The sequence below is a fragment of the Sarcophilus harrisii genome, chromosome 2, assembly GCF_902635505.1.
Source record: "Sarcophilus harrisii chromosome 2, mSarHar1.11, whole genome shotgun sequence".
NCBI classification, from domain to species: Eukaryota; Metazoa; Chordata; class Mammalia; order Dasyuromorphia; family Dasyuridae; genus Sarcophilus; species Sarcophilus harrisii.
In genome coordinates, this window is record NC_045427.1 from 476,017,830 (window position 1) to 476,126,164 (window position 108,335).

At 39.5% G+C, this 108,335-nt stretch overlaps 3 protein-coding genes across 10 annotated transcripts; 2 read left to right on the forward strand and 1 right to left on the reverse strand.

Annotated features, from left to right (window-relative positions):
- The first annotated feature begins 18,095 nt into the window (after positions 1-18,095).
- On the forward strand, positions 18,096-34,109 carry LOC100925390 (small nuclear ribonucleoprotein-associated protein N). 7 transcript variants are annotated; one of them, XM_003757303.4, is made up of 7 exons: positions 18,096-18,211; positions 19,248-19,399; positions 21,236-21,347; positions 23,686-23,838; positions 31,902-32,040; positions 33,095-33,220; positions 33,694-34,109. In XM_003757303.4, exons 1-7 carry the CDS (start codon positions 18,209-18,211, stop codon positions 33,729-33,731), a joined length of 723 nt encoding a protein of 240 aa, XP_003757351.1. In that variant the 5' UTR covers positions 18,096-18,208; the 3' UTR covers positions 33,732-34,109. The 7 variants fall into 7 exon arrangements, with proteins under 7 accessions (XP_003757351.1, XP_031810462.1, XP_031810461.1 ...); XM_031954602.1 differs by lacking the exon at positions 18,096-18,211 and adding an exon at positions 18,391-18,520; XM_031954601.1 differs by lacking the exon at positions 18,096-18,211 and adding an exon at positions 18,531-18,823.
- A 6,548-nt stretch (positions 34,110-40,657) lies between these two features.
- Positions 40,658-51,181, forward strand: SNRPB (small nuclear ribonucleoprotein polypeptides B and B1). 2 transcript variants are annotated; one of them, XM_003757304.4, is made up of 7 exons: positions 40,658-40,777; positions 42,185-42,336; positions 44,868-44,979; positions 46,018-46,170; positions 49,177-49,315; positions 49,656-49,781; positions 51,020-51,181. In XM_003757304.4, the coding sequence occupies exons 1-7, from the start codon at positions 40,775-40,777 to the stop codon at positions 51,055-51,057; spliced, it is 723 nt and encodes a 240-aa protein (XP_003757352.1). In that variant the 5' UTR covers positions 40,658-40,774; the 3' UTR covers positions 51,058-51,181. The 2 variants fall into 2 exon arrangements, with proteins under 2 accessions (XP_003757352.1, XP_031810465.1); XM_031954605.1 differs by lacking the exon at positions 40,658-40,777 and adding an exon at positions 41,274-41,297.
- A 16,861-nt stretch (positions 51,182-68,042) lies between these two features.
- Positions 68,043-101,883, reverse strand: TGM6 (transglutaminase 6). Its single transcript, XM_012553880.3, has 14 exons — positions 101,827-101,883; positions 99,983-100,064; positions 97,137-97,310; positions 90,507-90,749; positions 90,104-90,222; positions 89,574-89,702; positions 87,693-87,870; positions 87,112-87,250; positions 85,174-85,277; positions 84,810-85,052; positions 73,377-73,724; positions 70,888-71,042; positions 69,833-69,966; positions 68,043-68,456 (listed from the first exon to the last, which is right to left on the reverse strand). The coding sequence occupies exons 1-14, from the start codon at positions 101,881-101,883 to the stop codon at positions 68,303-68,305; spliced, it is 2,259 nt and encodes a 752-aa protein (XP_012409334.2). The 3' UTR covers positions 68,043-68,302.
- Between the last annotated feature and the right edge of the window lie 6,452 nt (positions 101,884-108,335).

Genomic DNA, 108,335 nt, shown 5'->3' on the forward strand with positions numbered 1-108,335 from the left:
CATGGGACGGAGGCTGGGTCATTCCCCTCTCCGGCCTCCTCTGGGAAGCCAGGGCCTCCTTCCCGCTTCCCACACTCCCTCCCCAAGCTCTGGGGCCTAGGCCTCCTTCAGGCAAAAACCGGCCAGATCGTGACTGCGCGTGGAGCCTTATTTCCCGGGCCTCCCCTCCGCCTTGGAGAAGCCCGTGTCTAGGAACCCTCCTCCACATCCTCCAAATACTTGTCCCGTCCCAGCCCGAGGAGTCAGTGCTGGGATTGTTCAAAGTTTTCTGTTTCTGCTCACCATCAGCTGCGATTAGCAGTTAAAAGAAAGGCTTCCCGCCCCTCAAAGAAGGGAAACAAGGCCAGGCCTAGTAAGGGTGGGAGAGCGGGTTACCTACACTTCAAGGAAGCCTTCCAAAATCCCAAAGGGCTAGGGAAGAAAAGGAATCAGAACAACAGAAAAAATACGTGAAAAAGAGCGACAGGCAAAAACGTGGGGGACGAATGAAGCCTTTGGCCTCTGCTTTCTGTATGCAAAGCACCGTGCTAACCCAGTGGGAACAAACAGAAAGCAAAACAGGTCCTTCCCTCAGTGAGCTTACGCTCGAGTGGCGGTCATGGAGAGGGGAGGTTTCCCAGGTCCCATGGTCCTTGGGGTGTGCAGCAGCCAAGCAGATGGCAACACCTCTTCTTAGATGTAAAGATCATATCAGTTTCTGACGTTGAACCATCTCACATTGCCAAGGACTTTGAAAGCACATTCCTTCTTCAGTATCTGAGGCTATAGCACTTGCTAGGCTCCATTTCCATAGAGGTTGCTTCTCAGAATAATGCCTGGGAAGTCTGAGGAGGAAGAAGGACTGGAGGCTTGGGAGCTGCTCCCACTCCTGCCCGAGGGTCAGGAGCTCCTGAGAGAGAAGAAGAGGATTGTAGGCCCCTTCTCCACAAGGACAGAAAGTCAAGAGCAAATTAGTAATAGAGGCCGGGATTCAAGACTGTCAGTACCTTTTTTTCAAGGTATTGAAACTAATAGGTGCTGATCACTTCTAGATTCCTGGCAGAAAGAAACCGCTGGGATGAGAATCTGAAGTGAGCAACAATCATGACTTAAAATAGAAAACTTCTAGTGTGTGCTCTTCTCTCCATGATCTTCCTGACCTGGCTTGGCGCCATCCTGCTCCATTTCTGTAGCTCTAAACAGCCTGGATTCTGCCCCAATTGTACATGTGAATAGAAGCAAGTTATTTCAGTTCTAATATGGGAGTGAAGTACTTGACCACAAATTTCACGATTCTGTAGCATCTATCTAACTTATTAAGAAAGTTCTATAAGGCCTGGAGAGACTTACACGAACTGATGCTGAGTGAAATGAGCAGGACCAGGAGATCATTATATACTTCAACAACAATAGTGTATGATGACCAGCTCTGATGGACCTGGCCATCCTCAGCAACGAGATCAACCAAATCATTTCCAATGGAGCAGTAATGAACTGAACCAGCTATGCCCAGAGAAAGAACTCTGGGTGATGACTAAGGACCATTACATTGAATTCCCAATCCCTATATCTATGCCCACCTGCATTTTTGATTTCCTTCACAGGCTAATTGTACAATATTTCAGAGTCTGATTCTTTTTGTACAGCAACATAACGTTTTGGTCAGGTATACTTATTGTGTATCTAAGTTATATTTTAATATATTTAACATCTACTGGTCATCCTGCCATCTGGGGGAGGGGGTGGGGGGTAAGAGGTGAAAAATTGGAACAAGAGGTTTGGCAATTTTTAATGCTGTAAAGTTACCCATGCATATATCCTCTAAATAAAAGGCTATTAAAAAAAAAAAAAGTTCTATATGTTGTACGCTTAGTTCTTTCCTTTGTAGAGGTAGGAGGGGATTGTGGAATGAAATACTGCATATTTTGTCAGATTACTAGATTTATTTTTTTTTGACTTTTGCTGAATTACTTTTTTATTTTTTGTTACAAAGGATGACATTCTGGGAAGGAAAAAAAGAAGGATATATTCAGAAATGATGGTGATATATAAATAAAAGATGTCAATAAAAATTTAAATAATAAGGCACTGTCATATAACAGGGAAAATATTGAAGCCAAAAGATTTGAGTTCTAGTGCTTTCTTTTTTATAAATGTAATCATTCCTTTTCCTGAATCTCAATTAACTTAGCTGTAAAACATTATAAGGTTGAATTACATGATTATCTTAATGTTTAGTCATTTCAATCATGTTTTTGTAATTTCTTTTGGGGTTTTTCTTGGCAAAGATCTTGAAAAGGTTTGCCATTTCCTTCTCCAGCTTATTTAATTGGAGGAGGAAACTGAATCAAACAGGATTAAGTGAATTGACCCAAGTCTCCCAGTTATTGTCTGAAGTCATATCTGAACTCAGGTCTTCCAAATTCTAAGCCTGCTGCTCCACCTATTGCTCCATCTAGCTGCTAATTAACTTAATAGGTGACATTAATATAATGGATCTCTTCCATCTAGGGGGTAGGGGCACAATGCCCCCTCAATCTGTAAAATCTGTGTAAAAATTTTGTTTTTCCTTTCTAGCAGATGTGGTGCTGGGTTGCTAGTTGCAGATTCAATATAATCTCAGTTATAATTATTATATATAATATTATTCTCCAAGGCAAGCAGGGAAGGGCTTAGTTAGGATCCTCTCAGCCTTAAGTAGGGCTTTTGTTTTTAAGTAAACCTTTTGTTCAAGTAGACTTTTGATTGTAGTACTACCCACCCCCTCACAAATCTTGAGCCCACCCCCATCTTTGGAAACCCTCCCTTATTATATGCAATCAGAAAGCCAAATTATGATGTCAAACCTCTAAGATTAAATTTCCCTTATAAATTTGTCTTTGGCCTTCGACATTTTTACTAAAACCCTTTCTGGATTAGCCCCCAATGGCATCTTGCTACTCTTCCCTCTCCCCCAATTGCCTTGTGGTGTCTTTCTCCTTGTTATAGCTAACTTTTAGGGTGCTAAATCCCTTTTAGGGTTAGCCCTTTAGCCAATGGTGTAATCATCTTCCCTTGCTAACTCCCTTTGGGTTAGTCTCCTAAACTCCTTTCTGAATTTAGCCTGTTAGTCAATAGTGGACTTCCACACTTCTTGGCATAAGTATTGCCTTTTTCCTGTTTAATTGTGAGTTCCAGTAGGGAATTTGTCTTTTCCATTTTTAATCGTTAAAACCTCTTTCCCTACTAACTATAATATCCTTTCTATTGCTCTTCCTAATCTATTTACTATTTACTACTTCTGGTGTCTATTTTATCTTTTCATTTTGTCCATAACCTCGTCTTGTAAATAAAGATACCTTTTGGCAAAGAGAATATCATTGTGACTTCTTCGCATGTGCCTTGTATTTTAGGATCTGTTATCTTGACCTCCTCTTTGAAAAGGAAGGCCAAACAACAACTGTATCCATAAAATGAAAGGCTTGGACTTCATGGCTTCTATGATCTCTTTCAGCTCCAAACCTGCTGATGCTATTGATAAGAACGCTAACTTGGAGTCAAAAAGACTTGAAGCCTAAGACACTTACTAGTTATGTGACCTTGGATAAGTCATTTAAACTTTTTTTCTCAGTGTCCCCATCTGCAAAATGAGGATAATAGTAACACTTTCTTCTTCTTTGTATCAAATGAAATATTTGTAAAATGCTTAACATAGTTCCTGGCATATAATAAGCCCTATATAAATGCTAATTAATATTATTACTTATTAAAGAATTTAACATATTGCTGGGCACATAATAGTGGACGCTTAGTAAATGCTTGATTCCTTTCCCCAGAAACAAATCCTCCTTGACTAGTTCTTACAGGACTACAATTCCCAGAAGACATTGTAATCTCCCAGAAATACTAACAAATCATATAGCTTGATCCAGCTAATCACAGGATAGAAAGTATCCTCCACTTAGGGTTCGCTACACTCCCATTGCCCTGAATCTGTCCTGAGTTAGAGAAAGCTTTGAATTTGAAAACAAAGCACATTTTTGGGCTGGTTTAAGATAAATTTTAAATTGCTTTGGAAAGACTTCCATTTGGTTTTGATCTTAATTTTGCTGATTACTTTGTAATCAGTTACTTGCCTTGAGACCAGAGCCTAGCATTCTTTTTGTTAAAAACCTTCCATAGCCTTTTTCTTTTTATAAACTGAATTTTCAAATTTGCATGAAATTTGTGGTCCTCAAGTAATTTTGTGAAACTGTTAAGAGAAGTTTTCTCCCATCATCTGCCTCCTTGATCTTTTTCTTCACTTAATATGTACTTTAATTAGCAAATAGGCAGACTGGTAATAAATATTTATTAAACATCTTATGTGCCAAGCTCTGTGTCAAATATATGCAAAAAAGAAAGTTCCTGACCTGAAAGGGCTTACATTTTTTTCTTCATTAAAGCTTTTTATTTTCAAAACATATTCATGGATAATTTTTCAATATTGACCCTTGAAAAATCTTGTTTTCCAAATTTTTCCCCCTTCTCCCCATCACCTTCCCTAGATGGCAAGTAATCCAATATATGTTAAAAATATTTTTAAGAATATGTTAAAGGCAATATTATATATATATATATATATATATATATATATATATATATATACATACATATTTATAAAATTATCATGCTGCAAGAATGTTTGTGGCCGCCCTCATTGTACTGGCCAGAAATTGGAAACTGAGTGGATGCCCTAAAGTTGGAGAATGGCTGAATAAATTGTGGTATATGAATGTTATGGAATATTATTGTTCTGTAAGAAATGACCAGCAGGAAGATTTCAGAAAGGCCTGTAGAGACTTACATGAACTGATGCTGAGTGAAATGAGCAGGAGCAGGAGATCATTATATACTTCAACAATACTATATGATGATCAATTCTGATGGACATGGCCCTCTTCAACAATGAGATGAACCAAATCAGTGCCAATAGAGCAGTAATGAATTGAACCAGCTACACCCAGAGAAAGAAATCTGGGAGATGACTATGAACCACTACCTAGAATTCCCAATCCCTCTATTTTTGCCCATCTGCATTTTTTATTTCCTTCACAGGTTAATTGTACACTATTTCAAAGTCCGATTCTTTTTGTACAGCAAAATAACTCTTTGGACATGTATACATATATTGTATTTAACATATACTTTAACATATTTAACATGTATTGGTCTACCTGCCATCTCAGGGAAAGGATAGGGGGGAGGAGGGGAAAAATTGGAACAAAAGATTTTGCAATTGTCAATGCTGAAAAATTACCCATGCATATAATTTGTAAATAAAAAGCTATAATAATTAAAATTAATTAATTAGTTATCATGCTGCACAAGAAAAATCAGATCAAAAGGGAAAAAAAGGAGAAGGAAAACAAAATGCAAACAACAAAAAGAGTGAAAATGTTATGTTGTGATCCACACTCAGTTCCCACAGTCCTTTCTCTGTATATAGATGGCTCTCTTCATCACAAGATCATTGGAACTGGCTTTAATCATCTCATTCTTGAAAAGAAAAGGGCTTACATTTTTTATGGGGAAAACAGCATATAAAAGAAAATGAAAAGGTAGAGAAAGTATCATCACAAGTATCATAAGCAGAGCCAATCAATCAATATTATGCATCTATGTACTGGCACTGTGCTGAGATCTGGGAGTACAGAAAAGGGCAAAAGACAACCTGCACTCAAAGAATTTACAAACTATCAGAAAAAGAAAAATTAAAGTATGCTCATCTAGCGTCATCTTTGACACAGTGATGACAAATGGAACTCATTGGATTAGAGAAGTGGGTCATGAGGCTAGCATGGTGGAGAGATATTTCACAGTGAGAAGACCGGAAACCCAAAAGAAGTTCCAAGTGAGAAGGCAACAGAGGCATGGAGGCAGATTATATAATTAATTAAGTTCCTTTAATTAGCAAGTGACAGTTCATGTTACTGTACCACCACACTAGTTCTAAAAGACCTTTCTAATCTTCTGTTATATTCATAATTAGAAGTTAAGCCACTTGGAAGAGCAATTTGGAACTATGATCCCACAGTTTCTAAACTCCTTAATCCAGTGAGGAAAAAACAGGCCTATACACCAAAGATCTAAAAGGACCCATGTCTGTGAAAAATATTTATAGTAGCTATTTTTCTGATGGCAAAGAACTGGACACTGAGGGAGAGAAATGGCAGAATAAATTATGGTATATGAATGTAAATAGAATATTATTATTAGTGGAATCTTAGCTTGCCTCAGATCCAATATTCTGTCACTACAAAAAGATCTTTTACCTTGTATATCTAGCTACTATACTTTGATTCTCTCTCTCCCTTCATCTCTCTCTCTCTGTCTCTCCTTGTCTCTGTCTCTGTCTGTCTGTCTGTCTGTCTCTCTCTCTCTATCCCTCTGATGAGGTTAGTGGCAGTGCAGATAGTTGAGGTGTGGGAATCCCCTTCTGGTTGGTGCAGGTCTTTTATGAAAGAATTCACAAACTTGAAAAGTTTAAGTGGCAAAAAGGGACGTTTATTGCAGGATGAGAAGTCAGCTTTGCTAGGAGACTGACAGGGAAATAACAAAAGGTTTTCTGCTGAGAAGAGAATGTCTTCACAGGCAACAGGAGCCCTGACAGGAAACTATGCCCTGATCCAGAATTCCGCAAGGATCAGGAGTCTAGAAATACCCTTTAATAGGAAATCTGAGGCTTGGGTTTCAGGCTGAAAAGAAAGCCAATGTTCCCAGGCCTAGAGGTTTGTCAATATCAGGCCCAGATTTCCAAGTGAATGGAAATCACTTTTAAGGCTTCCTGAATGAGGATCTGGCTACCAATGGGGGTGGGGGGGTGGGGGGGGGGTGGATTTGCCTTAGAAAAGATCAGCTAGGAGATTATGCTCTCTTTCATAAACTCTCTGGAGTCTGGGAGGCCAGGAATCAAATGGGACTGAATTTCAGAGATTTACTTTTACAGATCAAAAGAGGACAGTTGTTTTTGTTTTTTTTTACAGTGTTTACCTGCATCACCTCCCTCTCTCTATCTCTGTCTCTGTCTCTGTCTCTCTGTTTCTGTCTATCTCTCCATCCCTCCTTCCCTCTCTCTCTCTATCTTTCTTCCTCCCTCCCTTTCTTTCTCACAAAAGGACTTTTTTCATTATTATTCTATCTATGATAAATCTAATCTCAGGGATTTTTTCCATGCCTATTTTATCTAAGATTATCCAAATGCATCTGAGATTGCTCAATTTCCCTTCTTTGCCCAAATCTCCTGTTTTTTTCTTACTATCCCTTCTCACTCTTCTATCCCTGGCCTCACTCTGCTGGGTTGCCCCACACCATTAAGGAGGAGGTGGGGGGAGGGGAAATGTTACTCCTTTCCCTAAGAAAATGCCCCACATAAATTCCTTTGCTTGATTTGGTGGAAACTAGGGAATTTATGAGGGGGAGGTACAGAAGAAGAGTATTCAAGGTATGGGAGATATCATTAGTGCAAATCATGGACACTGGAGATGGAAAACAGCAGCAAATCCAGAATGGCTGGACTATAGTTAATCTCTGAGGCAAGTAGGAGAGGCTATTGGCAAGATTATTTTATCTTTAAGTGGGACTTTTCTGTAGTGGCCCCTTGTTGAATCCATGTATTGACAGGATTGTCTTGACAACTGAGTTACTATATCCAATCAACATGTCAATCTACAGATGTCCCCCAAAGTTATTCTTTCACTATATATGGCCTTATCCTCCCCCTTGTCACTCATGGGTTCATCAGAAATTGCCTAGCAGGTGGTGCAGTAGATAGAGCAGCAGCCCTGAAGTAAGGAGGACCTGAGTTCAAATCTGATTTCAGACACTTAACATTTAATAGCTGTGTGACCCCGGGCAAGTCACTTAATCGCAATTGCCTCAGCAAGGAAAAGAAACTCCCTGGTTTATGGAATCTTTCTCCTTTTTATGGCATCTTTCCTCTTGTAATCACTAGCTTCTTTTGAAACTTAGCCTGCCATTATTAAAAAAAAAAAAAAAAACCATAAAACTTTGTCTCTTGATTTGAAGATGGTCTAAGCCTACAAATTCTTTTGAGACTCTCATAACACCAAGTAAAAATCAATATATTTGGGGGGTTCACCTCCTGACCATGGGGTCACACAACAGCAAAACAAATTATATTGCCTCTTTTATATAATTTCCATTGATGAATACTTTGGCACATATATGACTTCTGATTAATTTCTTTTTTTTTCCTCTGCTGAGGCAATTGGGATTAAGTGACTTGCCCAGGATCACACAGCTAGAAAATGTTAAGTGTCTGAGGGTGGATTTGAACTCAGGTCCTCTGACTTCAGGGCTGGTGCTCTACCCAGTGTGCCACTTAGCTGCCCTAATCATGTTGGTTTCTGATGTAGAACCATTTGATATTGTCAAGGAATTTGGTAGCAATAACTTTTCTTTCTAAGTCTTCAGTATTTGTGACTCTAATCCTTTCAAGAATAGTTCCCAGATTGTATCTTCATAGAAGTTACTTCCCAGGATGATGAATGTGGGCAGTGGCCTAGAAATATTGCTAGTCCCAAAGCTCTTGGACTGGGGGCTCTGGGCTGCTCTATCAACTACGAGGGGAGATGTTGGTTAAGGTAGTAATAGTGGCTTGATTTGTTTGGCATATATTACCTTCTGTCTCTCCCTTGGTTCTAAGCTGGCTTGCTACCTCTAAGGGAAAAGAAAGGGATGTAGAAACTTTGAGAAAGGATAAAAAAGTTTTGGAAAAGCTGCTATGGTGAGTGAGAGTGAATAGATTAAAGGGATATAAAAATACCAAGGGTCAAAATGTCATAAAACAAGATTGCTTCGTTGCAATGAGGGCTCAGTTAGATGTCAATGGTTTTAAACCTCAGACACCCAGAAAAGTTTAACAGTAACAATAGATGCCAATATTATTTTAAATTTTTCTGTCAATGTAAGCTTAAGAATCTTGTGTGTGTTAAGGATTTCTTTCATGTAAAAGAAATAAATGCTTATCTATACATGATTTATATTGTATATTACCTTTCTATTTACTCTCCACTTGGACAAGATATGAGCCAAATCTAAGATATAAGTAATTTTCCCTGGAGTGCTGATGTGGAAATTGAAGGAATAAAAGAATGAAAAAAGAAGAGCCCAACTATTCTTTTTTTTTTTTTTTTTTTTAAATTTAATAGCCTTTTATTTACAGGATATATACATGGGTAACTTTACAGCATTAACAATTGCCAAACCTCTTGTTCCAATTTTTCACCTCTTACCCCCCCACCCCCTCCCCTAGATGGCAGGATGACCAGTAGATGTTAAATATATTAAAATATAAATTAGATACACAATAAGTATACATGACCAAACCGTTATTTTGCTATACAAAAAGAATCAGACTCTGAAATATTGTACAATTAGCTTGTGAAGGAAATCAAAAATGCAGGTGGGCATAAATATAGGGATTGAGAATTCAATGTAATGGTTTTTAGTCATCTCCCAGAGTTCTTTTTCTGGGCATAGCTGGTTCAGTTCATTACTGCTCCATTAGAACTGATTTGGTTCGTCTTATTGCTGAAGAGGGCCAGGTCCATCAGAATTGATCCTCATATAGTATTGTTGTTGAAGTATATAATGAACTCCTGGTCCTGCTCATTTCACTCAGCATCAGTTCGTGTAAGTCTCTCCAGGCCTTTCTGAAATTATCCTGTTGGTCATTTCTTACAGAACAGTAATATTCCATAATATTCATATACCACAATTTATTCAGCCATTCTCCAACTGATGGGCATCCATTCAGTTTCCAGTTTTTAGCCACTACAAAAAGGAGCCCAACTATTCTTTTAGTTTGCTAGCCTCCCCCAGTTTTGAACCTGGTCAATATATGCCTATGTCTAGAACTTAATGGAGAAGAGGGTGAAGTGCTCTAGCCTCTCTGGGGCCCTGTACTGCAAACTGGTTAGACCTGATTTTCTTTTTTTTTTTTTTCTTTTGAAATTGTATTGGATCATTTTATTGCTGAGAAGAGCTAAGTCAATCATAATTGTTCAATCCACAATGTTGCTATGACTATGTATATTGTTTTCCTGGTTCTGCTTATTTTGCTTTTAATCAGTTCATGCAAATCTTTTTTTTTTTTATTTTTATTTAATAGCCTTTTATTTACAGGATATATACATGGGTAACTTTACAGCATTAACAATTGCCAAACCTCTTGTTCCAATTTTTCACCTCTTACCCCCCCACCCCCTCCCCTAGATGGCAGGATGACCAGTAGATGTTAAATATATTAAAATATAACTTAGATACACAATAAGTATACATGACCAAAACGTTATTTTGCTGTACAAAAAGAATCAGACTCTGAAATATTGTACAATTAGCTTGTGAAGGAAATCAAAAATGCAGGTGTGCATAAATATAGGGATTGGGAATTCAATATAATGGTTTTTAGTCATCTCCCAGAGTTCTTTTTCTGGGCATAGCTAGTTCAGTTCATTACTGCTCCATTAGAAATGATTTGGTTGATCTCGTTGCTGAGGATGGCCTGGTCCATCAGAACTGTAGACCTGATTTTCTTAAAAACAACTTTCAGATTTATAACTTTTGTAACAAGCATAAAATTGCTTTTTTGTGCCTTTGCCTCAAATGCAAGGATGATGTCTTATACTTCTTTTGAATACTTTGGCACATATATGACTTCTGATAAATACTAGTTTTAATTATCTCTAGGAAACCATTATTTGTTGTAGGATTAAATCAATGCTAAACTATATTTAACCGTTGTCTCCTCAATTCCACTCAGTATCTTGTTTCAAGTCCTAGTCCATAACATCTCTCGCTTTCTTTTGTTTTTAGAACATAGGTAATTATGACCTCCCTGACTTCTCAAGGAGTTGAGAACCCCAAAAAAGGAGATGATCAAGCCTTCCCTCATTGCTCAAAAAAGGGGTGAAAACACTATAAAAGGAGGTGATATGCCCTCCCTGACGTCTCAGGAAGGGAGATGAAAACACCAAAGGAAATGGGAAATCAAATCAGATTAGTGGATTTCTGAAGGGGCTCACTTAAAACAGGTATACATAAATCTATCAATATGGGAGGTATCACACATAATTACATAAATTATATAAGCACATAGTAACACAGGTTACTAGTAATGTGACAAATAACATGAATCAACATGAGGAATTATACATGTCCATAAGTCCTAGAAATAGTCCAAAACCAATCTATTGTCTATTAGTTCATGTGCCAGTAATCCAATAATTCCTGAAAGTTTTGAAGTTCTGTAACTGTCTTATCAACAATTTTTCATCTCAGGGAATCCAATGATTCCTGCTGTTTTTAAAGTTCTTTAACAGTCTCATTATCAGTCATGATCTTTCAGTGTCAGATGTTTTTTAGGTCTTCTCCTTTGTTTTGAAGTTTTTTTCTTTTTTCTGTCTCTCTCCCAGGGACAAGGCGAACACTGCTCATTGGCACCCATCTGATTCCTTCTCCCTCTGTAGAAATACAAGCAAACCCTTTTCCCCAAGCAGTTAACCTATCTATTTTTTTTTTTATTTAATAGCCTTTTATTTACAGGATATATACATGGGTAACTTTACAGCATTAACAATTGCCAAACCTCTTGTTCCAATTTTTCACCTCTTACCCCCCCCACCCCCTCCCCTAAATGGCAGGATGACCAGTAGATGTTAAATATATTAAAATATAACTTAGATACACAATAAGTATACATGACCAAAACATTATTTTGCTGTACAAAAAGAATCAGACTCTGAATTATTGTACAATTAGCTTGTGAAGGAAATCAAAAATGCAGGTGTGCATAAATATAGGGATTGGGAATTCAATGTAATGGTTTTTAGTCATCTCCCAGAGTTCTTTTTCTGGGTATAGCTAGTTCAGTTCATTACTGCTCCATTAGAAATGATTTGGTTGATCTCGTTGCTGAGGATGCCCTGGTCCATCAGAACTGGTCATCATCTCAGTTAACCTATCTAGTCCCTTCTATTTACCACTTTCTAAATCTCTCCTCATCACTTGGTAATTACATTGGAGCTGCTTTCACTGGACATTGCCCTTCTGTTGGGTTAAAAAGTCTTTATTCTCTCCAATTGCAATCCCTTTCTGCCATCTGATTGCTTTTTGACTGATTGATCATATTAGAGTCCTGAACTTCTGAAGGTGTAACTTCAGCTACCATCATGCCTCAGTTGTCTTTTGTTTGCTGTCTTGGAACTAGGCCCTGTCTCTCATTTCCCTGGGTCAATCTACATTCTGAGGCCCAGTAGAAGCCTTTGTGGAATTTTGGACATAGAATTTTAGGTTTTCTCTCACCCTGTCTTCTCACTCTATATCTTTGCTTACACTGAGCTCTCAGATGTCCAACTTTTCCACATTGAAAGCATCGGCGAGTTTCTCTAGAAGTCCCTTGCCAAGAGGGACCCTGTCTTCCCATGTTCATCATAGTTTGGGTATAATAAGCATTTGTGCCCACTGTGGCACAGCGTCTTATGATCTCCTCTAAAAGAGCATCTTTGTCTAGTCCCCATATAATTCTTCTGCAAACCTCATTGGCATTTTCCTTAGCCAGTTGTCTTATCATAATTCTTGTAGTTGCATTTTCTCCAATAGTTCTTGTGACAGCTGTTTGCAAACGTCTCACAAAATCTGCAAAGGATTCATTGGGACTTTGCTCTATTTTTGTGAAGGCTTCTCCTCCATCTTTCCCTGAGAGGGTACCCCAAGCTTTTATTGCAGCAGTAGCAATTTGTTCATAAGCTGCTATGGGGTAATTAGTCTGTGCTAAATTGTCTGTGTACTGACCTTTACCTGCTAATTGGTCAAAAGTGATTTGTATGTTAAATCCAGTTTGCTTATTGCGTTGGGCTTGAATCCTACATAATTCATCTTACTCCGAAAGCCATAACACATTTTGTCCAGGTTCTAAACATGTCCTTGCTATGGATTTCCAATCACTAGGGGTTAAGATTTCATAAGCCAAATTCTCTAGTAACATCTTAACATAAGACCCCATAAAGAGTTTTTTTCAAATCCTTAATTTTTTCCAGATCAAAAGGAGTATATCTTCTCCATTGTTGACCTGAAAAGTCAAGCTCTTCAATCATAGGGTATGCATTTATTTTTAAATTAGATATATGCTGTCCTTCTTTCTTAGCCTTAATGAGTGCCTTTTGCAATCTTGTCATAGGCTGCTTCATAGTTGGTGCTAATTGTGTCACTGCCTCTCCCCCTCTTCCTTCTCCCTCCACCCATGAAGGGTTAATTGAAGGAAGTAGGTGAGGGGCTGGGGAATGCCCTAATGGCTTCTGCTGTGAAGCAACACACTCAGAATTGTACTTAACTCCATTCTTATCTGATTCTTCATACTTTTCACCTAGTTTATCTGGATCCTCCCCTCCTGCTCTTTCTTCTTTTTTCTTATTCTAACACTTATGTAATTTCTTAAAGCCAGTTGTATTAAATTATATGTATAAAGTGTTTCTTTGGAAATTGAGTCAGGTCCATTATCATTGTAATATTGACATAGTTGCTCTCCTACTATTTCCACTTGTCTGAATTCAATTCTTTTTCCTTAGAGAACCAAGGAAATGTGTATTGTACTGTTCCTAAAAATTCAATGATCTGCTCCCAAGTTACAATTAAACCTTGATTTTTAATGAGTTTAACTAAGTTTTCGACACATTTTCCTTGGATTGGAAAAGAAGGCTGTTTTCTTTCTTTTTTAAAATAGTTTTTTTTTATTTACAAGTTATATGCATGGGAAATTTTACAGCATCGACAATTGCCAAACCTTTTGTTCCAATTTTTCCCCTCCTTCCCCGCAGCCCCTCCCCTAGTTGGCAGGATGACCAATACATGTCAAATATATTAGAGTATAAATTGAATACAAAATAAGTATACATGTCCAAACCATTATTTTGCTATACAAAAATAATTGGATTCTGAAATATTGTGCAGTTAGCCCGTGAAGGAAATCAGAAATGCAGGTGGGCAAAAATATAGGGATTGGGAATTCGATGTAATGGTTCTTAGTCATCTCCCAGAGTTCTTTTGCTGGGTGTAGCTGGTTCAGTTCATTACTGCTCCATTAGAACTGATTTGGTTCGTCTTATTGCTGAAGAGGGCCAGGTCCATCAGAATTGATCCTCATGTAGTATTGTTGTTGAAGTATATAATGATCTCCTGGTCCTGCTCATTTCACTCATCATCAGTTCGTTAAGTCTCTCCAGGCCTTTCTGAAATCATCCTGTTGGTTGTTTCTTACAGAACAATAATATTCCATATTATTCATATACCATAATTTATTCAGCCATTCTCCAATTGATAGGCTTCTACTCAGTTTCCAGTTTCTATCTACTACAAAGAGGGCTGCCACAACCATTTTGGCACATACAGGTCCCTTTCCCTTCTTTAAGATCTCTTTGGGATATAAGCCCAGTAGTTACACTGCTGGGTCAAAGGGTATGCACAGCTTTTTGAGCATAGTTCCAAATTGCTCTCCAGAGTGGCTGGATGTATTCACAATTCCACCAATAATGTATTAGTGTCCCTGTTTTCCCACATCCCCTCCAACATTCCGCATTATTTTCCCCTGTCATTCTAGCCAGTCTGATAGGTGTGTAGTGGTATCTCAGAGTTGTCTTAATTTGCATTTCTCTGATTAATAATAACTTGGAGCATCTTTTCATATGGCTAAATATAGTTTCAATTTCTTCATCTGAGAATTGTCTGTTCATATCCTTTGACTATTTATCAATTGGAGAATGGCTTGATTTTTTATAAATTAGAGTCAATTCTCTATATATTTTGGATATGAGGCCTTTACCAGAACCTTTGACTGCAAAAATGTTTTCTCAGTTTATTGCTTCCCTTCTAATCTTGTCTGCATTAGTTTTGTTTGTACAAAAACTTTTCAATTTGATATAATCAAAATTTTCTATTTTGTTATCAGTAATGATCTCTAGTTCTTCTTTGGTCATAAACTCCTTCCTGTTCCACAGGTTTGAGAGGTAAACTATCCTGTTTTCCTCTAATTTATTTGTAATCTCATTCTTTATGCCTAGGTCATGAACCCATTTTGATCTTATCTTGGTGTATGGTGTTAAGTGTGGGTCAATGCCTAATTTCTGCCATGCTAGTTTCCAATTTTCCCAGCAATTTTTGTCAAACAGTGAGTTCTTATCCCAAAAGCTTGGGTTTTTGGGTTTGTCAAACACTAGAGTATCAAGGTTATTGACTGTTTTCTCCTTTGACCCTAACCTATTTCACTAATCAACTAATCTATTCCTTAGCCAATACCAAATGGTTTTGGTGACTGCTGCTTTATAATATAATTTTAGATCTGGTACAGCTAGGCCACCTTTATTTGATTTTTTTTTCCATTAATTCCCTTGAAATTTGAACTTTGTTGTTATTTTTTCTAAGTCATTAAAATAGTTTTTTGGGAGTCTGATTGGTATAGCGCTAAACAAATAGATAAGTTTAGGTAGTATTGTCCTCTTTATTATATTTGCTCGCCCTATCCAAGAGCATTTAATATTTTTCCCATTGGTTAAATCAGACTTTATCTGTGTGGAAAGTGTTTTGTAGTTTTGCTCTCATAGTTTCTGATTTTCTCTTGGCAGATAGATTCCTAAGTATTTTATATTATCAGTAGTTACTTTAAATGGAATTTCACTTTGTAACTCTGACTGTTGGATTTTTGTTAGTGATATATAAGAATGCTGATGACTGATGTGGGTTTATTTTGTATTCTGCACCTTTGCTAAAGGTGTGGATTATTTCTAATAACTTTTTAGTAGAATCTCTGGGGTTCTCTAAGTATACCATCATATCATCAACAAAGAGTAATAATTTGGTTTCCTCATTTCCTACTCTATTTCCTTTAATTTCTTTCTCAACTCTTATTGCCAAAGCTAGTATTTCTCATACAATATTGAATAGTAATGGTGATAGTGGGCAAACCTTGTTTCACTTCTGATCTTATTGGGAATGGTTACAGTTTGTCCCCATTACAAATGATGCTTACTGATGGTTTTAAATAGATGTTACTGATTATTTTAAGGAAAAGTCCATTTATTCTTATACTCTCAAGTGTTTTTAATAGGAATGGAAGTTGGATTTTATCAAATGCTTTTTCTGCATCTATTGAGATGATCATATGGTTTTTGTTAATTTGGTTATTAATATGGCCAATTATACTGATAGTTTTCCTAATACTGAACCAGCCTTGCATTCCTGGTATAAATCCTACTTGATCGTGGTGTATTATCCTGGGGATGATTTTCTGTAGTCTTTTTGCTAATATCTTATTTAAAATTTTAGCATCAATATTCATTAGGGAGATTGATCTATAATTTTCTTTCTCTGCTTTCAACCTACCTGGTTTAGTTATCAGTACCATGTCTGTGTCATAAAATGAATTTGGTAGAAGTCCTTCAATCCCTATTTTATCACATAGTTTATATAGCATTGGGGCTAATTGTTCTTTAAATGTTTGGTAGAATTCACATGTAAATTCATCTGGTTCTGGGGATTTTTTCTTAGGGAGTTGATTAATAGCTTGTTCTATTTCTTTTTCTGAAATAGGACTATTCAAGCAATTTACTTCCTCCTCTGTTAATCTGGGAAGTCTATATTTTTGGAGGGAGTCATTCATTTCACTTAGGTTATCAAATTTATTGGCATAAAGTTGGGCAAAGTAATTCCTTATTATCTCTCTAATTTCCTCTTCCTTGGTAGAAAGTTCTCCCTTTTCATTTTTAAGACTACTAATTTGATTTTCCTTTCTCCTTTTTCTAATCAGATTTACCAAAGGCTTATCTATTTTATTGTTTTTTTCATAAAACCAACTCTTAGTTTTATTTATTAGTTCAATAATTTTTTTACTTTCAATATTATTAATTTCTCCTTTTAATTTTAGAATTTCACATTTATATTTGATTGGAAATGTTTAATTTGGTCTTTTTCTAGCTTTTTTAGTTGCAGGCCCAATTCATTGATCTTCGCTAAGAAGGCTGATTTCTAAACATCTGTCCCATTTCAGCTGAAGCACTAGTTTAGCTCTTTTCAAAGTTTCCTTCTTGTACTTACCCTAATTTCTGAGTCAGGGAGACTTTTCCACTGAAATTAGGATGTGTCAGTCCCAAGTTTGGATGCTAAAATGTAATGTTCTCTCTAAAATGTAATGTTCTCTTTTGAGGTTTTCTTGGGGTCTAATTCCACTTAATACCTTGTTTCAAGCTCTGGCCTATAACACCTGAGTACAGTGGAATATAATGGCCTTTTAAAGTTAAGGTCTTTAAAAAAAAAAAAAAAATATATATATATATATATATATATATACACACATATATGTATATGTGTATATATATACACATATATGTATATGTATATATATACACATATATGTATATGTATATATATACACATATATGTATATGTGTACATATATACACATATATGTATATGTGTACATATATACACATAATATGTATATATATACATACACATATATATACATATATATATATACACATATATATACACATTATATATATATATACATATTATAATAGCTGTTTATTTTGAAAGATAAAGTAATAATACTGGACATCTTTCCTGATTGCACCTTAATTCTAGTACTGTTTCTTTGAGATTATATCCAATTTATGCTACTTATAAATTTTTGGCAACAGCGCGGACTTCGAGGTATCTTCGAGGTTTGATCGTTCAAAAACATCAATATCAATATATATTAAAATAGCAATATGTAATATCAATCAACCAATAAACACGCATTAAGTGTTTACTAAGTTTAAGGCAATGTCTTAAAGGGCAAGGATAGAAAAAAAAGCAAAAGGGAGCTGCTGTCCTCAACGTAACTTGGGTCTGCCCACTGCTGGAGGGCTCGGACAAGAGCAGCCCCCTTTGTGAGAATGTAACTAATTCACGGGAAGCCACTAGTTCTGGAATGTTTCTGCTCCGGGAAAGGGCACATGCCCTCACCCAATATGGCGGCAGGTGGGTCCCCTTCAGTCACGTGTCCTTCTCCAACTTTTCAAGGGCTATTCGTCCGCTTCGAATTTCCGCTGGAGCCGGAAGCCGGGGGGTGGGCACTTTCCCTTAGAGCTCCGCGTGGGTGCAGCTACCTCAGCGGGCTCCTTTCTCCGAGGCAGGGCACTTTGTAGCCGGCACCATGGTGAGTAAGGTTGGGAACGCGGGGAAAACGAAGCGAAGCTGGGCTGGGGAACTGGCCGGAGCAATTCGGGGGCCGGGGCCGGGCTCGGGGCCAGGGAAGGGCCGGGGATGAAAGAGATAAGAACGCTGCAGAGGGCGGGGCCGAGCGACCAGAGGTCAGAGGTCAGGGTAGAGTAGGCGGGGAAGCGGGAAGGTTGTCTGGGTCACTCGCTGAGTTTGAGATGGGGGATGGTGAAGCCCTTATTCCTCGCTAGATCCGGCGCCCACGGCTGGATTATGCAAAGAAAGGCAGAGGATAGTCCGCTCTCGGGTGTGACGGGAAACAATAAGCAAACAACTAGGCATTGACAGCTGTTTACGGGACAGATTGTGACGATCCATAGAGAGAAGGGGCTGGCAGGAAGCGGAATCTAGAAAGTTCTTGAATTAGATAGATTTCAGCTGGGACTTAAAAAAAAAAAAAAAGCAGGAAAATTAAAAAAAAAAAAAAAAGGGTGGGGGCATGAAGAGGGAATGAATTCCAGGTGTGAAGGGCCAATGAAAATGCCCCGCCCTGGGAAACGGGGCGGCCTGTTTGAGGAGCAGAAAGGAAGCCGGTGCCTTTTGGATCCGAGTATGCGAGGGGGCGGGGCAAAATGTAAAGTGGAACGTAGAAAGAGGTCAGCTTAGGGGGAGTTATACCAGTCTGAGGGGCATGTGGTCCTGGAAGTAATGGGGGATCGATGGAGTTTACCGGGGCATGCTTCTTTGGCAGGCTCTTGGAATTGGGTCAGAGGCCATGACCGTTCTTAGGGAAGAAGGGCCCAGGGCGGGTGGGAGAGCGTGTGAAGGGTGGGGGAGTGTCACAATCATATAATTGGGGAAGGGCAAGGCTAGGACATCTGGAGAGGGGTTAAAGGCCAAGACCACAGAGGTTGGAAGCGTGGCAGCGCTGCAAAAGAGTGGGGGAATGCATGGGAAGGGAACAGACGAGCACCTGGTGGTAAGTAGTCAGTCCGGGACCCAGAGTCAATGTTTTCCCCTCTTAATTCCCATAGACGGTGGGCAAGAGCAGCAAGATGCTGCAGCACATCGACTACAGGATGAGATGCATCCTGCAGGATGGCCGCATCTTCATCGGTACCTTCAAGGCCTTTGACAAGCACATGAACCTGATCCTGTGTGACTGTGATGAGTTCAGGAAGATCAAGTGAGGAGGGGGCTGGGTTGGGAATCTTGGGGAATGGGGGGGAGGAGTGCGGAGGGCAGGTAAGCTAGGTTTCTTGTGTTTATACTCAGAGAACTCTTAACTAACTCTTCTCTCTAAGTCCTGAACACTATCTCCTTCCTTATTCCCCGAATTTTGAAGACATACCTATACCCAGACATCTACATTTATATATAGATATTTATTTATTTAATAGCCTTTTATTTACAGGTTATATGCATGGGTAACTTTACAGCATTAACAATTGCCAAACCTCTTGTTCCAACTTTTCCCCTCTTACCCCCCCACCCTCTCCCCTAGACATCTACATTTATAGATATATACTAGCACACATTATCTGGAAATGATAAAAGAAAGCACAGTCTGTTGGGAGGAGCTTTGGTTCTGGGATAGATGATAGCTAAATAAAGGATTTCCTTCTTAATATGGCTATGACTGTTTCTGTGAAATCTAGGACATATATTTTTATAAGCATATAACCCAGAGCACCCAGTTCTGTAGTACGCTTTTCTGTAGTGCATAGATGTCTATGTCTAGACCAACTTTCCCCATCTATAAAATGAGGGGGTTAAACTAGATGGTTTCTAAAGTGCATTGTAAATATAATATCAACTGTCCTTCCCCTCTTGGAATGTGGTCTAGTAACTCTGATCTCCATCTTCTAAAGCCTTTTTTGGTTCTGTGATTTGGAGAGAATACTTAGTTATTTGGAAAGAGGCCCTTCCTGCTCAGTTTGTTTAACTACATGTTCCAGATCTTTATTCCCAACAAGCAGACACATTTAATGAAATGTGTTCTTGTCTTTATTTTAGTTTTCATTTTTATCTTTTGATTTTTTTCCCCACTGAGTTCATTTCCAAATATAATTATAATAGCATAAAAAGAAACAGGGGAAAAAAAATTGTTCGGCAAAATTAGCCAATATTTGATGATTTGTACTTATTTGACAAATGAAATGCTTTGAGATAAATTCCCTTCAAATTATATTTATGAAGTCTTAGTACTATGAAGTCAACAGAAATACTCATTTTATGTACTGATATTTAACATTCTATGAATCTCTCTGTCAAAGGACCTTATTCTATAGGATTATCTTGGGATGAAGGCATCTTGTAATGTAGTTAAGGATTTTAAAGGGGAATCTGATTTTTGCATTTAATAAACATTAACTGTTCATTGTATGAGACACTGTGCTTCGAATTCCAACAAATATAATGATGTATAAGACTTGGATCCTGTCTCCAAGGAGCTTCTAGTCTAGTAGGTGGAATATTAATTATGAAAACATTTATAATATAATATTTAGAATGTGATCCATCCTAAAAGAGATACAAATTATAATTTATGTGTTTATTAAGATCCTTGTTATGTGACATTCTGCTCTGACTCTACAAAAGGCTGGATTTAAAATTATATCTGCTGATAATTGCTTCTGTGACCTTAAACTAGGTCCTTTCCTTTCAGGACCCAACTTTCCTCTTCTGTAAGATGAGGGGATAATATGGTTTCTAAGGTCCATTCTAGGGCTTAAATCTTGTGTTCTAAGGGCCCTTCCAGTTTTAACATTCTGTGTTCTAAGGTTCCTTTCAGTTCTGACATGCTATGTTCTATGTTTTAAGGACCCGTCCAGCTTTAACATTCTATGATTCTAAGTCTTCCAACGTTAAGGATCCCAGGACTCCTTGAGTAAGTTATGGGCCTAGTGACAAGGTGAAGGTTTTGAGGGATCCTAGGAAGCCTAGGAGCATAGAATTGCCTGTATTGTGCAGGCCATATTCAACAGCCCGTTCTGCTAACATACATATTTCTGTCCTTCAGGCCAAAGAATGCAAAACAACCTGAACGTGAGGAAAAGAGGGTTCTGGGACTGGTCCTGCTTCGTGGGGAGAACTTGGTCTCTATGACTGTGGAAGGCCCACCCCCTAAAGATGTAAGGCAAAAGGGTTGGGAAAGGACAGTAAGGGAAATCTCCAATTGGGTTTGGAGGTACCTTCCTAAGAGAGAAGATATTATATTTGTGACTCTTTCAGGGTCAACTGGGTGTTTAGAAACCAGAAATTAGTTATAGTAATAATTGCATGCCTAACACATTAAGTTTGGCTGGCCTTAATTAAATATTCTGATGTTTCGTTACCAAAGGGCTTACAAAAAATATAGAGATTTTAGGGCATGCTGAGATAATAAATATGTTTGGAAGAAATTTGAGCACCATGACTATCCCCATTCCTGTGAGAGTGTCTCAGAACATCAGTGCTGGGAGTAAAAGATTCCAAGGATCATAGAAATCAGAGTTGGAAGACCTTACAGATCATCTAGTCTACCACCTTGACTTTATTTATTTATTTATTTATTATTTTTTTTTTTTTATTTAATAGCCTTTAATTTACAGGATATATAGATGGGTAACTTTACAGCATTAACAATTGCCAAACCTCTTGTTCCAATTTTTCACCTCTTACCCCCCCCCACCCCCTCCCCTAAATGGCAGGATGACCAGTAGATGTTAAATATATTAAAATATAACTTAGATACACAATAAGTATACCTGACCAAAACATTATTTTGCTGTACAAAAAGAATCAGACTCTGAATTATTGTACAATTAGCTTGTGAAGGAAATCAAAGATGCAGGTGTGCATAAATATAGGGACTGGGAATTCAATGTAATGGTTTTTAGTGATCTCCCAGAGTTCTTTTTCTGGGTATAGTTAGTTCAGTTCATTACTGCTCCATTAGAAATGATTTGGTTGATCTTGTTGCTGAGGATGGCCTGATCCATCAGGACTAGTCATCATCTAGTATTGTTGTTGAAGTATATAATGATCTCCTGGTCCTGCTCATTTCACTCAGCATCAGTTCGTGTAAGTCTCTCCAGGCCTTTCTGAAATCATCCTGTTGGTCATTTCTTACAGAACAGTAATATTCCATAATTTTCATATACCACAATTTATTCAGCCATTCTCCAACTGATGGACATCCATTCAGTTTCCAGTTTCTAGCCACTACAAAAAGGGCTGCCACAAACATTCGTGCACATACAGGTCCCTTTCCCTTCTTTATAATCTCTTTGGGATATAATCCCAGTAGTAACACTGCTGGATCAAAGGGTATGCACAGTTTGATAACTTTTTGAGCATAGTTCCAAACTACTCTCCAAAATGGTTGGATTCGTTCACAACTCCACCAACAATGAATCAATGTCCCAGTTTTCCCACATCCCCTCCAACAATCATCATTATTTTTTCCTGTCATCTTAGCCAATCTGACACCACCTTGACTTTAAAAATCAGATATCACATAATCAAAACAGATTTTCCTTGTGACTGCCCCTTTCACATAGGGGAGGAGAGCACCAGTTATTCAAAGCAGCATTTAAATGGTGCTGGCTGCTTTTACTCTCTGAATACCAGTCTGATCAAGGTCCTGTTTGTAGTACTGTTCCCATGGCAACATTTCCAAACTCATTTGACCATAATATACTTTGGGACTTGGAATAACTTATACTATATCTTGATGGAATCCATTAATGCTAACTGAGTTTTCCAAAAGAATAAAGGAGGCTTGATGAAATTTTGTATCAAAATAGAGAAAAAAAATTCTGCATGTAATACACATTTGATACATTTAATATTTCACATAGGGAAAATTGTGACTATTGTTGGCCTTAAATGCCTCTATTCTTCGGGACAGGAGAACTTCTAGATCAATGTTCAGGAACTGCAGTTGTTTAAGAAGGAACTAAAAATGTTTAGTGTGGAGAAAAGAAGGCTTGAGTGAGAGTAGAGATGGAAAACACAGCTATTGTCTTCGCGAATTGGAATGGAACTGTCTTAGGCCAACAGTCATTAGATTCATTCTTTTTAGGTTCAAAAGGCAGGACTAGGAGCTGTGGCAGAGAGGCAAGTTTCAACTCAAAGCCATTTCTTCTCTCCCCTCCCTGTTTTTCTTAGACTAAATGTAATTTAAACTTTATATGATGATCCTGAGACCATTTAAGGAGCTCATGAGAAATGATGGGTGATGGAGGGTTTGGGTTTAAAAAAAAAAAATAATAAAACGCTGCTTGAGCCAATGCTTGTGTTGTGTTTTGATGATATCATGTCATAAGTGTAGGTGTATGAGCTATGTTTTATAAGCATTTTTTTTTCTTTTTCTGTATATCTGAGTATTAACAGCTAGGCATGGGAAGTGGTGGTTTTTCTGTACTAAGTATTGAACCTTAGTCTTTGCTTCCCCATAAATGACTTCTTATGTTTTCTTTTTTTCAGACTGGCATTGCCCGCGTGCCATTAGCTGGCGCTGCAGGGGGTCCTGGCATTGGCAGGGCTGCAGGCAGAGGTGTGCCAGCAGGTGTTCCTATGCCCCAGGCTCCTGCAGGATTAGCAGGACCTGTCCGGGGAGTTGGTGGGCCTTCCCAACAGGTGAGAAGCTGGGTAACCATGATATCTTCCATCAATCAATGAATAAGCATTTATTAAATGCCCGCAGTGTGCCAGACACTGCTGAGCACTAGAACTGCAAAAACAAAAATAAAGTAGTCCTTGACTTTGAGAGGCTTATTTTGTCAGGGTAAATGAAGTCGGGCCATGGGTATTGGGAAGAATCTAAAGGACAGTCTTTGTAAATAGTGGAGGTGTTGAAGTCTTAAATTCTGGGGTATATTCCTGCAGAGTACAACCAGGTATTCAAGAAAGCATTGGAACCTTTTGTTGGAATCCAGGCTTGCTGAGTAGGGCAAAGCCCTGGTAATATCTCTTTTCTTTTCTCACTTAGCCCCACTTTTCCCTAATAGAATTTATTGTATAAAATAAAGTACTTAATGAATGAATGTGAATAATCCTTCATTGGATTATAAGCTTAATGAGAGTAGAATCTCTGTTGTATTTAACTTTGTCCCTTGAGGATGGGGGTGACTTTTCATTCAATCAAGGGGCATTGTTTTTATTTTAAACATTTTTATCGATCTCTTTTACTCTTAGATCATCTTATATTTCTGAATATATTCTTTGCTCTCTTCCCTCCCAGAGAACCATCTGTTATAACAAAGAATTTAAAAGTGAATAAATGTTTTGCAAAACTAGCCAAAACATTAAAAAAAAGTCTTAAATTCCCTGTGATGTTCCAACCCTATAATCCCCCATCTTTGTCAAGAATGAAAGCAGATGCTTTCTCACAGCTTTGCTTTAAGGCCAAACTTGGTTATTGTAATTTCACAAAATGCAGTTTTAGTTGTTTTGTTCTTTTCATTTATATTGTGCTTGATATGTATTTTATTTTCCTGGCTCTGCTTACTTCACTTTGTATCACTTCATATAAGTTTTCCTTGCTTACAGCACAGTAATATTCTATTCACATATCACACTTTTTTTTTTTTTTTTTTTTTTGTAATTCCGTAATCATTTTGGCATTTACTTTTTATTTTTTTCTCTTTGAAGAGGTTATAGACCAATTGAAGAGGTAAAATAGGCACCAGGAGTAGTAATTTTTCTCTTTGAAGAGGTTATAGACCAATTGAAGAGGTAAAATAGGCACCAGGAGTAGTAAATAAAAATAAATATGGAGAGCAATAGCATTAGCAAGAAAAGGGATTTGAAGATGCATTAAAGGAATAAGGCATTTACTTTTTAGTCAAATTGACAAGTATTTATTAAGTATTTACTGTATGCTAAGAACTGTGCGCTGCTATATATAGTTTAATCCAGGGGTCCTCAAACTGCCCAAGGGCCAGATGCTCCAGCTGAGGACGATTATCCCCCTCACCCAGGGCTATGAAGTTTCTTTTTTTTAAAGGCTCACAAAACAAAGTTTTTGTTTTTGCTATAGTCCGGCCTTCCAACAGTCTGAGGGACAGTGAACTGGCTCCCTATTTAAAAAGTTTGAGGACCCCTGGACTTTAATCCATATGGTATATATTTTATTTTTTACATTCTTGGGGTATATGCCTAGGATTAAAGACATTTTAGTCACTTCTATATAATTCCAAATCACTTTTCAAAAGGATCGGGCAAATTCTCAAATCCACCAATGATACTTTAGTGTGTCTGCCTATCTTTCCACAACTCTAATTTCCATCTTGTGTCATCTTTACTAATTTGCTGTTTGTGAGATGGAACTTCAGAATAGTTTTGATTTGGATTTCTATTATTATTGGTTGTAGAGCACTCTTTAATATATAATTGTTCATATTTTGCAATTTTTTTTTTTTTTTGGAGAACTGTTTGTTTAAGGCTTGACCATTTACCTATTTATAGTTAAGTGTTGCAGTGCATTGAATACTGGACTTGAAGATTTCCTGCCTCTGACACTAGCTATGTAACTCTGGGCAGTTAACCTATCCTCAGTTTTCTCATGTATAAAAAGGGGATTATAATAACAACCATCTCCCAGGGTAATTGTGAAGATAAAATACTTGTTAGCAAGCAATTATTAGATACATATTATGTATCAAGCATTATACTAGGCCTTAGAGATACTAAGCAAAAAGTGAAATAGTTCTTGCTCTTAAGGAGCTTATATTCTATCAGGTGAGATTGTGTATGCATAAATTAGTACCTATAGATACATATAAAACAAATAGAAAGTAATTTGGGGAGGGAAGGCATTAGGAGATGAGGGATTGGTATGTGAGTTCAAGGTTCTAAGAAGCAGAGGTAAAGTAGGAGTGTATTTCAGGTGTGGAAGAAGTGTGTCCTTGGCAAGAATTTTAAGAAGGGTAGTTTGGCTAGATTGTGGCATATATGAAGGGATAAGTAATGTATATGTAATAAGGAGAGAAGTGTTTATTCAAATCAAGGGAGTGCCTAGTTATTAGGGGCTTAAAAGAGAAAGTTTATTTGTCTTTAATCCTGAAGGTCAGTAGAGAATCAATAGTGAGTTTTGAGTAGGGTAGTAAGTGTCAGATCTGATGCTTAAAGCAACCTGCTTTGGCAGCTGATTGATTTGGAGGGTAAAAGAGAATGAAAAGGCAGAAGTAGTAAGCATTTAATAAATGTTAAATTGACTTGAATTCCCGTGCTTCAAAATTCAGAATCCCCCAGTATGCTAACTAATATTCTTAGCAGAGAACCAATCCGTTTCAAGTAATAGTATTTTATTAATTCTTCATTAATCATAATAGTAGTTCATGGCTCTGTTAACTAGGTTTTTCATAACTACTTTGTGGTATAATAGACAAAGCAAATATAATTACCATTTACATATGAGAGGTTAAGTTCTTTACTCAGTGTCACCGAGCAGTAAGCATTGAGTAAAGGGAAATTAATTTTTGGAAAAGCATTTACTATAACGTCAAACACTGGGCTTAAAATAGAAAAAAGATAGCCATCAAAAAAGAGCTTTATTTTAATGAAAGGCGATTGTACTTAACCAAGAAATTGTGAGAAATTCCTGGGATGATAAATGAATCGAGACTGGAGTAGCCATGGCAAAAGGAAAGAAAACTTAGGAACATGGAGGGCAGGGTGTGCTTGAGGCAGCAGGCAAGAAAAAGTCCAACCAAAAAGTAAAACCTGTCTGGGGTGGGCCATGTGAGGTGCTCAGCAGTCATGGCACACTCTGGGTCCTGCAAAGATGAGAGACTAGGATGTGTTCTGTGATCTCTTTTGCAGAGGGCCCAGGGGCTGGCCTCAAGATGGCAAGGGTATGAGATGAAGCATTAGTAGTGTATCCTGATTCCAAGTCTGCCTATTGAAAGTCAAGCTGTATATTAGATGCTAGAAGAGAATGCTAAAGAAATACAAGATAAATTTCTTTCATGAATGTTTTCCTTATTTTTTTTAAATTTAGTTTTTTATAATTAAGAACTTGACAAATATCAACAAAAATGAATATTTCCCTTATACAAGGAACAGTGAAATGAAATGTGTTAAGCAAAACAAATCTGCACAATGGTTATGTCTGATCCTGGACCTCCTGTCTACCACCAGTTGGTTAGCATGATTCATTATCAATCTTCTGGGATTGTGACTGGTCATTATAATAATCATAGTGCTTAATTGAATCTTTCACAGGTGATTTCCTTTACAATGTTTTAATCATTGTAAAAGTTGTTTTCCTGCAGTTCTGTTTGCTTAACTTTTATTAGTTCATACAAGTACTCAATTTTTCTTAGTCTGTTCCTTTCATCACTTTTGTGGCCCAATAATCTCATTTATATATGTAATAATATAAAAATACTATTTGCATTTATCTCATTCAGGTGCATTTAACAAAGCTTATTCAGCTGTTCTCAGTTGACAAAGACCCACTGACAAAAGAACAAAAAGTTCTGCCATAAATATTTTTGTGTATATGGGTCCTTTTTTCTTTTATCTCTTTGGTATATGTGCATGCCAATATTTCTATGTCAAAGACTGTGCACAATTTATTTACTTTTAGTGGCATAGTTTGAAATTGCTTTCTGAAATGGCTGTATCACTTCAGAACCCACTGAATGTGCCAGTCCTTCCATATGCTCTTCAGTGATTGTCATTATCTTTTTTGTCCTCTTTGCCAATCTCATAGATGTGAGGTGAAATCTCAGAGTCGTTTTATTTTTTTAAATACATAATCATTGTGTTTTAACATTTTATCTAATTACTGCAACCTGTAAAGTAGCAAAACATCACATGAATTTTCATGAATTTAGCAAGACTGGTTAATCAACCAATAAATTAATATTTATAGTTTCCATGGATTCAGTAGACTTTGCTATTTCCCTTTTATATTTGGAAAGCATGATTAGCTTACTATTCTGCAGATATAAATATCAGTATGAGGATCAGCATCAATTTTATAGGTAAAAGAGCTCAGTGAATCTTTGTACTAGAAAAACCCTTTTATTCTCAAAGATCATACCACTTCATGACTATCCTAATCTGGAATCTCTTCTAATACTATAAAACAAACTAGCAATTCACCACCAATAGAAAACTTGATTTGATGTTTATAACTTTGTCTTTAGATTCTCTTTTATTATAAGTTAGCAGTGCCTTAACTTTTTTTTTTTTTGCATGTCAAATTTGAAAGATTTCCAACTATTTTCTCACATTTTCTTATTCTTACATTCAGCCATGTTCTAATAAGTATTTCCTAAACTTCAAAAGTCCTTAATAGCTTATTTGTTGTTTTTGGAGTCTTTAGTTTTCTCTTTGAGAAAACTGAGCAGGCAGCTAGGTATAGTGCTGTGTACTATGTTCTCTTGGTTCTACTCACTTCCCTTAGCATCAGTTCATGCAAGTCTGCTGAAATCATCCTGCTGATTGTTTCTTATAGCAAAATAATATTCCATGATATTCATATGCCATAACTTAATCAACTATTCTCCAACTGATGGGCATGTACTCAGTTTACAGTTCCTTGCTACTATAAAAAAGACCGCTACAAACATTTTCGCACATATGAGTCCTTTTACCTTTTTTTATGATCTCTTTGTGATACATAGTAGAGACATTGCTAGATTAAAGGGTAGGCATAGTTTGATAGCTCTTTGGGCATAATTACAAATTATGCTCTAAAATGATTGGATCATTTCACAACATCTACAATGCATTAGTGTTCTACTTTTCCCGCATCCCCTCCAACGTTTATCCTTATCTTTTCCTGTCATCTTAGCCAGTCTGTTAGATGTGAGGTATTATCTCAGACATGCCTTAAATTTGCATTTCTCTAATGAATAGTGATAATAGAGTATTTTTTTAAATGATTATAGATGATTTTAATTTCTTTATCTGAAAATTATCTATTCGTATCCTTGACCATTTATCAATTGGGGAATGACTTATTTTCGTATAAATTTGATCTCATTCTTTATATATTTTAGAAATGAGACCTTTATCAGAAGCACTGGTTGTAAAGGTTTTTTTCCCCAGCTTTCTTCTTTCCTTCTAATCTTAGCTGAGTTGCTTTAGTTGATGCAAAATCGTTTTGATTTAATGTATCTAAGTTGTCCATATTGCATTTCATAATGTTCTTCTTTTGCCATAAATTCCTTCTCCAAAGATCTGATAAGTAAATTATCCTTTGCTCTCCTAATTTCCTTATGGTATCCACATTGAATGTTGTCCTATAGTTTCTTTACATCATATCATCCCGTTTTCAAGTCCTTTATTTAATATGGAATTTCCTTGAATACAAAAAACTATGAAATAGTTGGAGGAAAAAGTTATAGCCATGGTAATTAGCAATTACGCCACTTTCTTTTATTTTATTTTCTAATTTAACTATTTGTCTTTTTCTAAAATGAGACATTGGTATTCTTTATCAAAGCCACCTATCCTTGTATAAAATCATCTACATTATATATGTCCTGTTCTTGATGCAAGTTATTGTGGTCTTTCCAACTCTTGTCACCTTATGGTTTAAGGGATCTCGCTATACCCAGCTGCCTGCTCTTCTCTCAAAGGAGAACTAGGCTTTTCAGAGGAATTGTTTTATTTCACTTTCTTATTACTAATGATTTGGGGCCATTTTTTATAGGTTATTGATTACTGTCTTTTAAGAATTGCCTGTTCATTTCCTTTGATCATTAATTAAGAAATGACTTAAACATTTGAATCAGTTCACTATTATGTCTTACATATCACACTTTTTCCTTTTTTTTTTTTTTTTTTTTTTTTAAATTTAATAGCCTTTTATTTACAGGTTATATGCATGGGTAACTTTACAGCATTAACAATTGCCAAACCTCTTGTTCCAATTTTTCACCTCTTACCCCCCCACCCCCTCCCCCAGACGGCAGGATGACCAGTAGATGTTAAATACATTAAAATATAAATTAGATACACAATAAGTATACATGGCCAAAACATTATTTTGCTGTATAAAAAGAATCAGACTCTGAAATATTGTACAATTAGCTTGTGAAGGAAATACAAAATGCAGGCGGGCATAAATATAGGGATTGGGAATTCAATGTAATGGTTTTTAGTCATCTCCCAGAATTCTTTCTCTGGGCGTAACTGGTTCAGTTCATTACTGCTCCATTGGAAATGATTTGGTTGATCTCGTTGCTGAGGATGGCCAGGTCCATCAGAACTGGTCATCATATAGTATTGTTGTTGAAATATATAATGATCTCCTGGCCCTGCTCATTTCACTCAGCGTCAGTTCGTGTAAGTCTCTCCAGGCCTTTCTGAAATCATCCTGTTGGTCATTTCTTACAGAACAGCAATATTCCATATTATTCATATACCACAATTTATTCAGCCATTCTCCAACTGATGGACATCCATTCAGTTTCCAGTTTCTAGCCACTACAAAAAGGGCTGCCACAAACATTCGTATCACACTTTTTCCAAAGAAATTTGTTGAAAAGCCCTCCCCCCCAACTAAAAGGTTCTGATTCATAGTGTATTGATAGCTCTTTTGCAAAATCTTTTCAGTTTTATTTAGTTTTTCTGATAATGGATTACCTCTTCAGTTGTCTAGGTTTGAAATTTCAGACTCTCAACATCTACCAAATCAATAGCTGCCGAATCATTTCTGTTCATTTTTCAAGTGTCTCTTGTACCTTTTCTTTTGTTTCATTCTTGTTGCTACCCTTTAGTTCAGGCTCTTGTTCTCTCTTGACTTGGAGTATGGTAATAGCATCCTGTTTTCCCTGCTCCTAGTCTCCCCAAGGCAGACATCATCAGGACTGTCTCTCCAATGTGTGATTCTGGCCGTGTTGCTCCATTCTTTTTAAAGCTTCTTAAACATGCTCCAAAGTATCTTAAACTGTAGGTTGCCATTCCATATGGCATCACATAACTGAATGTGGAGGTTGCAAAAAATTTTTCAACAGTGAAAAGTTTCTGAACACAATGACCAAAAAATTAATTCAACATTAAACATGTAATGAATCTGAGGTGTTTCTGGTAGTGCTTACCTGTGTTGCACGATGATTTTACTATAGCCTTGGTTCTGAATGTACATATACACTTTGTACTGTGAAAGGCTGCCAGAAATACCTCAGCTCAAATCTAAGATGGGGTTGAGTAAAATTTCTTGGATGAAAAGGAATTGTAAGTGGAAAAAAAATTAAGAAGTCCTGCTTTAGACTTTTGTTGAAGACTGTACAATCTGACTTCATCCTTCTTTTCCAGTATTATCTTACATTGGTCTTAAAACATTGGTGAAACATGAAATGATTATAAATTCACATTCCTAACATAATAACTATCCACTGCTCCTTTTTTTGTTTTTCTGGTTTATGTCCACCTGTATTTGTTTATATTGAATTCCCAGTTATCTTTTTTTGTGTCTCTGTTGTAATTTGTGGTGGGAGTGATAGTGTTGGATCCTTCTCCCTTGGATTTCCCAAACATTTTGTTTCACACTCATCTAATGCAAAAATTATATATTATTATAGACATCTATATTAGTATTTTAGTCTGTTAGACTAAACTTGTTGAAGCCAAGGGATGTCTTCTAGACTTGGTATCTCTAGTGCCTATCCATACAGTAAATACTTAATACTTGTATTTTTTTATGTGTTTTACGGTTTCTACTTTTTGTACCCTCTTAGGTGATGACCCCACAGGCAAGAGGAACTGTAGCTGCTGCTGCAGTTGCTGCCACAGCCAGTATTGCAGGAGCCCCAACACAGTACCCCCCTGGTCGAGGAACTCCTCCCCCACCTGTGAGCCGAGGGACACCTCCTCCAGGTAAGGTGTCTTTAGATAGAAGCTAGACTAGTTGGTAGGTAAGGCATCAGCTGGATTGATGATGAAACATAACCTCATCTGAATCTGATGAAGAGTTTGAATTACTCAGCAGGATTACTCTGAAGTCCAGCCTGGATGATTGTTTAGGGGCTTAGGGCACACTTTTTTTTTTTTTTTTAAATTTAATAGCCTTTTATTTACAGGTTATATGCATGGATAACTTTACAGTGTTAACAATTGCCAAACCTCTTGTTCCAATTTTTCACCTCTTACCCCCCACCCCCTCCCCCAGATGGCAGGATGACCAGTAGATGTTAAATATATTAAAATATAAATTAGATACACAATAAGTATACATGACCAAAACGTTATTTTGCTGTACAAAAAGAATCAGACTCTGAAATATTGTACAATTAGCTTGTGAAGGAAATCAAAAATGCAGGTGGGCATAAATATAGGGATTGGGAATTCAATGTAATGGTTTTTAGTTATCTCCCAAAGTTCTTTCTCTGGGCATAGCTGGTTCAGTTCATTACTGCTCCATTGGAAATGATTTGGTTGATCTCGTTGCTGAGGATGGCCAGGTCCATCAGAACTGGTCATCATATAGTATTGTTGTTGAAGTATATAATGATCTCCTGGTCCTGCTCATTTCACTCAGCATCAGCTCGTGTAAGTCTCTCCAGGCCTTTCTGAAATCAACCTGTTGGTCATTTCTTACAGAACAGTAATATTCCATAATATTCATATACCACAATTTATTCAGCCATTCTCCAATTGATGGACATCCATTCAGTTTCCAGTTTCTGGCCACTACAAAAAGGGCTGCCACAAACATTCGGGGCACACTCTTTTCTAAGAGAGGAACCCTGGCTTTTGGGGGTGAGTCATCTTTGAACTACAAACAGCCACCATGTGGATGATGAAGCTTGAGACAGTGGCTCTTATAAAACTCTTCCCCCTTTGTTACCTGAGTGACTTTTTTCCCCCTTCATGCAACTCCTTACAATTTTCATACAGCACTGACTTATTCTCTGGGACTTCTCTGTTGTAGGCATGATGGCCCCTCCTCCTGGAATGAGACCTCCCATGGGCCCTCCAATGGGGATGCCCCCTGGGCGAGGGGCACCAATGGGCATGCCCCCTCCTGGCATGAGACCCCCTCCTCCTGGAATGAGAGGTGAGTGGAATAGCTGCATTGGCAGTTCCCGTGTGGTCAGTGTCGATTTTGTTCCTGTCATTCTCTTTAGCCCAAGTTCTTTTCATGGGAGCACAAAAGAAGAAAAGTAAAAGTCATAGATGGGTTGACCAGAATTCTCTAGAAGTGATTTTTAGTCAACCTGTGTTCTTACTGTTACTTGGGGAGGTAGGTTTTGGGTTAATAGTTCTCCTGGGCCCTGAATCTCCTTTGCTTTCATGCCTGTGAGCTTTCTTTTCCAGGAAGGATTAGATATTTATAAGGTGTTTCACCCTGGATCAAGTGATTTTTCCTTTCTGAGCCTCAGTTTCTTCTACTATGTAAAAGGGACAATACTTTTGTTATATATCTCTCAGAGCTGTTGTGATGAAAATGCGTTGTAATCTTTAGAGCATTTTGTGCTCTAAATATGAATTATATATCTATCTCATGGGACTCTTTTGTTTTCCTTATAGGTCCCCCTCCCCCAGGAATGCGCCCACCAAGACCTTAGGATTCCTCAGCTGCTGTGATGCTGTCTCTGTCTTGAGGCTGTATATAGTTTTGTGGGCTTTTTGTATAAAGTGTGCTGCTTTTAAATTGATTAATAATAAACTCTTGAGGGGGAAAAAAAACTGTTGTGTGACTGTTGACTGTTGAGTATTTTCTGTGTCTGTTGTTGGAAGCATTTGGAGGGGGTCCAGAATTTAAATCTTCTAAGACTATGCTGATTGTTACATGGGCTAGCCTAGTAGAAATGGTACTTTCAGCTGAGTTACATTTATTCCTTTTTTATTCATCTAGGTGACATCTGGAAAGAAAAGGTCAGAGGTTGTCATTTCTTTCTACCTCTGCCATTGTGATAACCATGGATTCAGTTCCCTGCTTTTTCCTATTGTCTCCAAGTTTGCAGACTTAGGAAATAATAGTGATAGTAAGCATTTAAATGGTTTTTTTTAAGGTTTTGCGAAATGCTTTACAAATATTTCATATGGCTCTCTTAGCAACCCTGAGAAGTAGGTGCTCTTGTGGTTCCCATTTTACAAATGTTGAAACGGGGGCAGATAGGGGTTAAGTGACTTGCCCAAGGTTACATAGCTAAAAATTGTCTGAGCCTGGATCTGAACTCTTGTGTTCCTGATTGCAGGACCAGCAGTGTGTGTACTGGGCCACTTGGTGATCAGGTAAACCATTAAGAACATATAATTTAAATAAGAAAGAGATTTAACAGGGAACATCATGGCTGTTGGAATATTTGGAATTTGGGATTAGCCATTTTATGCTCAATCTTATACTCAAAGAGTATAACTTGGAGCAATGGATAGATTTCAGCTTATTTCTGACAATGGAATGGTGTGCCCCTGCACAGTGAGGTTTTGTCCATGGAGATAAGTGAGTGAAGCTTGTCAGAGAAGAATTTAACTGGGGGGGTGGGGAGTTGGAGAAGTATTTATATTGGGTACCCAGTTCAAAGCTAGAGATTGGAGAATACCAAAAAAGTATCGAGACCATTAAGATTCTAGATCTCCCTCTGACTCAGTTGTCTCACTGAATTTTACTCTTCCTCTTAAACTGTCGTTGAGTCAGATTTACCATTTCTCTCTTCCTACACATGACACCCTATTCCTGAGCAACATTCCTGGAATGTCTTCTGTCTTAGAGACCCTCTTTTATTTTTTAAGACAAAGCCCACATGGTCCCCCTCAGATGCAGCGGGGTGGTGTTACAGTGTGCAGATGGTCAGGCTTGGAATCACAAAAACCTCCGTTCAAATGTGAACTCAGGTACTTCCTAGCTATGGTACTCTGGGCAAGTCATTTAACCTGGGTCTGCTTGAATTTCTTCATCTGTGTCATAACACTTACCTCCTAAGTCTGTGAAGATAATATTTTTAAGTTTTGTAAACCTTTAAATATTATTAAGTGCTAGTGTCCTCTCAAAACTACTGTTAATTTGGCTCAATGTAATGATTTTTTCCTATGTCTCCCTCATTAGCTCCTTGTAGACAGAGATTGTTCTATTCTGTTCTCGGGACCCCACACATAGGTGCTTCATAAGTATTTGTTGATTGGTTGTAAAGAATAACTGTGGTGTAGAATGAAGTAGAAAAAGCGCTAGATTTGGATTTTAATTCTAGCTCTGATACTGTGACCATGAATGAACTCTTCTAACCTATGAGCTTGTTTCCTCACCAGTAAAATGGGAATAATACTTAGACTTCCTACTTTATAGAGTTATGAAGAAAGCACTTTGCAAATCTTTTTGCTAATATCTTATTTAAGATTTTAGCATCAATATTCATTAGGGAGATTGGTCTATAATTTTCTTTCTCTGTTTTCAGCCTACCTGGTTTAGGTATCAGTACCATGTCTGTGTCATAGAAGGAATTTGGTAGGACTCCTTCATTCCCTATTTTATCAAATAATTTATCTAGCATTGGGGCCAATTGTTCTTTAAATGTTTGGTAAAATTCACATGTAAATCCATCTGGTCCTGGGGATTTTTTCTTAGGGAGTTGTTTAATTGCCTGTTCTATTTCTTTTTCTGAAATGGGACTATTCAAGCAATTTACTTCTTCCTCTGTTAGTCTGGGAAGTCTGTATTTTTGGAGGTAGTCATCCATTTCACTTAGGTTATCAAATTTATTGGCATAAAGTTGAGCAAAATAACTCCTTATTATTTCTCTAATTTCCTCTTCATTGGTGGAAAGTTCTCCTTTTCATTTTTAAGACTACTAATTTCATTTTCCTCCCTCCTTTTTCTAATCAGATTTACCAAAGGCTTATCTATTTTATTGGCTTTTTCATAGAACCAACTCTTAGTTTTATTAATTAGTTCAATAGTTTTTTTACTTTCAATATTTTTAATTTCTCCTTTTAATTTTAGAATTTCCAATTTAGTATTTGATTGGGGTTTTAATTTGTTCTTTTTTAGTTTTTTAGTTGCAAGCCCAATTCATTAATCTTTTCTTTCTCTGTTTTATTCAAGTAAGCCTCTAAGGATATAAAATTCCCTCTTATTACCGCTTTGGCTGCATCCCACAAATTTTGGTATGATGTCTCATCATTGTCATTATCTTGAGTGAAATTATTAATTGTATCTATAATTTGCTGCTTCACCCAATCATTCTTTAAGATGAGATTGTTTAGTTTCCAATTACTTTTTGGTCTATTTCCCTAACTTTTGTTGAATGTAGTTTTTATTGCATCATGATCTGAAAAGAAAGCATTTACTATTTCTGCTTTCTTGCATTTAATTTTGAGGTCTTTATGTCGTAATATATGGTCAATTTTTGAATAGGTTCCATGAACTGCTGAGAAGAAAGTATATTCTCTTCTATCTCCATTCAATTTTCTCCAAAGATCCAACATACCTAATTTTTCTAATATTATATTTACTTCTTTAATTTCTTTCTTATTTGTTTTGTGGTTTGAGCACTTTGCAAATCTTAAAGTACTATATACTTCAATAATTTAATCCATAATTTTGTTAGCATGGATACTTTCTAGATTCATATCACAGTTCCTCTTAGCTTAATAGGTTTTAAAATAATTTCTGTGGCTGAAAAATTAATCACCATTGTGATGTTCATCTTAAAACTGTCTGGCTCTTAGCAAGATTAGGGGCTTTCACTAGGTCTATTCTTCAGTCTTTTTCAGTTTGATAGGAAAGGTCCTTCAGAAGAGGGATCGGGCTAGCATGACCTTGGAAAATCCAAGTCATGTCCCTTTCACAATAAGGACTTTTCATGTAGAAAAGTGCAATATGCATATAGGTTTTATTTTTAATAGTGACAAAGGGATATTAAACTGCAATTTTTGAGACTGGAAGTGGAAGAAACTGGTGCTCAAGATCAGAGATGGCTTAGTATAGACCGAGGGACTTGGATTGGGCATCAAAGAGTGAGAAAGCTTTACATAATTAGGAAAGCAAAGGCAGAGAATGTTTCAAGCCGGTACCATGTGAGCAAAGAGGAGAAAAGAAGATGAATTCATATAACGTGAATGCAGATGGTTGAAGAGACCTGATTGAATGGGATGTTAAAGTTTCAGGGTTAGCTTTTGTGGGAGTAAATAAAGCTCTTTATGCTATTGTCGAAGCACTTTTATTTTTAAAGAATAGAGTCAAATAATTTTCTCAGTTCTGAGGGCTTTTGACAAAAGTACAAGAGGGAAAATTCATCTTTGACAATCTTCTCTTTCCTTTTCTCTCCAAGGTATCCAATACCGTTGAAGCCCTTTCCTTCACCTTTGTAGTGTTTTCTAGGTGATGTTTCATAACTATTCCTTTTTTATCTCTCGTTGGTGGCCTGTTCTCATCTGTTAAGGAGGGAAAACTGAATCATAGAATTAGGATGTTTGAATCAGAAGGGATTTAGAATTAGAACATAGAAAGTCAGAACTGGAAAAGACTAATAAGAAAGGTAAAATGATTTGACCAGGATTACTTGTAAATGTCACAACTTGTATAGGAGTCCAAGTTAGTGGGTTTTTAAAAATTTTATTTCCATTTATTTACTAATTTTAAACAATGATTTATTGAGATCCTATTATGTGCACAATCCTATAAGGCTCTCTGGAAGAGACCTTTGAAGGCATCTAATGTAATTTAATTATAGATGAGGGTACTGAAGGTCTCAGATGACCTTCACATGACACTGCATGAGTTCACTACAGAACTGAGAATAAATAGATCCCAAAATTCAATTTCTAGACCAGTACTTAGTAATAATTACTGATCTCTTAACACTAGAACCCATGAACTAGCTGTTAGATCTGAATTGATATAAAAGGGAATTGGGCCTGATGATCTTTAAGGTCCTTTTTTAAGCTGTATTTATTATTATTGGATTGTAAACTATTAGGACCAGATCTTGTCTTAATTATCTTTTTATCCCCTCCATTACCTAAGGCAAGTTATGCAGAGGGTAACTGCTTAACATGATTATTAAATGAATTAGCAAATGAATAGAAATAGAATGAATCAATGAGAGTCAGTGTTGGGATTACAAACAAGACATTCTATGCTCTTGAGGAGCTCATGCTATAATGAAGGAGATGACACTTAGGAAAAGTGGTTGATTGTTGCCCTTTGTGCTTGAAAAGGACCAAAGTGATACCATTATGTTGGAGACAAAGTACAGTGTGTCTTGATTGACCAGATCCATTTGAGCTTGAAAGAGTAGCACAATTCAGGGCCAAACTGCTTTTGAGGTGGAGATGGCTCTACATTTATGCATCTCATTTTTCCTTTGTGCTTCTGAGATTCTACTTTGCCCACAGAGTACAGCACCTTCTTTGATACAGAAATTGCATAGTGGGCAGTCCTGTACCATCATCTCCCTTTTCTCACAATACCAGAGTTCTTCAGAGAGCTAGAGAGCTCTTTAGAATGTCCTTGTACTACTTTTTCTGACCCTTATGTAAGCACTTATGTGAATTGTCTGTAAAAATAGTCTTTCAGGAGACATCCATAAAAAGGGAAAAGGACTTATTTATACAAAAGTATTTTTAGCTGTTCTTTTTGTGGAAATCAAAGGAATGTCCATCAATTGGGGAATGGCTAAATAAGCTGTGGTATATGATTGTAATGCAGTATTATTGTGCTAAAGAAATGAGAGGCAGAATGATTTCAGAAAAACCTGGAAAGTGAACAGAACCAAAAGAATGTTATACCTGTTTATAGGAATATTGTTCAATGAAGAATTATGAATGACTTAGCTATTTTCAGTAATATAAAGATCCAAGACAATCCCAAAGGACTAATGATGAAACATCAGCCCTCGAGAGAAAGAGCTGATATGGACTGAATATAGACTGAAGCATACTATTTTTCACTGTTTTATTTCAGTTGTCTTGTACAAAATAACTAATATAAAAGTGTCTTAACTATTGCATACATATAACTTATAAATCTGATTGCTTACTATTTCAGGAAAAGGAGAAAGAAAAAGGATGGATAAAATTTGGAGCTCAAAACTTTAAATAAAAATGTTAAAAAACTAGGAATGAATACAGAAAAAAATTAGTCATTTAGGTAAATGTAATTTTTGGCATTCACCAATGTGGTCAGCCCTCTACAAAGCTTGCTTCCAGGGATGATGGCCCTAGGTGGGCTGGGTGAGGTAGGGGGCCATCATAAGGCTCTTGGGCTCAGAGTCCAGAGCTGTACTCAGTGGGGTCTTAGGGGGTTGAGATGATGATGAGGATCTTTAATTGCTCTGCACATTCTGCTTTCGTCTCTCCTTCAGCTGAACTGGTTTGCACTTGGTAGTCATGTCTGGCCTCTTTTTCACAGGGGTTGCTTATCTGGGCAATAGATGTGGAGATTGGAAACAAGTGGTCTAGGGAGTACTCCTGTTCCCAGGCCTGTTGGGTTCAGGGCCCAGACTTTTGATCACCACTTCTTCTGAGGGAAGGGGTTAGGGTTAGGGGTGGTCAAAGTCTGGGTGATCTGCATGCGAGGATGGAGGACTAGCCTCTGCAGCGAGGTGACACTGGCATGGGCCTGGCAGGGCCTCTGGGGGTACCAGCAGGGGAAGAAAAACAAGTGGTTGCCCACCAGGGCAGTGCAGGAGGCTTGGGTCATGGTGCACAGGCCACGGTTAACCTCACAGGTGCAAGGAGCTAGGGTCCTAGTACAGGGGCTACCAGGAGGTTCGGGTCTTGCTACATGTTTCCATTCCTTGTTTTTTTCAAAACTTGGCCAATGGTTAAGAAGTAAACATCTCCCCCAGAGGGTCTTACCAATGAACAAAGAGTAAACATCTTCCCCCACACACATTTCCCTATAAAATAGCCCCTCCTGCAGTAACCCCTGAGACTGGCCAGTCCTCTTGGTGCTGTGTAATCCTGAACTGCGTTTTTCCACACTAAAGGCTAACGGGTCTGGTGTCCAGGTAATTCTTACCTATCAAATCTATTCTCCCCATGCAATAAAACGCATAGAACAGCTCCAGTCCGATTTTGACTTTTAGCTTTGTAGCTGGGTAGCCCCAAGCAAGCCGCTCCCTTCTCTATGACTGTTTCCTAAACTGTAAAATTGGAAGATAAACTACCTTCCAGAATGTTGTAGGAAGTGAAATATTTGTGAGGCCTGTTGCAGATTTTAAAGCGTGATGTAAATATTTTTATTATTATTCCAGCTTAGGTGGTTAGTTATTGATTCTGGGCAAATCTTCACTTATCTAAGCCTCAGGTTCTAATTCTGTAAAGTAGGTATAATTATAGAGCTTATATATTTAAATATATAATTATTTATACAATTTATAGATATAATTATAGGTATAATTAAGGCGCTGTCTACATCACAGGGTTGTTGAAAGCGCCTTTTTAATGTTAAGTTGTCATAAATTAATGTGCCTGAGAAAACTACCAGGATGGAACGTTAGGAACGAGGGCCCTATTAAACAGGGAGGCAAAGCCGGAAGTTCCCCTAGCCGGACCGTTTTGTAGCGGACTCATTTCCGGCCGCGGGAGCGGGAACCGACTTCTGGTCGGTTTGTAGGCCCGGGTTGAGGAGAATCCGACACGAATCAGAGCCATCCCAGCCGCCACCATGGTGAGGGAGCGCCGGGCAGCCATGTGGGATGGTTCTAAGGCTGGCCCCGAGCGGAGGATGCCGTCAGGGCCGACGGTCGAGTTCAGAGGGCTGGGGCCCAGGTTTGGGGAGGAAAGGCCGGGATTCTGAGGAGGGGGAGGGGAAGGAGCGCGAGGCGGGGGTTCTGAGGAGGGGGAGGGGAGGGAGCGCGAGGCGGGGGTTCTAGAAGGGGGGGGGTGCTGGACGAGGTTCTGAGGGGCAGGGTGCTCCAGGCCAGAGTTGTGAGGGGGCGACATGGGAGCTTTCGGGGCGGGGGTCCTGAGGTGGGGGGAGGGAGGCGAAGGCTCGGGGGGCCAGGGCTTCAGAAGGGGGGAAGGGAGTAGGCTGGGATCCCGAGGAGGGGAGGTTCCGAAGGAGGAGAAGGCTAGGGCTCTGAGGGGGAGGGCCATGTGCGTGTCTGTGCGCGGAGTGGGCATCGGGCGAGCTGTGGTGCGGAGGGAAGCACTGGAAGCGCGCCCGGGAACTCGCGCGATGGTTACAGGTACAAGCGGGGGACCTCCGGATGCTTGGGCGCCGGGGGGGAGGGGATGTCGCAGAGAGGAGGCTGCGGGTCAGGGGTAGAGGCGGGCCCACAGGCCACGGGAGCAATGGCCTTTCTACCATCTACTCCCTCCTCGTCATTTTACACTCCCAGCCCCCAGGTTTGGGCCTGCTGCTCCTAGGCCGCCCCCAGTGTCAGAACAGGTAGTGAGACAGACTGTGGAACTTGCGCGCCCCCCCCCCCCCCCCCCGCGCCAATTGCCCGAGTGCGGGTTTCCAGGCCTCGTGTGCCTTGTTACAGCCGCGCTCTTTGTGAAACGCAGCTCCCGGCATGTTACCACCAATGCGTCCCTCCGGTAGCAGAGATTGTGGGGGTTGAGTCCTAGCTTCGGTCCCTACTTACTGTGTTAGTGGGACAAGTTTCTTAACCTCTTCAACTAGACGGTCGGTTTCCCTGCCTTAAATGCCGCTGCTCTTGGGAAGGCCAGTGAGGTGCCTGGGTTGTGTATGAAAGCTGTCCATGCAGCGAGCTCAGTGTTTCTGATCTGGAAAGAAGGAGGGTGAAGAAATCTCGGGTTAAAAATGGAGGTGAAAGAAGGCTGTTCCGAGAGGCAGAATGTTGTCTTGGGGAGTCTTAAACAGAGGATGTAACGGGGAAAGAGTGTTAAAGCTCATTTTGTGTATCCCATTTTACTAAAGAGGAAGCTGGGTTCGGAGTGGGGAATTGATTTATCCAGTCAACACTAGAACGTAGGCTCCTGACTCCAAGTCCTGTTCATTCGCCTTTATGTTAGGTTTCCCCTGGGAGCAGAACTGAGGGAAAAGTAGAGGGATTGAGGAGGGACTCAGATTTCAGTGTCTCAGCTCCTTCTTTCTTGCTTCTTATAGACGGTGGGCAAGAGCAGCAAGATGCTGCAGCACATCGACTACAGGATGAGATGCATCCTGCAGGATGGCCGCATCTTCATCGGTACCTTCAAGGCCTTTGACAAGCACATGAACCTGATCCTGTGTGACTGTGATGAGTTCAGGAAGATCAAGTGAGGAGGGGCCCTGGTGGGAGGAGAGCAACCTGGTTCACTTAGCAGAATATTGTGGGGGAGGGACCCCAGTGGCAGGTGATCTAGTTTAGCTGTTCCCTGTCTGGCTGTGGCCTAACTGTGCTTCTAGCGTCTGTGTGGTTGTGTCCTTTTTTGAAGAAAAGTCCGCTGAGATTCCCCATTGCCCTCTGAATGTTGCCTTCCCCAGGAGTTCAGCTGTGCTTGGAACCCCTTGGCCTGAGAGCTGTGTTTCTGCTTTTCCTTGTTTGCCCCCATGGGGTAAAGGGCTCTCGTGTTCTCCCCACAGGTTTTTAAGGGGGAGAACTTGCTTTTCTGTCCTCATTGCCTCTCTGTAAGGCTGCAGCCTAAACGGCATCCCCACCCAATACAGCCTGCTCTGAAGCAGCTTTCAGGAGCCCCTGACCCTCTTCAGGGTAAGTGCCTGGCTTCACCACTTGGGTTGGTGTTTGGGGCTAGTGATTTAGAATCAGAGTTGGAAGAGACCAAGATCATTTACTGTGACCCCTTATTTTCTAGAAGAGGAAACAACAAGGTGCTTAACTGACTTGCCCAAAGTTTTAGAATAGCAGAGCAAATATTCAGACCTTAGTTCTATGACCCCTATTTCCAGTGTTTTCCCATTTTACCTGGCTCCCTTCTTTGATTTGCTATCTGAAAAAAAAAAAAAAAAAAAAAAAAATAGAAGTAGTGAGAAGTGGGGGCTAAATGCTATCCCGTGTGTTTTCAAGTTATTTGCTATGTCAGTTTTCTAGCAAGAATGTTGTGTTTTAAAGCTAAAAAGCCTTTGGGATGATCTGGTAAAGGTGATTCCTATTCTACAACATCCAAGCTATTGCTATCTTACAGGTCAGGAAGCCCAGAGAGAATAAATGCCCTATCTGTATTCCCTAGTTTGTTAAATGATAGTGGTTGGGGTGGGAAAAACTGGAACCCAAGTCTCTTGCTTCCCAAAAGCAGAGCTCCAATTTTCTTTCTTCCATCAGTCTATTAATGACTTTTTATTTCTTTTAGGTCTGTGTGGTTTTGTATGTATGTGTGTGTGTGTGTGTCTGGCTTGAGTGGAGAGAATCCACGATAAGGACTTACCAGAGTGAGTAGGGTGCTAGATGCCTGCAGGAGCTCCTTGGGGAGCTGATTGATCTGGCAGCTAATAAGATTAAACAGTAGTTGTCTTTTCTCCCTGTGAGAGAAATCAAGTATAAGAGGCCAAGGCAAGTTGTTCAGATAGATAGGAACATTAGGATAGGGGTGAGTATGTTAGCACAGGGTCAACTCCAGAACCATTCAAGCTGGCCAGTCAAGAGAGATCGTCAGTGTGTTGGAGTTTATGGGAAAGAGTGCTATGCAAGAGGGCCCTTGCTGAAAATAACAGGTAAAAATAGGAAATGGCCTTTATAGGTACTCAATTAATGGGATATGGAAATAGCCATGTCTTGGCTACATATGTGCTGCAACAGGGTTGCCATCTGCCCTGCCTAGGTACTACTGTCTTGGCATCATCCTAGAACATTGTTATGCGCAATAGATGCACAGGATATATCTAATGAATTATGATCCAGAGTCACAGGTCAAATATCTTCATTTTCCCATGGGTGTAGATAAGAGTCTAGAGCTTAGGGAAAAAAAATTTATTAAATGTAGGTCGGACTAAAACTCCCAAAAGCTTTGAATTACGGGCAAACTAAAATATCGAGTCTGCTGTAAACATAAACACCCTTTTGAATGAAGCCTTTTATTACCAGAAGTTTTCCATTCTTGTCTCTTAGGGGTATTTCTACATAATGCATCTCTGAGGTTGTACTGGCAGCTAATAAAGAATTAAAATTAATGTAGAAGAGGAATTAGGATTAGACTCACTTCATTTAATCCTAAAGCACAGGTCTAGAAACAAAGTAAAAGGAGCAAGATTTTGCATATCTAAAGGAAAGTTTCCTTAACAATTGGAGCTCTCTGAAAGGGTAATTTATTTTCCTGTAGAAGTAGTGGATTCCATGTTATTGGAGGTCTTCAACTAGAAATTGAATGACTATCTGAGGTCTTTTTTATCTTTGATATGTATGTTGAGAAGCAACCACTCTTGGGACCTGAGAATTATCCTGCTTCACTTTAGGAAAATTTACAACAAGAGCTAATTTTCACAGGGTTTAGAGATGAAACATTAAAAATCATCTAGTCTAACCCTCTTTATTTTTAGATTAAAGAAGGATCCAGAGAAGGGGAGTGACTTGCCCAAAGTTTTATAGCTAGTCATTGGCACATTTCGAATTTGAATCTTTGTCTTTGGTCTCCAAGTCTTCTGCCTCTTTTTACTATATCAGTTAAATGTCTAGAAATGAACTGGATCTTATTTTAATTCCTGTACGTGACTATTTACAATAGAGTTTAACTTGGGGGATGGGAAACTTGGAAGGATGCTGGGAGTATGTCATGAGGAACTATAATCTATGAAATGCCTTAATAATACCCTGTCCATTAAAGTAAGTTTTTTTCCCCCTTCTCCCTGTCTTCAGGCCGAAGAACTCAAAACAAGCAGAAAGGGAAGAGAAGCGAGTTCTGGGCCTTGTGCTGCTACGTGGGGAGAACCTAGTCTCAATGACCGTGGAGGGGCCACCTCCCAAAGATGTAAGGCAGGAATCTGTGTGTTCTTGAGGTGATGGGGAAGCCCCCATCGTGGTGTGAGTACTGAGAGTCAAGTTGCTCTTTCTGGGATAACAACAGTGCCTTATAAAAATAAAAATAATAATTTTACAAAGTTAAAAAGATCTTGTCACAGTAGCTCAATAAAACCTAACATTGTGATTTTATACATCTGAAACTTAGAGAGATGATATGATTATCTAAGGTCACATAGTTTATAACTGATGAAGTGGAGGAGCCAGCATTTAAACTTGAGCTCTTTAGTATCAGTGTCATAATTCTTTTCACTATACCATACCATGTTAAACTAGATTTTGTAGGATGTGCTTCCTTGCCACAAAACTCCAAGGACAGCCAATAGACTGGACCTAAAATGTATGATAGCAAACGACACATTGAATTTTTAATCTTAGAATCATAAAGATAGAAGGGGTCTTGGTAGGGTAGTACAAAATCTTTTTTATGTGTTGAAATAGATGGTTTGTAAGGTTTTTTTCCAACGTGTGAGAGTGTTATTATTAATATTATTAATTTTTTTTGGAGAAAATGAGATCTGTAGAGGGGAGAATTGCTTTCTTTAAATTTTTGATTAAAATTGACAGTCATAACTAGTTCCAGATCCAATATTTTTTCTTTGGTCCATCTGAAAATTTATATAAGTGGGTAGGTTGTGTTATATGTGAGTAGTAATAGTAATAATAATAATTGCAATTCAAATAAGTATAGCTTTAAGAATTTACAAAAAGCTTTCCTTAACTCATTGAGAAATAAATGGTATGCTTTCCAGATGAGGGAACTGAGACTTTAATTGGTTAAGTGACAAAATATATGTTCTTTTAGGCTGGCCACATAGGATTAATCTTGGTGATTAGTAGGGGTCACGATGATGGTTGCATATGGACCTTGGTCTGTATATTCTAATCCTGTGGATTGGAAGTCTTAGCAAGTTTGCTCCATAAAGGTACCTCTTTTTTATATCCCTCTGCTGTAGAACTTAAATTTTTGTTTGTTTGTTTGTTTCAGACTGGTATTGCCCGAGTACCACTTGCTGGGGCTGCAGGAGGTCCTGGGATTGGCAGGGCAGCAGGGAGAGGTGTGCCTGCTGGTGTCCCAATGCCCCAGGCTCCTGCAGGGCTAGCAGGGCCTGTCCGAGGGGTAGGAGGGCCATCTCAACAGGTGAGAAGCTATGATAATATCGAATTCTATATGGAAGGAGGGGATAGTTGTGGGATTAGTGCCAAAAGTAAAATTCACTTCATTCATTGCGCACTTGCTATATACCAGGCACTGGGGATACAAAAGCAAAAATAAGACTTCCTGCCTTCAAGAGTCTGATGCTCTGTTGAGGGTGGAGGGTGGGGGGGAACAAACATGTGCATAAGTAACAATATATCAGATAAATACAGAAAATCCAAAGTAATCTTGGGGTGGACAGCACTAATAACTACAAAGTAGAGGTAAGACCGGAGAGAGTAGCTTTTGTAGAGACAAAAGCAGGATATAGTGTGGAGGGGAAAAACAAGTGGTTCATGTGATGGCCAATAATATAATCATTGTGAAAAGATAGGCTGGAGCCGGAATGTGAAGGACTTTAAATGCTACTCAAGAGAAGTTAAAATTTGTATTTTATCCTAGAGCCAAGAGAGAATGTGCCACCAAAAGTTCTTTAGAAGGGTGATGACAGGGTCAGCTCTTTTCTTTAGGTATATCACTTTGGCTGCTATGTAGAGGATGGATTGGAGAATGGACTGGCTGTTTTTAGTAGTCCAGGTGAAAGGTGATAGAGGATTTAAGCTAGGTTAGGGTACTGTTTAAGTGGAAAGAAGAAGATAGATGTGAGAGAAGATAGAATCCACAATACTTGGCAGTTGATTTGGATATGGGACATGAAAAGAAATGAATAGGTAAAAATGACTGGAGTTACAAATTTGAATGACTTTAAGATTGATGGTATCTTTGACAGATGGAAATTAGGACAAAGTATATTTCGGTGGGGGGAGGGATAAGTTCTTTTTTGGTTGTGTTGCATTTTATATGCCTTTGAGAAATTTAGGTGGAGATGTTCAGCAAATTGGTGATGTAGGATTATAGTTCAGATGAGAAGTAAGGACTGAATCTGTAGATTTGCTAATCATCTGCTTTAGGTAATAATTGGATCCATTGGAACTGAGTGAATATGAGTGTAATGTGAGAGAGAATAGTGCTCATACTAGAGCTCTGAGGATATACAAGCCTCTGGGTTTTAAATGTTGGGAAAGATTTCAGACCTGAAATTACATGTGCTTCCTAAGTTTTCTATGGGGGCTCTTTAAAAAACAGGTGTGAAGGGGAAAAATGTAATCATTGTGAATTTTAATTGTGATTAGGGAGTTTCATCTTGTATCTCTGAGAATTTGATAAGAGAGAGTGTTAGGTGGTTTAAATTGGGATGTGTTAAAGATATGTGCTTTGTCCAGTTAGTATAAGCTTTTCTTTCCTAAGGAGCTAATTGCTGAGCTACACTAATAATTTGTATTTACTTTTTTTGAAAACCAGTAAAAATATGATTTTTAACTTTAGTCATTTGTGATTTAATATATTTTTATTTTTATTTTTTTATTTATTTAATAGCCTTTTATTTACAGGTTATATGCATGGATAACTTTACAGCGTTAACAATTGCCAAACCTCTTGTTCCAATTTTTCACCTCTTACCCCCCACCCCCTCCCCTAGATGGCAGGATGACCAGTAGATGTTAAATACATTAAAATATAAATTAGATACACAATAAGTATACATGACCAAAATGATTTAATATATTTTTTAAAAAATCTAAATGTGAGTGCAATAGTTTTTTTAAAAATGAACATTTTTTTCTCATCAAAAACTTCTAGCATTGTATAATAACATATAGTGATAGCTTGTTTGAGCTGCCCAAAGGTCCAATGTTTTTCTTGATCCATCCCACAGCTTCTATAAGCTGTCAGAAATGTAAAGAAAATATGTAAATAATAACATTCTTGGGGGAAAAATTGTGTCTTCTGGTCAGTGATGTTGTGAATTATGGCTCCTACCCTGGGTCACTTCTGTCATTTTTAATAAATAACTCACTTTCCTTAGCACTTCAAAATATAAAAAATTTTCTCTTTATTATGCTATGTGGTAAGTAGTACAGGTCTTCTTTCCAATGTACAAGTGAGGAAACAAGCTCTGAGAGCTGAGGGACTTTCCTAGGGTCTTAAAATTATAGTGTCAGCTCCAAGATATGAATTCATATATTCTGATTGAAAGACTCTTAACAATCAAAGATCGAGAGCTGGAAGGGACCTTAAAGGTTTGGTCCAACACTCTGTAATTTTATAAATAAGGAAACTTGTCTAAAGAGTTTTCATGGTTTAACCAGGATCATGCTGGTATAAGCATCGTGACTAATAGGTAGTGGTGCCATGCTGTGAACTCCAGCTCCTTTTCCCCCCCACTGTCTCATGCTTTTCCATTGTCATACTTTTTGCTACCGTTCAGTATTTTTAATGTAGATTAGTCCATAGACCTTGCATTGCTGAGAGCCATGCATTCAGGATAGCAGCACCTACATTATGTAGAGGAAGTCAGTCTGTCACTAGAATTTAAGTATAGTTAAATATCTGTGTTTTGCTCAGAACTCCAGTGTGTCTGTCTGGATTCCCTAGGAAGAAGCTCATTACCAAGCTATGGTAGCATGGCAGAAACCCTGACTGGGAATACTTGAATTTAGAAGGGACATTTGACAACATGTGATAGTACTAAAGTTGAGGAGAGGAAACCATGTCAAGGAAGGATTAGTTGAAGGAACTAGGGATGTTTAACTGGGAAAATTGGCAGATTCATCGGGGTCTTGGAGGTCTTGATTTACTACGTTCTGATATTTGAGGGTCGTCAGTGACAGAACAATTTGATTATTGGCTTCAGGGTAGAAAGTTGAGAGAGGCAAACTTTGTCTTGATGTGGGAAAAAACTACCATTTATAACTATCCAAAATGGAATGGGTTTTCTCAAGTGGGTATAGCTCTCCCTGTTATTGGAGATATTTAAGTTATGACTAGGTATCTATTTCTTGGTGATGCTTTGTTGAGAGTTGGATCTCCTAAGTCTTTTCTGGCTTTAGGATTCCATGACCTTATACTGACAAGATCTCTGATGTTCGTTCCACTATGTTTTTCCAGGTGATGACTCCACAGGGAAGAGGAACTGTTGCTGCTGCAGCTGCTGCCGCCACAGCCAGCATTGCAGGGGCCCCAACACAATATCCTCCAGGCCGAGGAGGACCTCCCCCACCAATGGGCCGAGGAGCACCTCCTCCAGGTACAAAACCCCTGGGACCAGTGCTTCTTGAAGGGAGAGGCCCCCAGCTGGATTAGTGATGAAGCATGACCTTGTCTGAACTTGATGAGGAGTTGGGATCAGTCAGCAGGATTACTCTGAGGTCCAGCTGTGTGTCTTAGTCAAAGCTCATCTCTTGAGATATGATTTAAAGGAATGGGATGAACTGTAAGAAGCCATGGTTCCTGAATTTAGATCTTAAGGATATGGGGATGGCTGGATTGGGAGAAAGTGGTGATAGACCTTTGAGCTCTTTGTGATGGTATTTTTTTTCTCTCCAAGACAAATATTCAGCTGGTTTTCTGGGACTTTTCTGTTGCAGGCATGATGGCTCCCCCACCTGGCATGAGACCTCCCATGGGCCCTCCAATGGGGATGCCCCCAGGTCGAGGGGCACCAATGGGCATGCCCCCTCCTGGCATGAGACCCCCTCCTCCAGGAATGAGAGGTGAGTGTTCTGAAATAGTGGTACTGAGGATATTAAAGTCAGGATGTCCTTTTAAAAATTATTATTTTTTGGTCAGAATGTCTTGAGGGAGAGAGATTGGGTTATATATCTAATATTTAGTGTTCTAAAGTACCTATTAATGCCTGTATATTTTTATTCTGTTCTAAGATCATTTTTAGCTCTGGAATTATGATCTTTAAATTTGCACTGAAGCTTTTATTTTTTAAAGCACTTTTTTTGTCCATCAAATTGTGCTATAAAAGTAGCAAAGGATTGAGTAGAGAGGATTGAGAGTACAAGGCCTGGATTTGAATGCCAAATTTGTTATTTACTGCCTTTTTGATCGTGGGCAAGCTTAGCCTTTTACAGAGCCTTTTACAGAGTTTTCTCCTCTGTAAAGTGGGGGGTATTGTATAGATGACCCATATGAGATTCTTTTTATTTCTGTGTCTGTGACCTCTTGTGATCCTTTGAATAATCCTCTAAAGTCTTTCAGTGTTAAGTAGTAGTGTTTCCATCTTAAAAAGACTCACAGGGGAGAAATGATTTGTCCAAGGAGGTTACAGTGAGTTAGTAGAGATGTTCTTACTCAGATATAGATTGAACAAAATGGTCTTTATAACCCATCCTTCTTCTTGAGTGATTGTGTTTCTATGTATTTTAACACTAGCTGGACCATGTATGTCAGTTGACCTAAAAATAGTGTAATTTTACTTGGAAATAAAAATTTTCATTCTATTACTGATTTTCTTTGCCTTATGAATAAAAAATGCACTGATGAATTAATTAACAAAACTTGATCTTTTGGTGAATTCTTGAATTGTGGTCCTTCTAGTGTTAAATGTGACCTATATGGATTGTGCTGCCACTGCTTCTAAAAATGCTGAAGCCTTTAGTTTCTATTATTAGCAGATGGAAATTTGAATTGCACACACACACATGCACACATACGCATGCACAGGTGTTGTCTAGATGAGTGATATTAAAAAACAAATATAAATTGATCTTGTGGGTTACATATTAACTTAGAAACCCATAAGTTAATATTACAATGTTTTATTTTTGTTTTGTTAAACATTTCCCAGTTATGTTTTAATTTGGATGTGAACTAGACTAAGGATCTTACAAAAGAGCCATCTCTTGACTATAATCAGAATATTTTTAGTCTTGGCCAGAATTCATTGTCTTGTTTATCCTAGACTGTTAGATATTCTTTTCATCCTTTCTTTCCTTCACAGGTCCTCCACCTCCGGGGATGCGCCCACCAAGACCCTAAGATCCTGTAGGCCTTGCTCAGATGTTATTTCCATGTTTGCCACCTGGAAAGTTGTAAATAGTTGTCTTACTGCCTTTGAACTTGGTTTATAATAAACTTCAGGAAAAAAATCTTTTAATTTTGGACGTTGTTGTTTTCTGGGACTTTGCTGTTGTAGGCATGAGATGTGATAGAATTGGGGAGGCAGTGCTTAGATCCATTGGGACTAAAATTTAGAGGTCTTCTCAAATTAATGGCTTTGTTTCTTGGGTGTTTCAAAATAACTGGCTTCTTACATTTTTTCAACAGAAAGACTCCTTATGCAAAGCTGGATGCTTTCTTTTTATTGTAACACAGACATTGGCTTGGTCAACCTCTGAAGGTCTGAGGGAAGTAGGAACATTTCTTTAATTAAACCTTAATTGTTGAGAACAAGTGTTTCAAGAATTGACCAATTCTTAACACTCTTGTCTAATCCTGTCAGTGCCAAAAGACGGTTTCCGTTGCCTTCATTGTGGTGAAGGGGAGAGAGAGGACATGAGAAACAATTATTCTGTTAATAACTCATCTCTATCGAATTCTAAGGGATAAAACACTTTGCTCACAATGAACTTGTGAGATGGTGAGAGAATTACAATTATCATTTTATAGATAGGGAAACATTCAAAGAGTTTGATTTCCCTAAGATCACATCATCATCCCAGGAATTAAAATTCAGAATTTGACTATTAAATTATGCTGCTTTACAACTACAATAATAAACATACATATATGTTAATATTTATTTAGAGAAGTGTGAAGTGCTATATGAGATCTTAGGAGCATGGTACTAATAGCTGGTAGCCTTTCTAGGCTAAGAATTAAAATATGCTAAGGTACTTTTTAAAGTATGCTAGGTTAAATATGCTTTTAAAATTCATTCTTATGATACTCTATTGCCAGATTAATAAAATATAAAGTTTTTGTTGTGATGTAAATTATTTGTGAATTTTTGGAATGTCCTCTGGGTCAGATTGGATAATTCTGATTTTTAACGTAATAGAAATATCTTTTATATTTCTTTTGGGGGCAAAGGGAGGCAACAGGGAATTGGTGAGGGAAGAGATGGAAAATTAGGAAAATTAAGGGACCAAAACTACAGTATTGTAGTTAGGTGGATTTAGAACCAGTGGGATGGCTGGACATAGATGATTTGAAGTCAGCTTGGAAAGAAGTTGCTAGTGGAGTGCCCCAAGATATCTGTGCTTATCTTGGTGTGGTTTTGTAAAAATGAGATTTTATTGAAGTTACTTTTTTTTTTGTTACCATAATTTTCCATAATATTCTTTCCCATTCTCCCAGAAAGCTATCTTATATAAGAAATATTTTTTAAAAGACAAAAGGAAAAGAAAAAGCATCAGCAAATGGATAGATTGAAAAATCTGAAAATAAGTGCAATGTACTACTCTTAGGAACCTCCCACCTCTGCATAGGAGTTAGATGGTTGTCATATCTCAAGTCACGCTTGGTTTGTAATTTTGCAACAATTCACTTCCTCTATTTTAATGGTTCTTTTTATGTTTATTATAATTGTGTATATTTTCTTCACTCTCTTCACTTTGTTACCTGTTGATGTAATTTTTTATGCTTCATGGTATTCATGTGTCATTTCTTACAGTTTGGTAATATTACATTTACATATTACAGTTTGCATTATTCCCCAATCAACGGATATCTACTTTATTTCCAATTCTTTATTTAAAAAAATTTTTTTTTAGGCAATTGGGATTAAATGACTTTTCCAGGGTCACACAGCTAGGAAGTATTAAATGTCTGAGGCCGGATTTAAACTCAGTTTCTCCTGACTCCAGAGCTGGTACTCTATCCACTGCGTCATCTAGCTGCCCCATTTTTTGTTGAGGGTTTTGTTTTTGTTTGTTTCTAATTCTTTAGTATCACAACAAAAAGTACTGCTATAATGTATTGGCATAAATTTCTTATCGCTAACTTCCATGGGGTATAAGTCTAGTAGTGATATTTCTGGGTCAAAAAATATGAACACTTTAGTCATTTTAATTCCAAATTGCTTTCCAAAATGGTTGCAGTGATTTATATATAGCCTCAACAACAGTGTATTAGTGTCCCTATCTCCCTCCAACTCCTCCAACATAAATTCTTGTCTTTGCAGATTTGTAAGCTATGAGGAGAAATGTCAGATATGTTTTGATTTGCATGTCATTTAATGGTTTGAAGCATCCTTTCATATGGTGGTTAATAGTATATAATTCTTTTGAGAATCAATTATTTTTTTTGATCACTTATTGGGGAATGACTGTTGATCATATATATACATATACATATATAGACATTAGATATATAAATGTGTAATTACATAGAGATCAATATATATTCTATATTGGCATATATGTTATCTAGATCTAATATCAAATTTTAATGTTTGGTAACAAATTCTACCCTGGTTCCCCTCCCCCCCCCCCATTCAATGCTTTCTTGTCATAGTTGCATTAATATGTATATATATATATTTAGTAATAGCTTTTTGTTTTCAAAATAGTTTTCAACATTAACCTGTACAAATCCTTGTGTTCCAAGTTTTTGTTATTCCCCTGAGACAGTCTCTGGGCAGCAAGTAATCCAATTCTTCTATACATATTTCCACATTTATCATGTTGCACAAGAAACATCAGCAAAAAAAGAGAAAAACCAAAAGGCAAACAATTTACAAAATGTGAAAATCTGTGTTGTGACCTACATTCAGTCCGGGGCATTAATTTTGTGCAAAATGTTTTCAGTTGCATGTTATCAAAATTACTTTAGTTTTGTAATCATCCCTATCCATTGTTCAGTTAAGGTAAGTGTAAGAAATGTGATTTATTTACTCTTAAGGTCACTATCCATTTAGAATGTATTTTGGAATATGGAATAAGGTATTTTGTACATTTTTAATGGCTTATTTTTAATGGCTTTTTTTTAATGATTTGAACAAAGGCTTTGAAGAAATATTTATTAACTCTTCAGGTAGTGCAAAGATGACAAAATTAGCTAAAACTGAATAACAGTATTCAAGTCATGATGGCTGAATTCTAAGAAGAGAAACATAATAGGAACAAATGTAATGTCTTAAGTACAATAATTTTCCAAATACAAGGGAGAAGGAATGGTTCTACATCACTTCATCTGAAGATGTTTTGGATTTTCTGGTAAATCATCTGAAGTTAAAGAGCATTTATTAAGCATCTGCCATGTTCCAAGCCCTCTGCTTAACATCCTTAAGGATACTTTATATCCTTAAGGATATAAAGAAATGTAATAGTCATATTGCTGACCTCAAAGGTCCCAGATTATAATAGGTAGGACCACATATGGATGCATTTATATATGTAAAAGATAGATGGCATAATAGGACCAGTAGCATGGAAGTAGGGAAAGTTGATGGAACAGGAAAAGATTTCTGGTAGAAGATGGAGCCATGTTTTGCAGCTAGGAACCAGACATAAGGAAAGGCAGCATTCTAGTGAGAAGGGACAGTCAATGAAAAGATACAGAGTTGGAGATGAGAGAGTGTGTGTATGGGGGAGGGGGCTGTGAGTTGATATGGTAGAGTTGCACATAAATTCACTGACAGTTGAATGGAGGATGGATTAGAATGGGGAAGAGTTGGAAGAGGAAAACCAGCTAGCAGACTATGTCAGCAGTCCAGGCAAGGAGTGATAAGGGCTTGTAATAGGGTAGAGCTTGTGTGAATGGGAAAAGAAGAGACATGCAAGAAATGTGAATGTAGAAATGATAAGAGTTGTCCACAGAATGGATCTATGGATGAGTACAAATGAGGAGGATAACATTAACCTGAGCCTGGTGATTGGAAGAATGATGACATCCTCATTATATTTATTGTAGGGAATCTGAGAAAAGAATTAGGTTTGGGGATAACAATGATAAATAAGTTGTATGTATTGTTTGAAATGTCTGTGACATAAACTTCCAGATGTCTTTTTTGGTAGTTAGTGACATGGAACTAGGGCAGCTAAGTCTGGGCTTGGAATCAGGAAGATTCTTCTTCATGAGTTCAAATCCAGCTTAGACATTTACTAGTTGTGTGATCCTGTGCAAGTCACTTAATACTATTTGCCTTACTTCCTCATTTGTAAAAATCAGGAAAAGAAAATGGCAGGGGCAGCTAGGTGGCACAGATAGAGCACCAGTCCTGAAGTCAGGAGGATCTGAGGTCAAATATGACCTCAGATACTTGATACTTCCTGGTTGGGTGAACTTGGGCAAATCATTTAACCCCAATTACCTCAGCCAAAAAAAAAAAAAAAGTGGCAAACCACTGAAGTATCTTTGCTAGAAAACCCCCAAAATGAGGTCGCAAATAATTGGATATAGAACTGTGGCTCAGAAGAGAGATTAGAGTTGGATATATATATATATAAATCATCAGCATAAAGATCATGGAACCCATGAGAATGGAGATCATCACCAAGTAAGATGGAATAAAGGGAATAGCAAAGAGGGTTTGTACAGTCTTGGGTGTAATCTAGTTAATGACCAGCAAACTGGATCATTAATAGAGGTAGAAGAACCCAGAGAGAGAAGTGTCATGAAAATCTGGAGAGGACAGTATCTACGAGAAGAGGGTGATAGTTTCAAAAGTCGCACAGAAGGCAAGATTAATTATTGAGAAAAGACTGTTCCTATATACACCAAAATATGGCAATACTTTTATAGTGACAAATAAGTGGAAGAAGAGTAGATGTGTACTGATTAAGCAATGGCTAAACAAATTGTTGTACATGAAGGTAATGGAACGCTGTAAGAAATGATGAATATGATGACAACAGATTCATGGAAAAGAAAAAGACTATTAGACTTGGAAATTAAAAGATAACAGGTCATTTAGGAAAGAGCAGTTTCAATTGAATGATGAAATTAGAAATCATTACCAGAAAGTTTAGAAGGGAGGAAGTGAGATGAGTGGAAGTGGAGTCCCCATTTGTAGATAAAATGTTTCAAGGTTAGCTGTAAAAGGATTAGAATAGTTCAAGTGAGAGTCTTTTAAGGATGGAGAAGACAGGTTTAAGGAAATATGTATGAATTGAAGAGCTTTGTGAGGGTGGGGATGATAGGGCAATCTTCTGGAAAAGACAGAATGAAATAAAGGATGCATGTTGAAATTTTGCCTTGTCAAGGAGAAAGGGGCTACCTATTCACATAAGATGATTGAAAGAGGAGATAGTGGAACAAAATATCTGAGTGATGTGAGATGAGAGAAAGGAAAGATTTTGGTAAATGGCTTCAATTTTATTTTTTGTGAAGTATGAGGCAAAGTCCTCAACTAAGAGGACTTTGTGGGGGAGTGGAATATTGTGTGAGGTTGCAGAGGGATGAAAGATTTGCAGCAGTTGTGAAGGGGGGATAGTGACTCCATTAGGGAAGTGTTAAAGGACCATCTTGCAAAGAGGTTCCAGTTGGGATTATGTAACAAATTTGTAGTGGACCTAGCACAATCTTATCACTAGAAAGGAGTAGAGAAGGGAATTAATGGGAATAATACAAAGTTGCCACTTGACAAGGTATGAACAGCAATATAAGTGTAGTTACATAGGGTAAGGAATTCCAGTGTAGAGGATTGTATAGAGTTGAATTCAACAAGGGGTGGAAATAGGGAGAGGAGAGTGTGGTCAGTGTAGAGTGGATGGCCTGGAAAAGAACTGAGGAACTATAGAAAGACTTACATGAATTGATGCTAAATAAACTGAGCAGAACCAAGAGAACATTGTACACAGAAACAATAGTGATGATCAACTATGATGGACTTGTTTCTTTTTATCAATGAGGTGATCCAAGGCAATTCTAATAGAGTTGGGATGGAAAATGCCATCTGCATCCAGAGAGAGAATGATGGAGACTGAATATGGATCCAAGCATAGTGTTTTCACCTTTTGTTGTTGTTTGCTTGTTTTTTTTCTCATTTTTCTCCCCTTTTGATCAGGTTTTTTTTGTGTGTGTGTGTGGCATGATGAATATGGAAATAAATTTAGAAGAACTGCATATGTTTGTATCAGATTGCTTGCTGTCTGAGGGAGGGGAAAGGGAGGGAGAAAGGGTGAAAAAATTTGGAACACAGGTTTTGCAAAGATTAATGTTGAAAACATTTATGTATTTGTAAACATTATGTATTTTTAAAAAAATTAAATACTATTAAAAAAAAAAAAGAACTGAGGGGCTAAATGTCACCATCCAGATGAATAGCATTAAAAGTCTTAAGACACAGGAAAAAGAAAAGTTTTGAGTTAGCCTCAAAAGGTTAAATTGAGCTTAGGGTCAAAAAGATACCTTTCTCCAAGGGCATGTGTCTACACAGTTCCTTTCCCCCAGATCCAATAAAAGGAAAATGGTTAAACTACCCTCATTCTGGGATCTGAAAATTCTTTCAATGCTGTGATTCACGTTTAGCTCACTAGGGGGAAGCATGGGGCAAATGACTGAAGTTGCCATCAGGGACTCTTCTATGAACATTAAGAGAATCATGCAATGGTGCTCTTGGACCTTTGGCACTGGCCCATATGGCTCAAAGCCTTTTCCATCTGGAGGGGAGCCACTCCACTCAGGTGACTGAGGATTGTCTCAGAACCTAGGACTACTGGAAATTGCCTGGAAATTGGGAATATCAAGTTGACTTCTACATCGCTCAGGTTTCTATGCCCACTTTACTGAACCTTAACGATTCAGCAGTGAACATGTATGTTACGTCTCTATGTATATGATTTATGTAATAAATCATATCTATCTATATAATGCTTCAAGATTTTTAAAAAATTTAGTAATATAAGAAGTAAGTAGTGAAATTATTACCCCAATTTTATAGATATATAGCCTGAGGCCTAAAGGGAATTGCTGAAGGTTGATTAGCTTATTAAATATGTTTTTGAACCTGGGCTCCTGACTCTAAAGTTTCTTCCACTTTCATATGTTTAGGGCTGAAAGGGCTTTAGAGGCCATTGAATGGAACCCCTTTGTTTTACAGTTGAGGTCACTAAAAGAAATTTAGTGACTTGCCCATGGTCAACAAATCTTTTGAGTTCAGATTTGAATCTAGTTCCTCCTGACTCTTAATTTCCTTGCTCTATTCACCATATCATGATGATTTTCATACGTTTCCCATTGCATTGATTGGAAGATAGCATGACAGAGTAGAAAATGTTGAACTTGGCAATGAAGGACCTGAGTTAAAATCCTAGTTCTGCCAGTTTTTGGAACTGTAATCAAATTTAGACTCGTTAGTCCTGAAAAAGGAATGTCATTCTATTTCTCTATGGCTTTATTCATCCTCCCTCTAACTTTCCCACCAAAAAAACTTTTCTTAAATATTATTTCTTCCTATTAAAGTGTTAAAGCAGGGACTTGAAAAAGAGAGTACATTTTTGTATTTATATCTCTAGCACTTAGAATAATGCTTGGCACATAAGAATAAATGCATTTTCATTCACTCAAAGAGAAGATAGGATAGACAGATGGAGAAGAACCAAAATAGAGTAATCATGAAAATTCAGCAAGAAGAGAATATAGAGGAGAGATTGGTTAATAGTTGGTGGTCAACCTTGTAGAGAGATTGGGGAGGATGAGAACTAAGAAAAGGCCATCAAATCTGGAAATTAAGAAATCATTGGCAAATTTGAAGAGAGCAGTTTTATTTGAGTGAGGAAGTTGGAAGCTGGATTATATAAGGGGTAAGAAGCAAATGAGAATGAAAGTGGAGGCAACATAAGGAGAGGGCTTTTTCTAGATGTATGGCTATGAAAGGGAGGGAGAGATATAGGATGATAACTTGAGGGGATAGTAGGGTCAATGATGTTTTTGAGGAAGAACTTGGGCACATTTGTAAGTGCAGAAAAAAGTGATAGGAAAAATTGAAGAGTGTGTGTGTATCTCTCTGTGTGTATTTGTGTTAGAGAAAAAGGGAGAAGGGAGAATAGAATGGTGTTATGAGGACACTCTATTGGGGGAGACTGGAGAAGATGGGATCCAATGACCCAACATAATTTTAGAGAAATTGGCCTTAAGGAGAAAGGCTTCTTAATGAGAGACTTGAGTAAAGGAGATGAGAATGAAGGATGTCAAGGAGTTTTTAACTGTAGAGAAGGGGAAAAGGAAGCTCCTGGCTTATAGTCTCTTTTCCCAGGAACTGTGGAATGCTGGTAAGGGGGAGATTTGGGCAACTGCTGAGAGGAAAGACTTCTTTACATTTAGAACTATTCTCGAGTGGAATAGGATGATTTGGAAAGCTGTGGATTCCTTTTTGCTTGAAGTCTTTAAAAAGAGGTAGGATGAATTTAATGAGTGTGTTGTAGAGAAGATCCTTGTTTGGGTACAGGTTGAACCAGATATTATTTGACATTCCTTCTAGCTCTTAAGATTCTGTGATTCTGTGCCACTTTTTCACTCAAAAATATTGAGTGGCTCATTACTATCTAGGTAAGGTTCTAGGTGGGCAGTTAGGTAGCACGGTGGATAGAGCACCAGCCCTGAAGTCAAACAGACCTGAGTTCAAATCTAGTCTCAGACACTTAACACTTCCTAGCTGTGTGACCTTGGGTAAGTCACTTAACCCCATTGTTTCAGCCAAATCCTCCACACTTCAGTTCAGGTGCTACTTCCTCCATAAAAACCTTCCCTCATTCTCTAAGGGGGAAAGTTAGATCTTTTAGATTTTTCTCAGGACATTTTTCTAGATTTTTTGTTTGCTCTCACCATACTTTATCTAACATTCACTTGTTTATATACTCTATCCACATTAATAGACTCAAATTTCTCTGAGGTAAGAGATTATCATTTTTCATCTCTGTACTGACAGCAAGTGCAAAACCTTGCAATCAAAAGGTGTTTCCAAAATGTTTATTGAATCCACTTCAATAAATTTTCATTGAGAACACGTCTGGGCATGTGTCTAATAATAATGACACTTAGTTCATGTTTTCTATACTGCTTACAAATGAGTATACGTATTTGGGCATTTATATTATGTGTGTGTGTGTGTGTGTGTGTGTGTGTGTGTGTGCAAATGCATGTCTATGTGTGTGAATATCTTCATGTGGGTCTGATTTTTTAATCCAAAGAAAGTTTGTATTTCAGCTCTTTCAGGGAAACAAACTCTTGACTCTTTATGGCCAAGAACTCACAAATAACTGAACATAGCAGGAATTGTCTGCTTGATTAGTCTCTGAACTAAGGAAGAAATTACACTTGTCAGCCAGGTGCCTCTCAAATAGACTTTAATAAGCTCCGGGAACTCTAGTATTTTCCTTCTCTAAACTTTGCATCCCTAATCCCCCTCCCTAACTCACACACATTTATTCTCTCATTCACATCTCAGGTTCAGAAGTAAGGAAGGCTAGAGGAAGCCACAGCATAAGCACTCTCATTTGGAAAGGGTTCCCAGGGCACTACAGAGGGGGGCAGAAAGGGCGGCTGGAGGCTCTGCCTCTCAGGGACAAATCTGGAGCTGGAATCAGGCGTCAGTCTGAGCCCAGGGCCAAGGCCTCGTGGGCTAGGTAAGCCAGGAACTCGCACAGCCTTAGAGAAATGAGCACAGAGACAAGAGTTTGTGTTCACTTCCTACCCACCACTGCTAAGAGGACCTGGCACTGGAATCCAGGTTCTTACTGGGAAAGTGAAAGCTCCGTTTTAGGGCCTTGGGCCTGTTTGACAGACCCAAGATAATCCAAGATGTTTCTCACAGCTCCAGACTTAGCCTGCTGACCTTCCATCCTCCTTGCCCCCCACTTCAACCCACATGACCCTTTGCTGGCCTGGCCTGTGGTGGGGAGGCAAGAGCCATGCTCATCGGGAAGTTCAAATATACGATTGGCAACATTGCTGACAAATTAATCCCTAGGCGCCAGGAAACTGCAGGAAGATCAGGGCAGGGCAGAGCAGGGCCGGGCAGGACGGGGCAGGGCAAGGCAGGGACAGTTCTCAGGGAAGCTACTTCAGGCCGCCAAACTGGCTGTGGGGTATGGACCGGAGGCTTTCTAAAGGCAGAGTCCGCAGTTCACATTCCCTGCTGGGCATCCTGCCGATGCTGCAGGTTTGGAGCAGGACTGGCCCTGCACAGTGTAGTCTGGGACAAGGTGATATCTACCGGCCCATCACAAAGTACCTTCCTCCTTGGAGCTTAAATTAACCCAGTGATAGAATGACATATTGTGTTTCTCTCCTTTGTGATCCTATCTTGGACAGAGTCTGGTCATATATTCCCGTAAACGGATATCAAACGGATATCAACTGAATCAGGGAACTGGGGTCCCAGGAAGTGGGAGGCAGAGAAGGAAAGGAGGGAAGCATCGTCAACCCAAGCAACCAATGGCAGCTTTGGGCCAGCTTGGTTTCCATTCCATTAACCAATACAGTTAACTGGCTTAGAGACCTCTTGATCTTTCTGCATCAGTCTGGGTTGGGAGAGGCCCAACCTGTCTTCCTGTGCCTGAGAATAGAGGCCCATAAAAGGGAACTCTGACCTCCCAGGGAAGCTGGTTAGAGAGACTCCTAGGTCCAGCAACTCTTCCCTAATAGACTTGCTTTCAACCGGTCTCACATTATTAGCCAACACGAACCCTCCTGTAAAAGGCAGAGATGGATTACAGGAGCAGAGAGTGTATCTTCTTCACATGTCCTCAGTGGAGTACCTAGAACTGGGTTCTCTGCCCAGAGCTTGCATAAAGAAGCCTTGATAGTTTTTGTTTTGGAGATAACTTCAAAGGGAACCTCAATTCTCAGGGCTTTAGTTGTCTGTAGTATAACCTGCCTAAAGTCTGTTCTCCACGTGTCCCTCCCCTGCTCAAGAAACTATAGGTTATTACCTTCAGTGTTATGGCCAAACTCCTTTTGGAGCTCAGGGTTTTTAAGGATCTTCCCCTCTTCTGGCCCTGACTAGGCCACACACACACACACACACACACACACACACACACTCTCTCTCTCTCTCTCTTTCTCTCTCTCTCTCTTCTCTCTATCCTCTCTGTCTGTCCCTGTCTCTCTCTCTTTCACTATCTCTGTCTTTCTCTCTCTCTGACTCTGTCTCTCTTCTCTCTGTCTCTGTCTGTCTCTCTCTCTGTCTCTGTCTCTGTCTCTCTTCTCTCTGTCTCTGTCTCTGTCTGTCTGTCTGTCTCTCTCTCTCTCTCTTCCTCTCTCTCTCTCTCTCTCTCTCTCTCTCTCTCTCTCTCTCCTCCCCCCCTCTTTTTCACAGGGACCTCTGCTCTTCAGCCTTCCTGCTATTTGGTTTGTCTTTCCTCTCCCCATCTCTAACTCCTTTGCATCTTTCAACACCCACCTAACTTCCTAACCTCCCTTCAGGCTCTAACCTCCTCCTGGGAACAACTGACCACTCGCAGCCGTACTCTTCTTTCTCTCTCTGACTGTAGCACACTTGTCCTCTTGAGCACCTTCAGTGATGGGGAACTCACCATGAGACAAGGCATTCCATTATTTGGAATTTGGGAATTGTTAAATCAGTAAATAAGCACAGGAATGAGTTCTTAACTGAAGGCCTATTATTGGTCTCAGGATACAACTGAGATTGTCTTACTGGAATGCTACCTCCTCCATGATGCCTTTCCTGAGCTCTCAATTGGGAATGAGATCTTCCTCCTCAAGTTATCCTTGAGTTCTTTCTCAGAAGCTCTCTTTTGCTCCTATCTTATATTACCTTTTATTGTACTTATATCTAAGTACAGATTCTATTACTTCTAGTAGACTATATGTTACTTGAGGCTAAGAATTAGCTTTATTTCATTTGGGGGGGGGGAGTATCTACCATGAATATGGCTCCTTAATAAATGCTGATAGCGAAATTAATGAGCAAAGAATGAATGAATAAATAGCTCTTGGAGGATTCCAGTTGGAGGATCCTCCCTTTCATTTCAGGGATTCAAGAGAGGGACCTTTCACTGCAGTGGTATGACTACAGGGGAGAAGGAGCTAGTGTGCACCTGCAGTAGCAGAGGAGCAGGACCCTGCTGGTTGTAGTTTGCAACCACCAGAAGGACCCATAAGGACTCAGATCTTTGGCTGAATGGTATGACTGGGGGCTCTAACTCAGGCTTAAAAGTGGAGAGAGGAGCCTAAGATTGAGCTTTAGGACAGACAGAAGAACCTGAAGTCCCATACCTCGGGACTAATAGTTGCTAAAAATAAAAACAAAACAAAAGATTAAAATGAGCAAGCAAAGGAGAAAAAAAACACGCAACTATAGATAGTTACTATGGGGATAGAGAAGATCAGGGTTCATATTCAGAGGAAGAAAATGGAGTTAAAAAAGCCATTCCTTTTTCAATGAGAAATGTAAAATAGTCCCAAACACAAAAAGATTTCTTAGAAGAATTTAAAAAGGACTTGAAAAATCAGATAAGAGAGACTGAGGGAAAATTAGAAAAAAACAAGTCAAGAAAACTATAAAAAGAATGTCAACCAACTTCAAATAGTAAACTAAAAACTTAAGGAAGAAAATAATTCCCTGAAAACTAACAATGGGCAAAGGGAAGCTAATGCCATTCTGAGGCACAAAATCAAATCAAATCAAATCAAATCAAAAGAATGAAAAAATAGAAAAGTGTGAAATCTCATCAGAAAAACAACCGATCTGGAGAATAGATTGGGGAGAAATAACATAAAAATAGTGAGACTGACTGAAAATTACTGTTTAAAAAGTAATTGATACAATATTACAAGAACTTAATAAGGAAAATTTCCCTGAAGTTCCAGAACAAGAAGACAAAGCAGAAATAGAAAAAAATCTACCAATCACCACCTGAAAGAGATTTAGGAGGAAACTTACAGAAATGCCATAGCCAAGTTTCAAAGCTTCCAGGTTAAAGATAAAATTTAATTAATGTGGGGATACAATAAGAATTACACAAGACCTAGCTGCTACTATATTGAAGGGCTATAGATGATGGAATACTATGATTCATAGAGCAAAACAGTTGGGGTTATGACCAAGGCCAACTTACCTAGCAAAGTTAAGTATAGCCCTGATTTTTCAAAATGGACATTTAATGAACTGAAAGACTTTGATTATTTGTGACAAAACCAGCAGAACTCAGGAGAAAATTGGACATAGAATATCCTGCAGAAATATAAACACTAGGGACCAAATATAAGGGACTCAATATGGTCAAATCATTTACTTCTTATTTTTGAATATTTATCAGTTCTTTTATGACTGTCATTTTCATTTGGATCGTTTGAAAGAAAGGCTTGGGCTGAGCTAAGTATGATGGGGTGATTCTAAAAAAAATAGAAACTCTAGGGAGATAAAAAGGAGCAAAAATTTCACATAAATGAGGGAGGAGGAAAAATAAATACAAAAAAATCTAGTGGAAGGAGAGTGGGTTGTGATGAAACCTTATTCAAATTTGGGAATGGATTAAAGAGGGAACAACATATACATATAGAAAGATATAAAAGTTCTCTAAATTCAGAAATAAATAAGAAGGCAAAGGGATAAGGTGGGGGGAGAAGATAGGGGAAGGATTCCTGGAAGGATGAGTAATTTAAAGAATAGAAGGGCAAGGTAGCAGGTACATATAAAGTAGAAAAATGAGGAGGGATAGGAAGAGACAGAAGGATAAAGAGGAAATATAGAAAAGAGCAAAATATATAAGTAATTGCATTTTTTTTTTTTTCTGAGACAGTTGGGATTAAGTGACTTGCCCAGAGTCACACAACTAAGAAATGTTAAGTGTCTGAGACCAGATTTGAACTCATGTCTTCCTGACTTCAGGGCTGGTGCTCTATCCACTGTGCCACCTAGCTGCCCCCTATTGCAATTTATAATGTGAATGGGATAAATTTATCACATATGAATATTAATCAATTTTATATTAATAAAGTTACATATAAATAATTAAAAGTAATATTTATTGTTCATGGGTAGATAGTCAATATAATAAAAAATGAAAAATTTACCTAGCTAATCTATTTATGTAATGTCATCCCAATCAAATTACAAAAATTATTTTTTACTGATTTAGAAAAAATAATAACAAAGTTCAATTAGAAAAATAAAAGGTTAGGAACTTCAAAGAAATAGGGGGAAAATATAAAGGTAGCAGATTCAGTAGTATCAGACCTTGAACCATATTATAAAGTTAGAATTTTTTGAAGTATAAAATGGGTAATTTTGATTATTTTAAATTAAAAATTTCTCATATAAATAAAGCCTATGTAGCCAAGAATAGAAGAAATGCAGGTAAATGAGGGAAAATGCTTTTATAGACAATCTCAGAATTGAATGGGTTGGAATACTGCTGTGATCTAGGTAATGATGAGCTGGTTGATTTTGAAAAACTATGGAAAGATTTGGACTTATGAAAGAAGATACTATCCATCTCCAGAGAAATAGATAACAAGTGGAAATAAGCATAGTATAGTCTTACATATGTGTGCATGAGTGTATATATATCTATATGTGTATATTTATAGATATCAAGGTATGCATATGTATAATTTGCATATATGTACATATATACACCTATATGTGTATATTGTGTATACATAGATATATGTGTATATATAGATATATACACACACACACACACACACACACATACACATACATATCTGTGCTTAATTGTAGCCTTCTGGGGTGGGATGGGAGAGAGAAGGGGAAAAAAGAAAACAGTACATAGGAGAGAACAAAAGAAAACCTACAAGGAAGCAAAGAAAATCTGGACAGTTATAAAAACTATGTGTAAACATAGCATTTTCACTCTTTTTGTTGTTGTTTGCTTGCATTTTATTTTGCTTCTCTCTCTTTTTTTAGTGGTTTGATTTGATTTTTCTTGTGTGGCACAATAATTATATAAATATGTATGCATATATTAGATTTAACATATATTTCTATCATGTTTAACATATATTGAACTACTTGCCATCTAGGGGAAGATGTGAGGGAAGGGAGGTGGAAATCAGAACACAGGGTTTTGCAAGGGCTAATATTGAAGAGTTGGCCATGCATATGTTTTGAAAAATAAAAAACTTTAATAAAGAAAAAAAAACTATGTGTAGCATTTATTATAAAGGTTTTCTTGAAATGAAAATTTATTGCTTTATATTGAATCCTCTTTTATGTTCTGCTGTATACATGGCAATTTTTTCTTTCTTTTTTTATTTTGTACTTAATTTTAAGATAAATTATAATAACAAAAAAGGGGAGAAGTAAATAAACAGAAAAAAAAAGAAAAGAAAAGAAAACTTGCTAGGACAGCCAAAAAGCTTGGATTCTGTTGTTGACTGTGAACCCCTCTCTAGGAGCTGAAAGAGCTCATCTCTACAGTCACTCCCATTTCTGATATTTTCTAAAATCTTCTCCAGTTCTGACCTTCTCTATTTCCAGATCTGATGTTCTATAATTTTATGGAAAAGGACAGAAGAAAGGAGAAAGAAAAAGATACTATTAAGTTCTAAGGGCCCAGGAACTCGATTAGAAATAATTTAAACCAAAGTGAGTCAAGGCTATTAGAACATGGGAAAGGGGCCATGAGTTGAAATATTAGCTGGGTGAGGTGACCTCATAACATCACATAATAACCCGGAATCTATGCCTTTCTATCTATATGCGTCCTGGCTCTCTGGAAGGTGCCCACCCCTGTGGGTCTTCTCCAAGTGGGACCGAAGCTGGTCTTACCCTGAGGCACTTCCCCCCACTGACCCTCCACCCAGCCCATTTCTGCAATCCCCTGCCCAGGGCCTCACTTGTGTGGTGGCACTTGCTACCTCATCTCTAGTTAGGGCCTGGGAACACTTATGGGAAGTGAATGGCTGAAGAACAATAGAGAACACAAGTTCTCTAAACAAGTCACAATGTTGTTCCTGTTCCCATTTTTTTCTAATAGTGTAGGGTCCATTAGACCCCCAAGGAGCCTTGTGAAGGAGAAGGGTGTCTCTCTGGATAGTCTAAAGGAGTATGGAGGATGGGATAGGGAAGGAAAAAGATAACCCTCTGACTACATGAGCCTTCGATACATGAGCTGGAGAAGCTCCCAAGTGCTGGGACTTGGGGGGACAAATACAGCACTAAGCAGTATGACTTAGGGTTGAGGGGCATTCAAGGCAAGACCTTTCTTCTGTGGAGCATAAGGAAGAAGTTAAGGAGCAGAGCAGGTGTCCTGGGATGTGTTTGGAGGCAGTAAAGAGGGAGAATACCTTCAGCAAAGGCTGGCCTTCCAACAGAGCCTGATGTGAACCCGATGAAGTTGGGATAATGAAACTAGAAAAGATACAGAAAGTAGGACCGACCTTGGAGGAGCTGGCCCCATGGCTCCCCTTGGTTTGGGAGATGACAGATGAAGGCTTCCAGTGTCCTTTTTCCAATTTTCACAAGAGTCATGGAAGTTCTTTAGTCCGTTCAACCCATAGTATAACAGGACCAGAATAAATCTTAGGATCTAGAAGCCTATGTTATCATGTTGGCTTATGGTGGTGGGGCAGGTGAAGGCTTTGGGTTGGAGGGGAGGGAGACTCAGGACTCAGAACATAGAATTTCAGAGTTAGAAGGAGCCATGAATTATAAAATATAAGAAATGAATGGGATCTTAGAGTCAAACCTCATTTTACCTCAAAAGAAATCAGGAGTGGGGAAAGAAATTTGCCCAAGGCCACAAAATTTTATATGCCACTTTAAAAAATTTATTAAAAAAAAAAAAAGATGGTAGGGTATAGGACTTGTAATCAGGAAGAGCTAATTTCCAATCCTGCCTCTGACACTAGCTATGTGACCCTGGGCATGGGTCTCTGTGTGATTCAGTTTCCTCATTTGTAAAGTGGATGTAATAAAAGTAGCTTACTTTACAGGACTGTTGTGAAGATTAACAAAATACTTTTCAAACTTTAAAGCATGATGTAAATGCTAGTTATTATTATTTATATAGGTTGTTAAATTTAATTTTCATTTCACAAAAAATTGATTCCCTCTCCCTCCTACCTTTCCCCCTTGGAAAAAAAAAACCAAAAAAACAAATAAGAGAAAACTCATAACAAATATGTGTAGTCAAGCAAAACAAATTACTGCACTGGCCATGTCTGAAAACATGTCTCCTTCTGTACCTTCAGACTATCGCATTTCTTTAAGGAGGCCACATGATAAGTTGGAGGCTTGGCTTGGTTTAGAACTCAGGTCCTTCAATAATTGAGTTCTTGGAACTAGAAGAAGGTGGTGGACTCTCTTTGTGTCTGCCATCATTGCTTTCCCAAATCCTCACCAGCCCTCTCACTTCGTGGCGGCCACATGGATGATGAGGAAGCCTTTGATGTTTGGGAAGTGGGTGCTGATAAGATCCACCTGTAGCTGTCTGTTTCCACTTTTGTATGGTGTGATCTCGAACTGGACTCTAGCCTTCTCTTGGGGCTCCAGGGCTGGCACACTAGAACCAAGAAGAAAGAATGGGGGTCAGCCTACTCTTGCCTCTAGGAACAAACAGTACAAATTCCTTTGCAATTAAAACCCCGCTGCTGGTCTACAGGACCAAGTCCAAACTCCCCTACCTAGTGTTTGATAACTCTCAACCACCTGGTTCCAATTTAACTCTCAAGTATCATTCTCCTTTCTCTCCTCTCCTATATTAATCCTATCTCCTCAATGCCTTCCATGCGTCAGGTTCTTTCCTTCCTCCATGTTTTTGCTTATGTTGTTCCCATGCTTGGAATATCCTGCTTTCTCTTCTCCACCTGTCTAAATCCTTCCCATTCTTCAAAGCTCAACTAAGTCTTACCTCCTCCAAAAAGTCTTCATTAATTTTCCCTGCCCACAAATTTTTACTCCCTTCCCCCCATTAAGCTGCTATAACCCCCAACCTGTAATAACAATAGCTCAGTTGCATAGCATTTCATTATTTGCAGACTTTGTTTTTTTACAGCTTTAGTATTTTAATATTATTTTGTTTTATTCATATTATTCAATATTTACATATAAATTTATATATAATATAAACAAATAAATTCTAATATTAATTTATATTATTGTGTTTTATATTATAGTATACTATAACTTAAGTATTTTTATTACTTTAGGATTAATGGATATAGAGCTGGAAGGAACCTTAGAAAGAGCACATTAAGAGCACATTATGCTTTTCCTCACAACAACCCTGTGAATTAGGAGGTGAATCATTTGTTCCCATTTTATAGATAAAGAAAATGAGGTGCAGAGAACTAGTGAGTGTCTGAGACCAGATTTAATCCCAAGTCACTAAATTCTTCTTTCTACTATATCACAATTCTGCTTTAATATACATCACCCCTTCTGAGCTTCTCCACAAGTTTTCCAGAGGGGAAAACTAAGGCTCAAAGATGCTTGTACAAGGCTGCACCACCAGTAATTTTACTTTCCAAGTAAAATGACTAGGAAACTATCATCATATCAAAGTTGCTGTCTCCAAAATTGTCATATCAATAAGTATTTATACCATATCTTTCCTTATTAGCTATTGTTAATGTCCAAGAATTGTATTGTTTGTGGTACTTGTGTGGATCAGGTCACTGTTACAAAACGAATTTCTCATTATTTCCTCTATTATTGTACTCAAATATTTTCAATAAAATTATGTTGCAAAAAAAAAATTACACCTCAAGGAAAAAATGCACCCTTTGGCTGTGTTTCTTGGACTTCTTCTGCCTCACCAGATGTGGCCCCTGAGCCAACTCCTAGCCAGGCTTTGGGAAATGCCCAAGGCAGGTAGCACTGCTGCAGGGTCTGGCTCCCTGCTCCTCTCTCCTCTCCCCTCCCACCTCCTCTCCTTACTCGATGTTGAGCTGCTCCCTGAGGAGCCCACTGCCCTCCATGATCAGCAGGCAGTCCTCTACGCGCTCAGACAGGGGATTGGCGATCGTGACCTCCACAGCAAGAGCTTCCCCTACCACGGCCGGACTCAGCATCTGGAGAGGGAACACCGCAGCAGATTGGCTTCTGAGCCTCTGACCCCACGTCCTTCTTGGACACCATCATCCCGGACAAAGTTTGGAGGCATGAAAGGGGCTCTCCATGAAATCACAGCAAGACAGAGGAAGAAGGAAGGAACAAGGTCTTTCCCCAGTCTAGTCCATCCTCCATTCATTTGTCAAATGGATTTTTTGGTGGGGGAGGTAGTTGAGGTAAGTGACTTGTCTATAGTCTCACAGTTAGTAAATAACTGAGGTTGAATTTGAACTCAGGTTCTTACGACTCTAGAGCCATACTCTATTCACTTCGCCATCTGGTTGTCTCCAAAGTGATCTTTTGAAAATATAAGTCTGACCATGTCATCTCCCTATTCAGTAAATTCTAGTGACTCCCTAGCATTTCCAGGATCAAATATAAAATTCTTTGTTTGCCTTATAAATTACAGAGCTCTTCAAAGACTGACCCCTTCCTGCCATTTCAGTCTTCTTATACCTTACTGCCTTTCACACACCTTTTGGTTCAGGGATACTGGTCTCCTTGCTGTTCCCCAAGCAAGTGTTTCCTCTGGGCATTTTCACTGGCCGTCCCCGGTGCCTGGAATTCTCTCTCTCCTTGACTCCACCACCTGGCTTCCTTGGCCTCCTTCAAGTCTCAGTTAAAATCTCACCTTCTAATTCCCTTTAATCTCAGTGCCCCGCCCCGAAATTGTTTTTAATTTTTCCTGCCCAGATTTTATTTGTACATTGTTTGCATGTATTAGATTGTAAGTTCCTTTCTTTATATCTTTAGCACTTAGTCCAATGCTGGATATATAACAGACCCTCAGTAAATTATTGTTGTCCCTTTACCACCACTGCCTTCACCCCCAAAACCCAAGGCTCTTTTTGGAGCCAACTGGTCCCTTGGGCTAGTTTGACCTTAATGGCAATGAAGTCTTCCAGAGTGATGTCCTTCTCTAGCAGGAGCTTCTCCCCTTTAGAGACCAGGCACATGGCAGCCACCAGGATCTTCTTGTCATCTGTCAAGTCTTTTTTGTACTCTGAGTAGGAGATCTCCACTGGGATCCTCTTTTCTGAAAGAGAAATTGGAGTTGGAGCCAGCTTGTTTTACAAATGGGGAAACTGAGGCAACTTCTCCAGGGTCCAGGGTTACACAGTTAGTGAGTGTCTGAGGCCAAATTTGAACTCAGATCTTCCTGATTCCAGGCCCAGCACTCTATCCACTGGATCCAGGAGACTTGAGTTCAAATCTTGCTAAGGTCATTCACTATCTGTGAGACTTATGATCCATTTTGAATCCCAAATTTGTTACTTATTACCTGTGTGACCTTTGTTAGGTTGCAATCTCCTCAGACCTCATTATATTCATCTGCAAAATGGAAGAGGTTCAAGTACATGTCTCTGAAGTCTCTTCTAGATCTATATTTATAGAATTATAGAATTAAAAGCTAGGAAGAATTCTTCTGGTTCTAGTCTAATCCCTTTATTTTTTACAGATCAGGAAACTGAGGTTCAGAGAGACTAAATTACTTGCCCATGGTCATCTAAGTAGTAAGTGACAGAGTCAGGATTCAAAACAGATCCTAAATGACTCAAAGAGTGAGCAGTCAGGGCAGAATCTGAACTCAGATCCTTTGAATTCAGAGCCAATGATCTTCCCACTGTACCATCCTGTCTCCCTGACTAAAAAACACTGGCTGATGCATAAACCCTTTTATAGGATCAAAGTTCATGTGTAGAGATCATATAGTTCAAACCTATCATTTAACAGATGGAGAAACTGAGACCCAGAGCGAGTTTCATAAAGTCACAGTCAAGTCAATCAATATGCATTTATAGGTTCTTAGTATGTGCCAGACACTTATTTCTTAATATAAAGAAAGGAAAAAGACAGTTCCAGCTCTCAAGGGGCTCCTAGTTTAATGGAGGGGACAATATGAAAACAAATTACATTCAAACCAGATATGAGAGGATGATATGGAAGGGAAGGGAAGACACAAGAATGAAGGATTGGGAAGGCTTTCCTATAGGAACTGAGATTTCATTTGGGACTTGAAGGAAGCCGAGACAAGGAGGGTGAGCACTCTGGGCCTGGGGGAGAGCCAGGGAGGAGATGGAGGGTCTTGCTAAGGAATCGAAGGGCGACCAGAGTCACCTGTCTGAAGAGCTTGTGCTGGTGTATAAGGTTTAACAAGAACAGGAGGGAAGTACTGGATTCTAAAGAGCTTTAAAAACAAAACAAGGTTGTATAGAAAGGGAGACACTGGACTTGATGGAGTGGACGGTGACATGGTCAGATGGCTTTGAGAAGATCATGCAGGAGGGACTGCTCAAGAAAGGTGGTTCCCCCACACACACCCAGCAGCTCTTGTGTGGTCTAGGTGTGGGGTAACGAGATGCACCAGGTGAGGGCCATGTCCGAGGACAGAAAGGGCATTTATGAAAGGTAGAATCCACAGGATGTGGCAACTGATTGGATATGGAGGGTGATCGATAGTGAGGAGGTAAGGAGGGTGTCTTGGGGGTGAGCCTGGGACTGAGAGGATGGTGCTCTTTCCCTTGTACCATGATATTTGTAAAGAGAGAACGGAGACATTCTTTGCAGAGCCCACAGAAGTTCCAGTTATTAGAGGAGCTGACCACACAAACTGTGGGAGGAAGAGAACTGGAGAGTCAAGCTACCACTTTCTAGTTGTGCAACGGTGGGCAAGTTCCCTAACTAACTTCCCTGAGACTCAGATTTCTTATATGGGATAATAGTATTTGCACATGACCATAGGAAGAAATGTAAAGCCAGAGAAATGAAAGCTACCAAAAAAATTATGTAATAATAATTTGTATTATTATCAGTCACCAGTTACTCACCTCTAAGTGGATTTCGGTAAAGGCCATTCCCCATCCCAAACTTTATCTTTGTTCAAGTTAAATTATCTATATTCCTCTTCCCATCTTCTTCCTCACTTCCCACCTTCACCCCAAATATGCAACAGCTCAATTCATTAAAATTACCTTCTTTAGGAAATTTTCTTTAATCATCTCCCATGGGAACTTTTTAAAGGCAAGAATTGTTTCTGCCTTTTTTTTTTTTTTGCACCCTCAAGATTTAACATAGTGCTTAGTGTGGTAAAAATTAATAAACATTCTCTCTGTGCTTATTTGAATCTTTCCTTCAGCCAAGGCTTGGAATGACTCTTCCAGGAAGCCTTCCCAGTCCTTTATTATTTAATCCAAATGAATCCATTACTGAGTGATCAGAGCAGGAACTTCTGGCCCACATTGTTCCTTCTTTCCCACCTCCCCATCCCCTCACTCACCAAAAGGAGATTTTCCCCCTGAGCTCTCCAGGCAGAGTCCCATGTGTCCCGAGCCCACTCCCCAGATCTGCCCTTCTAGGAGAAGGAGGTTACCTTCTTCCGGCTCTAATTTAATTGAGTGGGACTCGTGCAGGATCTCGGCCACTGGTCTCCGAGTGTAGAGGATGGTGGCTGCGCTCAGATTCACCTTGACCCTCTGCAGGCGGGAGGTGAGGTTGGTGAGACAGATGGCCAGCTTGATGTTCTGGCCGATGACGGGGGGCTCCAGAAGCTTGAACTTGCCCGTGATGTTGGGCTTCTTGGCCGGCTCCAGAACGTCATCCCTCCAAGAGGCCCAGACTCGGCCACTGACCCTCCGGATCCTATCTCTTCTCCCTGAGGCTTCCACCCCAAAGAGCTTCCTCACTGCTTTCCTGTACACCTGCCTTTCCTTCCGGGATCCTGAAGGTCAGAAGAAAATGATTATTATGCCATGATTATTGATTATTGGTTATTAATGATTATTAATGAATGCCATGGGCCCCAGAGCTAGGGCTTCACAGACAGCTTGTCCCAGAACAATCTTTCTTAACCCAGTTGGGCCAGTTTCTAAAGGTCAGGCCATGGGCAAGCCAGGGTGACAGCTGGGAGCTCAGATCCCTAATGTTCCCTTCCTTCTTTCCCAGAGGACAGATTCTGTCCAAATCCCACAGCTCCTTACCCAAACTCATACCCCTGTTCTCCATCCCCACCCTACACTGTCTGTAGGACGTTCTGAATTGTCCAGAGATTAGCCTCATACATGGCAAGCACTTTATAAATGTTAGTTTACTGACTGGACATCTTACAGGCACATCAGACTCATAAACAGAGCTTATGTTGTCTCCAAAGTCCTTTTCTGAACTTCTTTAATTCTATTAAAGAGCAGGTGCCTTTCTAGTCATCAAAGTTTTCAACCTTGGAGCCATCTTTGATTCTTCTTACCCTATGAATCCAATAAGTGGTCAAATCTTATTACTTCTCTTCCCGTGCCATTATTCACATCCATCTCCTTTCCATTCCATGTGACCCTGCCTTAGTTAAGGCTCCCATCACTCTCTCCTGTTCTATTACAGTATCCTAATTGGTCTTTTTGCTAAGACTGTTATCTACGATCTATCCTCCACACGGCTGCCAAAGTGAATTACCTAAACCATGTTGTTCTCTGACTTAATAAAGTCCAGTGCCTTCCTTTTAATTTAGAGTCAAATACAAACCCTTCTGTTTGTCATTTAAAGCTCTGTTTTACAGCCTGGTGGCAATCTTCCAATCCAAACTTATTATACTCTCATTTAGGCAGTTTTTGGCCCAGCCAAATTGCCCTTCTTGGTATTCCCTACACAAAGCATCCCCTCCCCAGTCTTCACGCCTTTTTAAAGCTGGCCATGCAATGAAGTCTTCCTCCTCCCCTCTGCCACTTAAAATGTCCATTTTCCTTCAAAGTTAAACCTGATCTCGATTCTCTTCATGGAAGCTTTCCTGATCCCCTCTGCCCCAGTTTTAGTGCTTCTCTCACCATATTATCTTGTACCTATTCCTTCTGCATATATTTTGCATACATTTCATTTCATATGAGTGCATTGCCTTCCTCTGGAATGTAAAATCCCGAGGGCAGGGATAGTTTAACATTTAGTCTATATTTCTAGTGTCCAGCACATAGTGAATATTTAATATATACTTGTTAAGTTGATAACTTTTCCCCAGTTATCTACAAATCAGGGAAATTTGTCTGGGTAGTTGCAGAATTGAGATTTCCCTTCTGTTCTCTTGATACTTCAGATCAATAATAGTGACACATTTATTGAGCACTTTAAAGTTTTAAATAAAATTAAAATTGTAAATTAACTTCATGTTATTGATGGGAAAACTGGGGTACAGAGAGATTTAATGATTTGCCCAATGTCACACAAGAAGTTAGTGTCAGAATTCAAGTACAACTCAGGTTTTCTGACTTTAGTCCAAGAAACTGCCCATTGGGCCAAGCTTTGATGCCTTTTTGAGGCAATGCTCATGTCCTTTTTTTCTTCCATGCTAGTGTTGGGCACAGGGTAGGGGCTGGGTGGAGAAAATGAATTTCTCAGTTTTTTTAAGTCCCACAATAATCACAAGGAAGCAGAATGTATGGAGAGGGGTTTGTACTTTGATGATGCTTACTTGCTGTATGACCCTGGGCATATCATTGAATCTCCTTCAGACTACCTATTTCATAGAATTATTTTGAAGAAAATATTCTGCAAACCTTAAAATTATTTACAGATGTGAGTCTTATATACTCAACTACCTAGGGGCTCTGTCTTCTTGGACAAATCACAATGTTTTGGGGCTTCAATTTCCTCTCTGGAAAGCATGGGTGAGTGTTGGAAGTCAAGCTCCAGTGAAACAAAGGTGTGTGATTCAGGGACCAGGTGGAGAGAATTCATTATGAACTCTTCAAATTCATTTATCAGAGAGACATATATATATATATATATATATATATATATATATATATATATATCTCCAATGCTTATAGAGTCAGTATAAAATATACTCTTTGATATTCCTATATCCTTTCTAACAAACTCAGTCTACTGAGAGGCAAATGATTAAGTCCAGATTTTGGCTGCTTCAATAGAGATGTAAATAGTTGTGATACACATCAGAGTAAAATTACCGTACCAATGTCCTCAATGACGGTTCTCCTAAATGCTTTTAGTTTCCATTATAGGCTGCTTTTCCTGCCCTAAGTTCAAAGGTATGTCTTTGATCCATTATATAACTGAATTTGCATTTTGCTTCAGTCACCAGGTTTCTTATCCATATATTAATAAGTATATCTCTGCTATTGTACATAGAAAAGGGAGGTTGGTGAGCCAAGCTACTGTAAGTACCAAAAGCTGACATGGATTCTTACCTCCTGGCCCTCTACATGTGAATTGGACTAGATTCATCTCTAGGGTCCTTCCCAGTTCTAAATGGTGATCCTGGGCCACTGTCACAGGGGAGAGGGAGCAAACCACAGGGACCAGGCCTTCATCATCCCCCTCTCTGACTGACTGAGCCTACATTCAGCCTAGCAGCCTGGCCACCCAGCTGGCTGACTCTGGAGATTTCATCAAACAGGACTCTGTTATCACGGAGTGTCGCAGCTTGGAGCCAACTTGTTCACAAATGGTTACAGCTAAGGGGACCCGTGGGGACCATTTACTTCAATCCCCAGTTTCACAGAAAGGGAAACTGAGGACTTGAGAAATTAAGGGTTTTGCCTAATATCGTCACACAGCTGGGGATCAGCAGATAGCCATGTTTGAATGGCAGCCTTCTGACTCCAGCTCTTTGGATTGCTTCACACCTTTTCCCATTTTATATGCATGGGGGATAATCTGTCACTTTGGGAGACAGGGAAGGAAAACAAGCTCTTATCATCTCAGAAGACCTAATTTCTAAAGCCCCATGGAGCCAACACCCACTTATTTCTGAGGTTCCGCTCTCCTCCCCTCCCCTCCCATCCTCTGAGGTTCCCTCCTTCCCCACCTCATCTCTTCTTGCCAACACCTCAGGGCACAGCTGTCATAAATCACCATTTCCCCCCAAAGCTGATGCTGACATAGCCTACGTGCTGACTCAGTCCCCACCAGATAGAGATAGCACCGAGCTGGCTCCAGCATAGCAAGCCCTGTTTCCTTCAAAACCGGTTGTTCAGGAGCCAAATTTGAGGGTGGGGGTGGCAAGGGAGGGTCTTTCCATGACTCTTGGTGGGGAAATGTCTGATTGTTTAATAGTGTGTGGTCTGAAGATGGGACTTTAAACAGCTTCCTTTGGCAGTAATAGGAAAGAATCTGGGTGAACCATGACTCAGTCTGCCTCGATGGAGCTTGGCTCATGTGGGCCCAACATATTTATGCTGTGCCTTATCTAGTGCCTTAAAGTGCCGTACATATATCATCTCCTTTATTCCTCACAACAGTCTTGGGAGGAAAGTAATACTATTATCTCTATTTTTTCAGTAACAAAACTGAGGCAAAGAGTTGGATCAGGGTTTAAAGTCAAACCTTTTTGACTCTCTCCATTATACCCCGGAGCTTCCTTCCTATATTTTCTACCCATCTATCTGACTAACGAAAGGACCAGGTCCGGAGCTCCAGAAGGTGCTAGGAGGACAAGCTAGGGAATAAGAAGACAGGCAGAGGGTGGGTCTCAGGGTCCCAAGGAAAGTGTGCACCAGATTTCCTTCCTTCCTGATAGCAGTTGGCTTCATGTCTGAACCAGGCCCACGAGCTCAGCAAATAAAATAACGTCCATTTCTACAGGGCTTTACAAAATGTTTTCCTCATGAAACTGTGTGAGGAAGGGGCTGTAAGGGTTATTACTGTTTTACAGATGAGGAGAGTGCCTTAGAAAGGGGCGGTGATTGGCAAGTCACAGACATAGATCTAGTTTCAGACCTGGAATCCAAACCCACGTCTCCTGACTCCAAGTCTCGTATTCTTTCCCTGAACTCTTTGTTGCCTCACAATAGGAGAGAGAGAAAGAGAGGGAGGGAAGGAGGGGGAGAGAGAGAGAGAGAGAGAGAGAGAGAGAGAGAGAGAGAGAGAGAGAGAGAGAGAGAGAGAGAGGGGAGAGAGAGAGAGAGAGAGAGAGAGAGAGAGAGAGAGGAAAGAGGGAGAGGGAGAGAGAGAGAAAGTATCTAGTTAGACCAGGGAACTGTCCATCATCTGCGGCCCTTATCTTAGAATACCTTTGGGCTCTGTCACTCAACAATTTTGTACTTTCCATTTGGTCTTAAAGCAAACAATCCAATAAGCATTCATTGAATGCTTGCTGTATGCCAGACATTATACTAAGTAAACTGAGTATTCAAAGAAGGCAAAAGCAGCTCCTGCCCTCGAGGACCTTACTTTCTAATATGGGAGACAAGCATATCAACAGGCATAAACAAGACACAGATTGAATAGAGGAAAGGGAATCCTAGGAGGGAAGTCTCCAGCAGCTCCTGACAGCAGAGCTGTACAGAGCTGGGTGAGTGCAGGGTAGAGAGGGCCAGAACTGGAGTCAGGAAGATCTGAATTCAAATCTAGCCTCAAGCATTTGTAACTGTGTGACCCGGGTAAGTCAATTAATCTTTGTCTCCTTCAGTTCCTCAACTATAAAATGAGTATTATAATAATAGCACCTACTTCTCAAGGTTGGGGTCACAATCACCTGAAATAATAACCATAAAGTGCTTGGTGCAGTGCCTGGCACAGAGTACCTGCTTAATAAATGTTAACTATTACTAGTTTGTTTTTTTCTGCCAAGAAGAATATCCTTTGGATTGAAACCCAAAACCAGAACCAAAAATAGAAATAGATAATAGGGAGTTAGTACCCAAAGTAAGGAAGGGGATGAGAAGAGGATGCTTAGTGCTCTTGGCCCTCAGCCAATCCAGATTAACAATACTTTTGAGTACTAAAAAAAACAAACAACAAGAAAAACAAAATCAACACTCTGACATAAGTGATTCTTAACCACTGTCAGTAATTTTTAAAATACTGTGGAAAATGGCAGAGGTTCTGCAGGACTGGAGAAAGATAAATTGGAAGAGAATCAAATCCATACATCACCAATCAGGGAGAGAGACATTCATTCCTGTCAAAATGCTCGAACCTATTATTAAACACGTTGTTATTAATTAAATTTATTATTAACAATTATTAAACCTATTATTAAAGAGGTTAGGAAAAGGTGAACTATGTCTACTAGAGATCGAGAGCCAAAACCAAGGAAAAGGTCCCAGATACACGAAGATATTTATAACAGCTCTTTTTATAGTAGTCCAAAACTGGAAAATGAGAGGTATTTGAGAGGAACAGTTGAATGCTAATGAGATATTAGTGTGCCATGAGAAATAATGAAATGGACTATTTCAGAGAAAAGTGGGAAGATCTCTATGACTCAATATAGAGCAAAGTGAGCACAACTACCCGAACAAGTTATATGATGACACCATTAAAGAGAAAAATCACTTTGAAAGATTTTGGAACTCTGATTAGTAGAATGATAGATAATGAGTGCAGAAGACTAAAGATGAATCATAGCATCCCCTCTCCCACCACCTACACATGTTCTGCTGGAGAGATGTACCAGAAGGAAATGTGCGTTTTTGGATGAGGTCAGTGTGGGAATTGGCTTTGTTGGACTATGGGAATTTGTTTTTTTCAGTTGTTCAAATTGGGGAATGGGGATTGAAGCAATTGCTTGTAAAGAAAGCAATTGCTTGTAAAATTAATTTTTAAAGATTTTTTTTTAAAGGAAAAAGTACATAAAGCTAGTATGGCTTCACAAAGAATAGGTCATGTCAGATTAATCTTATTTCTACTTTTTGGACTAGGTTAGCAAATGGCAGACCAGGAGCTTGGTGGTTCAGTGGATAGATCACCAGGGACCTGAAGTTAAGAAGACTCCTCTTCCTGAGTTCAAACCTGCTCTCAGGCTCTTACTAGCTGTGTGACTTTGGGTCAGTCACTTAACCCCGCTTGCCTCAGTTTCTTCATATGTAAAATGAGTTGGAATGAGAAAATGACTCATGTGCCTAGAGTGTTGGAGTTGTCATCAAAAAGGCCCAAGTTCAAATCCTGCCTCAGACACATTTGCTGTATGACCTTGGACCAGTCACTTTGCCTCTGTCTACCTCAGTTTCATCATCTGTGAAATGAGAGAAATAATAGCACCTAGCTCCTAGAATTGTTATAAAGATAAAATAATATATGTGAAGCATAAAGATCTACATAAATGTTAGCTATTATTATTTGAAATAACTGAGAATGTTTAGCCTGGAGAAGAGAAGATTTAGGGAGAACATGGTGGCTACCTTTAAGTATTTGAAGGACTGTCACTTGGAAGAAGAATTATATTTAAGTCAATAAATCAATAAAGAAACATTTATTTGGTGCTTATGTGCCAAGCTTTGGGTGAAGCTCTGAGAATACAAAGAAAAGCAAAATTAATCTTGTTCTGTTTGGCCCCAGAAGGCAAAAGCAGGGGGAAGCTGTAAAGAAGCAGGTTAAGGCTTGATATTAGTTCATCTTCCTAGTAGACTGGAGGCTTTCAGAATTGGGCTGGGCTGCCTGGGCTGGGGGCAGGTCCCCATCACTGAAGGCAAGAATTGGACCTGATGACCATAGTGTGTGGTCACTCAGAGACCCTTTTGGGGAGACAGAGACTGGATCAGATGGCTCCTGAGGTCCCTTCCAGTTCTGAATTCCATGATTTTTTGATAGAAATAAAGAACTAAATTGTACAATATTTCAGAGTCTGATTCTTTTTGTACAGCAAAATAATGTTTTGGTCATGTATACTTATTGTGTATCTAATTTATATTTTAATGTATTTAACATCTACTGGTCATCCTGCCATCTAGGGAAGGGGGTGGGGGGGGGTAAGAGGTGAAAAATTGGAATAAGAGGTTTGGCAATTGTTAATGCTGTAAAGTTACCCATGCATATATCCTGTAAATAAAAGGCTATTAAATAATATATATATATATATATATATATATATATATATATATATATATATAAGAAAGAAAGAGCTACTCCTCATCCCCAAGGTCTCAAGCTTTGAAGGTTGGTTAGGAAAATGTGGATCTGGTAAGAGTAGATGATGAAAAAAGTTCTTGTTATGCTAAATCTAGTATAGGTGGAAGGTGCAATTTATTAAACGCCTATTTTTTTTTTTTTCCTATAGGAGCAGCTAGGTGGAGCAGTGGATGGAGCTCCAGGCTTGGAGTCAGGAAGACTCATCTTCCTGAATCTAATTCTGGCCTCAGACACTTACTAGCTGTGTGACTATGGACTAGTCCTTTAATCCTGTTTGCCTCAGTTTCCTCCTATGTAAAATGAGCTGGAGAAGGAAAGGGTAAACCACTCCATTGTCTTTGCCAAGAAAACTCCAAATGGGGTCATGAAAAGAGTCAAGACACAAGTGAACAACCACTTTTTCCGTTTTGTGCTAGGATGGGGGAAAGATTTTTTGGAAAGGCAGGGAGAGATAAAAAGTTAGAGGAGCATACATCTAACTAGATCAATGTGAAGCTCTTTAGTTGAGCTAAAAAATCAAGGATTCGAGGCAACATGCGGAGTTCAGCATGCAGTGCACAGAGAGTGATGATGTTGCCATCTTCTGCCTTGCTCAGACCCTACTTGGCATATTGCGTGTAGTTCTGGGGCTTCACATTGTAGGAGGATTGTTGACATTAGAGTTTGTCTAAGGGAAGGTGAGAGGACTAAGGACTATATGAGGGTCGCTTGAAGGAACTGGAGAAGAGCAGACTGGCTGGTATTGGGGCTGGGGGTGGGTAGGGAAGCAGGGTGGCTGGGAGAAAGAGGAATTAGATTTTTGTCTGATCACTCTCGGAGGACAAAACTAGCATGGGGAGGTGAAAGTTGCAGAGAAGATTTGGTTCAATCTAAGGAAGAAATTCCCATCAGTTAGAGATATCCAGAAGTGCCATTGGAAAGCACAGAAAACACTTTCTCGCTTTTTATTCCCCCCTACCACCCTTTCCTCCCACTTAGTACAAAACCTAGAAAAAAGTAGGCACTTAATGAAAGCCCAATAATTGGTAGATTAAGTTATTCACTTCCATATAATTAGATTTAGCATAACAATATCTTTGTTCATCCTTCTTTTAGGATCTACCTTCAAATTGCCATTTTCCTAACAAACAAGGCTTGGATAGCTGGGGCTGGGAATGGTTCTTTCTTTCTCTCATAAAATCATAGTTTCCTTTTCTTGAAGGTCTCCCAATAAAGCTGGAATGTCCAATTGTCAGGCAGGAATCACTCACTGAGGGGATTGATCCCCCCCTCCAAGGTTCCATGATAAGCTTCCAAAGCCCAGAAGGGGCTGGCACCTCATCTTTGGCGGTACCTTTCCTTCCCAGGGTCCTTTCCCCGGGGCGGGGTGGGGGGGCGTCACAGATGGCTCTCTTTGGTAACCTCAACTTTCCCCTCTCCCCATCTACTAATTTACCCCAAAGGAATGACTGTAAGACTGAGTCAGAAACTAAATTGAAACTTGGCATAGCTTGCAGCTAATTCTAGAAGGATGAATGTGCCTCCGGAGTTAGAATCTTTGAAAACTGATGTGTGACTTCTTCCCTTTGAAGGTAAGAGAAGATGGAAAGAATCTTGGGCTTCTAGTCAGGGAATGTAGGTGTAAGCCTGACTCAGGCTTAATAGCTCTGTAGCTTTGGGCAAGTTTTCTTCTCTCTGAGCCTCAGTTTCCTCCTCTCTAAAATGGGATTGATGATACTATTCCCTTCAGAGGGCTGTACTATACAGAAGTGCTTTGTCAATTTTAAAGCTGACTTTAAATGTATATATACGTATGAATATATAAAACATAGATAAATGTATGTATATAAATGACAAATGTTATTTTTATCAAAAGTTGTTGGGAACTGGGCAAATTCTCATTACTGGTCATTCAGCCCCACCTTTAGGGATAAGAACTGGCAGCCAAGAATCAAAGAATTCAGGTAAGTTTGTGCCCATTCTGGCTATGGTGACATCCCCTCTCCCTTCCATTCCTCTTGATAATCACCTCAAGACCTTAACCGCGGTTGTTTGGACCCATTTAAGGTCCGACAGACTGTGCCATTTTGCCATTGCTTGGAAAGCCCAGTGTTGCCCCTATTACAACCCCCACTTTTTTTTTTAGGGAATCTCTGTTGATGTTGATGAAACTTAATCTTCTAGGAGCTATCTCAGCCACTCATCTTAGCCTTCAATGTCCTCAGTGCCAATCTAGCTTGGCGAGCTCACATCTTTCTCTTCCATCATTACCTGGTGTTGAATTTTTCTTAGGTAACCCAGCCAACTTCCACTTTTCTGCTCCTGCAGAGTCCCTGCTCTGTCTGTATCCCAGCTTGCCCTGTGGCCCCTGTTATGTTATATTCTCCACCTCTTTTTGCATTAGCTCATCTGGCAGAGCCCAGCTCTAAGTTGGTGACATTACCACCTGGACCTTCCAACTTCTTGAATGGCACAGAATCTCCCACTGAGAAGGCACCTCTAGTCCACCCTGTATCAGAGCAAGCACGCCTTCAAGCATATCACTGAAAATTGGACTTCCAGTCTCCCTTTGAAGATCTCCATTGATGGGTAACTTTATATCTCCCAAGGCAATCTTTTCCTTTTGGTGACAAACTTAGAAATTTTTCCTGACATCAAACCTAAGTCATCTTTTCTCTAATTTTCACTCATGATTTCTGGCTTTATCCTCTCCTAAGGAAAAATCTACTTCTTCCATAGAATAGTCTTTTGAATGCTTGGAGTTTTCCTGGGTTTGCTCTGAGATAGGGGAATTCCTGGGGCATTTCCCAGTTAAGCCACCTGTATCCCATCAACCTCTGACACTCTGAGAGAAAGTATAAAGGACTGACTGCCATGGGGAGCTACTGCTGGCAGAGGTTCTACAAGGGACAAAAAGTGGGCATGGGGTGGTTCTCACCAGTTCTTGGACTAATGAGAATCAGCCTATGGACTATTTCCTCTGTGTTTGCAATAGAAGAGCAACCTCTGTTCTCACAGTAATTATTTTGTGGTATTTCGCATTTATGAAATGCTACAGTTTACTTAGTGCTTTTGAGGTGGGTAGTAGAAGTCCATTTTACAGATGAGGAAACATACATGACTTGGTTAAGGTCACACAGCAAATTCTAGGTCTAACACAGAGAGTTAGAATTCAAATCCAGATCCCTCTTGTCCTCAAGTCCCACATTCTCTCCCATGGCATCCTGTCAGCTCACATTCAAATCCTTCATATTTATAAGATACTTTCTTCAAATAGGCAGATAATGCAATTTACTTCCACAAACATTTACTAAGCAGCTAGTCTGTTCAAGGCTCTGGGGATAGAAAGACAAAAATGAAAAGTATTCCCTGGCCTCAAGGAGCTTAAATTCTACTAGAGAATGTGGATAGGGAAGTAAATTTAGTGTTGTACAATATAATTTATAAAGAGACAGACAGAGAGACAGAGAAAGCAGGAAAAACAAAGAGGATTAGGAAGACAGAGACAGAGAGGCAAAGCATTTACAATGGGAGGAACCAGAAACGGCTCCATGTAGAAGATGGCCCCTGGACTGGGCTTTAAAGGGAGCTGAGGATTCTAGGAGGTGGAGGTCAGAAGGGTTACATTCTAGCCCTGGAGAATCACTTATACAAAGGTGGCATATGGGGTGGTGGGTATGGGGAACAGGTTGGCCCTTTTTACTGATGGGGAAATTGATACCCAGAGGAGGAAAGCATTTACCTCTGGTTACCCAGCTAGTAAGTGATAGAGTTGGAGCTCAAATCCAGGTCTTTTACCTTCAAGCACTGGACTCATTTCATCCATTAGAATGGAAACTTCTTGAAAGCTGAGATGAGCTCACTTTTGTCACTGTGTGCCTGTCACTGAGCACACTGCACTAAATAAATGCTTGTTGATAGATCGGTTGATGGAGCTATTGGGCAACTGGACAAACCCATGTTCCGCCCTTACCTTCAGGGTACTTGTAATGGCTAGTGATGTCCACACGGGTATTGCTGCCCACAGCCTTGGTGCTGATGCATTTGCCAATCTTCTTGGTATCGGAGTAGACCCGCTCTCGGCTGTCATCCTCATTCCAGAGCCACGTGATGTAGTCAGCGTTGACTTCAGCAAACACAAAGGGCCCATCGTGGGCCAGGTGCACATCGCCCTCCCGAATGGCAGTGACAGAGGCTGGCCCACACTGAAACACACCTGGGGGGGCAATGGGAAGGAAGTGGGTATGAGGAATGACAACCCTCACAATGGGGATTCTGGGTGAGGGAGGCCAGGAGACCTTGCCCCAATGGAAAAAGAAATTTTAGTATTTGGTCACCTTCACTCTCCTCCTGGGGAGTGGCATCCAGCACTTGCCAGCCATTGTAGGAGGAGCCAAGGTCTCTCCGGGCAAACCAGCTTTCATTCCAGACATGGAAATTCCTGGAGCAGAGAAAAAAAGACAAATGCAGATGGAAGAGATGTTTTATATATCATGGCTGTGTGCAAAGCACTGTGCTAAGGAGAAACCAAAGTTAGATAAAACACAGATCCTGACCTTACTAACCTAATTGCTTTGCAATTACTTTATGTGATATGGTCATTAGAAATTTACACAGCAAAATGCTATGTGAGGTTTGAGTGGGGGGGATTCATTATTAATCAGTGAGGATCATTCAGCTCCACTCTTCTTTACCTCATTTGGTTTTTTTTTTGGCAAAGATACAGGAGTGGTTTGTCATTTTTTTTCCTCCACTCATTTTACAGATGAGGAAACTGAGACAAACAGGTATATATGATTGTCCCTGATCACTCAGCTATCTGTGGCCAGATTTGAACAAGAAAGTCTTCCTGACTCCAGACCGGGCAATCTATCCACTGCTCCACGTAGTTGCCATAAAAGGAGTGATAGAATTGACTATATTCACGTGTATGAAGGAACCCTAGTGAAAGGCCTTCCTACCCAGAAAGATCCCTTAGTCTGTCCCATCAATGTGCTCGAAATCTAAACAATTGGTTTCTCCTGGGGTTAAGAAATTATTCCTTTTGAAGCCTGAAGGCTTTGAGACCCCTTTGAAAATGTAAACATTTCCAATAGAAAGATCTTCTGAAGCTTTTGTAGGCTCATGCCCAAGCCAGAATTAGTTGAAAGCTAGGTTAGAGCAATCCTCTATGCAATGGAAGCCTTGGGAAGAGTGGGCAGATAGGGAATGGCATGAATAGAGCACTGGAACTAAAGTCAGGAATTCAGAGCCTGCCTCAGTTGTTTTCTAGCTGAGTGAAACTCTCAAGTCACTTACTCTTTCTGTCCTTCAGTACCTGCCAGGGTTCTTGTAAGGATAAGATGAGATCATATTTGTAAAGCACTTTGAAAACCTTGCTGTGCTAGCTATATAAACAGGAACTATTAGGGTACTGAGACATCAGGAACATAATGTGAGGGAAAAGAAATGAAAATCAGGTGAAAGAGTGCACCAAAGACAAATCTACTTTATAATTTTTCCTGGAGAGAAGTCTCTACTTTTTTAGGATTTTAGGGTTCTATGATTCTGTTCATCTAAAATTCAATTTTTCCACAATTTAAACAGTAAATCATTGTGCATAACTGTGGATTTAACAGTGTTCAGTTTTGGTGCCTTCTCATTATTGATTTCTCTTTGGCTTGTACCCCCACCTGGGGTTTCCTCTGGAAATATCAAGTCTCCATTACAACAACAGAAGAACTACAAATTCTTTTAAGCTGACCTTCCAAATCTGATTCCCTCTGTATATGGCCCCATTTCTGTTCTGCTTTAAAGGTCAGGCTAGAAGTATAGCTTAAGCATTTCAACTGGCTTGCATCAGTCACCCACTCTCGATGCGGTTTTCAGGTCTGGGGCAAGATGCCTTATCGAGACGGCGTCATTGATGCCAGAACAAATTGTTCTTCAGTGGGCAGAAGGAGCCAGAAGATTGTCTGGGCATACCTATTGCATAAGAAGTCTGTGACTGTCTGATTAGAAGTTTCCAGGATGTTAGAATTCTAAGTGTGAAGGTGAGACCTGAGAAGGATGAGACAGTGAGAATTGGCTGGACTCATTTTTGGGAGATCAGGTAGCCCTGAGTAGGGCTCAGGACTATGCTGATGAATTTGTTTCTCAGTCTTAGGAAAGGTGGAAGGCAGTGCCCCACAGCCTACTCTGCCAAGTGCCTCCTGTGCCCTGGGGCAAGTTACCACAGCCTGGGGAAAGGGAAGGGGCTAAGACCTTCCCTTCAAGGGGCACAACTAGATACTTACCACATACTGTCTTCAGTTATGTCTTCCAGGGTCCTCCCAAATGAGTCCACATATTTGTCCACACTCAAACTCTTGTCTGTGTCGTGGGCTGAGTTGAAGTTGGAGACTATCCGGGTGGCAATTCCTAAACACCTTAAGACTAAAAATTTACAGACTAGAGATACTCCAGACCATCTTGGAAAAGCTTTCCCCATTTGGAAAGCCCCTCCCTGATATTCCATCCCCAGAAAGGGAGCTAAGTTATGGCTCTGACTGTTATCTCTCCACTGAAACTACTCCTACCTAATTCTTGTCCTACCCAACTTTTCTGTTTTTAATTCTATGATTTACATAGTCTTACGTAAAGTAAGACACATTTGAAATGCGTTCTCAAGTGAAATCTAGAAATAGCTAGCTGTACTGGATTGTCTGCTAATTTGTTTTGTAGTGGGATAGGTATTTTCATAGTTTTTCTCAGCGGAGCAGTGCAGGTCACTGAGACTAAAGAAACTGAGGGGAATCAGGGATGCTTCATGCAAATTTAAAACAAGAGAATGGAAAGTTGAGCCTCCCTTACCACCACTCTCTCCCGGACCAAGTACCTGTGCACATGACTCCAGCAAAGACCCAGCACTGGCCATATTTGACAGGCTTATATCTGCCCTTGTACCATTTGTAGAGGATGGCGACGCTGCCCCGCCAGTGCAAGGGGCTGGTCCCACCAATGTACTTGCCCCGCCACTGGCCCTGGACCACACCTTTGTCATCATTGCTGTTCACCTGCCAAGAGAGGTCTCATTCAGTTATCTAGGCTATAAACCTCCAGAAGGAAGGTGGGGCTGGATGGCTTGGTGGCCAGAGCACAGGACCTCAAAATCCTATGGAACTAAGGTGCCATCTCAGAATGGGTGAAAATACATTGCCACTTCTACCCTCCTTCCCTAATAGATTGAAGGCCTTATGCCCAAGTGGAAGAGTGTGGGTGGCTAAGTGTACCCCAGCCCTACCCAGAAGATGTGTTCTACTGAGGATGAGGACTGAAAAGGAGAAAGAAAGTATGACATGGTACAAAGATTAGGAAAGTGTATATCCTAAAGTATTCATAATATCACTTTTTTGTGTTAGCAAAGAACTGGAAACAAAGTGGGTGCCCATTAAGTGGGGTTTGGCTAAGCAAACATCATCATTCATTGTAATAGAATATTATTGTATCATAAGACATAATGTGAGGCATTCACAGCAATCTGGGAAGATGTATATACTGAACTGATGTAAATGGAAGCAAGAGAATAAGATACATCATGAGTATCAAAGCAAATGAAAAGGAAAGTAAGGGGAAGCCGAGCTCTGAGTAATAGTCAATAACAATCAATATAATAATGACAACTATTATAACTAATCCTGGTCATGAAGGAAAAATAATGAAACACATTGCTCTTGACATAAAGGTGGGGGAGCATGGACACAGATGAGTGCATACATTGTCAGATAGAGACTCTAATCCTTGGTTTTGCTTAACTTGTGTTTCTTTTCCCTCCCTCTTTCCTTCCTTCCCTCCTTCCTTCCTTCCCTCCTTCCTTTCCTCCTTCCCTCCCTCCTTCTTTCCCTCCTTCCTTCGTTCCTTCGTTCCTTCCCTCCTCCCTCCCTCCCTCCCTCCCTCTCTCTTTCTATCTATCTTTTTTTTTAGAAGGGAGGATTTAGTGCTAGTAGGGCAGTATATCCAGAAAGAATATGATGAAAAACTAAAATAATTACACTGCACCTAATTTTTTAAAAAGAAAAATATCTTAGAGTCTGGAGACTTCATCAAGTTATTTATACAAGTAGAATAGAACTCCCTCTCTGATATTCTTTGTACTAAGGTTGGTCAGTTCAGACTATTACTCTGTCTGAACAAGATTTCTATAGTCTATGTTCAAAGGCCATTTTCACTATGAATAATCTTAAGATTTCTTCTAGTTCTAACATTGTGTTCTAGAACTCCTTCTCACCCAGAGAAAATCTATGGTAAAGACTTTAGGATGATGTTAGTATTCTAAGTCAAAGCCAAGGCATCATCCATCCATCCATTCATCTATCATTTCATCTATTACATCATTCATTTTCTTTGTTTTTGTCTTTTAATTATCTGTGGTTTTTGTATCACCAGATGTGGTGTAGCGTAAAAAGTATTGGATAGGATCCAATAGGAATATTGGATCTCTTCACTTAGATGAACAAGAATTAACGATAATCTTGCTTATTTGGGAGCTTTCACTCTGAGACTTTCAGTACACACACACACACACACACACACACACACACACACACACACACACACACACTTTGTAGTCTTCTTGGGATATAGGCTAGAGAGCAGATCCCATTTTCTTCCTTTCAGATAAGGGGAGCTATAGACCAGGGGATACTTGCTACTGAGCTACAGCTCAGAATTTGGTTTGGCCCATGGGTCTTAGCAGAGGAACTTCCCAAACAGTCCTCACCATGGCACTGATCACCCTGGTGACATAGACAGGGTCGTTTCGTTGGGACACATCGGTGACTGGGTCTTCCTGGTGGCTGGGACTCCGATCCAGTATGGAAAGGCAGATGTTCAGAATGTCCTCTTCAAACTGTGGTCCAGAAAAGCCACACTCAGGATGGTCTCAGGGCATATTCTTGGAGCCATGTGTCCCAGCTCTGATTACACTGTTAAAGGTCCCCAAACACCTTAACTAATCTATATCACTAACAATAGAACCATAGGGCTTTGTCTGGAAGCCTGTGCAATAAATAGTCCCTCCGTTTGTGGGGAGAAAATGATCTGTATCTGTCAAATTCTGATGCCTTTCCCGAGGCATGTCTCACATAGTCAGTCAAGCCTAGAAACACCCACTATCAATCAGAGGCAAACGGGAATTTTTTTTTAAAAAAGAGATTATCTGACCCTGGGGAGGGGGGAACAGAGAGTACAGACATTTGGCCTCTTTCCTCCCCCCTCCCAAAGCCCCACTGGGCCTGCTCCCCTGGAGACCTGCCCGTAGTTCCAGCCCTGGGCTCGGATATGCTTCTCCACTCCTCGGAAGATAATTCCATTGTCGTTCAGCACATACTCTTGTCGTTCTTCCTCTTCAGCCAGGTAGACATCATCCTCTGGAAAGCAGTCAACCAGGATGGGTAACCCTCCAGGGACTGGGATGGAGCTCGGGGCTCTGCCCTTGCTATGCTGGGGGGATGGCTCTGTATATCATTGGGGGATGCTTCCAGAAGGCAAGAAGCACCCAGCAGGGGAAACTGCCCTGGTGGCCCTGGGATAGGGGGAGGGGAGGAGAACGGTGGACTGGGGCTCTGAACCTTGCCTTTTGGGAGCAGCTTATCCCACATAGAACTGAAGGAGGGACAACTGGTTCCAGATGGAGGACTGATCCAGCACTTACCAGAGCACCAGGGGTTGAAGAGGAGAACAAAATGGCCCAATTTCTTGTTGGTGTATTTGGACCGAGAGGAGACCCTCCCACTCAGCTTGTAGCGGCCAATGACAGCATTGGGTGGAGAGGAGATGGTGACGGTCATAGAATTCTCCTCCCTAGTCTCCTGCATGGCTCTCCAGGTATCCTTGTGCTTGGATTCAGATGCTTCAAATATACATTTAGTTTGGAGGGCTTCAGAGGCCTGGGGTCCTAAAAAGATAAATGACTATGAATTTGGTGCTGAAAGTTGAAGAGAATTCTCTCTTCAGGAGAGAAATGCTTTCTTATGTTTAGGTAGAGGGGCAGCTAGTGTCACACCTGGAATCTGGAAAACCCGACTTCCTCCTGTTACCAGCTGTATGACCCTGCATAAGTCACTTAACTCTGCCTCAGTTTCCTCATCTGTAAAAGGTACTGGAGAAGGAAATGGCAGACCACTCTATCATCTCTGCCAAGAAAACATGAAGGGTTGGACATGACTGAAAAACAACTAAACAACAGTTTAGGTAGGAAACATTGTGCAGAGATTAACTTCAGAGGTTCACGATAAATCCCAGGGCCATAGCAGAATTCTAGAATCCTCAGGGTTGGAGGAAGTTTCCTCATCCAGCTCCAGACTCCACATCTGTATCCAAATTGTTCTTGAGACAGAAAGGTATAATGAAAAGACTCTTTGCCATTTACTGGTGACTCTGGGCAAATCACTTATTTTCTCTGAGCCTCAACTTCTGCCATTCCTAGAATATGAAAGGTTTAAATCAGAAAACTAGAATTCTAGAGCTATGCTCGTAATACTCCTTTATTGGAAGTCCAGAATGTTTCAGCTAGAGAGAGCCTTTGGAGTCAGTGCCCTGGGAGGAGCAGACAATTCAATTGAACAAACATTTGTTCAGCCCTTCCTATGCACAAGAGATGGAGGTAGGTGTGAGGGGGCAACTAAGATAAAGGCAGAACTGTTTCTATTCTCAAGGAGCTTCTATTCTGGGGATGGGAGTTAGTGAGGGTAGTGAGGGAGAGGGGGAGGAGAAACAATTATGCAAGCTTAGGCAACATGCACTGACAGGGAGCAGGACAGAGAAGGCTTTGTCTGATGGTTTTGTACTGGTCAGATCCCATCTGGAAATCAGATTTTAGATGATCAAGCTGATCATATCCAGAAGATGTGGATGTAGGAGTATATGGGGGAGAAAAGTGGAAATGAGAATCTTTTGTAAACTGGGGATGTTTAGTGTGAAAGAGAGAGAGAGAGAGAGAGAGAGAGAGAGAGAGAGAGAGAGAGAGAGAGAGAAAGGAGAAAGAGACAGAGAGAAAGGAGAGAGAGACAGAGAGAAAGACAGGGAAAGACAGACAGAGGCAGTCAGAGGAGATAGAAACTGAGATGGAGACAGAGAGACAGACAGAAAACATAGCAGGAACGTGATAGCTTTCTTCAAGCAATGAAGGATTACAATGGGAGAAAAGGGAGCAAATTTTTTCTGCGTGGTCAATAGTACTAATACTAGGGGTGATGGGTAGGCTATAATTTTAGCCAAAAGAGTGAGAAGTGCTAATCCTTCCAGGTTTGAGATTCTAGGATTTATGAAATCAGAATCCCAAGATCACATAGCTGAGACCTCAGGGGCCTCTGATCCGATCCACACCTGAACAAGAACATGCCCACGTGGGCTGCCCAACATTTTAGACTTTACATGAAAGGGAACCCCAAGGCTTTCCATAGGGGGTGCTATATTAATGCCTATTCTCTTCCCATTACAATTTTGAATAGTTCTACATATTAGGAAGTTTTCCCTTATGTTGAGCTTTAATTTGCTTCTTGTATCTTTCATTATTTTTCCCAGTTTGGGACCAAGAAGAAAAAGAACAAATCTCCTCCTTCTGTCTGATGGCCTTCAGATACTGAAAGATAGCTAATGTGTTCCCTTATGTCTTTACTTCTTTAGGCTAAAAATCTGTAACTACTTTAGTCGATTTTCTTGCATATGAAACGAAGGTTCTTCGCCATCCTCCTTGCTCTCCTTTGGACACTAGTATGGATACTAAGGTGGAAGGGAAAAGAACCAGCATTTATTAAGTGCCTACTGTGTTCCAGCCCAACTATGCTAAGAACTTGACAAATATGATGTCATTTGATCCTTGAACCCACCCTGAGTATGGGGAGGGGCGTTTTTATGATCCCTGTTGTAGGAGGGAGAGCTAAGACAGACAGAGCTTGAGCGATCTGCTCGCGGTCACACATTAAGTGTCTGAAGCTGGATTAGAACTCAGTGACCCCAGGCTCAGTGCTCCATTCACACAACTACCAATCGCTTTCCTGTCCATTTTATTGGTATCCTTCCGAAAGAGCCCACCCGCCACAGAACACAAGGCCCCAAATGCGCTGGGTGGAGCAGCGGGACTAGCATCTCCCTGGGCCTGGACATCCGCTCCCGAGTCAGCCAAGGTGGCAATCAGCTTTCTCAATTGTCATAATCATGTACTCGAGAAGCCACTAGGTGGCGCAGAGGGGACACATTGCACTTGCACTTGAGGACTCCAGTTCAAATTTCTCTTCATCCTTGCTGTGTGACCCTGGGCAATCCTATACCTTTCTCAGCCTCAGTTTTGTTTTCTGAAAAATGGGACAATAATAGTTTCTACCTCTCTGAGGATCAAATGAAACACCATATAAGTACCTTGTAAGCTATAAAAGGCTATATGAATATTAACTCTTTGTTGACTCTTTAAGGGTGGTATCCCACTAAAACCCACTCCCACCCTTACCACCCCCAAGTATTTTTCAGAAAAATTTCTGCTTATTGCTTACCACATATATATGAAATTGGATTTTTGAATTCAAGTGCGAGATAAAATTTATCCCTATTAAAATTTCATCTCATTAGATTCAGAACCAAGTTCTAGCCTATCAAGAATACTATTTTTTAATATATCAGCTATCTTTTCAGTTATGCAAGTTTTATCTGATATTTCTTTAGGAGTGTGCTAGAGAGGTTCCTCTAATGGGCTTCTCTGAGAGTAGCTGGTTAAATTTTCAGTGTAGCTTTTAACCTCAGAAATTACTACATATCAAGCCTTAGTTTATTGTTTTGTTGATTGTCTAGATTTCATAAAGTGTTAAGAATGTGGTTAAACTTAAAAATGGGTGTTCAGACTTTAGAACTTCTTCTCCCTTGTTAAGTATTTGCCAGCACAGTCTTGCATTGCTTTATAACAATTGCTTGGGTTCAGCAGAAGTGCAGTTGAAGGCTCAGGGAATGAAGTCATCACTAGATTGGAGGCCTGGAGACGGTAGGGTGATAATAATTGCTGCTGCTACTTCGGGTGGTGGTGATGACAGCAACTGGCATTTATAAAGTGCTCTAAGGTTTGTACATTGTACTATAATCATCAGCTCGTTTGAACCTCAAAAAAGCCTTGCATCTATGCCTTCATCCAAGTCACTGATAAAAATGGTAAATCAAGCACAAATTGCTTAGGCATTCCACTGGAAACTTCTTCTGAGTTGACATTGAACTATTAATAAACACTTTGGTTTGATAGTTTTATTGGTTCCAAATCCACCTAACTGTACTATAATCTAGTTTATATTTTTCCATTCCCTACAAGAACCGCATGAGAAATTTTGTCAAAATGCTTTGCTGAAATCTAGCAAGAATCTAGCATTACCCTGCTCTCCTGGTTTAATAACTCAAGTCAAAAGAATTAAGTCTGGTGTGATCTGTTTTTTAGAAACTCAAAATGATTTTTTGTGATGGTCACTGTTTTCTTCTCTAGTTATTCCCCGACTCAGCCCTTTAACAATCTGGCTCTGAATTTTTTCATGAACTGAGGTCAAGTTCATGGGCCTTTTAGTTTACAAGCTTCCTTCTCTTCCCTTGCTTGACAATCCTTGACAAGCCCTTCTCCAATTCTGGAGCACCTCTCCTACTTTTAAAGACTTTTCAGAGATCACTGAAAATGGCTCAAAAATCCCATCTGCCACTTCTTTTAGTCTTCCAGGATGAACATCATCTGGGCCAAAGTTACTTAAACTCATCAAGGGCAGCTTGGGGCTATCGCTGTTATCACCTGACTAATCTTGGGCATCCACTCCCTATTAGCTGTTTTTTTCTTCTGTCCTTTCTACTCCAAAGATCATTCTTCTTGACAGAAAATACAAAAGAAAAATAAGAAAGGCACAGTTTTGCTTTTGCCCTATCTTCAGTTATTACTTCTTGATCTTTTCTACAATATAGCTAAAAAGAAAAAAAACCCCAACGGCAGCAGTGACAACAAAATTGCTTCTTGTGATCCTTAAATTTCGTTGACAGCTTTAGCTTATAGCTGAGTTTACCACATCTTATGGGGCCGTGGAATTCTAGGATCCTAAAATTCTCTCATATTGTATAATTCTGAGTTATATCTTCTTGGATCCTGATTCAAGATTTGGGCATTTTAATATTCTACATTTTAAGGACATGGAGACGATGAAGTTTTGTGATATCCAAAATATAAGCAAAAGTGTTGTTATTGTTTTTTAAATGGCTGGAAGATAATAGAATTATAGAGTGTTATAAGGAATTCTAAAGGACATCAGCTTAACTCTCTAATTTTATATGAAAGGAAAGAGGGAAATAAATGACTTGCTCAAGTTTACACAGATAGAGTCAACCAGAATTTGAATCTGGTTTCTCTGACTCTAGAGTCCATGCTCTTTCCATTACACCATACAGAATAAAGGCAGATTTATTGATCAAGGGTTGGGATGTTGATGGAAGAAATCAATGGCTTTGTCTCTTTGCTTAACTTTTGTTCTTGTTCAACTTCTTTTGCATACCAATTGGGGAGTATTTTGGGAACCCTGGATTCATAACAGTGGAAATAATGAGACATTCAGAAGAGGGGATAAACCCAGCAAAGAGCAGAGATATGATATCTAGTAGAGTAGTAAAATGGTATTTGTAGAGAGGACATTGATCAAGGTAATATTGAATGTCCCTGGCCACAAATGATACGGTTGATTATGGTAATAGTTTTCCTGATATTGAACCAGCCCTACATCCCTGCTATAAATCCCCTTGTTCATAGTGTATTACCCTGCTGATACATTTTTGTAATCTTTTTGCTTATATTTTATTTAAAATTTTTGCATCAATATTTATTAGGAAGATTGGTCTATAATTTTCTGTTTTGGCTCTTCCTGGTTTAGGTATCAATCAGTACTATGTGTCATAGAAGGAATTTGACAGGACTTCTTCTTTACCTGTTCTTTTGAATAGTTTACATAGTATTGAAATTTTTTTTTTTCCTGAGACAATTGGGGCTAAGTGACTTGCCCAGGGTCACACAGCTAGGAAGTGTTCAGTGTCTAAGAACAGATTTGAACTCAGGTCCTCCTGACTTCAGGGCTGGGGCTCTATCTACTTCGCCACCTAGCTGGCCTGAAATTAATGGTTCTTTAAATGTTTGGTAGAATTTACTTGTTAATCCATCTGACCATGGAGATTTTTTCTTAGGGAGTTCATTGATGGTTTGTTCAATTTTTTTTCTAAAGTTGGAGTATTTAAGTAATTTATTTCCTCTTGTTAACCTAGGCAATTTATATTTTTGTAAAAATTCATTCATTTTGATTAGATTGTCAGACTTGCTGGCATACAATTGGGCAAAATAGCTACTAATTATTGTTTTAATTTCTTTTTCATTGGTGGTTAAGTTCACCCTTTTCATTTTTGATTCTGGTAATTTGTTTTTTTTTTTTTTTTCTTTCCTTTTTCTAATCAAATTAACTAAAGGTTTATCTATTTTGTTGTTTTTTCATAAAACTAACTCTTAGTTTTATTAATTAGTTCAATAGTTTTCTTAGTTTCAATTTTATTAATCTCTTTTGAATTTCAGAATTTCTAATTTGGCATATAATTGGGGAGGGTTTGATTTGTTCTTTTTCTAGTTTTTTTAGTTGCATGTTCAATTCACTGATCTCTTCTTTCTCTATTTTATTCATGTAATCATTTAGAGATATAAAATTTCCCCTGAGAACTGCTTTAGCTACATCCCATAGGTTTTGGTATGTTGTTTCATTATCATCATTCTCTTGAATGAAATCCCTAGCCACATATGTTCTCTCTCTATAAGTGCCATGTGTTCTCTCCATATATACTCCTTGGTCACAAATCTTCATTTCTAGCTTTTCCCTTTGTTGGTATGGTAACCTGTAGGAGAATGTACCTCATCTGAACTTGCTTGAGTATGTTGTTGTTACTTCATTTTCCATGCTATTCAGTTTAACACCTTTTGTTTTGAATTAAAGTGTCTTTTGGCTAGCTAGTAAAAATTAAAACATCACTGAGCACTCAGGAACTAAAAGCTTAACCTATGGAGAGTTTCAATCTAGGTAGTTTTCTGAGGGGTCTCCTTTAAGGAGATTGCCAAAGGTTACGTTTGAGTTCAGTATTGTATGTTCTAAAGTTCTAGGATGCTGTATAAAATTCTGTGATATTGGGACAAAACGTTCCATGGTTCCATTACTTTGTGATTGTACCAGAGAAAAAGTGTAGCAGTGAAGTCAAAGGCACCTTCAAGAAGACCTGCAGTATGTGAAGGAAGAAGGTGGGGAGAGAATACCTGTTTCCACGGTGAATATCAGAGTCTCCTCACTCTCCAAGGCCCTGCTGAACCTCAGGCTGAGAGTGAATCTTTGGCCCCTCCTCACCACCATCTCTGAGCCTGGGTACTCTTCAGTATGGTGAGCATGAGTGTTTTTCTCTTGTTGCCAGTCCACTTCTGTTATTTTGATTGCTGGGGGTTCCAGATGCAGGGGAGGAAAGAATAGGGAGGAGAGGAAAGAAATGAAATTCCAAAATAAGTGATCTCTTTTCAATTGGAAATCTAGGCCTGGGGGCATTGACAACATTGAAGGAATCTCATTCAGTGGAAGTCCTAGCCCCAGACTGCCAATAAAAGACAATTCTGAACTCTAAATCTTTGCAGAAGTCCGAAGCAGGATTATGCTTTGCCAATGAAGCTCTCTTCTTGGCACAGCTGCCTGCCAGGACTCCTGCCCGCTGTGAAGATACCCTCTTCTCAGTGATAACGTTTGTTATTTCTCTGACAAGACCTCACCACTGAGGAATCTGTCTTCCTAGCAAAGCTGGCTTCTCAGTGCCAATAAAAATCCCTTTTGCCATTCAGATTTTTCAGGTTCTTGAATTCTTTCATGTTGGACCTGTGTGTCAATCAGAGGGGATTCCCACCTCATTTCTCACACCTCTCTACCAGCACTAGGCCCACATGAGTTTTATTCAAATAGCTTTATAAACCATAAGGTGTTATAGAAACGTGAATTTGCTATGGGCATTTTTGTTATTATTATCATTATCTTTCAAGTCTCATTTCTTCTTCAAGTTTTCTCTTGGCCCCCAAACCCCTGTGGTCTTTTCATCCTCTGAGCTCCTGACTCCTGGGTGGGGTAGGGGGAATGCTGAGAATGAGACAAGTCCCACACTGTGTAACCCCTTTCTACTCCTGCTCCCATTATCACAACACTCATATCCAGGAGAACTTTGGTTATCATAGACACGAAGGGCCACCATTATCAGAAGAAAGGGTCTCAATTGGACTCCCAGAGGGTTGGGTGAGCCTAGATTGGTTCAGGGCGTCAGTATGAACAAGGAGAATGAGAGAGGTCTGGGTGTAACTATCCCAGTCTCAGAGCTAGCTCCTTGCTTGCATGTTGCCTTCCTGAGCCATGTTCCATGAGACCCTCATTTAGGAGGATGGCCTTGGGCTCTCTTATAACTCCCACCATCTTGGTCTATACCACTGTAGGTTTTCCCCAAATCTGTTTTGTATAAAGCCTTTGCTGTTGTCATTGTCTCACAGTCTCTGTCCTATGTTCTAAGGTCCCTTTTGACTCTAGGAGTTTCTATCATGTGTTCTAATATCCCTACCAAATCCAATGATGATGACAATGACAGTGACACAGCAGTTTTTACCAAATCTACCTTGTATAAAGCTAATGTAATATATTAAGAATCTTTTTTTTTTCAGTGTTTATCAACATTTTTTTTTCTTAAGCAGAGTCTGATGTGAGGAATGTGGCCCATGTCTGGTATTTGAAATTATTTGAAATAATGTCATATTAATTATGTATCTTACTCTTTTTGATATTTAATATTTTTATTTTCCCCAATTACATGTAAAATAATTTTTATATTTGTTTTTAAAACAAATTGAGTTCCAGATTCTCTTCCTTCCTCTCCACCCCATCCCCCTTTAAGTAGGCACATGTGAAGTTATGCAAAACATTTCCATAAGTCATGTTGCAAAAGAAAACATAGATCTCCCCTCCCCATTCCTCAAAAAAAAAAAACCCTTCAAGAAAAATAAAGTAAAAAAAATGCTTTAATCTGTATTCAGACACAATCAGTTCTTTCTCTAGGAATGGATACCTCTTTTGGGCTCTTTTCTTGCGCAAGATTGTCAGGCTCCATTCTGGTTCTTCTAGCTGGACTGTGAATTCCTTGAGGGCGGGGGACCCCATTTCTCTCTTCTTTTTTTTCTTCACAGTAGGAGCTCAATAATGCCTTATTGACCTGGTATCCAATTTGCATTCTTAGGTCCCTTCCTTTTAGTTATAGAGGTTTGTGTTCTATGTTTTGTGGTCTCTTTTAGCTGTAGCAGTTTATGTTGTATGTTCTAACATCCTTTCTGGGTCTGACAGTCTGTGTTTTATGCTGAACCAAAAAGTAAGTTTTTCATGAGAACCTAAACTTAGCCTCACACACTAAATCAAAATGACAAGCATGACCATTGAGTGACCTTGCCTATTTCTGTTCTTCTGCTTACTTGGGCATCTCACCTGTGAGGTGCTTCTACAGAGAAGGTCAGTTATTGTTCCCCAAAAATACTGACTCTGGAAGGTCCTCCCAGACCCATTCCCATCATCTTGTGCATCCTGTTACTCTCACTATTGTATACATCCCAAACCCATTCTCATCATTGTAAACTCTCCACAACCAAAAGATTAAAAACCAATCTCTGCCTTGCCTCAGTTTCTCTGGCATTTCATGGCAGTCTATGTTCTAAAATTCCCTTTATTTTTGACAGTCTATGTTCTATGCTTTGAGATTTCCTCTTGCTCTAGTGGTTTATGTTGTATGTTCCAACATCCTTCCAAGTCTGACAGTATGTTCTATCTTCCAAGGTTCCTCCCATCTCTGACCAACTCTCATTTCTTTTTTTTTTTTCCAGTTTCAGAGTTCTATAATTTTATGTAACTAAATATCAATGTCCCCTAAAGCCATCCCCATTAGCAATTCTGCCTTCGGCAAACTCCAATTTCCAGGCATTTTGCCCGGTCCCGGGGCCATGAAACAATCTCCAGCTTCTCTGTCTATGAATCACTTCTGAAGGGTAATTGGCCCGAGGAAGGTTAATTGTAGGGCACTTACAGTAGTCTATAGACTTACCCTGGCGCTCAAGTGGCCCGGCTCCTACCCTCTGCCATCCTTCTGCCTCTGGGCCAGTGTGCCCCTCACTTAGTTTAGGTGGCTGAGGGCAGGGTTGGGGAGCACCAAGGGCTAGATTACAGGGGTAGGGATGGGAGGCAGCAGGAAGGAGAGTGACTGAGCACCTGCTTTTCTCCTGACTTCCAGTCTGTGGCCTTCCATCTGTTCTGGACCAGGCTCCCAAAATCCCAAACACACACACACACACACACACACACACACACACACACCAAGAATGAGAGAAACAGACGGACACAGAGACAAAGAGTAAAGGGCTACCCTTGAGTCGGTTCACTGACATTTACTACATCAACTAGTACCTACCACATGCCAGGAACTGTGCTAAATAAAGTACAATTACTCATAGAATAAAGTGCAAACCCTCACTCTGGTCCCTTTTAGGCCTCCGCGGTCTGATCCCAATTTGCTTATCTAACTTTATTCCCCTTTCTTCCTTACCAGACACATGATGATCTGGCAGTCACAGCTCCTGTGTGCTGGATCCCGGAGGGAAGAACTAGGAGAGCATGTACTATTTCCCCTCCTCTGTGCTTCCCCTTATGTGCGCTCCCTCCATTGGGAAAGCCCCCTTCTCTCCCCTCCTCCTCCATGCCCAAAGCTGACATACCTGTTGACATCCTACTCATCCCTTAAGACCTGCTCTAAGGCCATGTCCTCCAGAAAGCCTTTCCTGCTCTCTCCCAGGTGGAGATGATCCCTCCCTCTTTTGATCCTCTCCTCTACCTGCCACAATATTCTATTTCTCTAACCCTCCAAAAACACTTACCACATCCTACCTCATGTTGTAATTTGTGAGTCTGATTCTTCCCTGCTCCCCTTCATCAATTACTATCCAGTTCATTAGGAGCTCATTCAAGTCTCAGGCTATGTCTCATTTATATCCCTGGTGGTTATTATTATTATTATCTAATCACCATCAAGCCACCATGTGCCAATCCTGGGACCCAAGGATCCCTTGGAACAGCCACAGGATCCTGGACCTAAAAGGGACTCAGAGGCCATCTTGCTCAATCTTTTTATTTCACAGATGACCAAATGAAGACTCAGGGATTTGCCCAAGGCTGCACAGGTAGTAAGGGTCAAAGGTAGGATCTGAACTCCAATCCTTTGACTCCAGAACCTGGCTCTTTTCATGGTGCCATGATACCTCCATTGTGATAGGGGGAATTTTTATTTGGAGAAAAGAAGCTTGGGTGAATGGAGGAGAGTAAATATGGAAGAGGAACTAGACTTGATCTGTATGATCCCAGAGGAATGAACTTGGAAGAATTAACTCATCACTTAATCAACATCCATTAATTGCTTTCTTTATGCCCAATAGTAGTGTGGCCCAGTGGTTAAAGAGTTGCCTTTCATGCCAGGAAGAACTAGATTCAAATTTTACCTATTATCTATATTTGCTGTGTGACCCTGGGCAAATCACTTTTTTAATGCCATAGAGAATTCTCCAAGATAGGAATTCCCAGCTTTTTATGTCATAGATCTGTTTGGCAGTGTGTTATAGCTGGAATAATGTTTGTAAATGTGTAAAATAAAATATTGCAAAAGAAGCCAATCATATAGAAATACATATGCATATGTCCATATAAGCATATACATACCCAATACACATGGGCATATCTGTCTAGATCTATATGTAGTCATCTACCTACCCATCGAAATCAAGTTCATGGATTCCAGGTTAAGAATCCCAGCCGTGATTGTATAGATGTTGATCTTACATAGGAAGTCCCCCAAAGCTTAGTGTAGATAACGCTGCACGGAGATCTGAGCCTAGGTCTTACTGACTGTAGTTCCAGCATTCCTGTCCCTGAGCCATGCTTCCAGGCTGTATGCGCCATGACCTCTGGGCTCTCCTCATGGTCAGACACCTCCATATACCTCCTTATGTTCTGCTTCCAGGGCAGCCTTTGCCTGTAACTGCAGAGTAAGACCCCGGATGTCTCCCATGCATCCCTCACCATGAAGCTCTATGTAGAGATGGAATCACAAATCCAGGGCACTTCCCCTTCTCAAAAAAGAGTGTGGAACCAGAGACAAAATGGGCAGCAGGCTTTCTTTTGGGGGCTTATACAGAGGCAGGTCTGTGCCGAGCATATGAAAAGCTTCGGGTCAAAGCCTGAACTGAGAGGAGCTGCCTCAGGAGGAATGGGTTCTCCAATTAGTCAGTGAGCACTTATTGAACTCCTACTGTGTGCCACACACTATGCCAAGTTCTTGGGATACAAAGAAAGGCAAACCACAGCTTCTGAGCTGGGCTGATCTCTCCTCGGCTTTGTCCTCTACCTCGGTAGCAGAGCTGGATTTCTCTGGCCCGTCCGGGTCTGGGAGAACAATGTCTGCAACTTTAGCAAACGCATTTTCAAACCCCCCACTTTAGGCCTTTAAGTTTCCAAAGTCCTTTAATGATTTCCTTTTTCTCTCTGGGTTTTTTCCCTCTCTCCTGTGGTTTTTTCCCTTTTGTTCCAATTTTTCTACCCCAACAAGATTCGTAAAGAAATGTGTATTTAATTAAAAAAAAAAAAAAGAATAGTAGATCCTCCATACTTAGATCTTATGATTTCCTTTATTCCTTATCACCTTTCCCCATTAAGTGGGCAGGGATTATTATTCCCATTTCACATATGTGGAAGTAGAAGCCTGAAGAAGGAGCGTGATGTAAAACAAGCTGAATTTTGAAGTCGGGGATGGGGCTCTCATAGGGGCTAGCCACTCACTGACTCATGTTCTGAGGAAAACAGTTTCCCTCTCTGGACCTCAGTTTCTTACTCTGTGAAAGGAAGAGGTTGGGTTTGATGATTCCTAAGTTTTCCAAGCTTCTAAGTGCAGTGCCCAAGATTACATGGCAAAGGTGTCAGCGCTGGGAGTAGAGTCCAGAGCCCGCAGTCCTCTTCACCTGCCCCTGGTCTCTGGTAGAATGTATTGTTTGTCTCCTCCCCAGGTCCCTCAGCATCTAGGCCCTATCTTGGGCCTCTCTCTGCTACAAGTATCTGCAGAACTATCTTACTGGAAGTGAGTCAGAGGCAGGCAGTCAAGTTAATAGGCAATAATTACCCAAGCCTCTGGCCCAGGTCCAGACAGAAGGCCAGGTCTGAGGTGGGGATGGGGGTGAATCATAGACTCTTTCTTAGAACCAGAAGGGATCTGAGAAGACTTCTAGTTCAGCCTTCTTGCCATGCATTAATCGGCACTATTACATCTCCAATATCTGGTTGTCTACTCTTTGCTTAAACACCTTCAGTGATGGGGAAATTTTTATCTCACAAGACCCATTCCATTTTTGAACAGCTCTTATTATTAAGAAATTCTTCCTTATATTGAATCAAAATATGCTTCCTTGTAACTCCCTTTCCCACCTCCTCCGGTAATTGCTTCTGCCTTTCCGCTCTGCAGGTACTCAAAACAAACCTCATTTCTCTTCCCTGTGATAACCCCGTTGCCATGGTCTCCACTAAGCCTCCTCTCTTCCATACATTTTCAGATCCTGTAACAAGGTTGAATTCCCCTGATTTCTCAATAACTCTCCTTTGGATAATTTCCTTTGTTTGATGATCAGCTTTAGAGGTAGGGGGGCATTTCCAAGTCTGGCTTCCATATAGCAACACCGGTAAAGTGTTGGTATTGAAAAGATTTGTCTTTGCTGTTTTGGGAAGTTTGGGATTAGTAAAAGCAGTTTGCAATTTCCTGAAAGCAATGTACCCTGCTATTCTCTTTCTTTTCAACTCTGTGTCCAGCTCACTGGCCAGATGTATTGTCTCTTTATAAGCCCCCAAAAGAACGTCTGTTGTTCATTTTGTTTGTGGTTTCACATTCTTTTTTGAGAAGGATAAGGGGCCTGAATTTGTGATTTCATCTCTATATAGATGGACAAGCTGTATGGGGTGTCTGTTCAGATGCATGGATGGTGGAACATTGTTCATTCATTTGACCTTTCCTGTGTGGATGGACATATCAAATTCCTTAAAGCCAATGTTCTTTATTTATTTATTTATTTATTTTTTAATTTAATAGCCTTTAATTTACAGGATATATACATGGGTAACTTTACAGCATTAACAATTGCCAAACCTCTTGTTCCAATTTTTCACCTCTTACCCCCCCCCACCCCCTCCCCTAAATGGCAGGATGACCAGTAGATGTTAAATATATTAAAATATAACTTAGATACACAATAAGTATACATGACCAAAACATTATTTTGCTGTATAAAAAGAATCAGACTCTGAATTATTGTACAATTAGCTTGTGAAGGAAATCAAAGATGCAGGTGTGCATAAATATAGGGACTGGGAATTCAATGTAATGGTTTTTAGTCATCTCCCAGAGTTCTTTTTCTGGGTATAGCTAGCAGTTCATTACTGCTCCATTAGAAATGATTTGGTTGATCTCGTTGCTGAGGATGGCCTGATCCATCAGGACTGGTCATCATCTAGTATTGTTGTTGAAGTATATAATGATCTCCTGGTCCTGCTCATTTCACTTAGCATCAGTTCGTGTAAGTCTCTCCAGGCCTTTCTGAAATCATCCTGTTGGTCATTTCTTACAGAACAGTAATATTCCATAATTTTCATATACCACAATTTATTCAGCCATTCTCCAACTGATGGACATCCATAAAGCCAATGTTCTTTACCAAGTGTCCATGAAATTGGTTTTTAAAAGTTTTGATAACTGTATTTCAACACAATGGGTTTTCTCAGTAATCCTTTGATTTTATTTTGTGCATTTAAAAACATATTTGAGAAGGGATCCAGAGGCTTATAGCAGACTGCAGAAGGGGTCCATGGCACAAAAAAATTAAGAACCCCTGCCATAGAAAACTATATATATATCTTTTCCAGGAGTCTCTGCATTGTCTTAGGGCTTGACACTATCAATGACATATCATCTACAAATAGGAGGACTTCACAATCCACAGGTTCCTTCCTGCTCCTAAACTTTATTCTGGATTCAGTATTCTTTTAGCGAGGATTTATCTTCCCAATTTATTCCTCCACTATTTATTTTCAGAGGATCATTATGTAGAGTCGTTTCTATTGTTACATCTTTTAAGAAATACTGCATGACTTTGACATAAAGGGGAGACTTCTTTGACGTAAAAGAGCCTAGGAGGCATCATTTTATTCTGTAAGGTCAAGTGCTTTTGTGTAATTAATACATAATGAACTTAATGGAATATTTTGTTCTTGATATCTTTCAGTTAGTTGTGAGATACTAAAGATATGGTCTATTGTTGGATGTAATGACCATTTTCAGTATTTGCTCCATCAGTATCTTTATTGAGAATGCCTTCAGTTTGTATAGTGATGACTCTCATGCATATTTTGTATAAATGGGAGAATTAATATAGGTCATTAGTTACTGATATTCCTTTAATTTTTTTATATCATTAAAGTTTGAGTCTTTTTCTATATCTCTGGTCTTTCCCCCTCTTTTATATACTTTGTACCTAGTTCCCTGTGATAATTATAATATTTATGTTGCTTAATATTATAATGATAGACCTCCAATATGGAGTCACATAATTCCAATATAGAGTCTAAGTAGTTCTAGTGTCCATAAAGCATATAGGCAAAGACAGATAAGGTTTCATTGTCCCCACTGCTCTGACTTATGCTACCTTATGTCAGGCACTTAATACTCTCAGCTTCTGATTGGACATAATTCTTGATGGAGAGCAGAAGTTTGTAAGTCATCCTTCTCCTGATGCCTTACTTAATCTACAACCTTTTCCAGTTCCTGATTCCAATAAAGAAACTCTCCCTACCCAAGCCTGGTATCAAAAAGTGACTCTGAGAACTTCTCTACTACATCTGGGCTCATTAAGAATGCCCCCTTTTATATCTGGCACCAAATGACCTGTTCTCAACCAAGTTCATTTTTAGGGAATATAATTTCATCATATGAATCTTAACTTTGAGTTTGTTTCCTTCCCTCTTGTCCTGGGTAACTTTCTCGTATCCATGCAGTAGATTTCTATTATACTGCCATATATTGTGGAATATATATGCTTTTTTTTTGCCTATTTACTGTACTACATAGTAATAACATTTTTGTTTGTATCAGCTTCCCAAACACTACTTTCCTATAAATTCTTGACCCCAGGTTTTTGCTTTAACCAGAGGTGTGAGACTAAATAAAAAACTTCCTCAATACTCTTACAATTTTATCTTCTCTAACCCATTGCTATAAATCCTTGATTCAATCTAATTTTCCCATTTTCATTCTTTTTTAGTGCCATTTATACTTCAGAGATTGTGAAATTAGGATCTAAGTATGGAGGATCTACTATTTTTTTTTTTAAATTAAATACACATTTCTTTATGAATCTTGTTGAGGTAGAAAAATTGGAACAAAAGGGAAAAAACCACAGGAGAGAGGGAAAAAACCCAGAAAAATGAAGTGAACATAACATATGTTGATTTACATTCAGTCTCCATAGTTCTTTTTTCTGGAAGCAGATGGCATTTTCTATCCAAAGTTTATTGGAATTGCTTGGAGGATCTACTATTCTTGATGGGAGAAAGCGTTAGAATTGTTTTTGCAAATCTTTTTCCTCCTCCTTTGCCTCTTTCTCCTTGCTCCTCCTCCTCTTTCCCTTTTCTCTCCTTCTTTTCTTTTTTTCTTCCCCCTGCTCCTCGTTATCCAATATTTTTTTCTCTTTTCATCCATTTCACAATAAATGGCTAAGATAGGATCAGTGCCTTATCCGCTACATCATCCTGTTCTCATTTGTACAGTGCATTAAGATTTTCAAGGCACTTTATGGATATTATTGCTTATGCTTGCAGCAACCCTGAATTATCCCTATTTTATGGTTGAGGAGACCAGTGTTCAGTGAGGTTAAGTGACTTGCTCAGAGTCACACAGTATCTGAGGCAGGATTCAAATCAAAATCTTCCTGATTCTAAGGCTTCCCTTAACCATTACACAACCCTGCTGCTTGGGAGTACTGGGGTCTTAAAATTACTGGTAATGAAGGAAAGTAGGAGGAAGATGTCCTCTTCCAGGCAGAGAGAGTAGATTTGTTGAGGAGAGTGTAAGTGGGGCTTATTTTAAGGGTTTGCAGATTCAGTGTCGGTGTCTGGTTTGAATGACTGTGGGTGTGGATGAACTCCCTTCAGGAACAGTGAGGGGTGTGTTTGTGTTTGTATAAGAGTAGATCAGACGTCAGTTTCTTGGACTCACCCACAACGCTGCTGCCCCCGCCCCTCTAGTCTCCGCAGTTGAGTGATCTCCTCCCAGTCCCTGAGACAACATCACTATAACCCATAATCCTCCACGAGCCTGTTCAGCACATTCCAATCTGTGTTTCCTTCTTCCCTCCTTTTCCAGGAAGGGCAAGGAGAGGAGGGGGTTCTGCTGAAAAGACAACAAGATCACCTACTTTTAGGTGTAGACTCTCCTTAGGTCCTGAAGCCTTTCAGGGGACAAAGGAGTCTCCACCCTATCACAACAATCAGACTAATCTGCCCTCTCCAAGGTCCTGAAGTTCATCATTCTTGGTAATAGTAAAATGGGAGAGATCTTTAGAGCTTTTTTCACCAAGAAAAAAGGCTAAATCAAGCTCCTTATGGCAGGAAGGGCAAATGACTGAGATTTAGGTCTAGAGGAAGTGTTTTTAGGAGCCCAGTCATTGTTAGCTGTGCCAGAAGCCAATGGGGCTGACTCCTCTCTGCTCCCTGGCATGGCTTCCTTGTGCCCTAGAGAAACCCAGATTTAGCAAGAAGTCTATTATTAAATCAGAAATCTGAGGGTGGGAGAAGTACAATAGATGTCTTGTGGGATGGGATGTTTGTGAGCTAGGAGCAAAACCAAATTCTATTGGGCATCACAGATTGGCTTTGCATGGAATGATGAAAATTAGTTCTATTCAGTAAGTATTTGTGAAGCACCCACTAGGTTCAGGACCTTTTGCTCAGTGCTAGCAAAATAAATACAAAAGAACACAGCCCCTGATCTCAAAGAGGATATAGTCAAATAGGGAAAATATGACATGTGCATAGACAAATATGTTCCCATACAAGGGAATGTAATTGGGGCAAGGAAGAGATCTCTACAACATATTCAGGAAAAATTTGTGGAGGAAAAGAACATTTTCAGCTGGGAGTTATCAGGGAAGGCTTCATGGAAGAGATTACATCTGAACTGGGCCTTGCAGAAAGAAGATTTGAAAAAGGTCGGGATGAAGGACATGGGAAGCAGTCTGGTGGGTGAGTCCAAAAAGACACAAAGATTTGGGAAGGCTTAGATTATACCTTTGCTTAAACTGGACTCTCCTTAGCTCCTTAAT

What these genes read in the sequence shown, in the direction of transcription:
- SNRPB (XM_003757304.4), top strand. An exon ending in TAGGAGGGCCATCTCAACAG is followed by an intron (nt 46,171 to 49,176) that starts GTGAGAAGCTAT and finishes ATGTTTTTCCAG; the next exon opens with GTGATGACTCCACAGGGAAG. An exon ending in CCCTCCTCCAGGAATGAGAG is followed by an intron (nt 49,782 to 51,019) that starts GTGAGTGTTCTG and finishes TTTCCTTCACAG; the next exon opens with GTCCTCCACCTCCGGGGATG.
- TGM6 (XM_012553880.3), bottom strand. Translation starts at nt 101,883, where the DNA reads ATGGCGCATACAGCCTGGAAGCATGGCTCAGGGACAGGAATGCTGGAA. An exon ending in GAATGCTGGAACTACAGTCA is followed by an intron (nt 100,065 to 101,826) that starts GTAAGACCTAGG and finishes CCCTGCCCTCAG; the next exon opens with CCACCTAAACTAAGTGAGGG. An exon ending in CCAGGGTGATCAGTGCCATG is followed by an intron (nt 87,871 to 89,573) that starts GTGAGGACTGTT and finishes CTCTCTTGGCAG; the next exon opens with GTGAACAGCAATGATGACAA.
- LOC100925390 (XM_031954600.1), top strand. Translation starts at nt 18,922, where the DNA reads ATGGGGGATCGATGGAGTTTACCGGGGCATGCTTCTTTGGCAGGCTCT. An exon ending in GATGAGTTCAGGAAGATCAA is followed by an intron (nt 19,400 to 21,235) that starts GTGAGGAGGGGG and finishes TCTGTCCTTCAG; the next exon opens with GCCAAAGAATGCAAAACAAC. An exon ending in CCCTCCTCCTGGAATGAGAG is followed by an intron (nt 33,221 to 33,693) that starts GTGAGTGGAATA and finishes TTTTCCTTATAG; the next exon opens with GTCCCCCTCCCCCAGGAATG.